At 34.3% G+C, this 137070-nt stretch overlaps 3 protein-coding genes, 1 long non-coding RNA gene and 1 other non-coding gene across 11 annotated transcripts; 3 read left to right on the forward strand and 2 right to left on the reverse strand.

Annotated features, from left to right (window-relative positions):
* The first annotated feature begins 11032 nt into the window (after positions 1–11032).
* Positions 11033–44412, forward strand: LOC134255782 (Fanconi anemia group J protein homolog). Of its 2 annotated transcripts, XM_062738309.1 has the most exons (30): positions 11033–11106; positions 15837–15933; positions 17438–17549; positions 18293–18331; positions 18452–18532; positions 18902–19011; positions 28719–28849; positions 32699–32788; positions 33220–33313; positions 33594–33719; positions 33883–33978; positions 34346–34481; positions 34817–34863; positions 35100–35249; positions 35673–35888; positions 36272–36308; positions 36442–36503; positions 36611–36868; positions 36971–37042; positions 37609–37738; positions 37900–38000; positions 38380–38415; positions 38514–38641; positions 38985–39049; positions 39372–39483; positions 39649–41020; positions 41237–41300; positions 41458–41586; positions 41715–41875; positions 44305–44412. In XM_062738309.1, the coding sequence occupies exons 2-30, from the start codon at positions 15844–15846 to the stop codon at positions 44344–44346; spliced, it is 4287 nt and encodes a 1428-aa protein (XP_062594293.1). In that variant the 5' UTR covers positions 11033–11106; positions 15837–15843; the 3' UTR covers positions 44347–44412. The 2 variants fall into 2 exon arrangements, with proteins under 2 accessions (XP_062594293.1, XP_062594294.1); XM_062738310.1 differs by lacking the exons at positions 11033–11106; positions 15837–15933; positions 17438–17549; ... (3 more) ...; positions 28719–28849; positions 32699–32788 and having other exon boundaries at positions 33250–33296.
* LOC134255791 (uncharacterized) lies at positions 21463–22835 on the forward strand. Its single transcript, XR_009989625.1, has 3 exons — positions 21463–21757; positions 21855–22023; positions 22184–22835. It is a non-coding gene; the product is annotated as an uncharacterized LOC134255791 (long non-coding RNA).
* Positions 44413–45327: 915 nt separating the features above from the next.
* On the reverse strand, positions 45328–77823 carry LOC134255783 (acyl-CoA dehydrogenase family member 10-like). Of its 6 annotated transcripts, none has more exons than XM_062738314.1 (24): positions 77763–77822; positions 76103–76294; positions 74001–74149; positions 73597–73772; positions 72818–72992; positions 72143–72305; positions 71719–71813; positions 70003–70118; positions 69586–69767; positions 68457–68607; positions 67789–67934; positions 67536–67709; positions 60314–60496; positions 59381–59523; positions 57545–57571; positions 56603–56743; positions 55621–55758; positions 54904–54994; positions 54371–54529; positions 54070–54242; positions 53684–53827; positions 49713–49790; positions 48850–49005; positions 45577–45696 (listed from the first exon to the last, which is right to left on the reverse strand). In XM_062738314.1, the coding sequence occupies exons 2-23, from the start codon at positions 76284–76286 to the stop codon at positions 48853–48855; spliced, it is 3141 nt and encodes a 1046-aa protein (XP_062594298.1). In that variant the 5' UTR covers positions 76287–76294; positions 77763–77822; the 3' UTR covers positions 45577–45696; positions 48850–48852. The 6 variants fall into 6 exon arrangements, with proteins under 6 accessions (XP_062594300.1, XP_062594298.1, XP_062594296.1 ...); XM_062738312.1 differs by lacking the exon at positions 57545–57571 and adding an exon at positions 57652–57678; XM_062738315.1 differs by lacking the exon at positions 57545–57571 and adding an exon at positions 58341–58367.
* Positions 77824–77854: 31 nt separating this feature from the next.
* On the forward strand, positions 77855–81688 carry LOC134255789 (uncharacterized). The gene is made up of 4 exons (XM_062738324.1): positions 77855–77970; positions 80174–80737; positions 80834–81107; positions 81345–81688. Exons 2-4 carry the CDS (start codon positions 80205–80207, stop codon positions 81519–81521), a joined length of 984 nt encoding a protein of 327 aa, XP_062594308.1. The 5' UTR covers positions 77855–77970; positions 80174–80204; the 3' UTR covers positions 81522–81688.
* A 53123-nt stretch (positions 81689–134811) lies between these two features.
* Trnaf-gaa (transfer RNA phenylalanine (anticodon GAA)) lies at positions 134812–134884 on the reverse strand. Its single transcript has one exon. It is a non-coding gene; the product is annotated as a tRNA-Phe (tRNA).
* Between the last annotated feature and the right edge of the window lie 2186 nt (positions 134885–137070).

The following is a 137070-nucleotide window of genomic DNA, read 5'->3' on the forward strand; positions in this document are numbered from 1 at the left end:
ATGTTCATTCTATCATGACATATTACAGCACTTATTTTATACTTTGAAAGACAGATGTTAATTTTCAAGTTTGGAATTCAATGGAAGTCATTGAGACATGAGCGATCATTCCTGCTTAGAACATGCATGCAACAATTCCTGGAAAAAATATTAAAACTCCAGATAGGAATTGCACTTTATAAAAATTCTAACGGTAATCATATCTTATACAGCAAAGTGCTAAGAAAATGTACGTTATTATAGCTCATATAAAAGAAAGGAAATTACTGAAAATTTGTCATAGTGATGTTCTATAATATTCATATACGTATATATATATATATATATATATATATATATATATATATATATATATATATATATATATATATATATATATATATATATATATATATATATATAATATTTTACATTGTTTAGAAATTGTGTTTCTTGTGTTCTTGTCCTTTCAGGACAGTCATTTTAATTGTTGTATAATTTTAAATCAAGTGGCAAAATGGTGTTCTAAAGGTTTCTGAAAGGGAAAGTACATGTATTTTTAATCACCAAAAATAAAATAATTGTAAAAAAAAAAAAAAAAAAGACGATGCATGTTATAATAATAACTATTATAATAATTATAGTAAACAATGAATTAATTAAATATCATAATTAATATAATGTATATGTTTTTTTTTAAAAAAAGAATATTAGTGTATATTTGCAATGAATTTACGTCGTTTTCAAAGCGTGTCTTAAAAAATACGATTCTGCTTATAGAAAAAATGTATTTTAAAGGTTACATATTTTAAAGGTTATATATATATGTGTTAAATTTATAACAATTTTTCATAAATATGTTATCAGTGCTAGAATTTATCTATTTTCGTGAAAATCAATTGTAGATTTAAATATTCTAATGTACTTTATAAATATGTTTTCACTTCGATTCCGTCCCAAATGTCGTCAAAACATTGAAAATCAAACTTAAACGAATGAAATGTAAATACACAATAATTCTCCATAAACGACAACTTTCACCCTAAATACTTCCTTGTGGGCAATGTTAATATACTCTTAAAATTAAGTCTGAAATTGTTTTTGAAAAGTCTATCAATCAAAACTTGGTGTTTTGATTTACAAACATGACCTGTCTTTTTATAACCGTTGTTGTTTCTGATTTGGTTCTTGTGTGGTCGATTTTGCGACATATCTTTTGCCAAGAAGTGTACGTAATGATGACTGGAGCGATAAAGCTACTACCTGATTTACATACAAACCACAAAATAACTCTTGACACTTAAAATGTGTCATCTGTTGTGTGCACACGAATTAAGCTCCTGTTTTCAATAAATTAACACCTTTCCTAGTTTACCAAGTGCATTTAATTGCGCAACTATTGATTAAAAGGTACAAAATGAGGAACAAAATACTTCTGAAGACTGTTTCTTATATATTCATTAAACAGTTACTATCAATGAAGCTAAATATAGAAGTATTTAGACGATTCAAATGATCTTACCACTACCTGTATTGTACATTCAGTGAAAAAATTGAAGAATTTCCTATTTAAGAAAGAAAACAGAGATAGGACAGGCAACATACCTCATACATATAGAAACTCCATTTCACACAACCATGATACACATGTATGTTCTTCCCGATTTTTAATTCAATTGGGACATACATGTCGGAATGGCAATAGGATAGATAAATTCCACTCTTAAAATGAATGTTAGGATATACATGTACATGTAGAAATGATCATAGGATACATAAATCCCACTCTGAGAGATAAATTTTAGGATATACATATAGGAATGATCGAAGAATAGATAAATTCCACTCTTAAATGACTGTTAGAATATACATGTAGAAATGTTAATAGAATAAATAAATCCCACTCTTTGGGATGAATGTTAGGATATGCATATAGGAATAATCATAGGATATATAAATTCTACTCTTAAAGATGATTGTTGTCAGTGTAGGATGGATTAACCCTATTCTCTGTTATGATTGTTGGATAAATAAAACCCTATTATCTGTTATGATTGTTGGATAGGTAAACCATATTCTCTGTAATGATTGTTAGACAGATTAACCCTATTCTCTGTTATGATTTTTGGATAGATAAACCCAACACTATTATCTGTTATGATTGTTGGATAGATAAACCCTATTATCAGTGTTATTATTGTCAGATAGATAAACCTTATCCTCTGTTACGATTGTACGTAGTATAGATAAATTCTATCTTCTCTTATGATTGTAGGAAAAATAGATCCTATCCTCTCTTATGATTGTAGGATATATTAATAATATCAACACTGAATTTTAATTCTTTCGTCAAAGATTCGATACATTTCGTCGTATACAGCAAAAGGGATACATTCTTATTATCGGATAAATCAAAAACATTGTTATTGTTTATTTATCATTACGGTCATTGCGGTCTTGACAACATTGTATTCGGACTTTATATGTCAATGCTACTAGAACTGGACAGAGTTTCACAGGGCGGACATTTCTGACCAATAAGGAATTATTACCAAGTATTCATCATGACAGTAAGGACAGAGAAATAAAACTGGTATATTTTATCGAACACGAGGCGACAATTTTACCACAAACGCTGTCTGGGACTTTATTTTAGCACTTCTTCGCAGTTAAACTGACGCCGACGCCATATTCGCTTGCCATAAATGTCCGTTGTCCTTGTCACCATGCCAACCACAAAATGACGAATTCTTATTGACAAAACAAAAGAGTTTACAAAACAAAAGAAATCACCTTATACATACATGTGAACCTGAGTGACCCAGTTTCATTTTTACTAGTATTTCATTTTCAAGAGCGGTTCCTGTTCCTTTCGAATCTCCGCAAGTTGCTTCCTGTACATAATTGGTCCAGTCTTCTCCCTTTCCGACAATAATTTTCTAAATGATATAATAAAGAATTATTTAACTAAAAATCTAAAAATTTCATCTCAAAAGTAGAAATGAGCCAACCATTTTTAACACAGGAAAATGACCCGTAAAAGACCCTAGGGATCGACATATTTCGTGGGATTTTTGTAGAGAAGGTACTATATAAGTCAAATGTATTTGTTTCTCTTCGCAATCTGTACCGTATCATGTCAAAGGTGAACCACTGTATATAAATAATGGGTATATAAACAATCTATATCTACGGCCTTTTTGGTGTTTTTTGTCAATTTACTAGCTATCTAAAAGTGACGAACCAGCCATAATTAAATTTCAGAATAACAACAACGCATCAGATGAAGAAATATTTGCTTAAAAGCATCTATCCACATCTATTCTTTTTTCCGAATTCTATCTGAGCTACTTCCCCTCACATTTATCTTCATTTTTGCACAATTGTGTCATTTTGGTTTCGGAAAAAATATACATAGAAATCTGTCTTCAAATAATGCATGCAGTTTAAGAAATATTTGGGTGTGGTGGATGTGGTTTAAAAAATGTTCCCTTTGGATAAAATTTATTTTTAAAGTTAACATTATGAATAGAAAATAAGATTTTGCACCATCATTTTCAAAAATAACCTTCTCGTAAAGGTCTACTGTGCGTATGGGATGTTTCTTCTTGTTACATAAAGTATATGAATTAAACCACATCCATAATAAAAGCCAAGTCCTTCCTTTAAAGATTTGTAAAAGTTGTGGACAATTAGAACCTCGCATGACTTATCATGTCGGCTAGGGACCATTTACTAAAACAATGATATTTATTATTTATTGCACGTGAGAAATATGTGTACAGTAGCATAATAATATGACAGTCCCCGTTGATGAACACGATAATAATTAACAGCCCATTACGTTAATTAGTACGGATCGCGTTGAGCCCGTCACCCGGCCCCTGTTTTCTTCTAGTTAACATGGATCATTTTGTGTCGTTTCCTTGTAGGGAAGGGAATATTGGGGCCTAACCCGTCAGCTTGGTTGTTTCTGTTCAAACCTCTATGTAAATAGGCGACCTGAACGGTCTAAAAGAGATAGGCAAAAAAATTAACCTTCTAAAATCGTCATTATACGCATATGGAAACCTACACCCTCACACTATATTCATGTAGTAAATTGTGTTTTATGATTTTGGTGTCGATGATCAGAAAATATTACGGGGACTGAATGTTTTATACAAATACATGTATAATGAACCGTGCGCGCAGAAATTCTGCACAGTCGCTATTTTTTGGAATATCGCCCGTCGTCAGGCAATGTTGACTGTTGCTACGCTGGAGGGCGTGGCTTCATTATTCAGCGGATAAAAGTGTTTTTTAACAAATGTTTCTCGACCAATTAGATTCAACTAATTTACATGAAAGTATAATATTTATAAATAGTTACTAAGGCTACTTCATACTTAGCACAAAGGTGATGTTTGACAGTGAGCGAGTGTGTCCTTGCTCCGATTTAAGGTCATATGTGAATTACGGGAACTGAAATTGTAAACTTGATGCCAAGTCCTTCATACAAGCTTTGAAGGTCATTCTCAAGGTTGATTGTGATGACGTCATTATCTTGATCCAAGGTCATACGGAAAAGCCAAGATCTAGGTATTGGAGATGAATCTTTTGAAAGAGAAACGTAGGGATTGATGCGTATATTTATTATTTAAAAGAAAAATGTTACATGCTCATTATGTTTGTGGGACTGGAACTTGTCCCTTTAATAAGGACAAGGTTAAATTCCATTGTCAGGTCTTAACTTGGAATCGCTGTGGAGATATTAGCGGCTTTCTCTTTCTTTCTCTCGGGTCATGAGTATGGGATATGTCATGATTTGATAGCATTTGGACATTATTAAGGTCAAATTGCATTTTAACAGCGGGGTCAGAGGTGTCTTGTTTCTTAATCACATTCTAGTTTCTAGGTTTCTTTAATATCTATTGGATGAACACGTTACTTTTTACTTTAACTGTATATACATTGTACAGGTTCTCTTTATTCTTAACATAAATACTAAAGAGGTTGTTAATATTGTTTGTATATACAATGCCCTTTCTTTTGCTAAAAATGGGGGATTCTTGATAATTTGACAAAATGCATTATGTGCGTTGAAGAATTAATTCTGAATGTGTGGTTGCATTAGCGAGGGCAAATGTCTTAGTGTTTGGTGGGCCAACGCACTTGTGAATTATACTGACATGGGCCATTTCATTAATTAGTCTAATTTTACTTCATGTTTTGTTTGAATATATCTGACTTCCTTTTAAGGAACAGCATTGAGACACTGTGTTTTACAGATAGTCGCGGCGTAAGAATACAAGGTTATGCACCGGTTTGACAAATTACCGACATTAGGCAAACACAGCACGTCTTTGTCTTTTCTCCATGTAAAGCGTGAAGAATAACAAAATTCAAATAAAGCTAGATAGTGTGAATGAAATTTCCTTCAATAATTAATATTTCTTGTTAGCCATAAAATCTAAAAGTCCTAAATATCTGTAATGTGTACTTATAAGTTGTGAACCGTTTTATCTCTTTCTCGGTTCCTCCTTCTCTCTCAGATTTTATATTCCCCTTAATCAAAGATTCGGGGGGGGGGGGAGTTATAGTTTTGCCTAGTCCGTTGGTCTGTCTGTCTCCTCGTCTGCAAAAACGTTATATCCTTGCCTATAACTTTTAAGTGGGTAGGGCTAGGGCTTCACTTGTGTATTCCTTGTGATAAGACCTTTTTGGAGTACCAACATATTTGACCTTGACCTTGCAGTTTACCCACTTTTGCCAAAAAAAAGTATATATGTACTTGACACAAAAACTTTTGAACAGTTGGTACAATGACGTTTATCCTATACTATATACTAGTATGTGTATTGTTGCAACAAGACCTTTCCAAAGATATAAATATTTTTACCTTGACATCAGAGTTTGACTCATTTTAAAATATATATAACCTTAGCCATAACTTTTGAACAGTTAGTATTATGGCTTTCATATTTCAACAATGTATTCCTGGCAAGACCTTTCTTTTAATACCAACAATTTTGACCTTGATCTTAAATCAAAGTACTCAGAAGTACAGAGAGCCGGGCTCATTTACAGAGTAGAATGGATTTCTTACATGAATCACGTTTATATTCTGATGAAAAAATTATTTTAAAACTATCAATATAAATGATAAGACACTGACAGTGGGTTTTTCAATCCTAATACCACGGTTAGTCTGCATCATCCAGACGTTTGCGTTTACCTCCACAAACGTTTGTGGAGGTAAACGCAAACGTCTGGATGATATAATTCGATTTTGTCAGAATCAAAATTAATCTGGTACCGCAGCTGAATGTAAACAAACAGGCCAGTCTGGTTCCCTCTCCTGCTTTACCTCGTATGTGTAGAGAACTACGGTAACACTGATTATCAAAAATCCTTACGCTAATGAACTATGTTCTTTGACTTATGAAGTTTTCAAAGTCATTACTACTAATGTTTATTTTATATAGATAAAACTTCGTTTTATTTTTGTTGCTTTATTTAGCGTTTGTATTATCTCAAAAGCGGCTGAGAGTAAGAACTATATTTTTGCACATAACTTTGAAATGGCGACTATGGGGTTAACATCCTGCCTTGAATAGGATCACATAAGCCGGCAATTGCTCTTTGAGCAATAAGCCCCGCTAAAAATTTGACACTCTTTTGAAAACTTAAACCTTGAACATAAATTTGAATAGCTGGTGCTTAAGGCTAATATTTCTTTACAAGGCCTTCCCCTGGGTACCATTATTTTTTTATCTTTTGACCTTGACCTTGAAGTTTTGCTCACTTTTTAAAAAAAATAAATATTTGCCATAATTTTTTAATAGTTGGTGTTTGGACCTCCAAATTTCACAAAGGTTCATTGATATATATCTTTTGTTTGTTTGAGTAATGACATTTTTATCTCTTGACCTTGACTTTCAGTTTGACATACATTTGAGAAATTGTAACCCTCGCCATAAGCTGCCATACGAGGCATTAGAGTTTAACCAATACATCTTATTTGTGCATACAGTTAGGTACCTTATGAAGACAGTTTCCATTAAGTACTTTAGGAAGTATTCATGGTTTATAAGAAATCTCCAAAAAAAATCTTTGAATATCCTCTCTCGATAAAAAAAAATTAATTGCTTTTATATATAATAGTAATTATTAAGGCTAGGCGCCTGGCATATGGGCCAGTTTTAAAGAACAAATAGTCAATCTCGTGTTATACTGTGACATATAACGAAAAATGAAAAACATATTTGAAAGGGATTGAATAGATGTCATCTTCTAGATAAGAATCTTTATTGCGTATCAGATCAAAATATTCACTTCAAATTGTCAGATTGGTTGGAGGTGTTTAGGTGGCATGAAAAGTAACAGTTTGACGGGGTCTGGTAGGTCGGTGTTAGGATCAAGCTCTTCTATAGTTCTTCAATTCAGTCACTGCATTTAGCTTTATCAAATATGACGGTTGACATTTTCTCTCTCTCTTTCTCTCTCTCTCTAATACTTGTATGGACGACTGGAATTATTCCCTGAATTCCACGACATTTCCTTATAAAGGTGTGAAATGAGTTCCTAATTAACGTCTTTCTTGACTTGTTGTCGAAGTTTTTTCCTTATTTATAAGCTGAGGTGTAAGAAGGCGGAATAATTGCATTCAAATACTATCTGAAACAGGAAGAAAAAAATATTGTTGACCAATTTCTAAATGTGAATTGTCAGCGTCAACTCAGATTTCGTGATTTATGCCTTAAAAGATGCAATGTAAATGTTTTAATTCAAAATAAAAGGTGTGAATTAATCAATTTAATATACAAAAAAAAGAAAAAAGAAAATAGGTGAAAACAAGAAACGTGCATATACTATTCCCATGCTTGAGAATATTGTAGAAGGGTCTTTTTTGTGCACGAAACTTCCTTCTGTTGGCAATTTTAAAAACATGCGGGGATATTCTATACGTGCTTTCTATGTAACCTTTTTTTATGAATGAAACTGTTCAGTTAATGGGAGTCTTTACTTAACAGTGAAATGAAGCGGCGACAAAAACAAACAAGTTTACATTCCGAAACTCTGGGGTCGTTTCCGCAAATCATCACATCTTGAAGTCAACGTGTTAAATCAATGAGAAGAAATCAACTCCATCTCAAGAATGCTGTGGGTTTTAGCACCCCAAAACTAATGGACGTTTTAAAAGCAGAATTAAAGTCAAGTATTTTTAAGAAATATCACTGTTCCCCCATTGAGAACCATTATAAAAATTTGAACACTTGAGGAGGAGAAGAGAAAGCATCCAGATTATGCTGGCACTTAGCCTTCAAGATGTCACAACCCGAGGCCTCACCAGGAACCCAAGAGGTCTTTTTCTAGACACGTGGAGTCTCTCCTATGACGCAATGCTATCCATCATCATTGTTTCCTTATTATAATGTTCTGGAATGTCAACATTGGAATGAGAGATTGAATTATTTTAACATTTTTATGGGGGTGGAATTATCATGTATTTTCCAGTTTATCCTTTAATCATCATAAATTTTAACAAACATGCACACCTTTTCCTTCCCATTTTGACATTTTTTAATAATGTGAAATGTACAAGTTGTATAAAGTCCTTCACATTCAGATGTAAATAAGATCGTATATAAGTTTGTAAACAAAACTGAGTGTTGTTTACAAACTTATACACGATGATTGGTATCGATAAACAGCATCACTGGGGTCTCATCTTATAATTGGTAAAATATACTAATAAAAAGTGTTTCTTGGACTTGGAGAAAAAAAAATATCATATCGAGATTTGCATATTGAGACTGTGTAGTTCATTTTGAACGCAGGGTACCTGTCTTACATTGTACTTCCGCAGTAAAAATGTCCAAAGACAATTAACTGCTTGTGAACAGAAATCACTGCATGCTGTTTGCTAACATTGGGTAAATTAATGGAAATAATGAATTCAATTACTTATTCTTGGATGGTCTAATATAATGTTAAGAATATTTTAATCCAACATAGATTGGGTAAACTGTAAATAATCATTTTTTTCTATATCTTACTTCTAAGGGCAGATCACTCTAATGACATAAAACTACCCACAAATAGATCTCTTTAGTGTGCACTGTTTAGAGCTTCCTTAAGTTTCAGGAGAATAAATACATGTACTAGTAATAAGCTGACAGCCTGTGTATTTCTTTTATCAGACACTTTTTTAATATGTCAGGCCTAATTCCCTCTTGCTGTTCCTTGATTATGCTGACATATTTGTTGACTTTATATCGTAACTACATGTTCGATAATTACTCCTACCTGTCCCCCCCTCCCCCACACTGGCAAACGTTGACAAATGTAGCAGTCATTGGTAAATATAGCAAACATGGGCAAATGTTGAAAAAATTGCAAAAGTAGCAATCATGGGTAAATGTATCAAAAATGGACAAAAATTGACAAATGTACATGTACATGTAGCAACTAAATGAACACAAAAAAGAAAATATGAGAAGTAGTTTTATAGATGCATTCACGTGGGCATAGAAGGTTAAAAAATGACTCCCACCTTCTCATTCATTAAATATATTTTATTCTACAATATGAAAACATTCTGGTTTATCAAAATTTTTCAAAAAGTTAAATGCATTTCTGTTGGCTACAATAAATCTTTTATCTTTGGGTCTTACAAGTTACTAATCAGACGACAAGACGGATAATAATAAACTCCTCCTACTCCTTCCGGTTATTCATCAGAATTGTTTTCCGAAATTCTAGAATAAAAGAGGAAGTTCCTCCGTTGTTTGCACATAAGTATTTCATTTCGCTCTCGACCAATGTCTGCAATCACAGACTGCTTTCTCCTGTATAAACGGGTGCGTTCGATTGGCGTTTTCAAGTACCTGTCGTGTTCTAGGTATGGAGTGTTTTCTCTTGACACTGATAACATTGCATGATATTTTCTATCTTCACTTCCCAGACATCCACCCTCATCTCCAGTGGAGAAAAAAAATGTCGAGAAAGGAATCCCGATGTCTCCGTTACGTATTCCGCTCCCCCTCCCCAGACGGCTACAGGTTTAATTTGAGATTTTTATGAGGACTGGAGAGCTTTATGGAAGGCGAAAGTTGACAAAAGTTTATAAACACTACGCCCAATTCTCGCATACAAGGCTCTCGTCTGTGGCCTGAAGAGCCGGTAAACAGCTCTCTAAGTGTCTAGGTAGACGTCGGGCCCTAGTCTCGATTGGAAGGCAAATAGTCCTGACGCGTGCTGCCTCAGTCTGTATCGAAAATTAATGTTTTATCTCTTGCTTTGTGTGAAAATTAACTTTCTATGCGTTTACTAGGCGTCCATGTAAAATCCATAATTTGAGAAGCACATCTTCTTATATTTATTCAGTCCAAGAGAACTGTGACTTCTTACTGAGAACTTTAATCCGTCTAATTACTAGTGCTTAAAAATATGTATATATTAAAAAAAAAAATCAAAAATCCTTATGAAAATCACAGTAGACTATATGTACTTATAACCTATTCACATATTTTTTCCATTTGATTAAAAGGAATTTCAAATACCTTAATTAAACATATTTTTGGAAAAAATTGTTTATTTTTCAATTTTGTTTGTTTGTTTATTTTCTTTTGGGCATGATTTTTTAAATATTCATTAGCATAAAATTTTGAAATATTTTTTTTCCTGAAATTGCATAGATTTAAAATGATTTAATAATAATTCTAAAACCCAAAGTCATAAATCATTATGATACATCTAATGTAATGTAAATAAACTCCGATTGTTGGGACGTCGACAACTTTGTGTTTTTTAACGTATAAATAAACAAACTTTAATGTGTAATTGGTAAATGTCCCTGACTGTGAGTGTTACAGGTGGTATTAAAGGATTCAACATTGTTTTTTTTTTCGATTTTGTGATATAAATAAATTTATGAGCAGATAGTGCGCAACGAACGATAACTCAAAGAATGCATAGATTTTATATCGGACTCGAAATTCTGGATTTAAGATTGAACCGGAAATACGGAAAATATGGAGGGAAAGATAAAAATAATTAAAACAGAAAGTTCAAACATTTACATGGATACTTTAAACATCAATTAGGTTTTTAAAGAAATATTCTAAGAAAAAAGCATTCAAGGTAGGGTATGTTCATTTCTGTTCGATTTCCGTTACTGATATACATGCATGTTGACGAAATCGGTATGTATCCTGTATTTGTACTAACCAGGTACCTGATCAGGGACATCCCTGGATACACTACAATCACTAGATTTAGCTACGTAGCTTAAATTACATACATAGCTTTACTTACCTACCTAAAGCAGTTTTTTAAGCTACCAAAACAGTTCATTTTCTTCAATTATCATTTTTCTTAGGATATGCAGAAAGTCGCACTGTTGCAGTGATAACCAGGTCCAGTCCAAAGACTATTTCTACCTACGTAGCTATTAATAGCTACCTAGGTATTTAAAGCTACCCAAAGTAGCTATTTTTACCTACTTTCTGCTTTACTTGCATTTTGTGGCCAAATGCAGGAACGGCGCAACATGGTGAGCACAAAATCTCTTGATACAGTCACACTGATGATGAATATGACAAAAAGAACTATATGCGGTATATTGCATATGTTTGCCCCCACAAAAGTCAAGTTTTGAAAACTTTCTGAAATGTGCTGAATTCAATTAATTGTACGAGAAATATAAATTAACAGAAAATATTATAGTTCAAAAGCAGTGTATTCACAATTTTTGTTTTTATGACGTCATAAACTAGTCTGATTTTATATCCTTTTTCAGAAAGAGGACAAAATGGACAAAATTTCAACAATTTTAGCTTTAGAATTTATAGAGCGCATGTGTGTTCAGGAACAATATTGACATATTTCATTGATATTATGATTCTACACATCATATCAAAATATTTATCCTGAACACACATGCGCTCGGTGACTTTTATTTAAAATATCGACGAAATATGTACATTTTTCTGTATAATTCATAAAAAACTGAAATTTACGTCATTTTTGTGACGTCATTACATACATATGACGTCATTACTTATGAAATAATTCAGTGCTTTGAAGTCAGCATATACTCCCCTGTTCAAGGACTTAATTAAATATTACTCCATCAAAGTTTGATTTGGGGGGCAAATATTGGTTACTACCGCATAAAGTTCTTTGGCCAAATAATTATTACTTCGTATATTATCAATTTTGTATAGAAACTAATGTCAAATTGCCGATTCAGGAAGTAATCATTTTTTGGCCAAAATTTTGTCGTATTCATCATAAGTGTGACCGTATCGAAAAATATGGTATTCACCATGTTGCGCCGTTTAGTCTTTTGGGCCATCCTTAAAAAAATTATTTTTTGCGGTAACGCGCCTCATCATTTTAGGTGTGAGTAGGTAGGTAGGCTTTTTTTTTTTTTTTGAGACAAAATGTCAGAAATAAATTTCGATGATATAGAGGTATTAACTATGTCTCAATTTTCACCTTACTTATCAAATAGGAAAATTAAAGCATTCTAAATGAATTCAATCTTTTATTGCTCAAATATCAGAACACATCAGTTCTTTTTAGGCAAACTTTTTCTAAGAAAGTGACTCTCATCAGCCACGTACCTCAAATAACTGACTCCACACTAATCTAGTGTTTCGGGGATGTGATATTTACGAGGTTTAAGATTTGATAGTTTATTAATTAGCTGCAAATCCGCAATCATCCCACGTGGAATTTTGTCTGCCACCAATTTTGTGGCGATCTCGTAAACATCATACCATGTCATAAGGTGACGCACAACATTTTTTTTGCCTAGTAATTAAGATGTTTTTCCTTTAAAATTTACTGTATTAACTGACAGAACTATAGAGTCAATATTTCCCGCAACCTTCTCGGACGCCAAAATTTGTAGATCACAAAGACGTTTTAATAGTACTTGGGGGAAAGATAAAGCGTCGGTGTAACCGAGACGTAAAAAAAAATCAATCGGATAAAAACGGAAAATGGATACGTTAAAAAAAAAAAAAAAAAAGAAAGATTTTTGAACCGATAAAAAAAATCCAGTCGGGTGGATTTTGGTGAGTCGGTCGCGTTACCGCAAAAAAACAATTTTTTAAGGATGGCCTTGGCTGCAAAATGCAGAAAATAAAAGTAGGTAAAAATAGCTACTTTGGGTAGCTTTAAATACCTAGGTAGCTATTAATAGCTACGTAGGTAGAAATAGTCTTTGGACTGGACCTGATAACCCATCTCATCTGAACACAATTCAGAAAAAAAACTCTCTCTTGAAAATGTGTCTTTTTCTGCGCAATTGCAATCAAAGTTCTGAAAGTTTTTGGGGCTATATACATGTACAACAGTTGATTTGTGACCAAATGATTACTTCTTGAGTGAAATAACAAAGAAGAAAATAGAAGAAGACCAGTTCTGATTATTTAATCAATATGTTAATGGATAATTGGTAATTATTGAACACAGTGTGAGGTAATTATACTTATCCACACCTCACCGCACACAAGGTGATGGACAATTGTTGAGGTATTAAACAATAGAAATACATCTTTTGCTTAAAAGTATTCAAAATCAGTACTGTAATGTATAAACAATCTTTGCTCTAAATTGTTTTAAACACTCCAAATGTAAATATTAATAGTCATATATTTGTGATTTTATGTCTGCATTGAATAAAAAGCACAGGGATTTTTTTACCCTTTGATTCCAGGGGCCGGGGCTGTCAAGATTGGGAAAAATAGCTATATTTGGTTGAAATTGGGAAAAATATCTTCATACAAATTAATAGAAAAAAAAAATAAAACAAAGGTCAAATATTCAATCAATTTTTTTTCATTATTTATAGTATGAAGCTGGCTTGAACCAGCTTTAGTGAATTTGAAATAATAGCGGCTGTTGAAGTTCAGAAGCTTAAAAATGGTAAAGCCGCAGGGTATGATAACATTGAAAATGAACATATTTACTAGTGATTGGAATCGGTAAGAATTTCATAGTCAATGATCCGACTGCTGTAACTAACTAATTATCAATTAAAATTGGACATTTACAAAGTCTGTCAATTTAGTTTATTAAATGATAAGAATGGGCAAATAACTACTTTCTGTGGTGGCCCAGGTGTAGTTGAATAATCTGAGTCTCGGGAAAAGCCATGCATTTATCATTGTTATATACGTCTTCTTTGTTGCATGGTTTCGTTATATAAAAATATGCCCATACCCGTGAATGTGCATTGTTACCCAGGTATTAATATCATGTCTGTTTGTCTGTGCCATTACGATACACAAATAACTTAATAGGCAATCGTAGCCAATCAAAAAGCGTTTTACAAAACCATTGCATTAAAGAGAATAACTCGATTTGAATAAAAATATAATATATTTTGAGAGTTAATTATGCCAGCAATTGACTGATTTTCGATTATAATCGATGATTGGAACATCATTAATATTTAATGGTCGCAAACTGAGTTTTACCAGCGATGCGTAAGCGGAGCCAGTAAAACGGATGTTTGTGATCGTTAAATCAGCATTGACAGTCACAAATACCAAATTAGAAGGTTAGTTATTCCCATTCTAATGCAATCCATGCATTTTGTTTGTTATATACGTCTTATTTGTTGAGTTTCGTTATATAAAAATACATAACGGAGCATCGTGTTTTTGCGTTGCTCTATTATGACGTCACAATGAAAGGCTTTCACTCATGTTAATGCTATCGTTTTACTGCTTCAAACATCAGTGCATTAGCCAATCAAAAAGCGTTTTACAAAGCAATTGCATTAGAATTGTCAATAACCTACTTTGAAACTATAATATATTTTGTTAATTTATCTTTCTCATACAATTTATACAGTTCAGCACATTTCAAGAGATTTTCAAAGTATAGTTTTTTTTGCAATATACCGCATATATAGTTTTTTGATTGTACTGGACATGCTGCATTTATGACAATATTGCCATATGGAGCCATTTAAAATATTAGCGTTTTGTGTTTTCATCCTAAATAAAGCATGGGAACCTAATTAGCCTGAAAATATCCATGACTGTAAGATGGACCACACAATGAAAAAAAGATTGTATGCTCTCAATATAAAATTGAACAAGTTGCATATTTTGGTTGCTGACAATATTATTTTTTGTTTGTAGCCTGACATCAGCATACTGTATACAGGGTTATTTTCGCCTTTCTTTATTTTCGCCCTTTCAGACTTGCAAACATATTTGCCCCGTTTTCACTTTTCTGTCAATGTTATTGTGAAAGCTAATGCCAATAATACAGGATAGTGTTTACAGTATTGTGCATAAAACAAGGACCAAGAGTCGTGAAACTGGTAAGGTTAGGGCATACACCCTACTAGAGCTATACAATGACTTTTGGGCGAAAATGTCCTTGTATACAGTATATGACAACTTGCCATATGCATTTCAGAGAAAAAAAAATCAATATCAATTAAATAACATTTCATTCTTCAATGAAAATCTAAAAAAAATTCTTTATCTATTAAAGGAAAAAAAATTGTTTGATCCACCTATTCATGTTAACATTTATGCAACTTTGTGACAACAATCTTAAATTTTTTTGGAAAAGGATTTTAATAAGTCAGTACAGCTTTAAAAGTATATTGGAAAGCCCCATCAGTTCTGATGTTAGGCTATAACTTTTTATTTATAAGTTTTTTATCAAAATCAAATGGTGAAAATGAATTCCTCTGAGAATTTATATCGCTACGCAGACAAATTTTAAAAGTACATGTTTATGATGTCGGAGCAAATATGTTTTCAACAAATTATGAAATTGATAGCCCTTGACCCTTTCTGACTGAAATGATTACTTATTTATTGTTTTGATTGTAGGGCAGAAATGGCCACTGAGAAGAGACAGATGATTCATGGGGTGGAGGTGGTGTTCCCCTGTAAGCCCTACCCCTCCCAGTTCAGTATGATGGAGAAAGTAAGTACTAGACCCATGTACAGTAAAACTCTGTTAAAATGAACTTTCATTAAAGGACATTTCAGCTAGAAGGAACCTTTTATGAATCTTGTAGAGGAGTTTGCACTGATAAGAGATATGAAGAGTTTTGTTTTTATAAGAAGACAGAGTTCAAAGTTTCTGTGACTTCATTATAATCAAGTTCTTACTGTATATATGAATTAGGGAGCTTAGTTAAATCTATCAGAAACAAGTTTGTTAAGATTGGCTGGAGCCTGGACATGTCAATTTGCTTCAAATTTTCAACTTCCTGTCAAGGAATGCATACACCTTAGCGGGTATTCTCCCCCTTCCCTTATTAAAATATTTGTTTAAAAAATTATGAAGCAAATATATAACTATTAAATTTTAATAATTTAAAAAAAAAAGATTCTTTAAGTTTTGCAATAGGTTTTTATTTGAATTTCTGTATAAACATTTATGAAATTACTATGTTCAGCTCGATATTGCTTGTGTAATACAGTTGCCTCATAATATTCCATACAATTACAAGTGTGAGAGCTCCATGCAGTCATGATGATCTCATTTTATGGTCTAAAACAACTGGGCTTATAGATCATGTAGATATGGAAAATAAAATGGAAGTGGAAAATAAAATAATTATAGCTTATATGTTACAATGAAAATTCACATTTCTTGAATTTTCAATCTTTTGATCTTATTTTTATTCAACTAGAAAGGATCTCTGTGGTTGATGTTAAAAACTTTATGATCAATATGCCATTTCTTTAATTAATATGTATCATTCTCTTGTAGTGTCTTTTGAAGATTAGTGCTTACTTATTTTAATTATTCAAAGAAAATCTGTCAGAGAATCCTTATACTAGAATCAAGTGATTTAAAAATAATTGGCCTGTATATCCTCTTATTTATTTAGAAATTCTTGTAAATGACAGGATAAAATTCAAAATAAACCACAAGTCAGATAAAAAGGATATATGCAGAACATTTTATGTAAAATCATATTTTCCTCTGATAAATTTTATGGAAAATATATAGGCATCCAATCCCAAGAGTCCTCTTTTACATTAAAAAAAAACACACACACGCAAAAAAAAGAAACCAACCAACAACAACAACGAAGAACGGGGAAGAAGTAAGGGAAGTCTGAATGTACATGAAGAATCTCACCTAATTTCAATAACTGATGATTGTCGGTTAATGTATTTCTTAATTCTTACAAACAGTTTTAGTTTTAAGCCGTCTATGTCAGAGGTGAAATGTAATTAACACATTAACTTTGTTTTGTCATTTTCAAATAGAGATAAAAGTACATGTAGTACATGTAATGAAAAACATATTGTAGTTTTACACACAGCCATTTAAAAGACATAAATCAAACTTATCATCAGTTTTATTCTCCATTTTATATTGAGCTGTGGTTTTCTGTTTTTTCATTATCATAAAGTACAAGGGACATAATTATTTACCTCCTTATTATAATAAATGTAAATTTAAATTACAGGTGATCAAAGGGATAGAGAGAGGGGAGAACTGCCTTTTGGAGAGCCCTACAGGCAGTGGCAAAAGTTTGGCCCTGTTGTGTTCTGCATTGGCCTGGCAGACTGCAGAGTACAGTTAGTAGACAAAATTTAAAGTACTGTGAAATCACTAATTTTGAGGGGGCTAAATTTTCATTGTTGGTATGGTCTGGAGAGACACACAGAATCTCAAAAAGTGTTTAAATTTAGTACTTAAATATGATGTTCCTTCTTCAACTATGAAATTGATCCTTTGATCCAATATTTCTTCCTCAAATCGAGAAAATATATATTTTTTTTCAAATTTGTCATTTATTCATATTTTCTATTTTACATATATTACTAATCACAGATTGCCAGTATATATTTGCCTCTTCAATGAGCAAAACATTTAATTTTAATATTTTGAAAGGAAAATATTTCATAAGGTGAATAAAACAGGAAAGCTAGATCTTGAATATTAATCATCTTGGACCATCTTTCTATCTCATTAGCATTTCACAGATAAAAATTGTCACATATAATACTTGTTGCATTACACACAGTAAATTGATAGAAAGGTCCTGTTTCCTTCCAGTATTTTAGACACATTTTTGGCCAAATAATCATAAACCCTTCCTCTTTCACTTCAATAACTGGACACTAATTAGGAGAAAACAGTAGCTACAATCCAGCCAACAGTGTTACAACACATAATATAGCCAAGACTTGAATTGTTAGGCTAGTTCACATTCTCTAAATATTGTTATTATTGAAAGAAATTTATTGTTCAATGTAGACCAAAGAATGCGATAGTGTAAAATAACTCCAGTTAAAGTATGCATTTACTTTACTTTCAGATAAAAGGGAAAAGGAGCTCTTAAATTCAAGTGACAAAGGTTTGTTTGATAGAAAGTAGATACCTTTGATGATTTTTTATTTGTCAGACCACAAAAAAATTTGCTTTAATTAAATTTATTAGTGGAAGCATACTAGTCATATGTACAATTTCTAAACAGATACTAAGACACATTGCACTTGTAACGGTGAAAAAAGAAAAGAGAGTGAAAATAAATCTTCAGAGGAAAAGGCCAGACGTAGTGAGTATTGTGTAAAAATAAATCTTCAGAGAATTATGTGAGAAAGAGTGAGTGTAGTGTAAAAATTTACAGAGAACTAGGCCAGAATGATTAAGTACAGTGTAAAAATGAACAGAGAACTAGACCAGAATGATTAAGTATAGTGTAAAAATAAACAGAGAACAAGTGTAGAATTAATGAGTGTAGTGTTGAAAAAATCTATAGAGAACTATGTCAGAATTAGTGAGTATAGTTAAAAAATAAATGTTTGTTATCTTATGATCTCACCAGGTTGATATACAGATTTAGAGAATGTCGCAAATGAATGCAGATTTAGAGAATATCACAAAAGAATGCATTATCTGTATAACTTTTGCTTTGTTGTTACAGAAAGTGTTCTGGATGCTATTTCTGCCAGCCCCTCAGGTTTTGGTGATAACGATGATGACGAGGATTTCCAGCAGCCAGGTAATTTTAGAACACCTGGAAACCTTAAACAGGTAAAGAGCTAAGTCGTACTTGTTAAAGCTGAACACGACTCGTAAATAGGCATACACCGTTTCTGATATTACTATCTACGATATCAGCACCAGGGTATACTGTTGGCATTCGCTACGTATGACTGCTTTATTGTCAAGGGTATCGGCCTGGAATGGCTACCCATGTTCGTGCTGGTTATCTTGCATTAGCTGTTTACGTTTTATTGCAGTTACATGTATTTATGTTTGTATACTGCACTGACTTGTGCAACTGGTGTAAGTCTCTCTGGCATCTTACTCTCCTGCATTAGAAGAAGCACAGTTATTTTTTGTCACTACCGAGTGCTGTAAAGCATACCTCCGTCTACATGAGGGACAATTGGTTACACTGAACACTGACTTTAGATAGGGGTCCTCAGATATAGGGAGAGTCCTGTTGAATATGGCAGACAAATTCCTTTTACGAATCATGTTCAGCTTTAATTTTAAACTGTATTCTATGTTTATGAAATGAATAATTTATTGGTGATCATTTAGTTTGTATTATTAGGGCCCCGCAAGGATTTGCGGGTGCCCTATAGTAATCACTCTGTCTGTCTGTCTGTCTGTCCGTCTGTCTGTCCGTCTGTCATTCTTCCGTTCACAAATTTTCTGTTTTTTCCGAATAACTTTTTTTATGGTAGCCCAATTAAGTTCAGATTTGGTATGGTAGTTCAGTAGGCAAAAAGACATATTTTGATGCTAAGTTTGTTTCTCTATGTCCTCTGGTTTGGAGCTGGGTTGGTGGGGTAGATTCCTTAACTTTATATAAGAATGAATTGGTAAAGAGAGATAACTTCTGAAAATGTTCCCATTGTAAACTGAATACTGCAATGAATGAGTCCCTTGGGATTAATTAGCTTTCCTCCTGAAGAAAATCCAAAGCATCATCTTTATCTGTCATATTGAGATTAATTACCACCTCTGTCTGCAATTGAAGTTTGTTTTGAAGTTAAGTCCATCTAAGTGGATTGAAGTATTAATGTTTTTACTGTTTTTTTGTTGAAATACCCTACACATTGAGTTCTGATTTCATTGAATTCTTAAAACAAAAAAATAGATTAAAGTAAATATATATTTTTTTTATTTATGTATTTTTTTTTCTTGCTTTATGTAAATTCAAGAATATTATTAATTTTTAAGGTAGTAGGATAAAAACCTCAGTCTATCATTACTGAAAAAGTTCTTATTATAAATTCAGAAGAAAGTGATAAGAGAGAAGTACAATTAATCCCTTGGGATTAATTATCTAGTCTGCTGCAGAAAATGTAGAAGGCTTATCTTTATCTGTCTCTTTATGATTAATGAAAACCTTAGTCTGCAACTGCTGTTTGTTTTGAAGTTAAGGTCAAGCCTTCATGGTATGTATTTGCATTCATTGAAGGCTGGCATTTTATGTAACACATGCTTCATTATTGTTTAGATATACATTCAGTGTTGAGTTGTTCTTTACTGCCTTATGTAACGGTAAATACAATTGCTGTTTCTTATTTGTCATATATTTTTGAATCATTCCATAAGCTGCACTCTTATAATTCTACCCATGGCGGGGCCCTTGCTGACTGGTCAGTTTTCTAGTTATTTTTAGCTCTACTGGTCAGAGACCAGAAGAGCTTATGCGATAGTAATGCGTCCGTCGTCCGTCCATCTGTCTGTCTGTCCGTCTGTCTAGCTGTCTGTCTGTCAGTAAACAATTATTCAAAATGCTACTCCTCCTGCAGTTTTGGTCCGATTTCAATATAACTTGGCACACAAGTAGCCTACACTAAGATACATAATTCTGTGCATTGGTTTTTGATTTCGATGAACGGTGTTGCCGTGGTTACTAAAAATAGAAATTTCTGTGAAAGTCTTTCAAAATGCTACTCTTCCAACAATTTTGGTCCGATTTTGATATAACTTGGCACACAAGTAGACTAGACTAAGATACATAATTCTGTGCATCTGTTTTTGATTTCGATGAATGGTGTTGCCATGGTTACTAAAAATACAAATTTCTGTGAAATTCTTTCAAAATGCTACTCCTCTTAAAGTTTTGGTCCGATTTCAATATAACTTGGCACATAAGTAGACTACACTAAGATACATAATTCTGTGCATTGGTTTTTGATTTTGATGAACGGTGTTGCCATGGTTACTAAAAATAAAAATTTCTGTGAAATTCTTTCAAAATGCTACTCCTCCTACTCTTTTGGTCCGATTTCAATATAACTTGGCACACAAGTAGACTATACTAAGGTACATAAGGCCAAAAAAAATTAATAAATTGTTTCTCAGGCACCGCCGCATCGGTAAAATCAGAGCCGCATCAACTTTTTTTACCATTATATTTTTTCCGGAATTTTCGTATCTTATCGTTGTAGGTTTTTTTCTTTTATCCAAACAATAACAAACGCTTAAGTGACTCGGAATAAAATGAAAGAACGTGATTTTTCGCGGGATATATCGATCATGTCGCTGTTATCAGCTCAGATTGTGAGTGGAACGTCCATAATATTACCATGGAGTATAATTGGGGGGTTTAGCGACAGCTGTTCAGTGGGGGAATTTTACGAAGACCTGAAACGTGGCAAGTTGGACTTGGAATTTTTCACTTTCCCAGAAAAGTTGTTAATCCCCTTGTACTGTAGAAGTCGGTCGCTCTAAAACAGATTCATTTGATCGTGTTATGCCTTCAGTGCACTTATCAGAAGTAGTGTCTCTATTCGGACGTTACATAAGATTTACAGTAAGTATTGGTTCAGAAAATAAATTTTTGTTCTGAAGTTTAGAATGATAATGTACAGTACATACATTTATTAAAACAGTTTGCTCTAACTTTGTAGGCCAGAGTTAAAAGCCTTTTTAGAACATTGTACTACATCCAGGTCTTACTCCTTTTGCATTAATAAAAAAATGTGCTGATCCAAGTTGTTCCATCTGTACTAGGCCACGCTTGCCTCCTGAGGTTTTTGAGCAGTTACATCGATTTCCAGACCCAATACTGAGTACCCGGTACCGTATTTAAAGTTTCAGCTTATGATATATGTGTATTTTCAAATAATTTTTATAGAAAATAAAGATCAGTGTAGAGAGATATTTGAAATATGAATAGAATAATACATGAAATACAAGTTACAGATTTCAATTTTAAAAAGGATGCTTTTTTTAATAGGTGAAGATGGGCACTACAAGTCATTTGATGAAGTTTATGGTAGTGAAACTACGGAGGAGCACAGGCCATCTCTTCAGCAAAGGGCTACAGCGAATCCAGGTCATGGGATACCATTTTCCCCAAGTGCGCAAGCAGCAAAAACAGTAAAGTGTGTGTTTATTTGTACAGAATGTGAAAAACCTTGTGTAGTATATGCTGCTAACAAATTGTCAGAGCAGGAAATGGCCACTATAGAGCGCATTCAGCAGTTAATTCAATATACGTGTGGGTCATCCCTGCAAGAACTTAAGACTGCCGATAACAGAACACCACAAGTGAATGCTTTATTAGACAAATGTTTCACCAGGGCCAACTTAACATGTGAAATGTCATTAGAAGTTCCATATTTCAGTTCAGGATGTTTCAAGGACTTGTGTTTTCACTGTGGTGAGGAAGATGAGCTGCAAATGAAGCAGGGGCATATCCCATGTGTCTTAATTGTTCCTCTACAAAAACTCTTCCTTTGAAAAGGAAACATGTTAATCTTAAAGAAACTGTTAAAACAAAGAAAAGAGGGAAATAAACTGTGCTTTTGTATTTCATTATATGCTATTAAATACACAATAAAAAAGTAACACAACAAGCTATTTCTACATTTGATGCCTTTTGAAATTTATTAAAAAAAAAAAAAAAAAACCTGCCTGCCTCATCAAAATTTTAAAAATTTGGCCCGAGAAACAATTAATTAATTTTTTTTGGCCTAATTATGTGCATAGGTTTTTATTTTGATGAGTGGCAAGGATTATTTTTTTACTTATAGCTGTTTTAAAGTCTCAAGTCCCAACTGCTACTTTTCTCTTCCTTTGTTTTAGGTATAAACCAGTAGAGCTACAGTCTCGACAGAGACTTCTGGTTTTTTTACTCTGTAGTTTTGGTTTTAGACCAGTAAAATTTGGTACAGAAATAACACATATTATTGCATTTAGACAAATGATTTCATCAGAAATTAGTATTAGATAAAGAAGTCTCAATAAGGCATTATTTGTGGTCCCCGGTTACTCTTCAAATTTAAAACTTTCATTAAGACACTTAAAAAGTAAATTTTATTATTCTCTCATGTCTGTAGTATTTGCATCAAAGTTTAAAAATGTTAAATAATTGAAATAGACAACACGCGAAGCTGTGTTTTCATGGTGGGGTCCTTTGATTTTCATGAATATCAAAAGAAATTTGTGACAGGTACCTACTTCTCAGCTTTCGTAAACATCGAGCGCAGATTTGTTCAAAGACGAGATTAAAATATGATATGTATATTATATCAATACACATTGTGTCAAAATATCTTTGTTGAACAACCTTGCGCTGTATGTTTGCTACTTAAAAGTAGCATGGTTTTGAATCTGTTTGGTGAGTACATTTACATAAGATTAACCCCTTGTTGACCTGCTAAGAATAGATAATATGTCACGTGATTCCATTCCGCCGTGCAGGTGAATACCTCCGGAAAGCGTGTTTTCTCTAAGAAGCGACACATGTAGCTTGTATTTGAAAAGTGCAGTCACCAGCTTTTATTTTTTAAAATTCAAAAGAAGGTTCTATAGGCTTCGAAGAATATTACTCATTTTAAACTTCCAATGGACAGTTTCATGGACATATTTTAATTTAATAATGTAATTGCAAGTTTCCTAGCTGGTCACTGCGAACAACACAATAATGTACTCGTGAGTAGATGTATATAAATACACATTTAATCAATTTCTTGCGAAAAAGAAAAAAACAAGCAAAAATACCAAAGACATTACAATTTCTTCACATTTAGTCAGTCTATAAAAACAAATGCACTGTACTGACCACTTCAATATTCAAAGACACCTTCCACTTTTGTCACGTTTTGGGTGCATATAAACTCGGACAAAACTTCGAATGTATTAATGCAATGAAGTAGATGAATATTGAGATTGAATTTCATTAATCAATCTTGTAATATTTTTTATTAAGAATATTAAGAATCCTAAAAAGTATAATAATTATGTTTTTATTATTCAACAACTGTTGTTGAAGTGATTATACACATGTATATTACGCGATTTCTACACGCCATGTATATTTTAAACAATAATCGATAAGTAAATCGGAAAATTTATTGCGGAATTTAGACCAAAATTAAGAAATAAATATACATATCAGGAATGTAGTATCAGGGGGAGGGGGTAACCCATAAAACTTTAGCCCCCCCCCCCCAAAAAAAATCTTTCTTACGCCTTTAGTTATAAACACAGATTGAAATTGTTGTTTTATTTTTCAAATAAAAATGAGTAAAAGTTTAATGCCCACTCCTACATAATCGATTTTTTAAGCTTAGAAGCGTTAACTCTTTATTTTGCTTAAATTTATCAAACTTCTGTTCAGGTTTATTGTTTATTTTTTCTCAGCTCCCCCTTTACAAAGGAAAGGAAGTGTATTTCTGTGTGTATTTACCGTAATTTATTATTCGATCGCTTGTACTTTTTAAATTGTCATATGGAAGAAAATTAGTATAGTGGTAAATATATTTGATAGATGCAGAAAAGTGATTAGGGGATTTTCAGACCAAAAATACCTCAAGAACAAAAAGAAGACCACTCACCCACGCCAAATTAAGAAGAATACGAATTGCGCAAAATAAAATTCAAGCTTATTGAACATTTTATAACCCCTACAACACTGTAATTATTTCTTATCTCACGTTAACGCTCACTACGGTCTTCCTTTATATAGTACCTAATTTAAATGTCTCCACCCATGTGAATATAATAGAAAAACCGTACTAAGTCCGAAAGAAAATGTTCCGGAATTTGTATGTGCAGTAGGTGTTGAAAATTGGCTTTTATTTCTTGATACTCAAAATCATTAATAATGATTGTACAAAATTTTAATCAGAAATACTATGTTATACACCATGAAAATAAAAAGTATTCCATATCCTCAAGTATATTCTGTAAAATAAGGGCGAAAAAAGGGACCAAGCTACTATACTTAAGTGGAAAACTCCTTTTTGATCTGATTAAAACTGTGCTCAAGTAACTTTCTTGTACTTAGGACTTACTTTTTACTTATTTGACATTCAGGCTCAATAATGGATTAATATTTATACAGTTGTGAGCAATAAGGTCTAAAGCTCATTTTAATGTTCAAACTGCAAAATTACAACAAAACATGGATTGAGATTGACACCCATAAATATCAAAATAAAAACAGTTTTCAAGAAGCCTCATACATTTGCAATATGATTTAATATTTGAACCACTTAAAATTTATGATGTTATTATATTTATTAACAAGTAGATGAGTTCATTATTGTATGTATGAATTTCCCTCAAGGACAAACTTCAAGTTTGATTCACTCATGCAGTAGGAAGGAGAAATTATACATTGGTATTAATTGCAAACATAACTTACTGCAGTAAGATTCAGAATCTAAATTGTCTCTAACATGTAATGTGGTCTGTCACACTAAAGGTCACTGTAAGTAATTGTCTGAACTCTGATATGTTTTACTTAACTTTTTACTGGATATCAATATGGCATGATGATAATTTGAAAGCATCTAAGATTTGCAGGGGCTGACAAATACATTTTTCAAGCACTTGCCCATGGGCAAGTGCATGGTCAAATTTCACTTGCTCTACTTCAGTTTTTACTTGCCCTACCAGCTCTTTATATTCATCATAATGAATTAATTTGTCTCTAAATCGAAAAATTTTGCAACCTAGGATTGTTGTTTTGAATATTGGTGACATTTAAAAACCACCTGCCATTAAGTACTACGTACCATGCAATCTGTTGGTTGATTGTATGCTGTTTTACGTCCCGTTCGAGAATTTTCCACCCATGTAGAGACGTAAAATTGCTATCATATTTCAGCTATAGTCATGATATCTGCTATTTGTTTAAAATAATGGTTTCGGACATTTGTTTTTTTTTTCTTTTCTCATACCTGGTATGCTTAGACGATTTTGTACTGAGTTTTTCACTAACTCTGTTATGGACGATGTACTTATCATCAGCTTTGGATATTTTTCGGCCTCATAACTGTCAAAACTTTCTCCATTTCTCTAATGCCAGATTGTCACTTTTAAGTAAGTTAAAATACATGTACTTAAAACTTTTGGTAAAACGTGTAATGAATTGCATAATGATGACACAATTAAACTGGTTTGCATATGAAGTGTGACAAACAAAGGAAGATAACTCTTACAACAAAATAATTTAATTTCGTGGAAAACTACGACATTTTTAAAAATATTTATTGATTGATTTTTTTTAAAGTCGCTTGCCAACGGGCAAGTGCCTATTAAAAATTCACTTGCCCGCCTCTAAAATTCACTAGTCCCGGGCGTCGGGCAATGGGATTTGTCAGACCCTGATTTGAATCTTCAGGTTTTCATGTTCACATGATTGATTGTATATTGTTTAATGTCCCATTCGAGAACTTTTCACTCATGTAAAGACGTCACCGTATGCCGGTGAAAGGCTTCAAATTTAGATCTATACTAGGCACTCAGGGCCATTGAGCATTGAGGGGTCTTTATCATGCCAACGCCAACCGTGCATACTTGCCAACCTCCAGCATGTAAAAATCTGGTCATGACCAGATTTGGAAAGTAAAAAATCTGGTCATAATGCGTAACGACATTCACGACATAATTACCATGATTAAATTTTATAATATAATATACAAAGTATTTGTGTATTGAGAATTCTTTTATTGAAAAAGGATTTAATTTACTATGACAAAAAAATTCATATATAATTTGATTTAATTTACATGTTAAAAATGAGAATTGAAGGTTTCATATTTCAATATTGACCTGATTCAGAAGTATATAAGTGTTTCTTTTTAAAGCCTTTTCACGTTTCAGTTTCTGCTAAATTTGAAAATATACCAATTTCAGTTTTGAAGTTATTTTTCCTCTCTCTTAACTAATTAACTAATGTAAATATGTTTTAAATGTGAAGTTAGGCCTACACTGTCTTCGATCACTTTATTTTATCTAGAATGAAAGTTTTTTCCCCAAGATTCCTAGATATGTACATAAATATCGTTTCTCTTTTTCTTGGTTCAATCAGAGACATGTGTTTGGTTCAATTTGTTCCTGTTGGCCCTGATAACGATCTAGTTCTATCGGAAGCCATTTTGATTGACTTCAAACATTGAATTGTCAAAACAACACCCAGTTAATTGTTTACACCTGCACTGATAATTAATCCATCGGCATTGTTTACGCGTAGATCTTAGTTAAGCTTGGGTTTTAACTGGAAGTTAAAAGTGCAACCTAATTTACGAACCAAATCCGGAAATCGGGAGATTTTCGGGTTGTTTGGCAAAAATCGGGTGATAAGCATGACCCGCCGGGTCATAAAAAATAATCGGGTTACGGGCTGAAAAATCGGGTGTGACCCGACGAAATCGGGTGAGTTGGCAAGTATGCAACCGTGACACGGGACCTACGTTTTTAAGGTCATATCTGAAAGACCTGTGATTTTCTCCTCTGATGCTGAGTGCTTGGCGAAAGTCACTACCTATGGTTACGTCCTAGGTATGACACGGCGCCACAAACGAGAATTGAACCTGGGCCTCCCGATCATGAAGCTAACGCTCTGCCACTAGGCTAACGTTACTGTCCACACATGATTAAGGATATGTTTGTAATGGTATTAAAAATATTAAGTGCATTACAAGCATATACATATTTTTACAATTAATTAATGTACACATCTGCAATGCAAACTGTTAGGGATGGGACGATACAACTTTTTCTATATCGATACGTATCACGATATTTGAGCCATGATACAATATGTATCACAATATGTTTAATTGCTTATAAAAAATTTTTTGCATTGAAATAAAATTATTTCTTTGCAAATATGAAAAATTCATTTAAAATAGTTGTTTATATGTTGTAAAACAAAAATATTTTTCTCAAGTAGTGTGAATTATTATTTTCTTCATATCTATATGTATATTTAGCTTATTTTTTTAATATATGGAACCCCAAATGTTAAAGAAATACAGATGTCAGATTTTTTTTGGGCGATATTTCGATATTTCTTCATATGTATCGATATGCGTATTGCCCTCTCATATATCTCGATATATCGTCCCAGCCCTAGAAACTGTTATAGCAGTACAACAGGAAATAAACAAATCACCAAGACACCAATACATCCTTAAATTGCCCAAAGTTAAAAGTTTAGGCAAAAAATAAATAAATGACTGAAATAAATTTACTTGGGCATAACATCTTAGATCAAGACCCTATCTTATCCTGCATGTTGTCTATTTCTTAGATCTTCATGTTAAAACTTTGAGGTGTTGGTTTACAGTTTTGACTTGGTGTTGTAAGACGTAAAACTGTAATATGCCATTATGCTGTGTACATGTGTTGACCTTGGCCTTTGACCTTAGGATAGCAGAAAAATTGTTCAAATTGAATGCAAAATTCCAGTCCATTAACTCGACATATATATATTTTTAGAAAAACATTTTATGATAATATCAATCTATTTATAGAATGCCAGAAGACATCTTCCTATTTCGTATGAGACTTCATCCCCCGCTGATGAAGCTGCCAAAAATATGGAATCTCCTGAATCAAGTAAACCTTGTACGTGTTGTGCTGGTGATGGACCTAAAGCTAGAAAGTAAGTGATACAGACCTCTATCTAGTTAGAAATTAACAGAATCAAGTAAACCTTGTACGTGTTGTGCTGGTGATGGACCTAAAGCTAGAAAGTAAGTGATACAGACCTCTATAACAGAATCAAGTAAACCTTGTATCTTAGGCCAAGCTTAAAAAATTCTTTGTTTGCAGTTGCCGACCTATAATTTTTAGTCTGGGTAGGTAGGGAGGGAATTTTTTTTTTTTTTTTGAAAAAAAAATTGTTCCAGATTTTTGTTAGATAACATAAAATAGAGTTTTTCATAGGCCTACTATACATGAATAAGCTGCACTCTTTGTATAAACTAATGATTGATGAAGACAAAAATTGAAAATGAAACAGTTTTAATATCCTGAAAAATTTGAGAAAAAAATAATATTACAAAATTGCTAAAAAAAAGTTTGGGTCGGATGCATTTTCAATGGGTTGGTCGGCAACAGCAAACAAACAATATTTTATTTTAGGCCTTATGAACCTAAACCCATGAAGTAAGTGATACAGAAACAATTGTGTGATTCTGAATGTTTCAAATATCATCAAATATGATGATCTGCAATGCAAATATTCTTCGAAATGCTCACTGTCAGCAAAAAGTAAACACCATATTATTTCAGGGCTGCCCCTAGGACCTGGGGGCCAGGGAATTTCCTTGCCTATTGTGATGTAATCACCCACTTATTTTGGTATTCCACCAAAACTCTCAATTATAAGGGAAACGCTAGATCCCCTTCTAATTTCTAAATGTCCCTTCTATTTCAATTCTTAGGGACAACCCCGCTATTTTAATTTGGATGATTTTTCAGGAGTTGTACAAGAGAACAGTATTATAGTTGATTTTAAAAAAATTAAATGCAAGAAATATGACATGCACCAAGGATGACCCCAGGGCAATGAGGGAAGGAAGGAGAGGGGGGGTTGAAAAAGGAGGAAAGGTTCCCTTGTTTTCTATATATAATATCATTAGCTTCCTTTACCTTGTCCAGTGTTATTGTTTTAGTTGTTCGGTAATAAGATTATTCTTTCAAGAAAAATACCTTCATTAGATGTACAAGGTACATGCGGCAGGGTTCAGATATTAACCTTTCAGGTAACTGTTATTTTGTAGGTCATATGCTGATGTCAGGGTCATAAGCTAATTTTAATAGATTATATTTTCTTGTAAATGAGTAATAAAGCAAACGAGGCATGTAGGTATATGTATATTTACTTACCTCTCTCTAATAAATTGTGACATTAAATCTAAAGTGTCATCATCAGCCCAGGGAATGACATTATAAACGTATCACTTGTCTCCAGAATAATTTACTCATTATTAAGATATTATTATCTTTTACCTGCGTAAATGGTCGTTAAAATGTCTGTTTTTACCTTCCCCTTTTCTCCGAAATTTTGTGTAATGGTAAATCACTCACACATTGCACGGTGGAGGCTTCAGACAATGAGAAGTCATTACATGTAAATTTACACATGATTTGAATTAATTAATTTGATCATGATAAACTAGGTAGACAGGACCACCCAACATGTGGGCTTACTTCATTTGTAAACAATGTGACACGGAGGTTGAAACATTGGTGATGTTTTTAGCAATAAATGTGCGATGATAAATACGGGTTCACACCTCGCTTGTCAGGCAACAGAAGGTTTGTCTACTCCAAGGTGCCGGGTCGTGTTTGATTGATTGGGCCACCAACGTGTGATTTCTGTACGGTCTCTACTGAGCCCCGCAGTCTCTCCCCAGAGGCTTCGTGGACTGCCAGCACCTCGCTGACGGCCTGTTACATTATTCATGAACCTCCCAAGCTCCTGTCACTCTCAGATAGACCTAGCTGCCACTCATCTTAAGCAGGTCCTTAGCAGACTCTGATCAGAAAATCGCTCTCAATATATCTCTAGGGTTTTTGTCTCTTGGTGGCTTCTTTAAAATAATGACAATTTTGATGCTTGTAAAATGGAGTTAAAAAATCCATATCCTTGTACATGTTGTATGTAATTTTATGTTTTGTATATATATATTGACTTTTTGGGGGGTATTATTTCCATTTGAGGTTTTATTCTGGTTAACAAATATTTGTTTTTCCCAGTATTTTATTATTATACAGAATTATACAGTAAATGTTTAAATTCCATCTGTGATTTTGTGTTCATATCATAAGGGCCTCAAAGTTTTTGGTTAATTAGAATAATAAAACTCCCAGTGATGTGATTTAGAACAACAAATGATTTTATTAAGGCCAAGTAATGGATAAAAGTGAAATGGAACTAAAGGGGGAAAAGGCTGAAACTGGCTAGATGATTTGATTTGGGGTCTGTAATCTCCGAAATCAGTGTTTGGCCAACCAAATAATCACAGATTGCCAGAGATACAGAAATGAAATTGACAACATTATAGGTTTCAAATCCAATTGCTTTTTGCACAAGGGAAAGCAAAATTGGCTAGATGGGGAAATAGAATTAGGCCATTTGGGGAGTTTAGCGTGGTCATTTTCACCAATTGTGTAAGAATCTTTGAAGATGTCCTTGTCAGGAAATGGGCGATGGATGTTTAGTGAGGCTTGTTACAGCAGTAGTCCGATAAATTGCAGCAATACGGCTTTCATCCCAGCATAAAGGAAATCACTATGACATTACTTAATTAAGTTGGTGACTTTGAATGGTGTTTTTTTCCTCTGAATAGTTTTGATGTATGCTGATGCAGTATTTAACTTGATCAGCACTGTCAGATTTACAGATAATGAGCCAATAGTCCAAGTAAGAGATATTGAAGGGCCAATGAAACTGACGTCTTCATTTTCCCATCTGATTAAGTTTATGCGTGGAGCTGGATTGCTTTGTAGATAAAATACATTTAAAATTGACAATGTGTCAGATTCTAAATGTTATATAATGTTGTATATGCGGCTCTGAGTTACCAAACATTAGATTACTAACAACACATAAAACTTCATTTCTTCTTTTCTTTGCAATTTAAGTATCATTTAAAATACTCTGCAAATTGATATTTACATAAAATCAATTTGATTGAGGGGAAATATTTACAATAAAACTGCACAAATTGAAATTTAAAGAAATCAATTTACTTTGAGAAAATTAAAGCCATTAGCTGGAATATTTGAATTTACAGTGTATTTACTTAGAGAGAATGAGTGAAGCTTCAACTGGAAATCATTTCATGCAACAATATTTGTTTCATACACTGTTTATAAATACTCACATCTTTGAAGGTTTTTGATCTTTTAGAATTGATCTTGTAAAAATTTGATGTTTGCAGCCCATAATAATTCAAAAAAAATTATAACATGTTTAGATTCTTTGTATTTCCTTTAATTTAAAGATACCAGTGCTTATTGGCAGGATATTGAAATTTATAGTGATTTGTGATGAAATAATAGCACAAACTTTTTTATACTATGTATCATACAATATTAAATTGATGAAGATAAAACAGTTTAAATAATGAAATTGTTTTAAAAAATGTAACTTTCTCTAAAAACTTGGATGCATATTTATCCTTAAAATATTTATTGATCAATTTTCAATTAGAAAATGTACTTTTGGAGCTTATTCACATTATTTTCCTAAGAATACATATTACCTTTAATAATTATATAAATTTTCATTTACTCAGTAGTTGACCATTTTCAGAAACTAAGAATAGGACTACCTTAAATAACTTAATTTTTTTCAGTTACTTGTGACTTCTATAAATCTATCATTTATCAGAAATATTGAACTGCTGACCAGAATGAGAATAAAAAAAATAATATTGCATAAATCCAGCTCATTTTAAAGGGCAGACAGTTTATAAGATTTACTTTTTATCTTTTCCAGGGTACCTAAGATTTACTTTGGAACCAGAACACATAAACAGATTGCACAGATCATCAGAGAGTTGAAGAAAACAGCTTACAGGGAAGTCAAGTAAGTTATGTAAGACAAAGCACCTGATGAAACTTAATAATCTTACTGTAAAGATAAAATGGCAAGATTTTACAAGGACATTTAATCCCAATCAAATTTTAGAAATTAACTTGATATTATAAGTAAAATTTTTCATTTATTTTATGTGTTTTCATTTTTCCCTTCATTTTTGGTTCAAAACATACTTCAATAAACAGATTTCAAATTAATAAAGTGAATAGGGACATGTGGTCACATACCTTTAAAATGGGAAGATAGGAGAGAAATTTGTCCACTAAAAATATCCAATGATACATGTACTGTCAGTTTTGTACAGTCTGTGACTTCACCATGAATGTGGTGAGGGCATATAATGTTTATCATGGTTGTCTTCCATCCTTCTGTCAGTGTATTATATATCTTTATTAAAATATTAATCAACTTTTCTGCAGAATGACCATTTTGGCGGCACGGGAACACACCTGTATACACCCAGCGGTCAGTCAGATGAGGGGCAAGAACGAGGGCTGTAAGGAATTACTGGATGTACGAGTTCTACTGTATCTTACAAGCACTTCAGAATTTTTAACAAATTAAATTAATGATAATGAAAATTTTAAAATCATGCATATTCAATAGTTGGACAAAAATCCTTAATTTAAGGTAACAAATTTTTTTTGTATAAAATAATGAATTTGAAAATTGAAGTTAAAGCAATATACAGAGGTCAGCACCAAAGATAAAAAAAAAAGAAAATTGTTCTTTAATTGCGAGTAAAATGAGATTATGTTTAGAAAAGTTGAATACCATTCATACTGAATTTCAGGGTCCTGGATGTAAATTTAACGACCGTTTAAAGAGAGTCCCGGCCACACAGGACTACATGAAGAAGCATGGCCTAACTGAGGCGTGGGATATCGAGGATTTTGTAGGACTCTCTAAAACTCTCAAGGTCACAGGCTCATAAATATGGTTACAGATGTGCCCAACATTGCATAAAATCAGTTCTCAAAAGTTCAGACTACATTGTAATATCTAGAATATTATTAATGTTAACAGTCCAAACCTCAATATATAAAGTTTAGAACATTCTAAATGTTACGCTTTATTCCTAGGTTTGTCCGTATTTTGCCACCAGAGATATGAGGAGTGGAGCAGACATTGTGTTTTGTCCGTACAACTATCTGATTGACCCAGTCATAAGAGACACGGTAACACAACCTATCATTTCTCATTTTGGTGAAAAGGGCATAGCTGTTTTGATAACAGTTTTGGATTTATATTTTTTATTTGATTAAACAATTTGAACTGACATAAAATTATTTTTTTTTAATTTCTATTACCCGGTACTCATGGTTTATAAGTGATTGCAAATGGAACACCAATCCCTGAAAATATAGTATAATGAAGGTGTCCTGGGGTTGCCTGTGCATCTTTTGGAAATTTCTTAAATTTAAGAGTTGGTAAACAGTAAATCCCTTAGAACCATCAGGTCTTCTATGCTCTAGAGACTTTGGGAGTACTCTTTGAATCTTGCGTTATATGCTCTGGATTATTTGGGAGTATTTTCTATGTTAGATGGAGATCCAGCTCAAAGGTCAAGTTGTCATTCTGGATGAGGCCCACAATATGGAGGACACATCTCGGGAAGCGGCCGGGGAGAAAATAGGGGACGACATTCTCGAAAAGGCGATCAATGAACTGGATGAACTCAGTAAGAAACTTTGGGAATTAAGGGAAAGTGTTAAAATCTTATTAAAATTAGAAATTTTTTAAATTATTGAAATATGAAATTTTACTCATGCCCAAGAATTAAGCTACAGAGAATCCTGTTTTGAATGTTATACATTACAGAAAAACAAACTTGAAGTGAAAAACTGGGGGCCAGCAATTTCAAATTGTTATAAATTAAATTGATTATATCAGTTCTGTGCACAAATCTGAATTGAAAACCATAAGAAATGGAAATCACTGTAAGCATGACTTCATTATAAGCTTGTTTGCTATAACTGTGTTTCACTGTACATTCTGTTTTGTTTTTCTTCACAGTTAAGTTTGAGATCCTTACAGCAGAACATCTCAGAGTGAGGCAGCTGGTAAGTCAAAAGAATCGCTGATGTTTTTTAGCCATATAACCTCATATTTCTATGTTGTACAAAATGTTTTTCGGTGTAATAATTATACTATATATGATTTATTAATAGTTAAACATTTTCATTGTGACACAATGGTTGAACATTTCATAATATTGTATTCATGTTATGTTTTCATTATGTTTTGTATAAACGCCTCATCATTATGATGTATAGTTATTCCTTTTCGATGTTTGTAGTGTGCAGGACTCCTTGGGTTCATCCGAGACAACCAGGATCATTTACAGAATATGGACTTTGACCATGAGTACAAATGCTGGTCAAGCTATGATATCGTAGTCAGACTGGAGAAAATCGGGGCAGGTCCTAAACAGTTCCAGGAAATGCAGGTACTTTTAGAGATTTCCCAAAGCGTTAGGAAAAAATAAAACTAAAAACATGCAACAACAAGTTACAATTTGTCAAAAGTAATGTGCTAAAAATGTCCATTTAAACCAGTTTAGTTGTTGTACAAAGAAAAAAAAATACTACTGTATAAGTAGAATTTTTAGCAAGGATTTAATTTTGGCATTATAAGCGAGGGTGCTGAGATTACTAATATTGAATAACGCTAAATATTAATTGTAATACACTTGTACTAGCTTCTTTAGTGAGCATTTTAAAATTGCTAAAATTACATGTCGCTAAAAATACAATACCAGTTTTTAAGGACAAATCACTAAATTTGTGTCTCGCTAAAATTTCCACTTATACGGTATGACCATAACATAATGTTACCAAAAAAAATGCTTAGATCTAAATGTTCCTTTCAGAAACACCTGAGTAAGGTATTTGAGGAAGCTCTAGATAAAGAGACGATAGTGAAGGATATGTCTGGGCGAGTGATAAAGCTCAGCAGTGCCACCTTACAGACACTGGAACACATCATTAAGGTGTTCACCTACCTGTACAAGAACGACCTTCAGTTTGTCACGGACTACAAAATGGCCGTGGTCAAAACCACGGTCTACACCAGGAATGCTAACACGGTAGGGTATTTATTGTCAGCTGTTCACTGATCAAGTACTGGAATCCAACATTACATGTACTACAAACGTTTATTTGTATCTTAAAAAAGAACTTCAACACCGATATCACACACAAAAGTCACATGTACAGATAATAAGTCAAGGAAGATACAGATGTTAGAGAAAGTTCGTTTCAGGTGCCTGATTTACAGTACCTTATACTTTGTGGCCTGATCTTATGCTCTCTATTTAGAGATAGTCGAAGATGCATTTTACTGCTACAATGTTTTCTCCTACTTAAAATGGTAGATTGGTAATTTATTTTATAAAAAAATTAACCTGCTGAAAATAGATACTTGTCATTTGAACACTCCATTTTGAGGTTGTTTATTGTTATATTACAGGACGATATGTGGTTGAATTCTAAGAGGCGAAGGGGAGGTAAGCACCTGAATTAGATAAATTCTCCTATCACTTCTGATGATTTGATTGACAAAGTAATATTTTGCAATGTATTTTGAACCATTTATGATGTGGTTTTAGTTCAGTAATATTATTTACATGTAATTGGCAGGTGCCCCTATTCAGCCGACCACTCAACTGTCCTTGAACTTCTGGTGCATGAATCCGGCAGTGGTAAGGGCTACTCTATCGGTCTCTCTGCTAGTATTTACAAATGTTTTTGTATCATGTTGTATCACATGGATCTTATTATTTAAAAATGGTTTATTTTTGTTCTCAAGGCCTTTTCTGACCTGTCAATGTGTAGAAGTGTGGTCTTAACAAGTGGTACTCTATCACCCATCAACTCCTTTGAGTCTGAGTTAGGAGTTCCCTTTCCCATCAAACTGGAGGCTAACCATGTGATTGAGGACAAACAGGTGTGGGTGGGGGCGGTGGGTCAGGGGCCCCGGGGAGGGACTCTGGAGGCGGTGTACAGGTGTGTAGAGACCCTCCAGTTTCAGGACGAGCTGGGAGAACTGGTCCTCAGAGTGTGCCAGGTGAGTTAGGTGTCTCTTTATCTGTAAGACTGAATGAATCTCTCAATGAGAAAACTTGATGATACTAGCTACCTGACATGTATGTTGTGTTTAATGTTTCAGCAAGTTCCACACGGTGTCCTGTGTTTTGTTCCCTCCTACAGTACTCTGGGTAAACTGAAGACGAGGTGGGAGGTGAGTACCTTACAGAAATTACCGTACATGTAGAATTTTTAGCAAGGATTTAATTTTGGCATTATTAGCGAGGGTGCCTAGATCGCTAAAATTGAATATCCCTAAAAATTAATTGTGTTTTATTTGTAATAGCTTCTTTAATGTGCATTTTAAAATCGCTAAAATAACATCTCGCTAAAAAGAAATTACCAGTTTTTAAGGACAAATCGCTAAATTTGCGTCTCTCTAAAATTTCCACTTATACAGTATACTGGGAATTCATAATGTTTCACTGGGGTAGAATAATTGCATTTTATGGATGTCAATTGCTCACATATTTACAACTTTCTTGAAAAGTTAATTTCTGAATTACATTTATTCAAATAGTTTTTTAATGACATGAACATCTGTGCAAACTAAATTATCCACAAATATTAACAATATGCAATTACATATTGGGTATTTTTTGTAAAAGATGCAGTTGATGATCCAAAGATGATATTTAAAATAATATGACATTGATTAGTGTGAAATGGAATGTTTTTCCTTCCTTGTGTTTTATTTGTATATTGACCTGTATCTTTTAGATCACGGGTTTGTGGGATCGGATCAGGGAATATAAGGATGTGATGGTGGAGCCTCGGGCCTCAGACAGGGTAGATTTTGAGGACCTGATGAGACAGTACTATGATTCTATACACATGTCACAGGATCAAGGTACAACAAAACAATTACAGTTTATCAGACTAATAGTCAGAGGAGTCTCTCTCTCTCTCTCTGTCTCTCTCCCCTTCACCCAACCTTCCACCCCCATAAAAAAACACACAAAAACTCATCATTGGTCATGCAGCCTTTAGAAATTTTTATTTTTTCTTCAGCTGATGGAAGGAAGACAGGTGCCCTGTTTGTGGCAGTATTCCGGGGTAAAGTCAGTGAGGGGATGGATTTTGCTGACAACTACGCCAGAGCCGTAATCACTGTGAGAATACTTTATATTTACTTGTTACGTGATGCAAAGAAAATTATCATAATCATGCTTACAGTTACAGTGTTGTGTAATTGGTAGAATGTTTTGTAGAATTGACCTTTGAATTTCATATCTTGCACCATCTTTTATTGTGTTGTATGACATAACTTTAAAAATTATAGATTTTAGAACTGGATTTAAAATTGATTTATTTCAAAAATTCCAAATTAACAAGTGTGTAGATGCATAGAAAGGGATTCATGGTTTGTTAATACTTGTGCATCAAAATGCAAACGAAATGAACATGTAAATCAATACCTTGTACATGGATGTGTGCACTTGAATTCATAATACACTTATTCAGATTTTAACAATGATTGATAAATTGTAGGTTGGCATTCCATATCCCAATGCTAAAGATGTTCAGGTAAACATCTCTTTTTCCTATATCTTCATGTTTAAAATTATATGAGTAGTAAAAAATCCAAGTAATTTTTTTAATTTCCTAACAAATTTTTTTGACAGGTGAAATTCAAACAAGAGTTTAACAACATGTATCGCTTATCGAGAGGGCTGCTGTCAGGATCAGAGTGGTACGATATCCAAGCCTTCCGAGCGTTAAACCAAGCACTGGGGCGATGCATTAGGCACAGGTATGTTCTGGCTAACATAATGTGCCTGATTGGTACAAAACTTGAATCATTATTCATATCCAGGGTAAAATAACCAGACATCTTAGCTTTCCGGGCCCTGAAACAGTCCCTAGACCTCTGTCAGATTCTGAAGTTGTAAATGGTTCAACTTTCATAGTCCTTATTCAGAAAGTTGTTGATATATAGGATGGACATGTATATCTACCAACCATGCTGCTCACTATATTTAGCTTTTAGCACTTGTAATTGTTATTGAAAATGGTGAATAAAATATAAAAATATTACCATGTATGTTGCATTATCTTAGGTTGTGAGTCAATTTTATGCTGGAAATTTGTTGTAGGAAAGACTGGGGAGCTATTATCCTGGTGGATAACAGATTTGTCAAAAATGTCCATAAAGTTCAAGGTAAATCATAACCACTATCAAATGTACCTTAAATAGTAATATACACTGTATCTATAGTTTAAGCTTCAAGGCAATTGAATAAATTTTGAATATTTAAGACAATGAAAATAGTGTTAATCTGTAGGATGAATTTGGGCACCCATGTTAAAAAAATGTGTAATAGAAAATGCTTTGCAGAAAAGAAAATAATCAGACTGAAGTTGACAAAATGCCATCCACTTAAGTTATTTCAAAGTTTTGGGGTCACCATTGATATGGAGAATCTCCTGTGTAGGTTTGTTTAAGTGAAGCATTTGTTGATCTGAATTGACTTGATGTTTAGGTTTGTCTAAGTGGGTGAGAAGGAAGGTTCAGTCATATCAGACCTTTGATGCAGCCATGGACTCCATTGACAAGTTCACTAAGGCTAGGCAAGAGGACATGCCAGTTGTCAAGTGAGAAATCATATAGTAATTCTTGAATTACATACTACAAATTATTGTTTAAAATAATGTGTAATTGTCTTCAATGTTGAAATTAAATTTGAAAATGAACAGAGAAGAAAGTAACAAAAATTGTATGGATTACACAAAAAATTAATTCTACAATTTCAATGATAGCCCAGACACATCATTTATACCTGGGACCCCAGTAACACCTGGTCAACACCTAGGATCACAGATGACATCGCCAATTACCTCTACACCCTATGCCCTGGGGTCAGAGACACCTATAGGGAAAGGATTTTCACTAGAAACCCCACTGAAATCCATCATAAAATCCCCAAACACATTACTAGGATCACCTGAACAAGGAGCAGGAAAATCAAATCAGTGTGTGCTGATGTCACCCACTGATGTTCACAAAAACCAGAGTTACCAGAACCTGGTGCAGAATCGACAGGTGGTTCAACCAGAGGTATTGGCCCAAAATAACCAGTTAGCCCACAATAACCAGCTAAGTGTTCCTGCAGCACAGCCCCTGAATCACATGTCAGAGATAATGAAGGTCATTAACTCTTCCTCTGCTCCTAAAGACAAGCCGTACTACATCATTATAGGTCAAGGAACGCCTCAACAACAGATGTACCTGATAGAACCTCCTCCAAAACCAGCACCCCAGCCCGGAAATAAGGTGGTGGTACCAACCCCAAATCTAGATCAAGGTCAAACACCAAGCAAGGTCACTGGCCAAGGTAAGACTGAGTTCAGTGGGCAAACACCAAATAAGGTTTCTTTGGGACACACACCTGGCAAGAGTTTCCAAACTAAGCCAGGATTGACAAGTCAGCAACCAAGGGCAGCTACTACTGAAACAATGCAAACAAATCAGAAGACAAATGCTACCTCAGAGTCTGCAGGACCCGTCATAGATCTCACTGAACAGTCTGAGCCATCAGAAATAAAAAGTAGTGAGAAAGAGAAGAATGTTGAAGGAAAGTCAGATGAGAATAATGGAACAGTACAGAATGATCAAAGCTCTGATGAAAAATCCAACAGGTTTTATAAGTTCTGTAGCATTAATGATCCTCGGAATGCAGAATCTGTGACAAAAAATCCTGAGAATAAAGTACAGGAGCCTGTCACTCCTGTGTTGTTTGGTGAAAACTCACAAGAAGAGGATCCTGTAAAGAAAGAACCAACTCAAAAGAATGCTGTGTCTATGAGCAGAAAACCTTTGTTTAGAAAAACAGGGAAGGGCAGTATTAAACCAAATGATACAGTACAAAGTGATGACAGCGAGAAAGAATTCAAAAGCTGTAAAAAATCAGCCGCTACAAAGGAGTTGTTGGAAGCTAGTCACAATAACACAGAGATGGACTCAGCTCTGGGTGAGGGCACCTCAGGAAAGGAGGAGGATTGTCATTTGAGGACAAGAAGGGGTCCTCGAGGACTGAAGAGAACCTCGGTCCCGAAGTCCAACTTGAGGATGTCCAAGCGCAGGAAAGGGGTGGACTTTGATGAGGGTGAAGAGGAGGGCAAAGAAAATCAGGTACTTAGACAGGTTGAATTAAAAATTACAACTTTGATCCCTTTAGTAGCCCCAGAACTTGTAATTAAGGTTCTAGAATTAGACCAGAAAATAAAGGAAAATGTTTAGTCATCATGACACAGAAAAAAATTATATGGACTCTTTTAACCAAAAGTCTACTTAATATCTTACAAATGAATTTCCCCCTTAAATTGTGATTTTCTTTTATTCCTCCAGTCTATGAATCAGTCACAAGCCAGCTGTAAAGTCTGTGGCCAGGTTCTGCTCACTCCTCTAGGTGGTGTGTATAGTTTGTTTATATTTACAACTACATATACTTGTCCATACCTTTAAAAGAAATTAGTACAGGATGTATACCTTTACATGAAACAGTACTTTACACGTTTTATTTTGATATTCAATCTTGCATTTAGAATTTATTTTTATAATAATTTCAGAATATGAAAAAAGAAAAAGAGTTCCAAAGTTTTTGACTCATTTGGACCTCTTCAGGAACAAGGCTGTACTATTTACATCAAACAAAGAAAAGAAGACCTCTTTCCAGCCATGCACTGCAGATACTGGGGGTATGGATTCATGTTAATAGAGGGAGATGTGCTTATCAGATTCGATTCAAATCAAAAACTTGTCTTAATTTTATGGGGCATCATTTTCTTTAAACTATTGCATGTAAATGGTTATCTTGTACTGGCAGGTATAAAACTGAACAGTGTCTGGTGCCACGAGGAGCAATGTTGTGTACAGTTTGTTTCCTGTACAGGGTGTCACAAAAATGGTTCACCTGGCCATGTGATTGGAGCTCAGATTGTTTGTGTGGACAATTCAAACTTGTCACATGTCCTGGAGAAGGGTCAGGTATGTGCTTGTGTGACTACCTCAGTTAGCAATATAGATACGATATGAGATGAAACACACTGATGTAAATCATTTAAGCCTTTCAATAAGAAATAGTACTTGTTCTTGAGAAAAACCAATATCATCATGATTTTTTTAACTGCATACATTGCACATGTTTTTATGCCCCGCCATGAATATGGCTGGGGCATATAGTGTTTGTCATGTCCGTCTGTCCTTCCGTCACACTGTGTTTAGCCATGTTCAAAGCTCGGTTTTAAGAAACTATCCAAGATATTTTCATCAAACTTCATTTGCTGATAGATATTGATGAGAGCTATGCAAATGCATGAAATATTTTGACTATGAAATTTCCTTTGACCTTGACCTCACTTTTCTTAAATTGATGTTTAGCTCAATTTTAAAGAAACCACCAAATATGTTTTATCAAACTTTATATGCTGCTAAATACTGATGAGAGCTATTCAACTGCATCACCATTTTTGACCTTGACCTTTCCTTTGACCTTAGGGTTAGGATTAGGGGTGATAAACACTGATGAGAGCTATTCAACTGCATCAACAGTTTTTTACCTTGATCTTTACTTTGGCCTTGACCTCACTTTTCTTAAATTAGTGATTAGCTCAGTTTTAATGAAATCAGTCAAGATATTTTTATCAAACTTCATAAGTTGATACATATTGATTAGTGCTATTCAACTGCATCATCATTTTGACCTTGACTTTTTCTTTGACCTCACTTTTTCCTAAGTTAGTGTCAAACTTCATATGCTGATACATACTGATGTAAGCAATTCAAATGCATCACGGGTTTTGACCTTGACCTCACTTTTATCAAATTTTGTTTAAGTCAGTTTTAAAGAAATCATTCTTTATATTTTTAGGGCCCTGCAAGGATTTGCGGGTGCCCTATAGTAATCACTCTGTCCGTCCGTCTGTCTGTCTGTCTGTCCGTCTGTCACTCTTCCGTCCACAAATTTTCTGTTTTTTTCTAATAACTTTTTTTATGGTTGCCCAATCAAGTTCAAATTTGGTGTGGTAGTTCAGTAGGCAGAAATACATATTTTGATGCTAAGTTTGGTTCTCTATGTCCCATGGTTTGGAGCTGGGGTGGTGGGGTAGATTCCTTAACTATGCATAAGAATGAACGGGCAACTTTTTTTATGGTTGCCCAATCAAGTACAAATTTGGTACGGTAGTTCAGTAGGCAGAAATACATATTTTGATGCTAAGTTTGGTTCTCTATGTCCCATGGTTTGGAGCTGGGGTGGTGGGGTAGATTCCTTAACTTTATATAAGAATGCATTGGCAAAGAGAGATAACTGCTGAAGATGTTCCCATTGTAAACTGAATGCTGCAATGAGTCCCTTGGGATTAATTAGCTTTCCTCCTGAAGAAAATCCAGAGCATTATCTTGATCTGTCACATTGAGATTAATTACCACCTCTGTCTGCAAATGAAGTTTGTTTAGAAGTTAAATCAATTTGGAATGCTATGAACACTCTGAAATGTGGATTTAAATATAAATTTTTATTATTTATTTTTGTTTGATAGTTATGATTTCATTGAATTCTAAAAAAAAGAAATAGATGAAAGAAGATTTTTTGATTTACTTTTTTTTCACTTTTTTCACTTTTTTAAAAAATATATTAATTCAAGAATATTATTAATTTTTAATGTAGTTGTATAAAAACCCCATTCTATCATTAATACTGAAAAAATTCTTATTGTAAATTTAGAAGAAAATGATGAGAGAGGTACAATTAATCCCTTGGGATTAATTATCTAGCCTGCTGCAGAAAATTTAGTAGGCTTTTCTTTATCTGTCACTTTAAGATTAATGAAAACCTTTGTCTGCAACTGCTGTTTGTTTGAAGTTAAGGTCAAGCCTTCATGATATTTGCATTCATTGAAGGCTGGCATTTTATATAACACAAGCTTCATAATTGTTTAAATATACATTCAATGTTAAGTTGTTCTTTACTGCCTAATGTAAATACAAGGATATTATTTTCAGGTTTTTGAATATTCAGGAATTATCTTGAAATTTTTAGAATACAGTTGCTGTTGCTTATTCTTCGTACATTTATTAATCATTCTGTAAGCTGCACCCTTTTAATTCTACCCCATGGAGGGGCCCTTGCTGACTGGTCAGTTTTCTAGTTTCAACTTCATATGCTGATACATACTGAAGAGATCTTTTCAACATTTCCTTTGACCTTGACCTCACTTTTCTGAAATTAGTGTCAAACTTCATATGCTGATACATACTGATGAAAGCATTTTCAACTGCATCACCATTCAAGATATTCTGATCAAATTTCATACACATATACAAATTTTATGTTCAATGCATTACTAATATACTCTTGGCAGGGCATTCATGTCCTAAGTACATATTTCAAGTTAATAAAATGTTTTATTTTTCAGATGTGGTTAATTGCTGCTAATGTGTCTATAGAAGATTGTTAATGGATTGATATGTATATGTTATACAATGTATATAAATAAATTTAGGAATAAATTTTTACAATAGAATTTAAAGTCTTGCACTTCTGTTGGATTCTTGAAGGAAAAACAATGTATGTTTAGAAAAAAAACTTGTAATGAATGATTTATAAGTAAGGTTTCTTAAATGAACACAGTCAATCTAAAGAATGGAGGCGTACAAGGCGATGTCAATCCCCCGCTCTAAGAAAAGACATTTATCATTTTTTAAAGTTCATGAAAGCAATATTTTTTTTTTTCAATTATATGGTTTATATCATCTTTTTCACATTTAAATCTGTATTTCATTGTTTTATTATTTTATGAATAATTTTATTTTTTCACTCATGTTTTAAGATATATGTGAAAAGAAAAAGCTTCATGTGTGATTCAAACTCTCTCCATAGCGCAGGGTTTGTCACAAGACCGACTGCGTTAACCACTACGCTACGAAGTATATGCGTTGTCGAAGTCTGTCAGTTTGATTTAAATGAACGGGTTTGTTGAAGCGTACATTTTTTTCAGAAAAGTTCGATTTTCATATAGAATGGGTTCAGACTTCATTTTTTGGACAAAGGAAATAGATTTCACATTCACGTTAACAAAAAATGGAGACTTGACCCATTCATGTTCAAAATTCATTTTTTATGGCTCTAGTAAACCCATTTTCCACTAAATATGCTTAACTGTCAACTTTGAAAAAAGATTGTCAAATGATAAGTCGTTCAGTAAAATAAAATAATAAAATGTTTTAAAGAAGACATTACTGAGAACATAATTTTAAAAAAAATATAACTTTTCCGTTAATTTTGAAAATTGAGAAACATATTGTCTCAGAACGGGGGATTGTCCACGCCTTATTTCTTTGTAGCCCTTCACCAGCAAGTGGTTGCATCTCGGGTTTAGTGAAAATTATCAGAGGGACATTAAACAACCTACCAAGCAAAACTAATGCAGATGACAGGATATGATATAATTTGTTTTATTGTATTTAAAAATATAATATAACAATAAACATATAACACCATTTCATCAAAAGGACTGTGGACATGACATTTTATTGATCATGCTATATAGATACATGATTATTATGTTGTTCATGCAGTATTACAACTGTGTGTAATGTCGATTCAATGAAATCACAGAAAAAATCATCACAGACATATTATAGAGTCATCTGAAGCGGTATAGTTATAATCTAGCCTTTCTGTACTCAAACTTGGCGACCTGCCTCAAATGGACTTCATCTGGTCCGTCAGCCAAGCGTAACACACGAGCTTTTGCGAACAGTCTAGCCAAACAGAAATCTGAGGATACGCCAGCCCCACCATGCACCTGAAAATTCAAACCTGACTATTGAATACTGTTTACTGCTGTAAGGCAACAAACAAAGATTGAAGATATTGACAAGTCTAAAACTTGGTGACGTACATATGAAATTGCTTACACTGTACCCTACCCTCTTAATGAAATAGGAATTTTAGCACCCATGTATGCAGTTAGTAAAAAAAACAATTGTCATTCTATTAGAACACATTCAATAAAATAGACAATAGTCCTTGTTTATATAAGTTCATAAAAACTCAAAGGTATCTGTGTACTTGGAAATCTGTGCTACTGCAATATTTCATATTGCCATGTAATAGGTCAAAGCAAGCAAATCTCAAGATGTTTCATAAAATCCTTAGAGACAAACAGTCAGTGTATTAAAGCTATCAATATGCTTATGTACTTTGCTTTACGTGATGTGCAAAATAATATAACAAGTGACTATAAATGTTTTATAATAATATTTAAGGTTATTACTTTGGGATGAAATCTCTACTGATTATGTTGCACACATTTTCATTTAGCAAGCAAGTTCAGAACAAATGTAGTTCATTATTCAGCATAATCATGAACTAGAGCTTGTAGATTTTCCATACATAATACAATTATATTTTAATGTTAAACAAGATGTGTTTGTGAAACACTGATGCCCACGTATGGCAGCTTATGACAAGGGTAGAATTCTCTCAAATGCATTTCAAACTCCAGAGGTCAAGGTCATAAGTGTACCCAAAGGAAGGTCTTGTTACAAGGAATACACCTGTGAAATATGAAAGCCCTAATTCTAACTGTTCAAAAATTATGACCAAGGTTAAAGTTTTTAAAAGTGGGTCAAACTCATAGGTCAAAAGGTTAAAAATATTAATACCTGCTGAAAGGTCTTGTCACAATAAATACACATGTGAAGTATGAAAGCCCTAACTCCAACTGTTCAAAAGTTATGGCCAAGGTTAAAGTGTGGTATTTTTTTGTAAAAGTAGGTCAAACGGGACAAAATACCTCCCGCTGGGTTATTTCAGAAGTAAGTTTTTCCAAAATAAAGATATGTATCAAACATGAATTATGAAATTTTTCTTCCAGTGACCTTGAAGTTCCCCAAATGACCTTGGGTCAAGGTCATGATACACCCTTGGGTCATGGGCAATCTTTGTGTGAAATGAGAACCTACCAAGTTTATTCATAAGAAAGATATGGACCGGACACGAATTCTGAAATTTTTCTTCCAGTGACCTTGAAGTTCCCCAAATGACCTTAAGTCAAGGTCATGACACACCCTTGGGTCATGGGCAATCTTTGTGTGAAATGACAACCTACCAAGTTTATCCATAAGAAAGATATGGACCGGACACGAATTCTGAAATTTTTCTTCCAGTGACCTTGAAGTTCCCCAAATGACCTTGGGTCAAGGTCATGACACACCCTTGGGTCATGGGCAATCTTTGTGTGAAATGAGACCCTACCAAGTTTATTCATAAGAAAGATATGGACCAGACATGAATTCTGAAATTTTTCTTCCAGTGACCTTCAAGTTTCCCAAATGACCTTGGGTCAAGGTCATGACACACCCTTGGGTCATGGGCAATCTTTGTGTGAAATGAGAACCTACCAAGTTTATTCATAAGAAAGATATGGACCGGAACACAAATTATGAAATTTTTCTTCCAGTGACCTTGAAGTTCCCCAAATGACCTTGGGTCAAGGGCATAACACACCCTTGGGTCATGGGCAATCTTTGTGTGAAATGAGAACCTACCAAGTTTATTCATAAGAAAGATATGGTCCGGACACGAATTCTGAAATTTTTCTTCCAGTGACCTTCAAGTTCCCCAAATGACCTTGGATCAAGGTCATGACACACCCTTGGGTCATGGGCAATCTTTATGTGGAGTAGTAGATTCTAATGTCCCTCTGTAAGAAAGATATGGACCGGACACGATTGCACAGACAGCTAGACAGACGGACAGACGGACAAGGTGATTCCTATATACCCCCCAAACTTCGTTTGTGGGGGGTATAAAAAGTCTGATTTATAATTCTAAAAAGTAACTATACCAGTCCTTAATTCCAACAGGTATTCATTAATAATTGTTGATCATTGTTTACTTAGTATTTATATGTTTTCATAGTTAATTACTTTTTTTACACAAAAATTCCACCTATTCCCACATGAAATCTTACCTTTTTCTACCTGATTTTCAAAAAGTGGGAATAGGTAGAATGAACCCTGTCAAAGTTTAGATAAATTATATTTTCTGTATTCAGAAATGCCTTGCACCTGTCAGAGTTTATATAAATTATTGTATATTTTCTGTATTCAGAAATGCCTCGCACCTGTCAGAGTTTATATAAATTATTGTATATTTTCTGTATTCATAAATGCCTCGCACCTGTCAGAGTTTATGTAAATTACTGTATATTTTCTGTATTCAGAAATGCCTCGCACCTGTCAGAGTTTATATAAATTACTGTATATTTTCTGTATTCAGAAATGCCTCGCACCTGTCAGAGTTTATGTAAATTACTGTATATTTTCTGTATTCAGAAATGCCTCGCACCTGTCAGAGTTTATGTAAATTATTGTATATTTTCTGTATTCAGAAATGCCTCGCACCTGTCAGAGTTTATGTAAATTACTGTATATTTTCTGTATTCAGAAATGCCTCGCACCTGTCAGAGTTTATCTCAATTACTGTATATTTTCTGTATTCAGAAATGCCTCGCACCTGTCAGAGTTTATGTGAATTATTGTATATTTTCTGTATTCAGAAATGCCTCGCACCTGTCAGAGTTTATGTGAATTATTGTATATTTTCTGTATTCAGAAATGCCTCGCACCTGTCAGAGTTTATATAAATTACTGTATATTTTCTGTATTCAGAAATGCCTCGCACCTGTCAGAGTTTATATAAATTACTTTATATTTTCTGTATTCAGAAATGCCTCGCACCTGTCAGAGTTTATGTAAATTATTGTATATTTTCTGTATTCAGAAATGCCTCGCACCTGTCAGAGTTTATATAAATTACTGTATATTTTCTGTATTCAGAAATGCCTCGCACCTGTCAAAGTTTAGATAAATATGTTTTTGGTATTCAAAAATGCCTCGCACCTGTCCAAGTTTAGATAAATATGTTTTCGGTGTTCAGAAATGCCTCGCACCTGTCAAAGTTTAGATAAATTATATTTTCGGTATTCCTGTCGTGACACACTCCGGAGATGAACCTCGTCAGGGCCGTCTGCGAGTCGCAGAACTCGGGCCCAGGAAAAGAGTCCGGCAAGAATAAAATCATCACTCAGACCAGCTCCACCGTGGGCCTAAAAGGGAACCAGTTTAATCAGTCCTCATCAGATATATGTATGCCATGGTTGATTACAACAAAATCATACTCAGTGTCTTCTTGAGACTTGCTAAAGAATAGATTATTTTCATGCTGGAGAAATTATCTTTGCTGGTGAACTGGTGGATTTAAGAATCCAAAGATTGTTGAAAATTGTAAAAAACTCAGATTTTTGTGTTGTAATCAAACACAGCATATGAATATTAGGTAAAAAGGAAAATGTTTACAAATAGTTTTTGCTGCTCTTTGAGTAAGGCTGTTACAAAACTGGGGATAAGCTTCTTTGCTCAAACCACTTTTAACTCAATCTTCAAATATTTTGCATTGAAAAATTTTCAATTTTTTTTTCTTTGGACTTTCATACATACATGTACATGTATGTAGTTGAATGCAATGTTAAATTCAATACACTAAGAAATGGAGAAACAATGAAAATGAATTTAAAAACAGATAATTAATTGAGACTGTAAGTTCATCCTTCATATATATTAGATAAATTGATTTGATTTTTTTCTGAAAAGCAAGGAAAAAAATATCTAAAAGGAAAATGAAATTGCAGGTTCATCTGGTTGCACTAAAGGAAACCTGGTACAATGCTATAGTAAGTGCACTGGGTATGAGGTATAAGATGTTTATACAGATCTGCTTATGAGTAGATGTCTGGTGGCTACACTTCTGTATTACCTGTATGGCACGATCAATTACATTCAGGGCCATGTTGGGAGCTGCCACCTTAATCATGGCTATTTCTGGAGCTGCCACCTGTATAAACATAAGAAAACAAAATGATAGGCCCAAACAACACAATGATCACCTGGGTTAAGATGACCACGCTGTTCATCATCTGCAGATCTATTTCCTCAATATTCCTTTGTAAAACTTTAACTATTTTGGCCCACCCTACCCCCTGGGGTCCTGATTTGAACAAACTTGAATCTGCACTACTATTCCTTAGAAGGCTTTTATGTCAATATGACCAAACGTGCCTTTGTTGTTCTTGAAAAGATATTTAGAAGTTTTATTAAATTATTAAGGTCTTCCGTTTCAGACGGAAGACCTTATAGTGATTCTACTGTTTTTTCTTATTATTATTCTTATTATTATTTTTTTCCCCAAATCTTGTCGACAGGATTTCTCAGAGATGGCTGGACGGATTTTCCTGAAATTTTCAGGGATGATAGAAAATGAAAATACCCCGAGACGTTTTTTTCATTTTTTCAAAAATCACTTCCGGTCGTCAGATATGTCCGATTTCCGCTTTTTTAAAAAATATTTAATCCGAGTGAGATCTCAGAAACGGTAAGAGATTAAGGCACCAAACTTACAGGGATGATAGATCTTGATAAGTAGGCAAATCCATTTGGGTTAAGATCGTCCGCCGTCACTTCCGGTCGTCACAGGAAGTGTTCCTAAATATCGAAAATTTCAACTTTTCTTTTTTGAAAGTTTTTTTGCATCAGATTATAGCATCTTACTCGTAGTTTCGAAATATGTCAGTCCCACCGGAAACAAAAACGACAACTTCCGGTTATAAGAGAAAAACTGCATATTTTCAGTATTTTTCTTTCCCATAAATATTTTTTATAGATAAAGTTTTTGAAACGATTTTTAGATATGTTATTCAGACTGCAAATGACTACAGTAACGTCAAATATCTTTGGAAAATTCACTTCCGGTCGTGTGATTTCCTGTCCTCAAAATGAATAGTTCTTACAGCTATATCTCGGAAACGGTAAGAGATGTAGACACCAAACTTATAGGAGTGGTATATCTTGACGAAAAGGCAAAAACATATAGATAAAGATTGTCCTCCGTCACTTCCGGTCGTCACAGGAAGAGGTCAAAAAATTGGAAATTTCAACTTTTCTTTTATGGAACGTTTATTGCATCACATTAAAGCGCTTTATTTGTAGTTTCAAAATATATCAGCTCCACCGGAAACAAAAACAACAACTTCCGGTTATAAGAGAAAAACTAAATAATTTGAATATTTTCTTTCCGATATGTATTTTTTATAGATAAAGTGTTTGCAACTGTTTTTGGATATGTTATTCAGACTGCAAATGTCTACAGTAACATCAACCATTTTTTTAAAAATTCACTTCCGGTTACGTGTAATTTCCTGTCCTCAAAATGAGAAGTTATTATAGCTAGATCTCTTAAACAGTTAGAGATTAAGACACCAAACTTTTACAAGTGCTATATCCTGACGAGTAAGCAATTCCATGGGGGATAAAATCGTCTGTCGTCACTTCCGGTCGTCACAAGAAGTGATCAAAGAAGTCCAAAAATTCAACTTTCCCTTATGAAAACTTTTTTTATCACATAATAGCATCTTATTTGTAGTTTTGAAATGAGTCAGTAACACCGGAAACAAAGAAGACAACTTCCGGTTATAAGAGAAAAGCTTTATAATTTGAGTATTTTTCTTTCCCGTAAACATTTTTTATAGATAAAGTATTTGTAATGATTTTTGGATATGTTATTAAGACTGTAACTGTCTTCAGTAACGCCAAATATCTTTATAAAATTCACTTCCGGTTGCGTGATTTCCTGTCCTCAAAATGAGAAGTTATCATAACTAGATCTCGTAAAGGGTAAGAGATTAAGACACCAAACTTTTACAAGTGGTAGATCTTGATGTGTAGGCAAAACTAGTCAGGAAAAGATTGTCCACCGTCACTTCCGGTTGTCACAGGAAGTGAACAAATGAATAAAAACTTTTCTTATGGAATCTTTCTCAGTAATACATTATAGCATCTTTTTTTGTAGTTTTGAAATATGTCAGTCCCACTGGAAACAAAATGGACAACTTCCGCTCTTGAAAGAAAAACTGCATAAATTTAGTATTATACTATCCCATTAATATTTTTGATAAGAAGAGCATTAGGAATGATTTTAGGACATGTTATTTAGACTGATATATCTAGAGTAAGCTCAAATATCTCTTCAAAAATATACTTCCGGTCACGTGATTGTTGTCCTCAAAATGAGAAGACGAAGATTGGGCAAAAAATATAGGGTTAAATGCGTACGCCGTCACTTCCGGTCGTCACAGGAAGTGATAAAAAATTGAAAATGATTTTTGTACATGTTATTAAGACTATAATTGTCTAAAGTAAAGTAAAGAATCTTGGTGAGTTACACCTCCGGCTGTTCGTTTTCCTGAAATCATTAAAAATATTATATGCCTTTTTAACATAGATAAAAGCTCATTCATGTAGATAAATAGAGGAGAACGGAAGACCTTCTTTGTTGCTGTAGCAACAAGAGTTTCTAGTTCTTATGTATTATTGTGTAAAACACAGGTACGATAAGGCTTCCCAGAGAATGTTGCAGTGTACTCTGTGCATGCACTTCTCTGAACATCATAATTGAGAATGACATCAAGTCACTGCAAACTTGAACTGTAATGATGCGGAGAGTGTCATAAACTTACATCTAATTTCAATCTGCATATAAAGATTCAGAAAACTAGTTTAAAATAATATGTTTTAATCATTTTTTGAAAAAAATCTAATATATCCGAATAATTCCTGTAACTGTGCTTTATTACTTTTGTTTAAAAGTCAGCATGTTCAAATTATGTACGAAAATATACGCTTGACATTTACCCTTTTTTATACCAGTGGATAGAGGCAGAATTCATAATATTTGTATGAAAGAGCCTGGCGCAGGTGATTAATGAGGATTTATTTAATATCTTTTGTGGAAATCTGCAAGAGGAGTTTCCCCTCTAACTGAATCTTGCTTGGGAAAAATGTAAGATGGCTTTGTGTTAAAACAGATAACGATATTGAGCAGAAAATACTCTCAGATTTGTCGGTAAAATGAGGTTAATGTGAAATATTTTGTACCAGAGTAATAGTGTAACTTTTCCCTAGCACATTTCGAGTTCACAAGGATGCAACGAGTTTATTTACGTGACAAAAAGTTGATAATAATTGTGTTAATGACCTGCGCCAAAGCAATTTATGTGAAAAACTTCAAAAAAGAAGAAATGACCGTCACATGATCAACAAGGTCATGTGATATCATAACAAATATGTTTATATATAGCCTAGAGAACTCTCCATATGAATTGGGTGTACTTAAGTACATAACTTAAAAATAAAACTCAAAATCAACTTTGCAATGCAGTGTTACGTTTTAAATGCATTTAAAGCTCTGGGAAGCCTTAACAGTACTGCAAAGTGTAAACTTTTTCTGGACAAGTAGTTATTGAGAGGAAGATTTTTAAACACTTTTCCTGCACATTTCTGTGTAAAAGGGGGAAGGGTGTTCACAATTCAAACAAATTTGAATCTACACTATAATATAAAGCTTTCTTCTAAATTTCACCTTTTCTGGCCATTGGACCTTAAAAAGAAGATGCCATTTAATTTTCACTAAGACAACAAAGCTATTCATTAACTTTTGTGGCCCAATCATATTCCCTTCACCCTGGCATAATTTCAAGTTTGTCATGTAGTTCTTGGGCAAAACTTGAAAATGTGAAAAGTTTACAGATAATGGACTACAGACCTTTTGACCAGAGAAGCTTTGGCTCAGGTGAGCTAAGACTTGGGTATACATAGAATGACCTTATAATTTATATCATTTACAATTTAGCTCCTTCAGTCATTGGAGATGTAATGTTTATGCTTCCCTCTTACCTTATTGCCATAGTTGTCCATCATGTGAGCTGCCTTGAGCACCAGTAGCCGAGTCTGCTCAATCTCAATCCTAGACTTAGCCACGTCTTGCTGTATTGTTCCCTGTGCTGCCAGAGGCTTTCCAAAGGCCACCCTGTTCTGTGTCTAAAAATTGTAGCAAGATTTTCTAAAGCTATCTTCAGTTTTATACCTTATATGTGCTTAAGTAAAAAGTTTAACTTATAGATTATCAGTTCATTTACTGTATATACTGAATACGAAATATGTATGTTTCACATGCCTTTGTTTCATAAACAGAGCACCCCCTATTAGGGGGTGCCCTGAATACAAAACAGGTGCCTCTGGTATGTTTCAAGACATTTGGAGATAGTACAGTATAGACCTACTCTTTCCAGCATGAGTTGGAGGGCTCGTTCAGCATTGCCGATAAGTCTCATACAATGATGTATCCTGCCGGGACCCAGGCGACCTTGAGCAATCTCAAAGCCACGCCCCTCACCTAGCAACATGTTGCCGAGGGGAACTTTCACGTTCTCAAATATCACCTCTGCATGCCCAGCTGTTAAAAAATATAAAGAGAGGAAAATTTCACCACATTTATTTGGTAAAATTTTTATACTAATTCAGACAACTAAAAAGATCAAACATTGAGATGTCATAAAGAAAATAAACTTGTTTCCTTCTCACCTGGGTAGTCTAGATAGCCAAACACGGTGAGGGGTCTGACAATTTTGACCCCGGGGGCGTCCATCGGTACCAGGATCATACTCTGTTGTCTGTGTGTGGCAGCAGACTTGTCTGTTTTCCCCATAAATACACACACCTTACAGTCTGGATGTAAAGCACCTGTCAATTGATATATTTACATCAAATACAGTTTAACTTTTTTAAAATTCTAAGTTTCTTTAAAGTCTTGAAATTAAGTTATTTTGAGGCTGATACATGTATCTGCATAATAGGACAAATGTAATGTGAACATTCTAGTAACATTATATGCTAAGTAATGATATGAAACAAAGATAAGATATTGGGGAAAACATTGATACTTAATATTTTATTCTGGTTCTGTCTCTTTTTTAGGAGGGAGGTGTCTATTGTTCAGTATCAATTATTATCAAATTAACAATTAATGCAGAATTCTATGTCGTTTAATGCAGATGTAAATATAAACACCCTCTGTAAATTACTGTGAAGTTTTCTACTCTGATATGATATAATACCTGAGGTCCACCATTTGTGTCCATTAATGACGTAGTGATCCCCCTCTCTCGTGATGGAGGATTCAATATTGGTGGCATCTGAAGAAGCTACCTAAAATACCCGGTAAGTAAATAATGAAATGTACAGAGTAGAAATATTAAAACTTTTTTTCAATTGCAGCTTTTTTTTCTAGCAAAATATTGTGGAATCATTTTCATTTGGTGGGGTCAATGTTCATGGGCAAGCAAAATTTTACTCATTCCTGGGGATGTAACTGTAAATCACTTTTTTGTGGATGAGACAGTGTGCTTGTGAGAATGATATTTTTCATACAATTTCATGTTACTCATTTACACAAGTGATTCAAAGAATATGTTTACAAAAGAGATGTTTGTGAGGGGTGTAAATTCTTGGGTAAGGGTGACCCATGAAATACACAAACAATGGTCCCATCACAAACAATGATGAATCCACTGTATTCCAGGAAAAAGGAAATTATCATATATAATACATGTTACCAACTACTACCAGTAAATTGTTATGAAGTTTTTTTTAATCATAAGTAGTTAAAGCTATAAAAGCTTTACATGTATATTATAGAGAGAACTATTATAGTCATTTATGCCTGCTGTTCAATCCATTTCAATAATTTGAATAAATATATTTTAAATTTTAAAAAAAATCAAAGCTATAAAAAAAGTCCATTTCAGAAATTAAAGCTTTATTTTTGTCTATACCTGAGGTTCAGTCATGCCAAAGCAGGACTTGATTTCTCCGTTAAGCAGGGGAGTTAACCACTGTCGTTTCTGTTCCTCCGTCCCGTACCTGACTAAGACCTCCATGTTTCCTGTGTCAGGGGCCTGGCAGTTAAACACCTACAACACAAATATTTGTTATACCTTTAAAAAAAATTTCTATATAAATCTATATGAAAAAAAGTCTAACATTTCTTATGTTTTGCTGAGCGGGCATAAAAAATTGATGTTGGACCATTGAGTGACATGTTGGACCGGTCAATGAGATGTTGGACTGCTTACGTCACAGAATGGGCGGAGCTTAATCTCATTTTCAATCATTGGTGTTCAACAGTGATAGACCTGATGTTACATTTATTGACTGAGTTCTAGGGAAATGCGTTTTGTCGACCCTTGAACCAAACTGACTGCTTTTGGCCTAACGGCCTCAGGCAGACAGTTTGGTTCTTGGGTCTGACAAAACGCATGTTGCCCTCGAACTCAGTCAATAAATGTATATTATCATCTGTCCTACTCAGTTTCAAATTCCTGCCAATATTCTGTTAGCTTTTGTAACGAGAATTTAATTCGTCCACAGATTTTACTTACTAACTTAAAACATACTTCTACTGAATCAAAATGAACAAGTTTTCCTTGTAATTTGCATATCTTGCTAAATTTGATAAAAAACTACATGTAAATAAATCCTACAATTTACTGTATACAGGGTTATTTTCGCCCCATGTTATTTTCGCCCATTCACACTGGGCAAAAATTTTGTCCTGTTTTAAATTCGCCCAGTCTTGATTTTGTTTAAGAAATTATTCCGTATTCTTTGAATTCACACCATTTTAAATTCACCCAGTTGAGGGTAGAGCAAAGGGGGCGAAAATAAAACGGGGGTGAAAATTTCACTCTATACAGTATATAAGATACAAGCATGATTCAAGTTATAGATATACATGTACATTTACATAAATCGTACCTCTGATGATAGTGGATATTTTCCCATCTCTTCACACATGAATGCATACTCCAGATTGGAGAGACCTGCCCCGTACTTCATCCCAGGGTCAGATTCCTTCGGGAGATACAAGTTCCATAACCCTGCAGCTTTAGCTTTTTCCTGAAGGAGAAATCTTGTTTAAAATAAAAAAATCATTGAATTTATTGACTTTCACAGATACATGTATTAACTGGTAACCAAAATATTGAATCATACAGTATTGTTATTTTGTGATTATTTATTCTGTAAATAACCCCCACTTCTCCATGTCTTGCTTATCTTCAGTCGTGGGATCACCGGACACACCTTCCAGTGGTTCTGCTTGGGTTTATCTTACCTTCAGTCGTGGGATCACCAGACACACCTTCCAGTGGTTCTGCTCCGGTTTATCTTACCTTCAGTCGTGGGATCACCGGACACGCCTTCCGGTGGTTCTGCTCAGGTTTATCTTACCTTCAGTCGTGGGATCACCGGACACACCTTCCAGTGGTTCTGCTCGGGTTTATCTTACCTTCAGTGCTGGGATCACCAGACACACCTTCTAGTGGTTCTGCTTTGGTTTATCTTACCTTCAGTCGTGGGATCATTGGACACACCTTCCGGTGGTTCTGCTTTGGTTTATCTTACCTTTAGTCGTGGGGTCACCGGACACACCTTCCGGTGGTTCTGCTCCGGTTTATCTTACCTTCAGTCGTGAAATCACCGGACACACCTTCCGGTGGTTCTGCTCTGGTTTATCTTACCTTCAGTGCTGGGATCACCGGACACACCTTCCGGTGGTTATTTTCGTAAAAATGGTTTATCTTACCTTCAGTCGTGGGATCAACGGACACATCTTCCGGTGGTTCTGCTCCCTATTCTTACAAAAGTTGTGGGATCACCGGACACACCTTCCAGTGGTTCTGCTCTGGTTTATCTTACCTTCAGTCGTAGGATCACCGGACACACCTTCAAGTGGTTCTGCTCTGGTTTATCTTACCTTCAGTGCTGGGATCACCAGACACACCTTCCGCTTTGGTTTATCTTACCTTCAGTCGTGGGATCACTGGACACACCTTCCGGTGGTTCTGCTTTGGTTTACCTTACCTATAGTCGTGGGGTCACCGGACACACCTTCCGGTGGTTCTGCTTTGCTCCGGTTTATCTTACCTTCAGTCGTGAAATCACCGGACACACCTTCCGGTGGTTCTGCTCTGGTTTATCTTACCTTCAGTGCTGGGATCACCGGACACACCTTCCGGTGGTTCTGCTCGGGTTTATCTTACCTTCAGTCGTGGGATCAACGGACACATCTTCCGGTGGTTCTGCTCCGCTTTATCTTACCTTCAGTCATGGGATCACCGGACACACCTTCCGGTGGTTCTGCTCGGGTTTATCTTACCTTCAGTCGTGGGATCAACGGACACATCTTCCGGTGGTTCTGCTCCGCTTTATCTTACCTTCAGTCGTGGGATCACCAGACACACCTTCCAGTGGTTCTGCTCTGGTTTATCCCTTTAGTCGTGGGGTCACCGGACACACCTTTGGTTAAATTTGTTTATGTACCTTCAATCGTAAATCACCTACACACCTTCCGGTGGTTCTGCTCTGGTTTATCTTACCTTCAGTGCTGGGATCACAAGACACACCTTCCGGTGGTTCTGCTCCGCTTTATCTTACCTTCAGTCGTGGGATCAACGGACACATCTTCCGGTGGTTCTGCTCCGCTTTATCTTACCTTCAGTCGTGGGATCACCGGACACACCTTCCAGTGGTTCTGCTCTGGTTTATCCCTTTAGTCGTGGGGTCACCGGACACACCTTCCGGTGGTTCTGCTCCGGTTTATCTTACCTTCAATCGTGAAATCACCGGACACACCTTCCGGTGGTTCTGCTCTGGTTTATCTTACCTTCAGTGCTGGGATCACAAGACACACCTTCCGGTGGTTCTGCTCCGCTTTATCTTACCTTCAGTCGTGGGATCAACGGACACATCTTCCGGTGAGTTCTGCTCCGCTTTATCTTACCCAGTCGTGGGATCACCGGACACACCTTCCAGTGGTTCTGGAGTTTATCTTACCTTCAGTCATATCACCGGACACACCTTCCGGTGGTTTTCCTGAAGGAGACAATCTTGTTTAAAATCAAAAAAAAAATCATTGAATTTATTGACTTTCACAGATACATGTATTAACTGGTAACCAAAATATTGAATCATACAGTATTGTTATTTTGTGATTATTTATTCTGTAAATAACCCCCACTTCTCCGTGTCTTGCTTACCTTCAGTGGTGGGATCACCAGATACACCTTCCGGTGGTTCTGCTCCGGTTTACCTTACCTTCAGTCGTGGGATCACCAGATACACCTTCCGGTGGTTCTGCTCCGGTTTACCTTACCTTCAGTCTAAGGATCTCCAGACACACCTTCCAGTGGTTCTGCTCCGGTTTATCTTACCTTCAGTTGTGGGATCACTAGAAACACCTTCTAGTGGTTCTGCTTGGGTTTATCTTACCTTCAGTCGTGGGATCACCGGACACACCTTCCAGTGGTTCTGCTCCGGTTTATCTTACCTTCAGTCTAAGGATCACCAGACACACCTTCCAGTGGTTCTGCTGCGGTTTATCTTACCTTTAGTTGTGGGGTCACCGGACACACCTTCTGGTGGTTCTGCTCCGGTTTTAACTTACCTTCAGTTGTGGGATCACCAGACACACCTTCTAGTGGTTCTGCTTGCCAGGGTTTATCTTACCTTCAGTCGTGGGATCACAGGACACACCCTCCAGTGGTTCTGCTCTGGTTTATAAAACTCCAGGATCTCTTTCTCTGCCGGTTTGACCTCCTTCTCTATGAAGTCCTTGACACGGTCATAAAGGTCCTTGGCCCTGGGGGAAAGTCCTTCTGGGGATACTACCATCTGATCTGAAAAACAAGATGTGCTGGTCAGTGTCCATTTTCCATACAAACTTGTTAAGTACTGGTAAGACTCATTTCATTTCAGGACAGTTAGGTTAAAAGATAGCTACAACATATTACAGTAAAACTTGTTTAGTACAAACAAGGATATTGCGAATTCATGGATATAGCGAAGTTATCTTGGATCCCCAGATATACAATTTTAACAAATTCCCTATTCGGATCTAACGAATTACGGATATAGCGAAGTAATTTCATAGGTCCCAGTGACTTCGTTATAACCGATTTTTACTGTATTCTCATTTGTGAAAAAAAAATAATTTCTGTTTTATATATCATTAAATTATACGTATAGATATAGCACAAAATAAAAGTGATGAAATGTACCAATAATTTTGAGAAACGTGGGATTTTTTTAGCAAGGTGCTGACTTTTTTAGTAGCCTGTCAAAATTTTTTAATTGCACACTTAGATTTAAGTGCTAAAGGCAAGAAAGATAACTTTGATCAGATAACAAACTGAATGAATAAACATAAAAAATTAAAATGTGAAGAATATGTAACTTTGACTAAGCCCATGTAAGCTGGTAACCTTAAAACATAGTATAAGACAAACATAATGCAAAAATGTGAACAAATCACTGAGCAGACATGAATTTAAAAGAAGATTGTTGAAATATAATTAAAAAAATAGAAGCTTCATAAAAAACCTTTTATACAGTTTAGCCTTTTTAAAGACATATAATTTTTTAACTAAATACATCTGTATCACACTTAAGACAAGGCTGTCTCCTTACTGGCTGTCCCCGCGGTCCCTATGCTGTAGTTCCTCTTCCCTGACATGTTCTCTGTCTGAATGCCCCCACCAATGGGGGACACTGTAGGTTGGAGGTTACTGCTGGATGCAATCTCACACCCTAGCTCTGCTATCAGCTTAGCAAATTCTCCAACAAGCACCGAATTAGGGGCGCTGCCTTGTCCTAAAAAACATGTATACATATATACTGTAAACCAACTATTATATGCGTGTGAGAAATATCCCCTGGTTCCGTGACCTACTTTAACTTGCAAATATTAATCGCCACAAACCAATCATTTTGATCACATGTAGTATTTGTAGAGAAATGTTGCCTTAGCCATGAAAATTAATCATCACAGACTGATTTCAATTGACAAATAGCAAATAAATATGACGTAAATAAAAGTTGGTATACAGTACATGTACCAGTAAAAGTATACATGTGCTAACACATCAGTCATGCTGAGTACATGTATCATTTAAAGTTCTAGAAAACTGACAGTAGGCCAATGCAAACATTTTGACCAGTGACCATGACCTTGGTACAACTAAGCTATACCCCCCTCCCCCCACCTGTGGTTATTACTCACTATTAATACACACAATGAAGATTTTACTACTGAATTAACATATAACCATATTAAATGTAGCAACCAAAAATGGTACTCCCTATTCATCTAAAACTAAAATTTTTTGCAACCTGACACACAAGTTTATCTGAAACTTAATACAAAACATCACAATATAAAGGAATGAAACGGGCTAAAAATGCCCGAGTGCACATGCATTCAAGTCAGATAGAATATGTCACTATTCAATATGTTTTTAAATTTTCATCCACTATTGTAAGAAAACTGTTCACAGTTTTATATGCCATTTAAACATATAAGAGACAACTAAAAATCCTGTCTTACCTGACTAAAAACAACCCCAATACTGACATGACCTAGATTTTGAACTAAAGTGAAAATACAGGTAGATAACCTATTATCAGATTTAAATAGCATTTATATCAGTGGATTCACAGGTACATGCATCAATTTTTTTTATGTACTGCAGTATGCATATTCCTAACATTTGTATCTGCAACTACATCTGATTTTCCATATGTTACGGATGTTTGCATACAAAGCTGCATAGCATTGATGCAAAAAGGATAATAAGAGGCCCACGGGCCTTATAGGTCACCTGAGTATCATGAAACAACTTTAGAAATATTGAATTTGGTTCGTGTTTTAAACCAGATGCCATGAAATTCACAATTTTGAAAGAAGCACCATTGCTTATCATTATTATACACTTAGAATGCTTACTCTAGTTACTTAATACCCAGAGTCAGATCAGAGTAAGAAAGAGAAAATGCATTTTCACTTTATAACCAGTGGTGCACCCCACCCCACAGGAACCACTGACCCTGGGGCCACATATTTCAAAATTTTGGAGATTTTATCATAAATTTTTTACTTCATCATAAATGGTTGATTAATACCAAAGAGCAGATTTCAAAGCATTTATTTATCTTCAGACTATGTACTGTTACCCCCCCCCCTCCCGATACCCCTGACGCAGAGAACATGAAATTAATCATTTTGCTAGATGCACCTTTCTTCATCATAAATATGTGTACTAAGATCATTCGCATAATACCTAGGAGCAATAGAAAAGATTTTCAAAGAATTCATGTATTTTCACTACATGTATATATAATCATTAGATCCCCACCCTAACACCAGAAACCCTGACCCAGGGGCCATGAAATTCACAGTTTTGGAAGAGGCATCCTTCCTCATCATAACTATGTACATGTACATAGTTCATTGGTTTAATACCCAGGAGCAGAGAAGAAGATTTTGAAGAAACAATGTATTTTCACTATATAATCAATAAAGCCTCGCCCTAACATCACAACCCCTAACCCAGGGGCCAAAAAGTTCACAATTTTGGAAGAAACACTCTTGCTCATCATAACTATGTACTTACGAGGGCCGTTCAAAAATTACGCGGACTGTGCTATTATTTACTCTTACAGACGTCATATAGTTATAAAATTTCACAGAAATATGTATCTTAAAGATTCCAATAAATTTTGGGCAAAATTTCTGTATTTTAAAAAAATTCTACTAAAATTATCGGTATGTTGATATCGTTGATAGAGAGGTACGGCCCACGACAAAAAAAGTGAAGCAAAAGCACGCGGATTCAAAAATTTAACTCATTGATTTTCTAAAATTCGCGATATTTTTCAACCATTTTCTCAAATGTACCTTTAAATTGTTCTATTATTATGTATTTAGATTTCGGACGTAATATTTGAAGTACTAACAGAAATATAGTGATTTTTCTCTGATGCGATTCTCGTGAAAACGACTGTGAAAATGACGTTTCCTGAATTGACGGCGCACCACACTTTTGTTAAAATATGTGTAATGCTCGAGATTTTGGCAACATAGATCCAAAATATGCATTATAAAACATGTAGTAAACTAGGCTACTCGTGACATTCGCCCACAAATAGCAAATTGAAATTTTAGACAATTAGACCTCTGTAAAAAGGCTATTCGGGAGGAGAAGAGAAGAAGATTATAGACGAAAAGTTAACTTTTTCCTATATAAGAACGTGATTGAGAGTCACCAATATCACACTATATCTCTTAGGTAGTTTTTGGTTTTAAAACAAAAAAAAAAGAATTTTTTTTACTTGTTTAATAGATTTTAAGCTTGACAAGAAATGGTGTTTTGATGTTGAGTAGATAAGGTAACTCAAACTATACAGGTACTCAAGGGAAAATGTTGAGAAAAGAAAGCTCAATCACTTATTTTTATAATGCTTGTGACGTCGAAGATTTTGCTGCGCCGTGACTTAATGGTATGTCCTGAAAAATCACTCAAAATTAAAACCAATTTACAACATTTTGATATGAAATTTTGAAGACCATATAATTAAAGATTCTTTTATATTATTTGTGAAATTTTGCCCGATTATGTCGTCAAATATTTCGTCTGTGCAACCAGTCCGCGTAATTTTTGAACAGCCCTCGTACTTAGTTTGTTTAATACCCAGAAGGAAAGAAGAAGATTTTTAAAGAATTTATGCATTTTCACTATATAATCAAAAGAGTTCCCTCCTTAGACCAAAACCCCTGACCAGGGGCCATGACATTCACAAATTTGGAAGAGGCATCTTTCCTCATCATAACTATGTAAACAGTTTATTGTTTTAATGCCCAGGAGCAGAGAGGAGGATTTTTGAAGAATTAGCATTTTCACTATATAATCAACAGAGCCCCACCCTAACACCAGAACCCCATACTGTCAAAGTGGTTATTCACACTGGTTGTTAAGTACGCGTTTGTGACCATCAAACATTACACATGGGTGTAATATACGCGGTCGCAAAAGTAACCGAGAAAAAATTATGTGGCCATCGTTACTAACATCGACTTGTTCCCCTTTGAAAATGATTTTTAAAAAATGAAAAATAATTACAAACAAATTAAACAAATCAAATTAGAATTTATACTGTTGGATTGGTAAATATAATGTCGATTTGCACAGTCAAATGCGATGAAGTGTGAACAACTGGTTCACGCTTTATTGTAATTATTTACGCAAGCTTAAACTTCAAAGTGAGATTTACCTACCTGTATCTGCGTGTTGAGTGTTAACAATTTCATAGGTATGTTTGTAGTGACTGTGAGTTTATGTAACATTTTCGACTAATTATTTGAAATTAAGAGACACATATACGAATGTACAAAGGACATGAAAATGAGTAACGATGTTTTGAAGCTTTAATTGCGTGATGTTGCTCTAAAATATTTAATATAAAGATGCGTTTTTCATCGCACAATTTAAAAAAATGAACAGTTACATTTTCATCACTCTTTGTGATATATTTATCTACTCACGTGCGTTCAATACTACGATTAATATACGACTGGTTCAACCGGTCTACTGTATAAGTAATAATCTAAAAATATTCCAGAAGTTTGAAATTTTGTGACCATACGTGCGGGGGTATTTTACGCGGTTCTTAGCTTACCGCGTAAGTAGTGTAAATTTCCCCCACGCGTAAATAACCACTTTTACAGTACCCTGGGGCCATAAATTTCAAAATTTTGGAGGATGCACTCTTGTTAATCATAACTATGTACTTAGTTAGCTTGTTTAATACCGAGGAGCAGAGAAGAAGATTTTTGAAGAATTAATGGTTTTTTTACTATACAATCAATAGAGCCCCGCTCTAACACCAGAACCCCTGACCCTGGGGCCATGAAATTCACAATCATTGAAGAGGCACTCTTGGTCATCATAACTATGTTCTTAGTTAGTTTATTTAATACCCAGGAGCAGAGAAGAAGATTTTCAAAGAAATAATGACCCTGGGGCCATGAAATTCACAATACACATTTTTGAAGAGGCACTCTTGGTCATCATAACTATGTTCTTAGTTAGTTTATTTAATACCCAGGAGCAGAGAAGAAGATTTTCAAAGAAATAATGCTTTTACTCTATGATCTATATAGGCCCGCCCTAACACCAGAACCCCTGACCCAGAGGCCATGAAATACACATTTTTGAAGAGGCACTCTTGGTCATCATAACTATGTTCTTAGTTAGTTTATTTAATACCCAGGAGCAGAGAAGAAGATTTTCAAAGAAATAATGCACTTTTACTATATGATCTATATAGCCCCGCCCTAACACCAGAACCCCTGACCCAGGGGCCATGAATTTCAAAATTTTGGTAGAGGACTCAATGCTGATTACAATAATGTAAACAGTTTGACTGCTTGATGTCCAGGAGTAAAGAAGATTTTTAAAGATTGCATTAATTTTAGTGGTTTTGGCCCCACCCCTCAGGTTCCAGGGGGACAGGGACCATGAAATTTACAATTTTTGTTTCCCTTCACCCATAGATGCCGTGTACCAAATTTGGTTAAAATTAGTTCAGTAGTTCCAGAGAAGAAGTTAAAAATGTTCAAAAGTTTACGAACGCATACGACGAACGACATACGACGACGGATGAAAACGGATAGCAAAATAAAATAAAAATAAACAATTTATCAGGTTTAATATCAATTTCTTTGTTTATGAACTATTCGTTATCAAAAAAATTTATATTTAAAAAAAAGGAAATTTTTTAAACAATATAATTCTGAAATTGTAAGATTGTGCACACTCTATATTGATTAAGCCTTACCTGAAATAGCCCGTTTGCAGACAACCTGTAAGATTGTATATACTCAATATTAATTAAGCCTTACCTGAAATAGCTCGTTTGTAGACACCCTGTAATACTGTGTACACTCTATATTAATTAAGCCTTACCTGAAATACCTCGTTTGTAGACACCCTTAATACTGTGTACACTCTATATTAATTAAGCCTTACCTGAAATAGCTCATTTGTAGACACCCTTAATACTGTGTACACTCTATATTAATTAAGCCTTACCTGAAATAGCTCGTTTGTAGACACCCTTAATACTGTGTACACTCTATATTAATTAAGCCTTACCTGAAATACCTCGTTTGTAGACACCCTTAATACTGTGTACACTCTATATTAATTAAGCCTTACCTGAAATACCTCGTTTGTAGACACCCTTAATACTGTGTACACTCTATATTAATTAAGCCTTACCTGAAATACCTCGTTTGTAGACACCCTTAATACTGTGTACACTCTATATTAATTAAGCCTTACCTGAACAAGAGATGTTTGTAAAACACTTATCCCCCCCTCCCCCCAATTGGAATTTTTTAAAGTCCAAAAGGGCATAACTCTTCAAAAATGGTACACTCTATATTAAAAAGAACTTCACCTAAATAGTCATCTGATAAATCTGTATACTAAATTTCACTTATCATTAGTAAGCTTACCTCTGCACAAGAGAAATGTAACGCAAACTTGCAAATAACTGGAATTTTTTAAAGTCCAAAAGGGCATAACTCTGTCAAAAAATTGCGCGATCGTACCCAAAACAGAACTTCACCTAGATATTCATCTGATAAATCTGTATACTAAATTTCATTTCAGTAGTGCAACCTCTGCAAAGAAAATGAACGCAAACTTGCAAATAATTGTAATTTTTCTAAGTCCAAGGGGCATGACTCTGTCAAAAATGGCGCGACAGTATCCAAAACAGTTCTTGACCTAGATATTCATCTGATATATCTGTATACTAAATTTCATTTCAGTATGTGCAACCTCTGCAAAGAAAATGAACGGAAACAGCAAATAATTGGATTTTTTCTAAGTCCAAGGGGCATGACTCTGTCAAAAATGGCGCGACAGTACCAGGGTTCGACACTAACGCTAGCCCGCTGGCCCGGGACAACTGAATACTGAGGTCGGGCTACCAAACATGTCTTTAAACTTGCCCTGCAGGGCAACAGTAAATTTTACCAATTACTCACTAAGAGCAAGAAAATAATTATAATTTACACACAATATACTTGATAATTGTTAAATTTATTTTCAAACATGTTTTATCATCATAATTATTATTTTTGTAAGTCAAAATGTAAACTTTAAAGGTGATTTAAAATACCCTAGATGATTATAAATATGGAATTTTTCGAACAGAAAAAATATCTTAGGTACAGTCATAGAGTGACATAATTATTAACCAAAATACAGCCAGAATGCAGGATTTTGCATCTCTATTTTCAAAATTTTACGCACCCCCACCAGCAGGAGGGGGAAACCCGTCCCGCACCTACCCCTCTCGTCGCTTCGCGACTTGGCCACCAGCCATCGGCTGTTGGACAAGTAATACAAGAACAGGGCTAGTAGAATTTACAAATGGCTAGCCCTGCTGACAACTATGGTTTTAAAGTTAGTGTCGATCCCTGAGTACCCAAAACAGTTCTTGACCTAGATATTCATCTGAAATATCTGTATACCAAATTTCATTTCAGTATGTGCAAAGGTTGTGAAGAAAATGAATGGAAACTAAGTGGACCGACAGACCAACCGACAGACAGCAGCAAAGCAATATGCCCTCCCTTCTTCGGAGGGGGCATAAATAGCTCAGTTGTAAACACCCTGTAATACTGTGTATACTGCATATTAATTAAGCCTCACCTGGAAAAGCCCATTTGTAGACACCCTGTAATACTGTGTACACTTTTTATTAATTAAGTCTTACCTGGAAAAGCCCATTTGAAGACACCCTATAGGATTGTGTACACTCTATATTAATTAAGCTTCACCTGAAATAGCCCGTTTGTAGACACCTTGTATGATTGCTGCAAATCTGAAAAGTCCGAAAGCCACGTAGAAATCGAAGTTAGAAATGGCGGGAATTCCCATCCTCTGACAGTAAATGTCGATAAATTCCTCCACGGTGGGGATTCCCAGAGATTTCACATCTGTTTCCTTTAAGGCTGCAACAATTAAAGTATACACAACAAGACTCAGTTGTTTAATGAGATACAAATTAAATTTATGAACAAGAAATCTTACATCTGATCATCGGGAAATTGGCTGGCAGGTAGTAGTTGAGGAGGCACGTTGACAGGTCTGTTATTGGATCCCCTATGGTGGAGAGCTCCCAGTCTAAAACTCCAATCACTTCTGGTTTTGTTGGGTGGAAAATTAAATTATCCAGTCTGTAATGCAGTATTTTAACTTAACAAACTAAAAGTAATCTATTGAATGCACATGTACATGTACATATTGGTGTGTTCAACATTTAGTGCTTTCACTAGGTTGTTGTATTCATGAATTAGGGCTTCAGATTATCAAACCATATATTGTCTTTATAAATGTTTTTTTTGTGCCAAAGCCACTAAAATAAGAAGCCCCTACATTTAACATGCAGTATTTCAGTCTACTGTAAAGTAGAAACTAATTGATGATGTGGAAAAGTTGACGAATTTCTGATAATCATCAAAATTTCAACTGCTATATTATAAGATACACTGTACCAAAATTGTCAAACTTTGAACCTGTCAATATAACTACTTTTACAGTAAATTTTATTTTCCAAAAAATATTAACAACACTAATTTTGAAACAAATATATTGTTTTAGGGGTCATATTCTAGAACTAGAAAGTTTTCCAAAATCAATATTAAGAACTAAAAGAGATACCAAAAACAAGTAATTTATAAAAGATAACTTTACTACACCTAAAGTCACCATGAGCTATGGTAACAGCTTCCTTCTCTGGCAGGTGTTGTGACAGCCAGTCTATAAGCTTGTTCATGGCTGGAATTTCCTCTGTCTTACTGGCCTCATACTGCTTTGTCCAACGATTAAGGTTCCTCCTTAAATAGCCACCTAAAAATACAGTGTATATATAATTAAATAATGATATAACATTATTCTACAGGAGGGTTTTTATGAATTAATTGCATTTGTTTATAATTTTCTGATAATTAATGATCTTTAAATATTAATTGCACAAAAATATACAAATAGAAAATACAGTAAAACACGTTTAGTACGAACACGGATATAGCGAATTCACGGATATAGCGAAGTTATTCAGGGTCCCCGGCAAAATTCTTAACAAATCTTTGTAATTTTATGGTTATAGTGAACTCTGATATAACGAATTTACGGATATAGCGAACTGATTTTGAGTCCCGTTGAGATTAAATATAATGAAATTTACATCTTTTATAACGAACTTTCCAACATTTTAAAAAATTTGAAAAATTGAGTTGATTTAATTTACTTTTAGCATTTGTACATAGAATACAATTCATAATAAAACCTTAGTTATCGAAGATATGTTTTATAATATTTGCTTCCCTAACATATTTCATCGTAAAACCTGAAGGAAAACACGCATATTGCGAATTCGCTATAATGGTTATACGAATTCGTTATATGGATATAACGAATTACGGATATAGCGAAGTAAATTCACAGGTCCCCAGGACTTTGCTATAACCGTGTTTTACTGTAGATAGGCTTTTTTTTTTTTTTTTTTTTTAAATGGACTTATCTTTTAAATAAAAAACCTTGATCCCAAAAAAATGAGTATAAATCATGAGTTGATATCAAAGTAATTCCCCCCCCTATTTTTTTATATATATAATTATTATATCTATACCCTACATAGATCTATTCTTAGAATACAGTCATTATTAATCTCTACATGTCTCTCAAAAATATAATAATAATGAACATGATTGATCCATAAAGCTTAATCAAAGGGCAACATATTCCTTAGTATTCTCCACAGAATTATCATAAAATCTCTCCTCTTTGTTATCAATGCTCCTAATGGTGAGTTATCATACACTTTACCTTTTTTACCATAATCATCCAGGCCTGCCTTAGAAATATCCACTCGGTGAATCTTACACAGTGTGTCTGCCATGGCAATGTATATGTCTCGTCTCTCCTGATTGGTCATTCCCGGAAGGTCAAGGTCTTTAAATATCCGACCTTTGCAATATTCCATCACATAAAATGGAGTACCGATGACACTAAAAGATAAATTTGAATTGTTTAATCTTCAGAGGATAATTTTTTAGAGTTTATCCCTGGTGTTGATGAATTAGATGAGGGGTGAATTGTGAATAGAGGGGGGGAGGGGGCAAAGGCTAAATCTTACCTGATGTCATTACAAAATCCATACATCTTAGATGTCGGGACTTGTCACAATTAGTGTTGATGAATTAGATGTGGGTGAAGTTGGGTGGGGGGTGGGGTAGATCTTACCTGCTGTCCTCACACAATCCATACATCCTAGGTATGGGGACTCCCCATTGCCCCACTGCCTTCATCACCCTGAACTCTCGCTCTACAGCATGAGCAGAGGGCAGGAGTTTACCAGGCTATAAATAGATCAGGAGAAAAAGATATTAACAAATTGGGAATTTTTTTCTCACTGTCTTTAAGGAAGCTCTAAACACTGCACACTAAAGAGCTCCACTTATAGGGTCATTTTATGCAGTTAGAGTGATCTGCCCTTAGAATTAAGATTTTAAAAAAAATGTTATTTACAGTTAATTTCACGATCTGTAATAGATTAAAATATTTTTAGCATTATACGAGGGTTGTCCTGTAAAATCGTGGACAAAGCGTTTTTCTCGAAAAGTAATAGGCGCACTAAGCTGAAAATTTCAGTAAATGTTTATTTATCATATTTAAGTGCATGATAATTTTTTTGATAAAATATAGGCAAAAATAAAGATTTTAGTATCTTGAATATGCAACAAAAATCCAAGGTTTTATTAAAGAATACACAAGTTTGAATTCAAAATAAAAGTTTTAAATACATAGGATTTGGATTAAAATTATCCTAATTCAATTCCACAATCAATTTTGTAGTCTTTGTAAAACTTTTTGGCATTTTCTCGAACATTGAGAAATGGGAAAGTGGTAAACACAACACACGAAAAATGGTGACGTTTTATGACGTTACGGCGCACCGGAGAGTAGTTCCGTTTTAATTCGATGTTGAAATGACACCTTTAGAGACTTGAAATGACCATTGAAGAAAAAAGATTATAAAAATATCACTACATCTTAAGTATACAAATGAAATAGGAGTTTTCTTAGCGAAATAGTCCCAGTACAAAACATACGGACAAACTCCTAATGTAGTATAGCAAAAGTCGCAGTCACAGTAGACTGCCGATATGAGATTTTGTATTAGTTGAATGATGGTGGGAATATTGTCCGTAACTTACTGATAAATCTTCAGAAGATCGCATAAGGGTGCCAACTGGTTCTTCGACTGTTTATGGAGACTAAAGAATATGTATCAATGAAATTCCTAAATTTAAGTCAGAATCATCCAACTTCATTTTCAGCAAAGATAAAACGTGACGCTGTTTTAGACACTTTGACGTTATAATCCATGCGCCGTAAAGTGATACAATACATGGCATAAAATCACATAATTTGTTAATTTATGCATATATTTATCTGAAATTTGCTGTGTATATTACTAAAATATGTACTAAATAATAGTGAAAATTTCAGAACGCAGTGATGTTTATTTTTTACACAAGACAACTTGTCCACGATTTTACGGGACAACCCTCGTATAATATCAAGAATAAGTATTTGAATTCATTATTTTCATTAATTTTCTCAAAGTTAGTAAATAGCAGTGATTTCTGCTCACAAATAGACCACTGTCTTTGAACATTTTTCCTGCAGAAATAAGGCAGGTACCCTTTGTTATGAATGAATGAAAAAGTCTCAATTTGCACACCTTTATATATTTTTATCCAAGCCGAAAAAGAAGTTTCTGTTAGTGTTTAGAGCTTCCTTTAATAAAAAATTTCTTTTCTAGCCTAAATATTACTTCTAATTAATAGTGGGTACGAATTCTTGCCCCCTGTAAAATATAGATACTTGAGACCAACTAGTGTAAAGAAACTAATGACAATCCCATAATCTCTATAGTATATTTCCTTAACTTACTGGTTTCTTCCGTAGAACAAGATGTTTCCCTGCGTAGTAAACATAGTATGTTGGGTTAGACTGTCCGTGTCGGAAACACCTTATAACAGGGGGCTCTTAAAAGAAATTAAAATTTTTATGAAATTCATATACATGTACATGTTTGTGAATATAGGCATAATAATTCAAGAATTTAAGAAAATAGATGGGTCAAAGTTACATGAATATCCTGGACAAACAACACAGTTACATTCTCTACATATAAGTATGTACATGTATATATACGTACAGATACCTCAGGTAACTTGTGAAAAAAAATCAAATTTTATTTCAATTATTTAACAAAATATTAAACACTGGCCAATTTTGAACCCTTTTCCCTGTAGATTAATCTGTATGTTTTAAATATTGTTCCACAATGTTTGATCTGTACATAACAGTTTACCTGGAGAGTGAAGATTAAGCTGCTGGTTGAAGTACGTCTCCAGTCTGTCCATCGGAATCCTCAGGTGCTCTGGGACGGTGGTCGTATCGTCAACAAAACGACGCAGACAAAGTCCTCCTACTTCCTGTTCAAGGTCAAGGACAGCTTTGGTTGGATCTGTTACCTACAACAATTAAAACCTGTCAATCATACTTATATTTTGACAGACCTAGGAAGTTCAATCAAATTTTAAATATTGTGAATGTACTTATTTCCATTGGGTTATATTTTGTGGAAGATTACAGGCATTTTTTTTCAGAATGCCTCTTTATATCTTAAATGTACTGGAAATATTTAACTGCATACAGTGAGGAAATTAATGTCACTCAGACAAAAATACTTCTACAGTACTGAAAGCTGATATACAGGACTTTCAAAATGATTTGAAAAAAGATATATTTTTACAAAAATAGGAGGTACCCGGCAGACGCCAGTTAATTGAAGTGTAATGAATTCTGTTCACTGAATATTTTTAGGCAAGTACAATCCTGATTTCAGAAAATAAAAGTACTCGGTAACGACAGATTTTGAAAGCCCTGGATATATATATATATACTTAAGACTTGTGGACATTTCTCACAATGAAAACATCCCTAACATGGTTTCAATCTTTTATAAAAGACAATGTTGTAATACCTTGATGGTTCTGATACCCAGTGCCTTCGCTGCCTTTAAATTTACTCCGAGGTCATCCAGGAACACTGATTCCTCCGCTCGAACATCTAACTGCTCCAAACAAATCTCGTATATCCTTCTCTCTGGTTTACGTGCTCCAACCTTAGATGACTCCACAATCACATCAAACAGGTCTCTATCATATATGATAAATAAATTCTAATAAAACTATTATTATTATTATAAAATTATTTTTATTGACAACACAGACACAACTGGTTTCAAAGAAAATGGCCGGATTAGACTATATACTGGATAAGACATTTCAAATAAATGAATGAACTGAAATGGACTTAGGTTAACATCTTTCATATCATTAGCAAATATTTCAGATTACATAACATCCAACTTTACACAAGTTTCACTGTATATGTATTAAAAGTAAGAGTTTATTTTTATTTTTAAATAAGTGGAGAAAAACAGGAATACATATCAAGAAAAAATTGGTATAATTTATAGGTACTCTGGAAGCACAAATTTTCATGGGGATGAAATCTTGTTGATTTGTCATCAAAAATGATTTTGTGGGCATTTAATTTTTTTGTTTTGAAAGTAATTAACCCTATCCAATTCATAGTCAAATAGAAATTTTGTGTGGGATTTTATTTCTCTGATAACTGTTAACAACGAAATAAACAAAATTTAACCCCCCACGAATATTTCTGCTTTTACATTATGTCACCTGGTTTAATATTTTTCAAAATGTACACAAAAACTATTAAAATAATGCTTATTACTACCTGTCCATCACTCTATTTGGCCCCTCCCCCTCCCAGTGCCAGTTGTTGGTCAGTAATGCAGTCTTCAGGCCCTCTATCTTCAGTGACTTTACAGCATCTATAATGGACTGGTTGGGCTTCATCAGGCTATTTCCTATGAATTTCATCAAACCAGACATGTCTGCTCTTTTACCTGCCTGTTAAGAAATTAAGGTCAAATTACCTATGGCTGTTTCAATTGTTCTCTAGTTTCTTTCAGTCAGATATGTACAGTCTTTATACTATATATACAGAATTTGTATTTTTTTTTTATTACTGTACATTAATTATGTCTTAATGACATGGTTCAAGGATACAGAATAAATTCCAGTCTGTTTTTTTATGAAACTGATGAAGATAAAGATGGAGCTAATTTCTAATACAACCTTTTTGGAGACTTCTTCACTGAATTTGTCGGCAAACTCTGACAGAGAAATCTCTCCGCGTTCCAGTCTGTTCCACGCCCCATTGTCTCCACTCTCCACCACAGCGCCAGAAATACTTCCTCTCGGGAGCCCTAATTTCTTCTCATATTCTGTTGTGCGTACAAAATAAATATAAAACTAGAACTGTCCAAACGGGACAAAATACCTCCTTATAAAGATATGTATCAAACATGAATTATGAAATTTTTCTTCCAGTGACCTTGAACTTCCCCTAATGAATTTGGGTCAAGGTCATAACACACCCTTGGGCCATGGGCAATCTTTGTGTGAAATGAGAGCCTACCAAGTTTATCCATAAGAAAGATATGGACCGGACATGAATTATGAAATTTTTCTTCCAGTGACCTTGAACTTCCCCAAATGACCTTGGGTCAAGGTCATGACACACCCTTGGGCCATGGGCAATCTTTGTGTGAAAGGAGAACCTAACAACTTTATCCATAAGAAAGATATGGACCGGACACGAATTATGAAATTTTTCTTCCAGTGACCTTGAACTTCCCCAAACGACCTTGGGTCAAGGTCATGACACACCCTTGGGCCATGGGCAATATTTGTGTGAAAGGAGAACCTACCAACTGTATCCATAAGAAAGATATGGACTTGACACAAATTATGAAATTTTTCTTCCAGTGACCTTGAACTTCCCCAAACGACCTTGGGTCAAGGTCATGACACACCCTTGGGTCATGGGCAATCTTTGTGTGAAATGAAAACCTACCAAGTTTATCCATAAGAAAGATATGGACCGGACACGAATTATGAAATTTTTCTTCCAGTGACCTTGAACTTCCCCAAATGACATTAGGTCAAGGTCATGACCCATCCTTGGGCCATGGGCAATCTTTGTGTGAAATGAGAGCCTACCAAGTTTATCCATAAGAAAGAAATGGACCAGACACGAATTATGAAATTTTTCTTCCAGTGACCTTGAACTTCCCCAAATGACCTTGGGTCAAGGTCATGACACACCCTTGGGCCATGGGCAATCTTTGTATGAAATGAGAGCCTACCAAGTTTATCCATAAGAAAGATATGGACCGGACACGAATTATGAAATTTTTCTTCCAGTGACCTTGTACTTCCCCAAACGACCTTGGGTCAAGGTCATGACACACCCTTGCATCATGGGCAATCTTTGTGTGAAAGGAGAACCTACCAACTTTACCCATAAGAAAGATATGGACCGGACACGAATTATGAAATTTTTCTTCCAGTGACCTTGAACTTCCCCAAATGACCTTGGGTCAAGTTCATGACACACCCTTAGGTCATGGGCAATCTTTGTGTGGAGTAGTAGATTCTAATGTCCCTCTGTAAGAAAGATATCGACCGGACACGATTGCACAGACAGACGGACGGACGGACGGACAGACAGCTAGACAGACGGACAAGGTGATTCCTATATACCCCCCCCAAACTTCGTTTGCGGGGGGTATAAAAATTGAAGTTAATTTTTTTTAATGAAAAACGTATCTACATTTTCATTTTACGGACATAGGCAATAAAAATTGTAACTTTATTTCTTTAACCCCTGTGCATTTACATGAGCTTTCTGTGACTTTTGAAATTCCAAATGAAGCTGTAAACATCTTCTAATATATACTGAGATTAGAATAAAATAGACTTTCATCATTTGATGTTTCTTTAAAACCCTTGTTATTATAAGTGTTATCAGAACACCTGAAATTTAAGGTACAGTACTACAATTTTAAATAAGGGATATTTTGAAAAATTGTCAGTGGGTAAGGTGCTTTGTAATGCTTGTGTACACTTTTATTACATATGACCTTTAAACCCTTTGAAAGTGCCTGGAATCATAAAGGCGTTGTCCTTAAGACCTATTGGCAGGTGAATTTCCCTGCCTATAATGATGTTATCCCTTTGGTATTCATCCTCACTGTCCTGTTAGCAGAGGAACCCCAGATCCCCTTCTACTCTTTTAATGTCCCCTGCTATTTTAAATCTTAAGGACAACCCTGTCTTAAGATAACATTATGATATGCCACTGGAATTAGCTGTATTAATATTTAGTTCCAAACCTTGAAATGCAGCCAAAGGAGATGGGACGACAACTCCACCTAGATCAAATATAACAGCTTTAGTTGTTTTGGGCCTATGTTGTGCCATCACCACTGAAGCCTGGATTCTAGGGGATAAAATCTGGCTGCTCACAGACTGTGAAAGTTTTGGAGCCCTCAGAACACTCAATGGAAATCTGTGCATAATGCCATCTTTGAGATATGAAAGAGAAATTAATATAGGATTAAACGTTCTTTTTGAAAAATTTATCGATGTGTAAACTCTTGACATTTTACTCACAAACTAAATAAAAGTGCGAAGCACTTTTATGTTAAGTTTGTGAGTAAAATGTCAAGAGTTTACACATCAATAAATTTTTCAAAAAGAACGTTTAATTCTTATAATTCCAATATCGAATGTTTAAAAATATTTAAATTATTTCTCTTTGTGGCCTCCATACAATCCGTTATTTCTGGACGGCGTAGGAATACATTTTACTGCAAAGGAACATAATCGAGATGAATTTCGATAGAGTTCAGCTTAAATTGTCAAAACAATCGATAAATAAACTTATAAAAGACTTATCGAATGTTGTTAAGTCAACATATATCGTAACTACGAGTTTACTTCAGAATAGTTCGTCCTTGACCATGGCCATGTTGACATAAATGACATCTGTCATAGCGAAAGTTGCAGAACGACGACGATTCGATACTTGTTTGTTCAAAGATTGAGGGAAAATATAGAAAGTAAATATGAATTTGATGCAAGAGTTTGAGGTACGTTTCTTTTCCCTGTCAAAACGATACAAACTGAGCTGATTTTCTTCGCATTATATCAGATTATGAACGTTGAGACAGCGATTTTTAAACTTCACACTCGTGATCGGACAGTGACATAAACATTTTGGCGTCCGTCAGCTGGGCAGTCTAGTATGTCGCCAGTTTTGTTTTAATTAATTAAATTTAAAGTTTTTTGTATTCATAATTAAGCCAAAACAAACCAGAAATGATGCTTTCATTGTTTATACGATAACCTACATGTAGAAGCTAGTTCAAGAAAGTAGTTCTGATTGAAAAAGAATTTATCGATGTGTAAAATTTTTCTTAAACGTGTTCTCGTCCAATCAAAACACAGGAAATCAATAGATAAAATGAAGATTGGAATTATCATAGTATAAAATATAAATATTTTTTTACAAAGTTGAAAAATATGTCATTCTTGTGTAAATATCTGCTAGCACTACCCTGATGTATTGTTGTAGCTCAATCCCACTATTTAATACCATATAACAAAAAAATGCCCAAAACAAATGACCTATCTACTGAACTTACTGAAGCTTAGCTAGAGTTATTGCCCATAAAGACTTATTTTGTTATCTACAAGTTGTAGATAATGCAACATAGATATTCAACCAAACAATTGCACTGCATCTCGAATTTGCAAGAACTGATGGATCCAAACATGAATGCAACATATTTACATAACTTTGATCTGTTGATTTTAAACATCCAGTCGGTAGACCAAAGTTGAAAAAGTGGGATCTTTGTAGATTATGCGTTGTCATATTTCATTATGCATTCTGAACTTTCAATAAATGCAATTCTAAAATGAATACACGGTACTCCTCGCCTAATTGTGCTTATGAATTATGTTTATACTACTTAAAAATAATCAAACCTGCTGGGATTACTTCATAATTCAATATTAGAGTGATCTCCCATGTAAATTCTCAAATCCCGAACCCGATCTATTTATTATTGCAGTTTGTGGCTGCCGAAATGTTATCATTATTGACATTTTGTTTCAACAGATGAAAAAGTAGACATTGATCCATGCTCTCGTGATGTTTTCAGCTGTTTCATCTGTAACTTCAAGACAACGCTAGGTAACATTTAAGAAAATTTCTTTGAGTGATTTTGTTTACCAATTTGTCAAGTTAGATCTATGTTTGAAGCTACATTCAAAGATTGGTCAGGGATGCATTTAGTGACTTTCACTTATGTGTGAAATTTCAAATGTAGTCATATTCCCCACAAATACAATTTCTGGTACAAGGTCCAAAAGTGGGTGACTATTCTGTATTCAGCTTGTGCAAAGACAATTTCACAAAGGTGTGCCCCTTCTAGAAATTGAATATGGAAGATAGTTTCTGGTGCTCCACTTGTCAAACTTACACCGAGGTCATATTTAAGCCAATGGTCAGGAGACCATTTTTTTTTTATCTTGGCTGAAAAAACCAACATGATGGACTAACACTGAGTAGTATATAGGACGAGACAGAGTAAAAAACATTAATTCCAAGGAACACCAATATGCCTTTAAAAGCTAAAATATTAATGACATAAATCAGCCTAGCTTCGCCTGAGATCATCATTTGCTGAGCTGCAGGTTGATTTTCTCTTTTGGACAACTTTTAAAACCCAATCCAAAATGTTGACCAACCTATATAGAATAGAATAGAAAAGAATTTATTACCAATCAGGCCCCATTGGGCATAAACATATAACATATATAATTACATATAAACATGATAAAGTAATAGACAGAATACAACATATGGTGAAGAGCAATTCTTCTATTAAGTATATATATACTGATATATGTGTTGGTGGCATTTTTAAGTTTCATATATAGACATGCATGATGGGTTGTTGTACAAAAAATGTGCATAAGTATTATTTATGGTATACATATATATACATATCAAAACACATAAAACCATGTTTGAAACATCAACAAGAGGCAGCAAGAGTTGGTGCTAAAGGATTAGCTGCAGATCTGTAGCATTATGGTTTTATATATTTGTCTTTGACCATAACGCTACAGATCCCGTAGTGCAAAAAAGGTGCAATTTACGGCGCAATATTTTTTGCGCTCTTTTGGGGAGAATTTCTCCACTTTCCAGCATTGTTCAACCAACTACCTTTTAATCCCTAATTCTAGACACATTATTTAATTAATCTGTATATTTTATCCATCTCCCAACCCTTTATAGTCGTCTCTACAAGTGATAAACTCGCTTGACTAAAATTATTTGTTAGATTACTGAAAATTCATATCCAGCGAGTTTATTGCTTGTAGAGACAACTATAAATGGTTGGGAGGTGGATAAACTATACATATTGGCTACAGAATGTGTCTAGAATTAGGGAGTGAAAGGTAGTTGATTGACCAAAGCTAGAAAGTGGAGAAATTCTCCCCCAAAGAGCGCAAAAAATTTTGCGCCGTAAATTGCACTTTTTTTGCACTACGGGATCTGTAGCGTTATGGTCAAAGACAAATATATAAAACCATAACGCTACAGATCTGCAGCTACTAAAGGATATACAGAATTCCACTTCTGCCTCATGTAGAATAAACAGGCATAAAATTTATGGAGATAAATATATATATTGACTTGGAAAGACAATTCATTGACTGCTTCAATTGAAGGAATCAGCAGCTGACCCATAAAATATTGTATATTTGCCTGATGGACACAAATTTAATCAGCCAATCTGAAAAGATTTTAAAAACCAGGCAAAACAATGACCATGAACTGCAGACTGGTGCCCAAAGAATCCTATTTATCCCATCAAAAACCTTTTGGAAATGTGACTAGGGTTTAAGGATCTTTTATTACTCTTGTCAATCAATTAGTGTCAAGTGTTTTTCCTGACACCAAAACTTTCTGACACAAAAACTGATTATAACTTTGCAGCAGCATCAGTGGTCAAATGATTCAGCTTACAAAAACAGGGGGGGGGGGGGGTCGGATGTGAATTTAAGTAAGCAGATTCATGCATTTCTCCCCCTTTAAAAAGATTTCAGATGTGCCAGGAAAACCCCTCCTAACCCTTTCTACCTTTAAGATTAATATATTGGAGTCTAGGCCTATATCTTTTTGCTTTAAGAAAATTGCATGATTTAGATTTTTTAGATTTTTTCGACATTGGCAAGGTTATGTAATAATATATGACTAAAGTACCTTTTATATAAAGTTCTGTGTACATTTTGAAGTGAATATTTCAGACATTTTCTTTACGATTGCAACTTTAGCAAAATTAATTTTTTTTCCCGAGTTTTATTGTTTTTTTTATTTAATGCAGTTGAGGTTTTTTGTGACCACCAGATGGCAGCATGAGGAAATTCAGCTTCCTGTCTCCCTCGCAGTCCCTGAAGTGGCTCTGTCTTATAATTGTTACATTCCTGGTGTTGGAGTTACTCCTCTTTAACTGTTTCATATTCTATGGCTTGGGAGTAATACACAGAACGTTTGGTCCTCTGCTTAATATCGGTGATGTGGACTGGAAAGAGGATATGAAACAAGCCCGATGGGTCCGGGAACTAGTTTACAGGGGCAAGGCGGGGGGATTTGTCTCCCTTTTACAGGATACTGTGGAGAGGGTATACATGATAGAGGATGGAGGATCCGAGGGGAGGAAAATAAAAACATTTGGATTAGACGTATCTCATTCTGGGGAATTTCTGTACATTTATAAGCACATCCTAGCTAGGAGACATTTTCCATATGCCCGATTAGTGGTAGACATTGGTGCAAATGATGGGCTTCTATCTAGCAACTCATTTAACTTCATTCAGATGGGCTGGTCAGGGTTATTAGTGGAGCCCCAAGCCTCGCAGGCTGAAATGGCTGCCAAAAATGTTGTCAGGTAAATATCCTTTATTTTCAATTTTTAACATGTTCTTCTTTATATATCAAAACTGCCTATATTTGTTCTATGATATTATATAATTTTCTCCACTAGGTATGTGAATCCTTATCGTGAGAACAATCAAACAGTAAAAGTCATAAAAAACGTCATCAGCAACAAGTCTGGAGTTGTCTCCTTCCTGCGGCGGTCAGACGTGGTGGACATGGAGGGCCACATCGCGGCGGAGGAGGAATATTACCCAGACAACCCTCCCGAGGGCGATATAATCCAGGTGGTCAGTATCACTGTCCGACGGTTCACCTCCAAGTATAACGTCCCTAAGTACTTTGGTGTGTTGTCCATTGATGCAGAGGGCACTGGAAACCAGGTATTCCTATGCAGTGCATGTTCTATTTAATTTTAGAATTTTATAATTAATTATTCAGTTTAATTTTTGATAATTCTAATGTAACAATGGAAAAAAAAAAAAGAAAGTTGTGTTACAAATTACCCTAAAATGAAGTTTAATGGATATAGAGAAATACAAAATTGTTAATATAATTTTTTTTTAATTTTCAGATAGCATTAATATTGCATATTTTATTGTGAAACTTTTCTTTTACAGATCTTACATTCTTTTATTGACCTGGGATTCCGTCCGGGATACATTATTTATGAAGATCTGCATGAAAGAGCATTTGAACTCCCAGATGTGACAGAGAAATATCTGAACGAGAATGGCTACCGCTTACTCTCAAGACGAGGCTGGAATCTTATATTCTGTCATCAGGCAAGAAAGTGATGCATGCCATTTAAAGTTATGTTCTATTCATTTGTTTTAAGGAAATAGGTTGTAGTTAATAGGAGATAAAGGTTTTATATAGGGATGTATTAATAGGGAAAAATCATATATAAGAAAAAATATGCTGATGAACAGCATGGCCAAAGTTGCTCAGGTGAGTGTAGTGGTCCATAGGCTTCTTGTTAATAAAATATTCAAGTAAAATTAATATAAGTTGGCCATTTATTGATCTGTTATTTATTTGTTAAGATTTTTTGGCTAATTTATACACTCTTGACCTAGAACAGTTACATTTTCCATCTTATCCATAACTATTCAATACATGAAGTAAAATGTGTTCATAAATTAGACCCTATAATTGAAATTAGAAAAACATTGATTTAGCCTTTGTTACCTGTAAGAAAAGTAGATAGCTGTAGAAACCTGTAATAGAATTATAGTAAACATGTGCCTTTATATAGTGCCTATACCCCTTGTTTTGGTGCAGGTTAAGGAATACATTAGAATGTCTTCATCTTTTGGCATATTTTACATGCAATTTATGTTCTGTATTTTTTATTGTTTGTTTTTTTTTAAAAAACTTTTTCATAAAATACATTAGTGAATCAGCTATAAAAATGAAATATGATTTTTAATATATCAGAGCATCAACTGCAGTTCATGAAAATTAAAACAATGTGCATGTATTCAAGAAGCAAGTAAACAGAAATTAGTTTTTGTTTTGGTGTGGAAATCTTGTAGCCATGTTATTTTTGTTTACATGATGCAAGCAGATTAATAATTTTATTTACATTGGTCACATTCTGAAGTAGCCTAGTACCAGAGATAGTTTGATTACTCTACATAAAAATTAGTGGAAATAACTTTGTAGAAAACTGAGATGGAAGATGTGAATCATTATTTAAAGAAAATAGAAGATGGCTTCTGTATTTTTTTGTTATGAAATCTCTAGCAGTTCCGTTTTTAAGGCAATAGCATCGCTTTTCCAATTAAAAATTTAAAGAGGCATCTAGTTGCTACAAAATCTGATGTGCATGTGATCATTTCTAAAGATTCTGTTGTCCCAATATCAAAGTTTTTATTACGGTTTCAATTATGTAATCAGTCACAGGGATAATGGAGGAAAGTTGGCTAATGCATTCATTTTAACTTTATTGATGGTGATGATACAGGAACACAGTGATATCATAACTATACATAATATCAATGACGAAAAATGTCAGTTTTCATTGCAAGTTACAAAGATTACATTAACTCTAGTAGCAAGCATGCAATGAGTTCTGCACAAACAACCAAAGGGTTCTTTTAACGAAATAAAATTTAAGGAAAGATAGTATTTATATAAATTACAAGTTTCATCAGAAATCTACTGTAAGTTGAAAGTTTAAAAAAACAAACAAACTGAACGGTAGTTAAGTGTTTTTACATAAAAGAACCCCCCCCCTATTTTCATAGTTGTCCTTATTGAAACATAAAATTATTAATATCATTAAGTAGATATGTCATTAGCCAACATATTTGTTGGGTTCTTTAAATATTTTTGTCATAATTGGTGCTTTGAGTGTTTTTGTTTATATTCTTAAGTTGTTAAATGATCAAATGTGCAATTTACAAGGTTGATTATTAACTGTATTATTGATTACCTCAAATGAAAATTATATTTTTGTTTATGTTTGCATTTTTAATTTTTTTAGATATAGAAGTATTTTTTTCTTTACAAGTAGCTAGAATATTAAAAAGCACATTTTAAGGAGAAAAAAGAAAACAAAGTGCAATTGATTATTGTATTTTCCCCCTAAAGAACTCATCTTTAAAAGGATAAATTGAGCAAATCAATTTGACTACTGTTAGTATGAATACAGGTAGTGGCAGAACATTTATTTGTAATGTTTGCTAAATATAGGATAAATATACATGTTCAGTATAAATTTTTTCAATTTTTAAAAAACTTTTTTTTTCTTTCGAATTTAGCTTCTTTGTATTTGCTTTTGCATTTTAAAATTATGTTTTGCTTTGATAGAGTTGTTTTCCTAATCTTAAAACAATTATACATATAGATTATGCTGACAATTTTTTTTTACCTGATCAATCTATTTATCAATATACCAGGTAAGGTTGTATTACTCATTAACAATTAATTCATCGGACCGTGTATAACATCTTATGTCAGAATTTCATTAATTACAGTTAAGATTCACCTTTTACAGCCAGGAATCATGTATTACAGCTAGGATTTACAAATTACACATATGATTCACTAATTACAGCTAGGATTCACTTATTACAGCTAGGATTTACTTATTACACCTAGCTAGCTAGGACTCACTAATTACAGCTGGGATTTACAAATTACACCTAGTCTTCAATAACTACAGCCAGAATTTACAAATTACACCTAGGATTCACTAATTACACCTAGGATTCACTAAATACAGTTATGATTCACTAATTACAGCTAGGATTCACTAATTACAGCTTGGATTCACTTATTACAGATAGGATTCATTTATTACAGATAGGATTCACTTTTTACAGCTAGGATTCACTAATTACTGCTAGGATTCACTTATTACAGCGAGGATTCACTTATTACAGTAAAACTCTGTGATAAGGAAGTCACAGGGACCTACAAAATTACTTAGCTATATCCGTAATTCATTATATCCCTATAAGATATTCGTTAAATTAACATAGCTGGGGATCCAAGATAACTTCGCTTTATCCGTAAATTCACAATATCCGTGTTCGTACTGAATGAGTTTTGCTGTACAGCTAGGATTCACATTTTACCCCTAGGTTTCACTTATTACAGCTAGAGTTCACTTATTAGAGCTAGGATTTACTAACTTAGTAATTACAGCAAGGACTGGACACACAAATTACAGCTGGGATTTTCTAATTACAGCTAGGATTCATTTATTACAACTAGAATTCACTAATTATATCTAGACCAGAGAAACATGTTATGCAGGTGATTTCTCTTTGTTATGAAGACTATTCTTTTTTTTTACTCATTTGTATTTTGTACTTATAGATACATAGCAGCATGTACTATAATGTTCATGAAGAATCAATAATTTATATAAGTTTTTAACATTTATATGAAATAGGAGGCTTATTTTGTTTTTGCAAATCAAATAAATGAAGTATGTAATTTCAATATATATTCTAAAGAAATATGTTTTTAAAACATGGTTTTTTCAGATGAAGATGATTGATCTATATAGGGATAAATTTTTCTTGAAACTGTTGAAAAAAGAAGCCTTTTGTTATCATAACATTTTTTTTTTATTTTTAATGTAACAGATGTCAATCTTATATTCTAATGTGGTCAACAACTAAATTACCATATAAGTGGAAATTTTAGCAATACAAAAATTTAGTGATTTGTCCTCAAAAGTGGTATTCCATTTTTAACAAGATGTAATTTTAGTGATTTCAAATTTTTACTTAAGAAGCAATTACAAATAAAACTCAAATAATTTTTAGCGATATTCAATTTTGGCAATCTCAGCACCCATGCCAAAATTATGCCAAATAATGCCAAAATTAAATCCTTGCTAAAAATTCTGCTTATACTGTATGAAAATATGTCAGGAAATATTTATTTGGTAATAATTTAGTAAATTCCCAATTTTCAATATGATATATTGATTTTGGTTGAAAACATGTTTTGAAAGAAGGCAGTGGGGTGAGAGGTATTCTGGTCAAAATAGTAACCAGCTAAGACCTGTATTTTATGGGCTGTATTATTCTAATGATCCCAGGAAAGAATACATTAACCAGGAAATATTGTGAAGTTGAGGCCTAGCTACCTTAGGTTATTTAGATATTCTAATGTACATATCATATAATATATGGTTGTGAGTATATATCTATTTTTTGGCTTTATAACAATATACAATGAATTAATTATTAATAACATTCCTTCTATGTAACTTTCTTTTGTATTAATACTCATTTTAAAGCATTTACTTCTGAACTACTACAAATTATTAAATTAATCATTATGAATATACATGCAGTATCTATATTTAATGCCAAAGAGAAAATAAAGTAAATATTGTTAAGTAAAACTTTTTTCTTATATTGCATTCATAAGTTAAACATTGTTGTCTGCTGTATATAGTCGCGGGTTTGAATCCCACTGTGGGAAGTGGAGATGGTCCTTCGGATAAGACCCTATAAACCGAAGACCCATGTAGCAATATGTGTTGGCATGAAAAATATCCCTCATTGCTCAATGGCCCTGAGTGTATTCATTTCTCTATCCAATAATTAGACAAACATTGTAAATTTAGGGCTACAGTTCAGACTTTTAATTATTGAAACAATTTTACCTTCCATGACATCTATGGTAAAAAATAGCTTGAGAATTCCTTAAGTTGTTTTTTTTCAAAATTTTTCTGAAACTGAAATTTAAAATAATATAGTTTTTGAAACAGAATCAAGACAAATTGAATGTTTTTAAATTCTATCATTTTTTTTTTTTTTTTCTGTGTTCATACAGAAAGAGCTACATGTACTTTGAAAAAAATCTAGGAGATATGTATTTTGATACGATTAATCGCTTAATCGGTCAAAACGTCTCGCAGTTTACCTATTAGCATTTCTATATTCAATTTTCATCCTTAAAAATGTTATTTGGTAATGGATGTTGTCAGCTTTATCTACCATAGTTTAGTGTGTGTGATTTTTTGAGCTTTTCATGATAATGGCTGGGGCATATTGCACTTTTTGTCTGTCTGACCTTATGTTAAACGTTGCATTTTGCTCAGTCTAAAATTTTCAAGACTTATCCTTAATTTGCAACTAGAACATTTTAAACCACTTTTCTGGACTGAGAAAGTCAGGAGGAAGACAGATAGTCAGGTACAAAGTCAGGGAATGTCAGGGAGTAGACAGAGAAGTCAGGGAATGTCAGGGAGTAGACAGAGAAGTCAGGGACAAAGTCAGGGGATGTCAGGGAGTAGACAGGGTCACCAGGGACAAAGTCAGGAAATATCAGGGAGTAGGGAGTCAGGGAGAAAGTCAGGGAGTAGACAGAGATGTCAGGAAGTAGACAGGGTAGTTATAAAGCTAGGGGACATCATGGGGTAGAAAGGGTAGTTGGAGTTAAAGTCAGAGGACTTCAGGGTGTAGACGGAGAAGTCAGGGACAAAGTCAGGGGACGTCAGGGTGTAGACAGAGAAGTCAGGGGACATCAGGGTGTAGACAGAGAAGTCAAGGACAAAGTCAGGGGATGTCAGGGTGTAGACAGAGAAGTCAGGGGACTTCAGGGTGTAGACAGAGAAGTCAAGGACAAAGTCAGGGGATGTCAGGGTGTAGACAGAGAAGTCAGGAGACTTCAGGGTGTAGACACCAGGGACAAAGTCAGGGGATATCAAGGAGTAGACAGAGAAGTCAGGGTGTAGACAGGGTCACCATGGACAAATCAGGGGGTGTCAGGGTGTAAACAGAGAAGTCAGGGACAAAGTCAGGGGATGTCAGGGTGTAGACAGAGAAGTCAGGGGACTTCAGGGTGTAGACCGGGTCACCAGGGACAAAGTCAGGGGATATCAGGGAGTAGACAGAGAAGTCAGGGGATATCAGGGTGTAGACAGGGTCACCATGGACAAATCAGGGGATGTCAGGGAGTAGACAGAGAAGTCAGGGGATGTCAGGGTGTAGACAGGGTCACCAGGGACAAAGTCAGGGACATCAGGATGTAGACAGAGAAGTCAGGGTGTAGACAGGGTCACCATGGACAAATCAGGGGATGTCAGGGAGTAGACAGAGAAGTCAGGGGATGTCAGGGTGTAGACCGGGTCACCAGGGACAAAATCAGGGGATATCAGGGAATAGACAGAGAAGTCAGGGTGTAGACAGGGTCACCATGGACAAATCAGGGGATGTCAGGGAGTAGACAGAGAAGTCAGGTGATGTCAGGGTGTAGACAGGATCACCAGGGACAAAGTCAGGGGATGTCAGGGAGTAGACAGAGAAGTCAGGGGATGTCAGGGTGTAGATAGGGTCACCAGGGACAAAGTCAGGGGATATCAGGGAGTAGACAGAGAAGTCAGGGGATGTCAGGGAGTAGACAGTGTCACCAGGGACAAAGTCAGGAAATATCAGGGAGAAGGGAGTCAGGGAGTAGACAGAGATGTCAGGAAGTAGACAGGGTAGTTATAAAGCTAGGGGACATCATGGGGTAGAAAGGGTAGTTGGAGTTAAAGTCAGAGGACTTCAGGGTGTAGACGGAGAAGTCAGGGACAAAGTCAGGGGACGTCAGGGTGTAGACAGAGAAATCAGGGGACATCAGGGTGTAGACAGAGAAGTCAGGGACAAAGTCAGGGGATGTCAGGGTGTAGACAGAGAAGTCAGGGGACTTCAGGGTGTAGACCGGGTCACCAGGGACAAAGTCAGGGGATATCAGGGAGTAGACAGAGAAGTCAGGGAATGTCAGGGTGTAGACAGGGTCACCATGGACAAATCAGGGGATGTCAGGGAGTAGACAGAGAAGTCAGGGGATGTCAGGGTGTAGACAGGGTCACCAGGGACATCAGGGTGTAGACAGAGAAGTCAGGGAATGTCAGGGTGTAGACAGGGTCACCATGGACAAATCAGGGGATGTCAGGGAGTAGACAGAGAAGTCAGGGGATGTCAGGGTGTAGACCGGGTCACCAGGGACAAAGTCAGGGGATATCAGGGAGTAGACAGAGAAGTCAGGGGATGTCAGGGTGTAGACAGGGTCACCAGGGACAAATCAGGGGATGTCAGGGAGTAGACAGAGAAGTCAGGGGATGTCAGGGTGTAGACAGGGTCACCAGGGACAAAGTCAGGGGATATCAGGGAGTAGACAGAGAAGTCAGGGGATGTCAGGGTGTAGACAGGGTCACCAGGGACAAAGTCAGGGGATGTCAGGGAGTAGACAGAGAAGTCAGGGGATGTCAGGGTGTAGACAGGGTCACCAGGGACAAAGTCAGGGGATGTCAGGGAGTAGACAGAGAAGTCATGGGATGTCAGGGTGTAGATAGGATCACCAGGGACAAAGTCAGGGGATGGAAGAGACAGAGAAGTCAGGTGATGTCAGGGTGTAGATAGGGTCACCAGGGACAAAGTCAGGGGATGTCAGGGAGTAGACAGAGAAGTCAGGGGACTTCAGGGTGTAGACGGTCACCAGGGACAAAGTCAGGGGATGTCCGGGAGGTCACCATGGACAAAGTCAGGGGATGTCAGGGAGTAGACAGAGAAGTCAGGGGATGTCAGGGTGTAGACAGGGTCACCAGGGACAAAGTCAGGGGATGTCAGGGAGTAGACAGAGAAGTCATGGGATGTCAGGGTGTAGATAGGATCACCAGGGACAAAGTCAGGGGATGGAAGGGAGTAGACAGAGAAGTCAGGTGATGTCAGGGTGTAGATAGGGTCACCAGGGACAAAGTCAGGGGATGTCAGGGAGTAGACAGAGAAGTCAGGGGACTTCAGGGTGTAGACGGTCACCAGGGACAAAGTCAGGGGATGTCCGGGAGGTCACCAGGGACAAGGTCAGGGGACATCAGGGTGTAGACAGGGTCACCATGGACAAATATGGGGATGTCAGGGAGTAGACAGAGAAGTCAGGGGACTTCAGGGTGTAGACGGTCACCAGGGACATAGTCAGGGGATGTCCGGGAGGTCACCAGGGACAAGGTCAGGGACATCAGGGTGTAGACAGGGTCACCATGAACAAATCAGGGAGTAGACAGAGAAGTCAGGGGATGTCAGGGTGTAGACGGTCACCAGGGACAAAGTCAGGGGATGTCCGGAAGGTCACCAGGGACAAGGTCAGGGACATCAGGGTGTAGACAGGGTCACCATGGACAAATCAGGGGATGTCAGGGAGTAGACAGAGAAGTCAGGGTGTAGACGGTCACCAGGGACAAAGTCAGGGGATGTCCGGAAGGTCACCAGGGACAAGGTCAGGGACATCAGGGTGTAGACAGGGTCACCATGGACAAATCAGAGGATGTCAGGGAGTAGACAGAGAAGTCAGGGGATGTTAGGGTGTAGACAGGGTCACCAGGGACAAAGTCAGGGGATGTCAGGGAGTAGACAGAGAAGTCAGGGGATGTCAGGGTGTAGATAGGGTCACCAGGGACAAAGTCAGGGGATGTCAGGGAGTAGACAGAGAAGTCAGGGGACTTCAGGGTGTAGAAAGAGAAGTCAGGGACAAAGTCAGGGGACTTCAGGATGTAGACTGAGAAGTCAGGGACAAAGTCAATGAGAAAGGGTAGTTAGGAAGTTAACAGGGTAGTTACAAATCAGGGGATGTCAGGTAATAGACAGTGTCATCAGGTAAAAGACAGTGTCATCAGGGAGTAGACAGGGTCTTCAGGAATAAAGTCAGGGAGTAGAAAGGGTAGCCAGAGAGTAAAAAGGGTAGTCACAAACAAAGTCAGGGGATGTCAGGGAGTGGACAGGGTAGTCAGAGAGTAGACAGGGTAGTCAGGGAGTAGAGAGGATCATAGGGACAAAGTCGTGGAATAGACAGGGTCATCAGGGACAAAGTCAGGGGACATCGGGTAGTAGACTGGGAATTAGCTAGGGAGAAGTAATATAAGGGCAGTCCAGGACAAAGTTAGGGGCATCTGGGAGTAGACAGCGTAGTCACGGACAAACTCATGGAATGTCAGGGAGTAGACAGGGTCATTAGGGACAAAGTCAGGGAGTAGAAAGGGTAGTTAGGGACAAGGAGAAAGTCAGGCAGAGACAGTAAGATGTCAGGGACTGTACATATTAATGAGAGTTATCATTGAAATAATGACCTTGACTTCCCTTTGACCTGACCTCACTTTTTTGGCTTTGTGTTTGCTTCAAATTATACAAACCTTTTATGAAGTTACATATAGGAGAGAGCTATTAATTTTCTTCAAAATACTTTGTTATTGACCATACATGTACAGCTGTACTTCCCAAAAGATTATATATAGCTATCACTGAAATAATTCAAGATATTTATGTTGATACTTTTTAACTGCATCAAGATTTTTTGACATTGACATTTCCTCCTTCCTGAAGCACAACTGTCTTTTATTTGTAGTTGCTTATTTTTTCAAATGAAGTCTTTGAAATATTTTATATTAAACTTCAAATGTTGATACACATTGAATCAACATTTTTGACCCTGACCTTTCCTTTGAGCTTATCTCTGATTAAATATTTTAATCAGTTTTCATTTCCCCATACATTTTGTCGAGTTTAATTACACTGCATCAAAATTTTGTGACCTTGACCTCTCCTTCGACCATAACCCCACTTCCCTTCAATTTACTTATTTTCAAAGATATGTTTGTATGCTTTTGTCCACAAGATACATAGAATCTTATTTGGTTAGTAGTCATCGATTCTGTCCATTTCTTTCACCTTGGCATTTCCAACGACTTTTGACTTCATTTTGTATTTACCCTAGTTCTCAGTACCCAACTTCACACACTGTACAAATTTTCATGTAACTTTACTAATGAACCCCGAGGAGACCCGAGGGCATAAATGTCCTAATCAACATATTTGTAGTCATTACGTGGAATAGGTGGACTATTGATTTGTTCTTACAAACACAGTGATTGATTGCATTGATTTGTTCTTACAAACATGTAGTGATTGATTGCATTGATTTGTTCTTACAAACATGTAGTGATTGATTGCATTGATTTGTTCTTACAAACATGTAGTGATTGATTGCATTGATTTGTTCTTACAAACATGTAGTGATTGATTGCATTGATTTGTTCTTACAAACACAGTGATTGATTGCATTGATTTGTTCTTACAAACACAGTGATTGATTGCATTGATTTGTTCTTACAAACATGTAGTGATTGATTGCATTGATTTGTTCTTACAAACACAGTGATTGATTGCATTGATTTGTTCTTACAAACACAGTGATTGATTGCATTGATTTGTTCTTACAAACACAGTGATTGATTGCATTGATTTGTTCTTACAAACACAGTGATTGATTGCATTGATTTGTTCTTACAAACACAGTGATTGATTGCATTGATTTGTTCTTACAAACACAGTGATTGATTGCATTGATTTGTTCTTACAAACACAGTGATTGATTGCATTGATTTGTTCTTACAAACATGTAGTGATTGATTGCATTGATTTGTTCTTACAAACACAGTGATTGATTGCATTGATTTGTTCTTACAAACACAGTGATTGATTGCATTGATTTGTTCTTACAAACATGTAGTGATTGATTGCATTGATTTGTTCTTACAGACACAGTGATTGATTGCATTGATTTGTTCTTACAAACACAGTGATTGATTGCATTGATTTGTTCTTACAAACATGTAGTGATTGATTGCATTGATTTGTTCTTACAAACACAGTGATTGATTGCATTGATTTGTTCTTACAAACACAGTGATTGATTGCATTGATTTGTTCTTACAAACACAGTGATTGATTGCATTGATTTGTTCTTACAAACACAGTGATTGATTGCATTGATTTGTTCTTACAAACACAGTGATTGATTGCATTGATTTGTTCTTACAAACATGTAGTGATTGATTGCATTGATTCGTTCTTACAGACACAGTGATTGATTGCATTGATTTGTTCTTACAAACACAGTGATTGATTGCATTGATTTGTTCTTACAAACACAGTGATTGATTGCATTGATTTGTTCTTACAAACACAGTGATTGATTGCATTGATTTGTTCTTACAAACACAGTGATTGATTGCATTGATTTGTTCTTACAAACATGTAGTGATTGATTGCATTGATTTGTTCTTACAGACACAGTGATTGATTGCATTGATTTGTTCTTACAAACACAGTGATTGATTGCATTGATTTGTTCTTACAAACATGTAGTGATTGATTGCATTGATTTGTTCTTACAAACACAGTGATTGATTGCATTGATTTGTTCTTACAAACACAGTGATTGATTGCATTGATTTGTTCTTACAAACACAGTGATTGATTGCATTGATTTGTTCTTACAAACACAGTGATTGATTGCATTGATTTGTTCTTACAAACACAGTGATTGATTGCATTGATTTGTTCTTACAAACACAGTGATTGATTGCATTGATTTGTTCTTACAAACATGTAGTGATTGATTGCATTGATTTGTTCTTACAAACACAGTGATTGATTGCATTGATTTGTTCTTACAAACATGTAGTGATTGATTGCATATTGTTTTACGTTCCATTCGAGAATTTTTTTGATAGAGACGTCACCATATAACTATGGTGTCCCGATAGGGTCATTGTAAAAGTGTATTAGCGCGTTAGAAACAACACGAAAGCGCGTTAATGACATCGCGCTAGCGCGTTTTTAGAAACAACACGTAAGCGCATTAATGACAACGCGCTAGAGCGATAATGACGTTGTTCACAACACGACTTCGCGCTAACATACAATTAACGCGCCAGCGCGTTGTCATTGATGCGCTTGTGTGTTGTTTCTAACAACTAGCGCCTTGTCATTTCTTCTAGGCTCATTTATCCTTAACTGAGACAATTAATTTATGACTGTTTATGAACTAATACAAGCGTATACCGGTAATAACACTAGTGTCAGTGTTTCCTCTGTTTGTTCGTCAGATCTTCTCAGAACTTGATTCATTGTCCGGCAAGCCTTGTGATACGTGAGAGAAATCAGTCACTGACATTCTTAGTGATCTCGCCAGCAGTGATCTCCCCTGGGCCCCGGCCTCAAGTATTTTGACAGTTGATCTATGGGGTTTAATAACCCCATCTTCCATTTTTGTCCGCAATATTGGATGTTCTATTATACTTTTCATTTTCTCCGCTACTAGGACTGTCTTTGGCAAGCTTATTGATTGATGTTTTCACAGGAAATGTTTCTTTTCATTTTCGCGGATTAAATTGGAAGTGTAAAGCTAGATGGAGAAGTATTTGGAGTCATGCTCCTCGTAATGCAATAATCGGGAAAAAGTAAATCGTGCAAGAAGAAGCACTCTCCAAGTTTTTCTTCCCGATATTATCCAATTATTGGAGAAACAGCATTTCATCTAATCTCGGAACCAATGGGGACAAATACCGCTCTAAAAATCAAAAGAGACCTAGCTTTCATGGAATTCCAAATCAAAATTCATACTTTAAAAATTTATAGATATGTATTATGTTTTCTTCTTCAATAATCATGCAAGATTATCCTTTGACTCAGTTGAGTTTTACGTTTATGCGTATGCAAATTAGGTTTGATAAACTCAGTATACATGCACGTGTATTACTGTATTTAAACATTTAATGTAGAATGTGGAATATTTATATAAACTTAGATTTTATTTCATCGACGAGTAAATTGTTTATGGTCTGAAAATAATTTTAATAATTTTTCTTTAGAAATATTGATAAAGTTATACTTAATTAATTATTCAGAAAAAATTTTTAGTGTTCCCCTTTAACCCGCCGTTATCATCCTGACCACGGCACCAAAATATTATAAAGTATTACTCTTGCACTGGATGAACTATTAATCTCTAAATAACATGAATTATGAAGTGGGGCCTGCTAAAGGATAAATAATAATTTTTCTTCTTCAGAAATATCTTTTGAATCTACGGAGCTCTTTTATTTCAATGGGAAAACTCTGATAAATATTTGAAATACGTGCTTGCAGCGTGCGCTAGCAAAGTAGTACACTTCACATGTTCTATGCACTTCCATTTTTGTAAACGAGACATTTTCTAATTCATTTCTTTTTTATTTCAATACCTAGATTTAATAGGTGATCGTTTTATACTCCATTTGAAAAATAAAATCTGAGATTTATTTGATTCAAGGTCTAAAGACCGTTATCATAAACGGTGAGCAACCCTGCCTAGAAAACTCATCTAGAACTTGCCATTCACTTTCTAAATGTTTACGAAAATTAATAAAGCTAATAGCTACGCGCTCGGGTAATCTGATTTGATACACGTTCCTCTCAAGCGAATATCCCAATGAAACCGACGTGCTTATATGAATAAAATGTTTGATGAAACTTTCAGAAAAAACTAATTACGAGAGAGTCTAAATAGGGATAGTAACGGAGAGGTCACGTGGTATTCCAACAATTTCTAACGAACGCAATCGGCTAGAATTGGATTGTCTTGTCAGAATCTGCGCTGAAAAGACAGAGATTGCTTCAAAGGCCGTTTTCTAATTAGATAGATGTCGCTCGGCGGATTACTTACATTTAATAAAAACGCGTTCTTAACGTTGCATTTTCACCAAAGACCGAAAATGGTGCTTCGATCGACCGCACGATGGCTTTTTTGGAGCAGAATAAATCAGTGCTTTTGACTGATAAGAGGTTAGCGTCGAGCTTTATACATTTCCAATTTTTCAAGTCCATTGATCTGGTCTGTTTTTGTTTTGCTTTTTTTATTTTTGCAAACGCAGCTTGACTGATGTGCCCCAGGAATTTATTTATACACTGATATAGATATTGCTTGTATGTTTTAGAATGCTGATGAATCGGTATTATAGACCTGGATGGATTTACAAAGCTAATTCAGCATCAAGGGTTCATTCAAGGTTCATTTTTACAGGCATTTGATTTACAGAAATAATCTTTTCAAATGAAGAAATTGAGCGCAAGTTTTAATGGATACTAGTAGAAAAGCTTCTCACAGTCGGGCATCGTCATACGTAAATCTACATTTCAGAGGGGATACATGTATTTCTGACTTATAGGAGGGAATTATCACTTCCCAGATCTAACCTCCCACCCCCTTTAAAACAAACCCTTGTGACGGTTCTGTTAAATTTAAAGTATTTGTAATCTTGTCACCTTTTACTTTAATTAATTTGCAGGTGCGCCATAAAATATATATACTTGTGCAAATTTTCAGTGGGGCACAAGAGAAGTGCTATGATTGTATGTTTGTCTTCCAAAGAATTTTTTTAACTGAAAAAAATTTCAATGTTTCACGTAAACCGAGTTATCGTTCTTCACATGTTACGAGGTAGAACGTGAGGTCCTAAAAAATCTATGTCAGATATTATTTTGCTCTCTTCTGATAACTAATAAACTCGGTGAATTTTTGCCAAGACATCGGAGAAGTTTCATCTAAAACCCATTATTTCAAAATAACTTTCTGATATTGATTCAACTTTTGGTTAAATGTACTTTTCTGTGTAACTGGATTACTGTTACATCAAAGCACATAACATCAGTGAAGAGAAATCGAGAGAGGTCTGCAAACGGCACCATATCTTTCTCAATCAATCTAGTACTGGTCTAAACGTGAACCATTTTGTTTGAAATATCTCTACATACGAATATGAATCACTGTCCATTAGCAAAAAATAAATAAGAATAACAGAACACCAAAATGAACACAAACATGGCAATTTATATCTGGAATAGTATGGGCTCTTTGGTGAGCCTACATCACGCTGCATTTAATATGAACTGCGTGGCTCTTTCTAAACTAATTTGATGACACTAAGGCTTACTATGGACGGAGTCGGGGTCTGTGTGTCGGTTGTAGTGTAATTGGGTTCAAAACATCTCATAATTAACGATCAAAAATGTAATGAAAATATAATCCTTTCATCTCCAATTCCATGATTTTTATTACAACAAAATCGGAGGAATTGGTCAGATAATCGCCCTCCTCCTCCGAGACCCCTGTCCTCAAAATCTAAAGTGTTGCTCCTATAGTTTGTTGTTTGTAGGAGTAAGAAAATTTTGTTTTGCAAAAATCCTTACAGTTTTACATAAATAAACAAAACTTGCTTTTTTGCAATGTCAGTAAACATTAAAACTCTTTTTATTACTGATAATTTGTTTCTTGATAAACCTGTATTATTTGATGCTCAGTCAAGCAGGTAGTGGTGAAAAGTAAGTACTCGTAACGCATTTCATATTTTTTTTAATACGTTTTAATATATTTAATCTAAATATGGTATATCAAGACTTGTTAATCAATTTTTGATCACAATAAACTTTTACAAATAGGTAAGAAATAACTATTTCATTTTATTGCAAGAATGCAGAAATACTTCTTGAAACGTTGTCTTAATTCTTTTTTAAAGTAGATATATGACTTTTTTTAGTTTATGAACTGATTAAGTACTTTGAAAAAAAATCACGGTGAGCAAACTGTTATATTGAACTGAGCGTTATTGGGAGCTCAGCTTGGTTGTTGGTAGGCATCTCATCAATACCTCCCTACCGCATCAAATAGCAACAAACATTAGACGTATAGATAAAACATTGCTTTTAATTTACAATCCAGATTGATTATTTATTAGACGGCTAGTCAAACGCCTTCAAAATAAAATCTTTTGCACTGAGCTAAAAACAGATATAATGATCAATTATTGCATATCAAATATTTATAGCCGTCTTCTTGGACTTACACTTAAGAAAGTATCGGCAGTGCTTATCACTATATCTTGTTTGCTATATATTCTAATTAACAATCACGTCAGAGGAGTTTAAAGTGTGAAAACACGCACAGAAATCCACGACTCGGAGAGAGAGAGAGAGGGAGAGAGAGATTAAAGCCCAGACCTCAAGCTGTTAAGTGGGGGCCCTCTTTCCTGGTCAAACTTTTGATTAACCTGAACATCTTACTTATCTGTATATATTTTACCATCAGTAAGATATCAAGACAGTAATTAGGGGTATGCTTCCGGCCTCTTTGTTTATTGAACTGTAAATTAACTCTAAATCTGAAAAGCAATGCCTTCACGTGAAACACGTGCCTTGTGATCGTCTATTTATTTTGGTTAATTCTCCCCAAATGTTGAGGAAGATATTTGCAAAATTAGACAAGAATGTCAACAAAATAATTTTACAAATATTTCAAGAATTTCATGAGAAAAATTCTATGTTATTGTACGGGATAGTTTGATTTAACGTTCTTTTTTCATTAGCATTCTTGTACAACAAAAAATGTTCAAGAAAAACCAGTGTACCAGTCGATGGTATCAAACTCTATATACTGATCATATCTTGTGCTTTTTATAAAGTCTTATCACTGACATTTTGATTTTTGGCTGCTGCACGTAAAACTATTTGTGGTGTGATCAGATAAAAGCTTTATGATAGTGAACATGCCTCGATAGATTTAACTTCACTGTCCAAGAAAGAGCCCTCCGAGATAAGGCGACATCTTCCAGCCTCGCTGTCGCTCTGGAGCCAAGGGCGATCACTCTGTCACCTTGCCACATCAGTATCAAATCGTTCATGACGTCAGTAATTTGGCTCACAGCTGTATATCACCAAAATCTTTCAAACATCTCAATAAAAGGACATCATCTGAGCTTAACGGGCAATAAAGGGGAGAAGAGAAACTGATAGGCATACAAGGATCCCTCTTGCGTTTGGTTTGACCTCTTTGGCACAGCTTTAACTGACGGAAATCGAGTGGCACTGCGCAATTATTAAACTTCTTTTCAAAAATAAAGTTTATCTCGATATTGTGTCAATACTCAGTGATAGATTAGATCGCTATAGAATCTTTATTAATGTTCCATGCTCTTCGGCTTTTTTAGCAATTACACGGATCCCATGAGCCTTCTATGAGTAAATTTGGAAAGCAAACTATTGATATTTCAATAAATCTTTAATTAATTAGTTCTTTTTATAGCAAATATATTAGATTTAAATCAATCAGTCTTCATATCATGTTATTAAAGCTTCACATCAGCTGCGTCACAATATTTACTTCAAAACAATTGTCAGGTCCTTTGATTTAATAACTTTCCAAGTTTATTAACATTTGGCCACGTATGATTAAATTACGTCTGTTTACCCTTGTAGCCTACTCTATAAAAACACCATAATGCACTTAATATTATACCACCAGAAAGTACGAATTAATATCATATATATTAGCAGTTACCTAATGAAGAATGAACTTGTACGCAAGATTACTCCATGATGCCATGTCAAGCACATTGCAAGATACCTTAGGAGATGGACTTCTAACCACTGCCAAACCTTTCCTACTCGTCTATCCTCGGTCTTTGAGCTGTTCGAGGACAAAAACCAACAGTAGGGTGTTTGACTCGGCATAATAATGTGATTTACAAAACATATCGAGATAATATGAAAAACATTCCTGAATATATCATCAGCATGCCAATGGTCCGTTATTCAGAGGCGAACAAGTTTTGGTAAACTGCTAAATGGCGCTGTACCATGCGACCACCTTAAAATTCTACATGACGAGCAACATGGAAATTCACTTCTGCGATAGTATTGCGAGATCCATGCAGTCAAACAAATAAATGAAAAATAAATAAATTAAGCTGATCCTGCCGAAAGCAAACAGTTAAATTACCCATCATGACAATAAAATGTGTTGGAATTTATCAATCCCTACACAGGTTTGATAAGATCAAATATCATTGATTAAATGTAAAATATTTTCCCTTGATTTAATATAAACCCTTCAATTAAGCACTTCTTCCTTCCACCCCACCCCACCCAAAAAAAGACATCTCCTTTAAGATTAAAATTTAATCAAAGTACTACAAGCACAGCAAAATGTAGATTTTTTAATAGAACGTTACACGTGAGATTCATATTACATCGTTCTTATTAATGGAAAAATGCCCTACGTTTGTTTGAGTTTTATATATATATATTTTTTAATCTTATGCAAAAGGTACACAAAAAATGAAAACGGTTACTAGTAAGCTTTTATAGAAAGAAAATAATTTTTTATTTTTTTAATACATGTATTTGTTTTGTTTGTAGATAAAGTGACAGTTGTTGAGTCTTTCACAGTTCCTTTGCTTTTAGAATACAATATTTCAAAGTAAATTTATTACATATCTGTCGAAATTTCCTTGCTCTATAACAACATATACCAATAATACTAGTAATATACAAAATTTGTTGAAGATGCGCAAATTATCACATTAATTAACACGCAGTCTGCGTGCATTTTGAAGCATGAGTAGACCATTTCATATGTTCCAGGGGCACATAGTCCTTCGATCACACGAACAAGCTGTTCCTCTGTCGTGTAAATAAGCTATAGTAGTGGTACGTGATTATGTCTTTCTCCGCATTAAAGAGAATAACTGCACCGGGACATGTGTTTATCTACTAATCAATGGGTGTCGTTGTAAATCAGTTTAAAAAGACGAAATCATTAAAAAAAAAAAACTCGAAGGTCTTTTTTGAGGTTTGTTAGTCAATATAAATCTTAATAACGGGGAAGTGAATGAAGATTAAAGATTAATACGAAATTCCATCTAGAGGGTCATCAATATATAACGCAATATGTCTAAAGCGGAATTGATTTAGACTTTCGTCTGTATGTTTTTTCTACAAATTAAAACAATTCTGAAGGACTATATTGATCCCTGGATGAAGAGTTTCCCGTCAAATCTAACTACACTAAACCAGATAACCCTCCCCTACTAGACCAACGTTCTTAGACTCCTGTTTCTCTTGAAAAACAGGCTTTCGAATTTAACCTTTCCATTTTAAATTTACAATAACCGCCAACTTGATTTTCCTTTACTACTAAACATCCGAACCGTTTGATGTGCCAAATCTTATCCTTCTTGGTGCTGATTCACATTCAAATTATAAAATGGGTGATGTTAGACATGAACCAAATACTTGTAAATCGGACTAAAATAAATCTTCAATCATGCGTACATTATGCTACGTTTTCAAACTCAACTTAATAATTGAAATTCCATGTTACACCTTTATTGACAAAGTTCAAGGGCAACCTACAGAAGTTCAATTTCAACGTGTAAATTTTGTAAGAAATGAATGTAATTTTTATGCCCCTGTAATCGAAGATTCGGAGGTATATTGTTTTTGCCCTGTTTATCCGTCCGTTTGTCTATCTGTTTGTCCGCAGAAACTTTAATCTTACCTATTACTTTTGATTACTTGAGGCTATTAATTTCATATTTCACATGTTTATTCCTTGTAACAAAACTTTTCTTTGGTTCCTATCAAATTTGACCTATTGACCTTGGAGTCTGACCCAGTTTTGCAATTTTTTACCTAAGTTTAACCTTGGTCATATCTTTTGAACAGTTGGTGCTAGGGCTTTCATATTTCACATACGTAATCCTTGTGAAAAGACCTTCCATTTGATATCAAAAACTTTTACCCTTTGACCTTGAAGTTTGACCTACTTTGAAAAAAAACGTTTAACCTTGGCCATAACTTGGGAACACCTAGGACAAGGGATTTCTTACTTAAAATATGCAATCCTGATGACAAGACATTCCTTTAAATACCAACAATTAACTTTGACCCCTTGGCCTTGAAGTTTGGCCTACTTAAAGACGTTCGATCCTGATATTTAAAGTCTTAAACTTTTTTTGCCAAGTATATTTTTAGTTTCTACATACATAGCTTAATTAAAATTCAGATCAAAAAATGGGGGTCAATACGCTTCTTTTGGCGCTACAGTACATTTAATATGACCTTCTTGTACTGAAATTTGTGTCTTAATTTAAATTTTTGACGTTTTCCCTCCAATATTTTTATCCAATTAAAGCATGAAACAAAATGAACTCTAAGTTTGTTTAAAAAGAGACACTTAAAAATTGTGACTAAGAAAAAGTTTCAAATTGCTTCGTATAATCAATTATTTGACCTTTCTGCACTAATAAAAAGTTATTTTTCTTGCATTGAAAATTTAATAAGCAAGAAAATTATTTTAAAGTCTTAAACTTTTTCTGATTTTAAGCAAATAGGTCAAATTTATCTTGAATATTTAGAAATGAATATCAAAAGTGGGGGTATATGATGTAAATTTTCAGATATTACTATAAAAGTGCCAATTTTACGTTAAAATTGGCTCAATTTTTTCCCGGATTTTCAGAATATATTGACTATATTTGTCACACTTTGTTGATAGAATTCATGAGAAATAATTTAATAGATATTTCAGAACCAGCATAACACATTTCATTGCAAAAAAAAAAACAGCTTTGTGTGCAACCAGGATGGAAAAATAGGAATACAAAATTAACAGGACTGTTATAGATCAACATGGAAAATCTGATCGTTTTCGTCTAAAAAAAACCTTCCGCCACAAAATATAGTCCCTAGCTTAATTCTACTTGAATGGAATTTAATCGCGGTTTTTTCATTGTATATAGTTAAATTTGCACTGTAGAATTCAGATTTAATGTTAGAACTTAAAAATTATGCAGAATTTTATAAATAAAGGACCTGACCAAAATACGCTCAAAATCTCAGGATCGAACGTCCTTAAAAAAAACTTAAACCTTGACCATAGCATTTGAAAAGGTGGTGCTAGGGCTTTCATATTTCACTTGTGTATTTCTTATGCGAAGACCTTACTTTGGATAATAGCATATTTGAATTGCATTTGAGAAACTTTAATCTACACTATAAGTTGTCATACGAATTCGGACCAAAGAAAAAAGAATATTATTACTGATTTCGTCTACATTGAGTAATGACGTAAAGTGTGTTGTAAGAAACATCATAGCGGCCCAACATCTCATCTGCCGGTCCAAAATTTACCAAGTGGTCCGACATTCTAGAATTTATAATATTAGCCTGTCAGCTAAACATTGACAATGTTAGACTTTCTTAGCATAGATTTATGAAGTCAATATTCTTAATGGTGTAACAGAATCTACGCGTATAATTGTTTAATAGAATTATTTTTATATGTAACAAACACGCGTAAATATTCCCTAATTAACAGCACAACTCACAGTGTATACGTCATCTAAACGTTCATTTGCGATAGTAATTATTTTGTATTGACACCTCACCACTATCAGGCCTGTAAGAAATTTGTAATCGTACTCTTGATGTATATTTTTCCTTGATTTCTTTTTTAAATCATTATCTTTTAACAGTATCTTATCTCTTCCTAGGTAAGAACTGCTGAAATAAGCAGTAACATATGTAAAACGAGGCGTGATTGAGAACATGCGGCCGTCGCTATTTCGGGTTCAACTTAATCTCAAGATTTCAAAAAACTAATAAATTGATAAGCAGAGATGTAACAACAGTCAGAAACAAGGGAGTTACGTCAGTCTTTTATAACTGCTATGGTATTTGACATTACTTTATCCTTGCTGATTCGGTTTCCCCGCGTGGCGTCCTCGGCGGAAGCTCAAGATGGGGATAAACTCAGAGTCGGCAGCTGTTCCAAACATCAACATTTAACCTCCCCGACCTGAGAGTACACGTGCCAAAATATAGTCAAATTCCGCGTATTGCAAAGCAAAAATTTCTAAACATTCCATTTTGTTTAAAACTTTCATCGCTGTTCAATCAAATTCACGCTTCGACTTGAAAGTACTATCTATCGTCGACGCCTCTTGATATCTAGTTCTGGTAATCTTCTCCCGCCAAATTTCTTGACGACTATTCCATCAGGATAAAGAGGAAACGGAAATTAATCAAATTACACAACTGTTGGTATAAATGAACTCCTCGGAGAGGAATTGAAAGTGTTATATATACAGATACTTTACCCAGAGTTAGACAAGTATCATACTTATGAAAGAAACGCGTGTATGTTTTCTATCTTTCAGCTTGGTCTCATTACAAAATAGCCTTTGTTTTAAGTCAGGGATTCTTTGTTTTTGGTTACTTCTATATATGTTTTAGAAATATTTCTCTTTCGAAATTCGAGGCTCAATCTGGATTGAAATGAAGCACACATAATTAATCTAGAAACATAATACAGAAACGGAGCCAATTTCACTCAATCGAAGAAATTTTAAAAATAAATATAAGGAAGACTTTGACTAGATGGAAATGATGTGTGTTTATGAAACACTGGCAACCCCTTAAAGCAACCCATGGAAAATGTTAGATTTTTTTTTCTAATCATAATGCAAGTCAAATATCTCCAAGGTCAAGGTCAAGAAATCAAAATTGTTGGTACGCAACGAAAGATCCTGTTACAAGGAATACACGTTTGAAAAATAAAAGCAATAACAAAGCTTTCAAAAGAACATGGTCAAGGTTAAAGATTTTCAAAAGTAGGTCAAACTTAAGGTCAAAGTGTCAAACTGTTGGTAACCGAGGGGAGGTCTTTCACAAGGAACACATAAGTGAAATAGACAAGTCCTAGCTGTAACTGTTCAAAAGTTATGGCCAAGGATAAAGTCTGAAAGCAAAGGGTTAAATTTATTGACACCCATAGAAAGGTCTTGTCACAAGGAAAACCATGTAAAATATGAAAGACCTTGTCTAAATGCACTGTAGTTCAAATGCATTGGCAAAGGTTAATTTTTTTGAAAAATTGAGTAAAACTACCATGTCACGCGGTCTTTTTTTTTATTTTGGTAGCCAAGAGAAGGCCTTCTATAAGCAACATATGAAAGCTCTATTTCTAAACAGTCAAAATTTATGGCCATGGTAAAAATTTTTTAAAGTGGGTAAAACTCCAAAGTCAAAGGGTCAAATATATACATCTGAACCAAAAGGGATGGCATCACTATCGATATAAGTAATTCTATGAAGTATGAAAGCCCCATCGAATAAACCATCCAAAAGTAATGAGCAAAATTTTAGTTAACATTTATAATTTTTTATTATTGAACTGAAAAGAAGCTCAAACACCAAGGTCATGAACAAAAATGTTTGTACCCAAAGAAAGTCATTTTTACAAAAAATACACATGTAAAAATGAAACCCATAGCTCCAACCATTTAAAAGTTATTGGCAAGGTTAAAGTTTTAGTAACATTAGAGCAGTATAGATACTGCGCTTGTTCTGAGGACCTTTTCGCCCTTCGCCTGAATGGTTGGTGCCAAGGATTTTTTTTTAAAATGTGTCGTTTTTGCGACAAAACTTTTTTGGGTACCAACATATTTGACTTTTTGGAGTCTGACATACTTTTGCAAAAATCTATCAACTTAACCATGGCCACACCAATTATGTATTCCTTGTAAGAAGACCTTATTTGGATACCAGTATATTTGACCTACATTTGAGAAACTGTAACCTTGGTCTGGGGCTACATGTAGCTGCTATTCGTGACGTCAGTTTTTCCACAAACTCATCTATACTTCTATTTCGGATATTTTCGGCAAGTACTGAAACTTAGTACTAAATTTACGTCAAACATCTTCAATTACAGTGCGATATAAATAAACGGAAGTAACAGACCTCTTGGTGGCAGGATATCTGGATAAACAAACTGACATTCACAGCTTTCTAAGTTAAATTTACTTTTTCACACTTGTCAAATCATATATTAAAACATTTCGGTGCGGGGTTTATTGGTGTTTCTTTACAAAGTAATCCATTGTATTGGTGATCTAAGTTCATATTTAAAAACGGGTTTATCAGAAATGCCAAAAATTATCAGTTTAAAAATATAATGGATAGAAAATCTAAGGAAAAAAAACAATGATTAGTTGGATCGTATATCGAAGAGATAGCACTATCGTTGCATAATGATTTTTCCTCTGTATCATGCAAAGTGTATATCTGGTGGCATCAGTTCCTCTCTTCATGGACCCTTTGCCTTATCAAGACAAGAATCCCTGTATATTCTCACTATCTTCCCCCCGAGTGTGTTCGGATCGTTTTCTTCAGCGTACTTGTTCTTATTTTACAGAAATCTTACAACATAGGTCAAAACATGTTTTCAGAAATAACTCGTTATACATGTATTTAAGATTTCGAAAGTTGCATTGAATTATTTATATCAGAAACGGACAAAGGAAAAATAAAAGCATGAATAAAAAAAAGTCTTAAAAGTAAGCACATGTAATCAATTTAAATTACTGAAGTTCTTTTTTTGGGGTGGGTGGGTGGTAATTTTCAAACCCAGGAGAGGAAGGGAATAAACTTACACGTGTAGTTAATCCTCTTTTGGATACAGCATGTAGTTTTGGTTGTTCTTGGGTCAAATTCGAATTTCTATACATACAGGTTTTATGCATATTCTCATACGTGTATTTCGCATGTATGCAATTGATTTTGCAAGCGTTTTATGTAACGTAGACATAACGTTCATGTCTAGTTATTAACTAGCTAGATTCTATCTATCGTCTTTATGTTCAGCACCCGTATACTGTCATGATAACCTTTAACTTCTTGTCAAGGTCTAGATTTTGTAAAATAGTATCCCCTTCTTTTCCACTGAAGTATATCTTTCATATTTTAATTATAACTACTTATTTAACTAAATATTACATGTATATTTCGTGTATTTCAAAAGAAAAGTATTTTAATCTTCATCAGCGTTTGCTCTACCAATGTCTTGGGTTTTCTCAGGAAAGCGTTTAACCCAGCGCTCTGGAAAACAATAAAGCTTGACCGATTTTGCTCGTTAAAGGATTGACATTTATTTCGATCTGATTGGTTAATCTCCCTAAACTACAATTTCTTTAGAATTTTAATGCTGACCTTCCCAACATAAAACTAAAAAATTCAGCAAAATCTCTCGCGACTTGATTCGAAATTGTGTAATGACTGTCAAGAGAAAGTGAATAATTCCCTGATTGTAGTCATTAGTAACGAGAATAAAGTATCCCGAGCACGATTGCAAAGATTTTTTTCTTCACCAAATGCAGTGTGAACAGACTCCAATAACGGCACTTAATCAGAGGCGAACTACTCCGAGGTCTGGCGAGAAAGACATCATTATTTAATAAGGGTCTGCAGAAGAAACCTTTCTTTTCTCCTGCAACCATTCTATTTTGGCCACTTTTTAAAGGGGAAAAAACTACATTCTCTATTTTGTCGTTAATTGATTTTTCATTATGAAGTTGATCATTTGATATGTAATCAATTTAAACTTCAGATTTAAAAATTAAGCAGCAATATACTGTACAGAGCATTTTTGTTCATTCATTGTATATGAGTTGTACTTTTTTTTTTTTTAAATCATCTTTGAAGATTTTTATTTTTGTGAATATAATTCCATTTTTGTGTAGATCTAAGTCATTTTATGGAAACCTCGTACATCAGCCTCTGTTCTCTGTAGAGTAAATTAGCCGACAGTAGAGGGATTACGGCCCCCCTTATCGAGAAATGCTTTCATTCACTTTGCTTCTTCTTCATGCGTCCATTAGGTTTATAAGGTAATGAACCGATATGATGTCCAGGAAAGACCCGGATTTACTCAAAACGGCATTGAGCATGTTATTACAGGCTATTTTTCCGGATTGCCGCAAGTGAGAAAAATTCTGCAACGAGATCAGCCACCTTCATTCAAAAGTTCTTCTTTTCAGATTCAGAATGTGGGGTCTGGAATCTATGCATCTCCTACGTACGCGTTAATGTCAGAAGATGAAATAGGGACATTAGGAAGCGAAGACGTCCCAATCCCCGCCCCACTGACTCATCAGAGGAAAGTTACAATATTTATCATCGATTTCAGCCATTATATCATTATAAATCAGTAAACGTCTTCTCTTGTTCGTTTGATTAAAGTCAATTGGGATTAATTCCTAGAGTTATCGAAAACATATTTTACATAGCGCTGAAAGATAATACAAAATTGCACTAATTGCTGAATACGACCGACTTGTAATTTAACCTAGAGAAGATGTACAAGATGACAATAGATAAATAGTGAAAAGGATATCTTGGAAATGGCGAGGAAACTCGGGAGTGCAATACATGTATAAGCTGCATGCAGTTCCACTCGCTCAATTTTCTTGAGAGATGTCTACAAATAGCAATCAATTTATTATTTATTTTGTACATGAAATTAGATTTCCGTGATAAACGAGAGCACCAGCAAATCTACTTCTTCTGCAAAAAGTATCTCTGTTTGGTCGCTAATGGAATTATTTGGCCTTTCCTTTCAAATAAACTTAGAAATGGTCTATTAGTATTTTCATCTATAGCCGTCCGAGGTATAAGCATAACTCACTGCTTGTCGTCAAATGTATGTCGCTATTTCATTTTCTTATTTATTTATTTATCTATCTACCTATTCATTTACACATCGGTATCATTATTGAGGAGAAATTATATTATGAATCATTGATCGAGACATTTTTGAGTTGTTTGGAAGGAACTTGAATTTTATTTCAGTGTTAATGTACAAGTTGAATGAATTCTTAGTGTACTGATGAATTACTATTGCAAAATAAAAATACGTTTCCCATATGCAACGAAAATGATACATAGTTATATTGCGACATGACAGTTTATTAATTGCATAACAATAAGTCTTCTGTAATAGTGATTGTTTACGTAATATTTCAGTTGTGACTTGGGCAAGCATTTGGTCTATTTTGGACGTTAATAAAAAGATTTAAACACACTATATTAAGAATTCTGCGGTGAAGATAATAAAACACTTGTCCTGAGAGAACGAGCTTTCACACCGGGTAAAAAATGATGATTGAATAATATTTACATCCACTGAATATTTTCTCCTTTATTTCTTAAGAAAACCCATTGCGTTAATCACTGCAGGAACTACAGTAGGCATGTCACCTGTACAGATTTCTTGACCAGTGGCTGTTCCATCAATGAAACGTATAAAGACGTTCGCATCATTAATGCAATAATTAATCTTTTTAATCCTACTTTAAATGATTATTTAAACATAAATATAAACAATAAAATGTCTTTCTTTGTTTGTTATTACTGGAATTAACGGTTGCAGCTATTGCAGAAAAAAATTACATAACCCGCGTAAGCTGGTTATGTATTTTTATCTTTAATAAGCATTTTATTGTTTAAATATACTGTTGTGCGTGTACTTCATTAATTCTCCCGAACTATTTTTTTATTTCTTTGTATCTTTGACTAATTTTTAAAATAAATTTTAGAAAACCTGAAAATCAAGTACGTAACCATATCGTAGTCGTGCATGAATTTAGACAAGACGTATTACAAGCGTATTCACTTTAATAGCTTGGTATATTGTCTGTCAGAGGCAATGTCGTGCTACAGAAAACGTGTAAGGATATAGGAATTGTTTTAAATACAAGTTGCCTATTTTAATTTTAATTCCAGAACCCCGTGGATAGTCAGATTAAGGTCCTATGACTAATTATATTTTTTAAATAGATAGGGTGCTGTGGCTTTATAACTAGGTCCTCTTCCATTTGATTCAGCCATCCCATCGTGTGATGTTGATTACAACTTGGGATCACAATTGACGTATTACCAGGAAATCACTAAGAAATGGCAAAGCCAATGGAGCCTTGATTTATCCTTTCTAATTTGATGGATAATCTCAACGTTAGAAGGTTAGACCAGAGGAATATAGTTATATTAAAGCTGGCTGTTCTTAGTAATGAGAAAATGTATCTACATTCACTATACCGTGTATGTATTTAATTAATTGTTGTTTTTCTCTATCAAACTTCTTTGAACTTTGCTGGCGCCAAAATTATATTACAAATATGAAATGTTTGACTAGATCTTTATTGAAACAATATCGAAAATACTTTGTGTGATTGCGTGTTTCAAACATTTTTGTGTGATTTTTGTATCTGACGGCCAATAGCATGTGAAAAGTCCATTATTTGGGAGTAGATTTACATGTCTTGCTGATTTCTACAAAATCATTTCAACACTTTTTGCATCAAATGTTTGGAATTATTTATAGTTGGTTAATGACCCACGTCCAGAGGAACTTTGCCAATGTGTGATGACTCGAAGAGAACATGAAAAATGCTCATTTACAACGTTTTATTGTAAATTATACACTGAATAAAAAGTATCTTATCTCTTTACATAGATAGCAATGCATATATATTTATAAGAGAACGCGTAAACAAACCCCGTTTGATGTTGCGGTCACATGCACGTACTTATTCATCGAAATATTGACTCAATTAACAAAACGAATATTGCTGATTTCTTGAATAAATGTCTTCAATTGATGCCCTTTTGAGCTCATATGAAAATCCTATAAAGTGAAAGAAAAACTGAGAGAGGAAAAACAAGACATACAAAATACCATGTATTGCCATAGGCCTTAGAATGAACAAAACTTTAGTCCTATATAATAATGAGTATCATGCTTCTGTCTTCGGGAGGAAAATATTTAATGCTTTCAATAGAATTTTGTTATCATTACATGCAGATTGGATTGACAAACGAGCTTGGTCCCCTTAGACTTATAAATAGTTACGAAAACTCGAGTCTATAATGAATGAATCGTATTTTATTGAAATTTGTTTGATTTCTAATATTCATTAATACATGCCTTCAAAATGATCAAGCATCAAATACCTCTTTTTCCTCTGTTTAAAAGGATCTCAAAAGTTGCAATGATATAAATCAAAAATAAAAAAAATCATTAAACAAGAAATTTTGTTTACAAAATTGGAATTTCCTCTGAAATAGCCAAGAAAACGGCTCTTAATCGAATTAATTGTTTATCGTGTGGATCAAAGCACGCGCACGCAGCACGCGCCCAAAGTATTAACAGTACCGACTTTTACCGTTAGCCCTATTGAACCAGGTGTACAATTATCGCTTACAGGAAAGTTCAAAGAGTCGAATCCAGAATATAATGCATAAACAGCGGCCAATGCCAGAACCATGTGTGAAACGTATCGCCAATTTTATACCAGTTTATCAAATTATTATCTCTTTTTCATAATTGTTAATAGGAGTTATTCCAGTCACACTATCTCAAAACACAACAGCAACAAGAAGCTGTTTCTGCGTATCTAAACATTTATGGCCATCTTGGAATTGTCTCTCCAAGATCTACAATGGTTGAAATAGACACTGGTATCTTTGAAAGCGATTAAAATGTATTGTTTTTATTTCCTCCCCTACAGATTCTTTGCAAGTTTTGATCAAACACAGTGTTCTGGCGAAGCTAAAACACCCCATGTCTTGGAGAGTTTTGCGCCATCAGCTAATTGCGGTCTTGTCTTTATACAATCAGAACTAATGTTTTGTGCTATTTCTCCAGAATAAGAAAAACACATTTGCAAGTAATGGATTATAAAAACTCATCTTATCATGCGTTCAATTTAAATAAAGTAGACACAAATAAAGATGTTAATAAAAATATATTACGTTTGGAAAAATAAAACAGAATCCAAATAACAATCAGATAGACAAAAATACTTAAAATCAAATGATTTTCACCGAAATGACCTTAAACGTGATCTTAAACTACAGGGCACATGATTGCCAGTTAATACCAAGCTTTGATTCAGACTCTGTAGGTAGTCAGTAAGTTGTCCATAGAAATGTCTACTTCAAAGTCTGTCTTTTGTAAGCCTGGTCCAAGAAGACGGCGCCCAAAAGTATACTTAGTTAAAAGTCAAATTTTAAAACATCAAAATAAATTTTTGATACATCTTTCAATCCATGCGAGACACTGACGAAGTTTCTTTATCTGATAACTACAGGGGCATCAAAATTCAACATGGAAACCATCAATAAATGTAATTCTATCATGGAAACTTCCAACTTGCCTTATAAGACTAAAACAGTTTGATGTAGATTTTCAAAACAGTATCGAAGTTAACCGGACAGTGAACAAAGCAAAACAGAAAATGTGAAGCATATATTATCTTACAGTAATGGGAACAAAGCAAAACAGAAAATGTGAAGCATATATTATCTTGGGAACAAAGCAAAACAAAAAGGCATATATTATCTTACAGTAAGAAAGCAAAAAACAGAAAAGACAATGTAACAAAGCAAAACAGCATATTTTATTTCAAAAATGGTAACAAATCAAAACAGAAAATGTGAAGCATATACTAGTATTATACCTAGATACGGTAACAAAGCAAAAAGGACAATATTGTAAATTTTGAGTTTACTTGGTCGATTTTTTATTTCAAGCAACGCACAGATTTATTCCATGATAAAGTTTGATATGATTAAGTTTGTATATATAGTGTAGATTTTCTTTGTTTTACGTGAAATGTATGAAGTAAAGTAGGTGATATGGAAAACTTTTTTTTTATATATTCCAAGGCTTTCCTTTGTGGGCACTTTGCAGCTTTGTGTTGATTTTTTAGATCAAACTGCTTTCCTAAACATCAATAAATCAAACTACTACTGAGATCTAAGACGTGTTTTGTTGCTTTCCATGTATATATTTCCCTTCCCCTTTTTGCGATTTCCTTATACAGAATGATAAAGCACACAGTCACAAGATTACGATCACTAACACACAAAATCGCGTGAAAAATCAGAATTTATTGTGCTCTTATTATACACAGTAGGACAAGTGTCTTGCTGTAACAAATTGGAAAACGGATTGATTTTTATTCATTAAGCCTGGATTGCTGTAGATCGTCACAAATGGCGGCTGACGGAGGAAAGGGCTTATTTGTAGTGTCAGACCCAGAGCTGGTCAGTAAGTGTCTCCAGGGAGAGCAGGTCCAAGGGAATTTATCGACCCTCTGTCGTAAGGCATTCCGATAATATAGACCGGACCCTGTGTGCACGGCCATGTTCCTTAATGTTTCGATGACGACTTAAGGAAGGTCTTATAACCCATTTATCTTTATCCAAAAAACACAAACAAACAAACAAAGAGAGAAAACTAAAAAAAAACTTAGTAAAGGATAAACCAAAAATTATGTGATTTCATCCTGTTATTTCTGTTATTAACCCAATTTTAATGCAAAGAACTTCTGATGCCAAGGACTAATTTTTGGTCCTTGACTGTGAACAGAATAAAATTGATATACTGGTGAACATGAGAATATGAAAGTTGCTATCAGGTACCTATGGAATAGGGACACGTTTTTAAAAGAAAATACATGTAATGGAAATTCATATATCTGACGAGGTAGTTATTCTCATCAGATTGTAGAATTCAGACTTCTTGGTATATACGAGTATAGCTCAGTACACCATGCTTTCAAATTTTCTACAGTACATACCCACTCGATCACAGATGAAAACTACGTACGTTTCTTTGTGTACATTATAGTGCAAAATATGCCGTTTCGAAGCAGGTTCCGATATGCATGCAATTATATCTGGGTCTGTCTATTTGTTTAATTTTTTTATGGTTTTTAAGACAGCTGGGATAGCATGGATTGACAAGATTAAGATCTATATGAAATATGTTTTCAGCTGCGGTACCGGTTTGGCAGACGTAATTAGTACTTATCAGGTCGGGTTTGAACATCAATAATAAAGTACATTTTGATAGCGGTGCAATATGTATCGCAATCAATTTTGGAGCTTGCTAAAAGTTCCAATCTCAAGAAAAAAAACCAGAGAGAGAATTTTTAGTGCATGACTACAATATACTCACCCGTGTATCACGGGGTCGTGTGTGATAAGAATCTCAAAAAGCAACCATTAATATAATATCTAAAGAAAATCAAACACAAGCTAATGCAGAAAATTCTACTGAAAAGTAAATGAGAAAAATTAATCCATTTTCCATGGACTTTTTAAAATCGTATAAATAACCTAGCTATCCGTAAAACACTCTTTACGATTTAACAAGTAATAGAATTTGGCCAGTTTAAGACAAAATCCAATGTTGCTATGACATAACTTTGACATATTCTTCTATCTGTCTCTTAAAATTTGATCGTCTTTACATTTCGGTTCATATAGTGTCTGTTACAAGTCAGCCTTATACTAAGCTTAATGCCTCCTGGTTTACACGTGAATTACAAAATGCTTTAATAACTTTAGTCTTTTACACATCTAAGATCTCCAGAAGAATTTTTATTTACTTGAAGCTCTCTGATGGCAGATCAAATCTCCAAGTCTTACGTAATTTTAACAGTGATCCGTGTATCTATTTCTATGCGAACAAATTTAAGTGTTTACTCAAAATTGAGAATTTAGTAGGAAAAAATCTACACATCAAACGTATTCTACTGATAGAGGTTTCAACCATGTCATTTTGCGAAATAAACACTTGAAATTATAGCATTATAAGCCTTACTGCAGAAAAATTGGTAGTAACTCCCAAACGCCTTCCGAAAGTAGAACCCATAAATAAAATTCAATCATGACAAACAAATAATAAAACAGCACTCTGATCTTCCAAAGTTTTCCTGATCACAAAGCCCCTGCCTCTTCAACAAGATTTTCCTAATACACCGATCCTGATTGGAATTAAAACAAAGTTGTGGGATCTGTCAAGCATATAAAATACAAACGTTTTTATTGAAGAAATTAATTTCTTTTCTGTCCTTGAAGATTTTGGTCAGACAACATATAAAGGAACTAGCTAAAGAGCAACACAAAGAGTGCCATCTTCGATATATGACCTTGATTTAAGATCATTTGCATAATGATTGCCAAAACATGAATTAAAGAGTGTGATATGACGTAATGAAGCAATTCAAAATTTTCAAAGATAAGGGCGGAATGAATTTGTTAATGATGAAAATGATATGGAAAAGTCAAGGTCGTCACACAGTTTACGCAAGTATTACGCTGTGTGTGATTATTATTAAGTTCCTTCACTTTATGAATAAGAAAATAATTATGTTCCCATTTCATCGCCTTCAAAGAATACCATCATACCAAATGACCTTTTTAGGGTGACTCTTTTTCCCGTTGAGACGTTGCCATTTAAACGAAGATAAGTAGATTAAAATTCTTATGTTGCTTCTTATTTTGTTCACAGAATCTCAATTTTCTTTCCCCTTTCAAAATCTCCGTCGCATAAACGTATGTATATATATAATTCTAATAGAAGTCCTAAATTAATGTTGAGAATATTAAAAAAAATATCTCCAAAGCATATATTTTAGTTAAAGATGCTCGTGATCATCATCGGTTTGAAACAGTATAACGTGCATGAATTCTTGGGATATGGATATATAATTTAATTCTTATTTAGGAATACATGTATATGATTTTGGATTTCTTACGATATATTTTTTTAAATTAATGAAATTTTTTCCAGACAATGGTTTTGTAATGCTGCTGTTTCTTTACATTCTTTTTCAACTTCCTTTCACTTTGGTAAATTCATTTTGGTAAAAGTTCTGTCCCCTTATATTGGGTCCATTGGTTTGAATTCGTAAAAGTTTGAGGCTTTCTTTGTTGTTTTGTTTTAATTTAATGAAAATGTAAAAAAAAATTTTTTTCATTTCACTTTTTAAGACAACACTCCAATAATTACAACACTCAAATAAAAACAACACTCCAACAACGACAACACTCCAACAAAGACAACATTCCAACAACGACAAAACTCCAATTACGACAACACTTCAATAACGACATCATTAAACAATGACAACACACTTACAACGATAATACTCAAACAACTACAACACTCCAATAAAGACAACATTCCAACAACTATAACACTCCAATAACAATAACACTATAATAACGACAACACTCCAACAACGACAACACTTCAACAACAACAACACTTAAATAACAATATCACTCCAATAACAATATCACTCCAATAACAACATCACTCCAATAACGACAACACTCGATCCAACAATGACAACACGCCAATAACGATAATACTCCAACAACGACAACACTCCAATAACGATAACACGCTCATAACGACAACAATCCGATAACGACAACACTTTGGAAAAACGACAAAAATAACAATATCACTCCAAAAACAACATCACTCCAATAACGACAACTCTTGTCCAACAATAACAACACTCCAATAACAATAACACTCTAATAACGAAACACTCCAGAAAGAAAATGTGAAAAGACAACACTTCAACAACGACAACACTTAAATAACAATATCACTCCATTAACAACATCACTCCAATAACGACAACACTCGATCCAACAATGACAACACGCCAATAACGATAATACTCTAACAACGACAACACTCCAGTAACGATAAGACCTAATAACGACAACACTCCAACAACTACAACACTCCAATAACGACATCACTCAAACATCGACAACACTTCAATAACAGTATCACTCCAATAACAACAACACTCCAACAACGACAACACTTCAATAACAATATCACTCCAATAACAACATCACTCCAATAATGACAACACTCGATCCAACAATGACAACACGCCAATAACGATAATACTCCAACAACGACAACACTCCAATAACGATAACACGCTCATAACGACAACAATCCGATAACGACAACACTCCAATAACGACAACACTCTAATAACGACAACACTCCAACAACGACAACACCTCAATAACAATATCACTCCAAAAACAACATCACTCCAATAACGACAACTCTCGATCCAACAATAACAACACTCCAATAACAATAACACTCTAATAACGACAACACTCCAACAACGACAACACTCCAACAACGACAACACTTCAACAACGACAACACTTAAATAACAATATCACTCCATTAACAACATCACTCCAATAACGACAACACTCGATCCAACAATGACAACACGCCAATAACGATAATACTCTAACAACGACAACACTCCAGTAACGATAAGACTCTAATAACGACAACACTCCAACAACTACAACACTCCAATAACGACACAGTCCAACAACGACAACACTTCAATAACAGTATCACTCCAATAACAACAACACTCCAACAACGACAACACTTCAATAACAATATCACTCCAATACCAACATCACTTCAATAACGACAACACTCGATCCAACAATTACAATACACCAAAAACGATAATACTCTAACAAGACAACACTCCAATAATGATAAAACTCTAAAAACGACAACAATTCGATAATGACAACACTCTAATAACGACAACACTCCAACAACGACAACACTTCAGTAACAACATCACTCCAATAACGACAACACTCAAATAACGACAACATTCCAATAATGACAACACTTCAACAACGTCAACAATTCAATACCAACATCACTCCAATAACGACAACACAACAACAATGACAACACGCCAACAACGATAATACTCTTACAACGACAACACTCAAATAACGACAACACTCTAATAACGACAACACTCCAACAACGACAAAACTCCAACAACGACAACACTTCAGTGACAACATCACTCCAACAACAACAACAACATTCCATTTTGACAACACTCCAACAACTCCAACAATGACGACACTCAAATAATTACAACACTCAAACATCGACACCACTCAAACATTGACAACACTCAAACAACGACAACACTCCAACAACGAAAACACTCCAACAACGAGAACACTTCAATAACAACTTCACTCCAATAATGACAACACTCTAACAACGACAACACTTCAATAACGACAACACTCTAACAACGACAACACTTCAATAACGACAACACTCTAACAACGACAACACTCCAACAATGACAACACTTCAATAACGACAACACTTCAATAACAACATCATTCCAACAACGACAACCTCTCAACGACAACACTTCAACAATGACAACACTCCCACTACAACACTCTAATAAGGACAACACTCCAACGACGACAACACAACGACAGACACCAGACACATTTCAACAAAAAAGTAGAAGGAGTTTAAACAAGTCTGATAATTTACATACTGTTAACGTTCCTATCTATTTCAACTTTCGTCAAAACAAAGATTGAATACAAAAATTTAAGTGTGAATTATATGTACCAATGCCAACAACCATAAAACCTACCACGACTCCCCATAATAGATAAAGTCTAGCTAGCCCGGAAGTGTATATTGCTTTTCCTAAAATATATACAGGTTGGCAGCGGAAGTGGGCTTCTAGCCATTATTTTGACTGGATTCTATAATGAATTTCAGCACATTAGCTGAAGTGGTCAGTGTTATGGGATAATTAGGTTAAAGATTCCCACAGCAAATCTGGATTCTAAAAATAGATTTTCAACAACAAATAACTGCAGCTAATGAGAGCATCAGGTGTTTGTTATGGGAGTATACAGGTCAATTATAAATAAACTTCAGATGTGGAAAAATATGCTGACTACACAGCCTAACATGCTTGAACATATATATTCATACGCAGTAATTTTACATCATACAGGTATTTAATCAAAAATTTCTTTAAAAGCAAATAACACACAAGGCAAAAATAATGTGTGTGTTACAGTATGAAATTTTAAAAAACAGTTTTTTATTTTTTAAAGTTTATAAAAAAACTTCAAACCAAAGCATTTTTTAAAATAACTTTATTATATTTTTTTTTTATGGATCACCTTGATGAATAAAATAAAAAAAAAAAAATTTTAAAACAGTTTTCTGAAACTTTTTTTTTTAAAAAAACTTATAAATTTTTTTAAACTTTTTTAAAATAACTTTATTTTTTTTTTCTTATTAAAACGACAACAGTTTTTAAGAAAACAATAAAAAACACTTCAATCACGAATACACTCTAATAACGATAATATTCCAACAAACGACAATACTCCAATAACGACAACACTCCAAAAACGAAAACACTCCACATTCCAACAACTACAGACAGCACTCCGACAGCTACAACACACCAACAACGACAGAACATTAACGACGATTACAATACTCCAATAACGACAACACAACGACAGACAATTCTCCAACAACGAAACCACTTCAATGACAACAATACAACAAGGACAAGGCCCCAACGACGACAACACAACGACAGACAGAAGACACATTTCAACAGCAACAACAAAAAAGGAGTTTAAACAAGTTTGATAATTTACATACTGTTAATGTTCCTATCTATTTCAACTTTCGTCAAAACAAAAATATCGGACTCGATTTACGATCCAAAAATTTAAGTGTGAATTATAGTGTACCAATGCCAACAACCACGTAAAACCTACCACGACTCCCCAAATACAGCAAGACATCCATCAGGATAAATATACAGATTTCATGTGCAGGAGTTGTGCGGTCGTCATTGAGATTTTTCCAACTGGAAAATTATTCTGAAATGTCAATAGCATGCACTTATTTTTATTCGATTAATTTCATTTCAATATATATGAAGCAAATGAACCGCAGTTTTATTTCGTGTGAAATAATTTCTGATTCTGTGTCTTTTTTTTAAAAAACCACGTCGCTAATGCATATCATTATATTTAAAATTTCAGCATCATGTGTTTTGCTAAAAAGCCTTTTATGAAGCCTAACAGAATGAAATAATGGTGAAATTGATAAAGATCAAATACTGTTTATTTCACAAAGGTAAAGTGCTTCAATGGAAAATAAATCAGGTTTTTGTTTTTACTGTAGTTTTAAATAAAGCAATAAAAATTTCAGCTTTTTTCTAGAATGACAAATATTGCTTCTGTCTGAAAACTTGAATAATTCGAGATGGAATGACATGAATACTTTTTTGGAACTTGTTTCACAATGCATTTTCTACAATTTTTTTTAACAATATCTACAAGCTCGTATTAATTTGTATTTTTCAAGTTATAACTGTATTTTAAATACTATTTTTGAGAATGACAAACATTGCATTTGTCTGAAAGCAATGATTTGCTCAAGATAGAAAGACTTGAATATATCTCTAAAAACTTTTAATCTATTATATAAATAAAATATTAGCAAAAATTACTACTTATGATCAATTTGTATTTCTTAAGTTGCACACTAACTATGCTCAAACAAAATAAATTATTTAATTAGACGAATTCACTTGCTCGTGAGAAAGAAAAAAAAATTACAAATATGTTTCTTTTTCTTTTATTCTGAGTATTTTTGAACAGGTGCGCTCAATATTTGACAGTAATTTGTAAATAAATGAGACATACGAGTAATGCTTTATCTTTCATTTGAAAACGAAAGTAAACTTCTTCACAATTCGTATTCTCAATTTTTGTTGATGAGACATTTATTGGACTGAATGTAGCACAATCGACCCAAACGAAAATGTCAAGAATTCCAAAATGTTCTTCCTTTTCCTTTATAAAAAGAGGTGAAACTTTCAGTATATATAATCAAAATTCTATTTTCGGCAAAGTATGTCACCATCTCTTTACAAATTAAAATGTATATAACAGAGGCAGACTCAGTTATTTATTTTTTGCCTACAATTTTTTGGGGGTTGGTTCCATTGTTCCATATTTATTTCTGTAAATCCCTAGCGCATGGTATACACGATATGCAATTATTTTATGCTGCAAATCTGACGGCTATTCCTAAATATGTCAACAGGCCCCGGGATCATGAAACATCTTAAGCTTAAGTAAAAATCTTTACGTATGTTGTATTAAAATGTTGCAAAAGCCAAGTTTCCCTAAATTAAATATATTTCACACATTGTTTTCCAAAAGTGTTATCATTTGCAAATTTAGAAATGAATTCAATAATTTATGAACATTCTACAGGCAACTGAAAACTTAAGTCTGTTTCATGATCCTGGGGCCAGTTGCCAAAACAGCACGTGATCAAATACAAAAAGTTGTCGCATTTCAAAACTGAACAAAAGCTTAGTACATATAAAAGAAAAAGATTTTATTAGTCTATTAGGGCTTCGGAGGAGCCAAAAAGATTTACAAAAGGTGGCATCGAAATGATAGATTTTTATAAAATATAATGACATGTTAAACTTCACTATACGGTTCTGCATGTAGTTCAGAACGGAATTTGTTATACGGCGATAACATTGCAGTGTCCTACAGTGGATTTAGTTAGCAGTTATTTTGTCTATTTCCAGAAATGTCATTGCATCAGATAAAATAACTTGTTTGATAATATATTTAAAAAAGTATTTGAAAAATTGAACCAAGATTATTTGGAAACCATTTTAAGAAGAACTGAGCTGTTAAGATAAGACAGTCCAATAAATCGGTCAAGGTCGCCTTCTGAGCATGGATGCCTACTCATTGCCACATATGGTCTTTGATAGAAACCAGCCCTGTGTTGGACATGAAACAATTAATGTAGAAATCGAAAAGTTTGCAAGGAGAGGGAGAGAGATATCTAAGGAATATTGATCTTGTGGGGCTTAAAGTTCTCTTGTCAGTAATAGCCCAATAAACACCCTGCTTCAATATCCTAATAAAGGTATAGAAAATCAAACCGTCTCTAAAATATTGGGTCCAGATAAAAGAGTGTGGAAGATTACTTTTTTATTACGAAAACTGATTCATTTATTTTCAACGTGTCTGATTCTTTGAATAATTTTATTTGCCATTTCGTTAACTCCAAAAATGATATATGCTCGGTGTCATCGAATAAATATCACAGATTTTCAGACATCAAAGACTTAAGAAGAATGCCAACTAATCGTCCCTTCTGTAAATGTCCGTGTCAGTGTATGGAATTATTGAGACAGTACTGACGCAACGTAGATTTTATTTTCATTGATTGAAATAAAGATTAAAAGTAAACAGACGTCAGGTTTGGATCTGCACGGAAGTAGCGGGCAAATTAAGTGTACAGGTTTCATATCCGTGGACTGCTTTATCTGAGTCTGATTGTTGTTTTAGGACACCATACTTATCTTTCTCCTGGTAATGACCAGTAACGCTACACCATTGATCCATACTGCACGGGGACTTCGGCAATCTGTGGAACGAAAATTCTAATGAAATATCAATAATTACGTACGATATTATTAAAAGTCTGTTATAATAAATGTCTGTTTATACACCCCTAAACCCCTGCCCCTCCACATCAAACCCCCCTCCCCCAGGTATAGGCCCCGGGTCTTTTCAACTCTTTCATGTGTAAGTTTTTTAATGACATATTCATTCAAATTCTAATCCAAACTAAAAGCTCTTTTAAAAAAAAACCCAAAATAAGATTTTTTTTTAAATACAAAAATTGCTATTCCACTGCATATATGAAATAAAAATTTCTCAGCAGTGTCTCATAGAGTGCTGCTGAAGTAATATTGCTATGTATAGATTGGTGTACTGAGTAGATGTTTTATATTCAGAATCATTGTATGGATTAGATTATGGATATGAAATAAAATTATTGCCCTCAATAATGCTTTTACAGCAAGTTTTATACCTGCCAATTTTAACTTATGAAATTATAGAGTCTATATTTAGATGTATATCAAAAACAAATAAATAAATAAATAAGTCTAATATTTTAAATATTCAAATCAAAATTTAAAAAAATATCATAAAATTTTTCCTTGGACTTTTGGAATAATAAAAAAAATTCGTCTGAAATTCCAGAATCACTATATAATATATATATAATATTTAGTTTCATATTTGGAATACCAAGTTTTAGTCCGACTTCATACTTTTTACTTCCCCACTCTGTTGTGATCACCGCTTACCATTCTATACAAATGAAAGGAAACGAAAAAAGGAAAATATGTAAGTCCAACTAAAAAAGTGTTCTTTTGGGTTAAAAATAGTCATCAGTATATATGATTTTAAAAGGGGCAGAACTTTAGTTTTTCCTAATAGGTGCCAGATATCTTAAAATTACGCTATAGCTAATGTTGGCTTATATTTGTCTTAGTTTAGGTTCATAGTTTGGTCTTTCCTTTCTATTTCCTTTAATTCAACATTATGATGAATTTCAAGTAACGTAAATATCTTGAACATCTCCACTAAGATTTTACTCATGACTTAATATAAGCCAACATTAGCTATAGCGTGTACTTTGCTCTAACAAAAATGAAGTATCAATTGGAAAAGTTTTATCAACCAATGCAGTGGACTCGTTTGATTTCGTGGTGGTGCACACTTTTCCTGCAATTCGTGGGTTTCCCACATCCACAAATTAATAAACGGGGGTTTCGAAGTCATTTCTTCTGTTGATAAGAGTGACTGGATGAAATAACTTTCCCACGAAGTAGTACAATGTAAATTTTAAGCAATCCACGAAACTTCGTCCTGCGAATTTGAAGGAATCCACAGTACGCTTACTTATCTAAAGTGAGACTGAAAAGTTTAAAAGCAAACATCTCAAACTCTACCACAAAATGGAGAACAGTTATAAAACTATTTTTGGACCAAAATGTTTGTTGCAATGTACATGATGTGCAAGAACATCGTCAACAGAACCAGAGGAGTCACGATACACAGATAGCAACAGACGTTTGCGTGCAACAAAGCAGTTTTGCTGTCGAAGTGACCTCTGAACATTCGAGGTCCTTCAGTACATCTATATTTGCATGTGTATAACGCACTTGGAAAATCATGATTAAAACAAGATGCATTTGTGAAACACCGATGTCCAAATATGACAGCTTTTTGTGAATGTCGAAGTTTCTTAAATGCAAGTCAATCTCAGGCTCAAGGTATAAAAGTATAAAAAATGTTGTTATGGAAAGGAAGGACTTCCCCTGAATGAATATACTCATGGAATATGAAAGCCTGAGCACTAACCATAAAAAAGGGTATGGACAAGGTTTAAGATTTTTAAAAGTGGGTCAAACTCAAAAGTCAAGGTCAAATAAATGGAACCAAGGGGAAGGCTTTGTCATGAGGAATACACCTGTGAAATATCGAAGCCCTAGCACCATCTGCTCAAAAGTTTTGGTCAAGGTTTAATTTTTTCAAAAGTAGGTCAAACTCCAAGGTCAAAGGGGGTGGTATCCAAGGAAAGGCCTTGTCACAAGGAATGCGCATGTGAATACGGAGGCTCTAGTGCTTAATGTTCAAAAGCTATGTCCAAGGTTCAAGTTTTCTTTTTAAATTGGGTCAAACTCAAATGTTAATGTCGAAAATATTCATGGAAACGCCTTATCACGATGAAATACACAAGTGAAGTATGAAAGTACTAGCACCAACTGTTCAAAGGTTTTGACCAAGGTTAAAGTTAGGTAAATTCTTAAATTGAAATATTGAATCAAATTCTAAGGTCAATGGCATGCTGGTACCCAACGAAAGGTCTTGTCACAAGAAATACGCATGTGATAAATGAGAGCCATAGCTCCAACTAATAAATTATGCGCGATGTTAAAGTTTTTGCGGACAAGCAGGCTCAATTTTTCAAAAGAAACAGACAGACAACGCAAAAAGTACAATCATGTACATGTATATACCGACCGAATCTTTGATTACGCATACAGGGCCATAAAGAGAAACAAAACATAAAAATGGTTTTTTGTTGAATTTCTTGTTTGTTTAAAATACATAGCTTTTTCGAATTCTTTAAATCTTAAAAGTTAAAACAATCATTTTTTAATATTCAATTTTGAGACAAAGGACTATAGGTCGGGACACAAGAAGCGCCGTCTTGGACAAAACTGTTAAGGTCGCTTATACCGGTACCAACTTTATAGTTTTATTTTGTCGATTCTTAAGGACCTTGCTGTCCTTTAGAGCCCCCCCCCCCTTAAAAAAAACGACAAAAAACCCCACTAAATAACAAACAAAGAAAACAGACAAACAAATCACAAAATGGAAGGAAAAACCAAAATCAGATCTCATCATTTTATTGATTTTGTAAAACAACAAGGGAACATATCTGAAACTATGAAAGCTTGCGTTTTTTGGACTTTGAGTTATAGATAACGTCATCATGTAATTGCATTTGTTCCAAAATTAGCTAAATTGCAAACTTTAATAGAAACTTAGCAAATTTTACCAAATCAACTCAAGTTACACGAAACTGCAATTCAAGATTGGTGAGGACACTTCGTATAACGGTATTCTGTTGTTGTTCAATTTTATTGACGGTAGTTACCAAATCTGTGACCAGCGGATGTATTTACATTGAATTTGTTTGTTCAACTCGTCTTTTTCTTTCAACTTTATTTCAACCCTTACTTCAATTTTAATTAAATGACATTGACATAGTGAGATGATCAAATAATTAAATATGATTTTTATGCCCCGTAATCGAAGATTCGGGGGTATGTAGTTTTTGTCCTGTCCGTCAGTCTGTCTGTCTGTTTGTCCGCAAAAACTTTAAACTTGCCCATAACCTTTGATTTAGTGGAGATATGACTTTCATATTTCACATGTGTTTGATCTTTTGACCTTGACCTTTGAGTTTGACCCACTTTTACACAAAAATTCCAAACTTTTACTTTTGCCATAACTTTTGAATGGTGGATAGTTGGACTTTCATTCGTCCCGTATGTATTCTTTGTTGCAAGACCTTTTGTTAGATACCAGCAACTGATACTATCAACTTGGACATTTTAACCTTGACCTTGGAGATTTCCGTACTTATGAAAAACTTTAACCTTCAGTCTTGGTCATAACTTTTGAACGGTAAGGACTAGAGCTTTCATACTTTGATCCTTGTGAAAAGAGCTTTCATTGGATACCATAATTTTGACCCTTTGACCTTGATGTTTGACCTTCTTTTTAACCTTGTCTATAACTTTTAAGGGGTTGGGGCTAGGGATTTCATTCTTCCTATATATATTAATCTATTTGACAAGAGCTTTTATCTGATACCAAGAACTTTGACCCTTTGACCTTGACCGAGTTTGACTTATATATATTAATTCCTTTTTAAGAATTTTTACCATGTTAACCTTGACAATAACTTTGAAACGGTTAGGGCTATGGATATCATACTTCACAAATGTAATCCTTTTGGCAAGACCTTTCTTAAGAGACCAAGAATTTGACCCTTTGACTTGGAGAAAGGTCGCTGAAATGTATGTGCCATTCAGTCGACTGAATGGTAACTGAATTATCATGGAAAACTCACGGGAAAGGGTCTTTTCAGTGACCATTCAGTGGGCATTCAATTACCATTCCGTCGACTGAATGGTGTAATTTCATCCTGTGTTACTTTTTAAGAATTTTAAGCTTGGCAATAACTTTGGAACCGTTAGGGCTAGGGATATTATACTTCACAAATGTAATCCTTTTGACAAGACCCTTCTTAAGGACAGATGATACAAACAAAAAATGGATGCCTGGATTGGTATATATTTTTTGGTCTAATTTCATTGAAAATGATGCAAATAATAAATCTCTAGAATATAAAGAATTTGTAAACCTTCTGTGATGTTCAAAATCCTGCCTCTCTGAAACCATCCTGGAATTATTCCTTATTAATCTATACAAATATTTTTCAATTAAAATCTCATTTTCGTGAAAATTGAATAAAAAATTAAAAACTACGCGGTTAAAGAGTTATTCATTTTACTCATTAAAACATGACTCAGGTTGTTAATTTCATATCTTTTGACAAAAGTTTGTTTGTATCATCTGTCCTTAAGAAACCAACAATTTTACCCTTTGACCTTGGAGTTTGACCTGCGTTTCAAAAACTTATCCTTGGCCCTAACTTTAGAACAGGTGGTGCTAGGGCTTTCATATTTTTCAATTGTATTTCTTGTTTTTAGTTTATATTTTAAACCTTTTAAATTCAATATTTATACCTATCAATGCCTGTAGCCATGACCTATAACCAGTTGATTTTGATCGAAATTCAGTCGCCGTCCGTCATGAAATCTGCATGATTTATCATTGCGCCATCGGTTTTGTATATATATGTGTGTGACAGCATCATTCTTTTTTTCCCTTTTTTGTTTTAGAATATTGTATCATTGCTTTTTTACTATTTGGTCGTTTAAGAGGATATAGTTAACCAATGCTGTGAAATCAGGAAATGATATACACTGTACTGAGTTGAAACAGTGCTAAATTCCTGAAATGACTCTTGCGGCAACAGGCAAATGCTGATGTTAACTTTTATATAGAGTATTCTGACACTACTACTAGTATTTCACACGATACTCTCTATTCTCTATTTAACAGTTTAATGCTCACTACACGTACATACAGTATATGTAATTTTCTCGTCTCAATAGAGCGATTGTTGTGCATTGCAAGATTCAATGTCGTATATAACTTTTTTTCTTGAAATACCATACGTCTGGCAAAAATTATACAAGAGGACATCCTGAGTTGACTTCGATAATTTTCACCTGATAACAAATTGTTCAACACCCATTTTACATGTGAACGTGCTATGCAGATTTTAAAATCTACTTTTATGGAGAAAAAAGGTAAATATAATTTTATATTGTCAAACATAAAAAAATATTGCTTCTCTTCTTCCTCTTTATTATATTGTAAGCATACGCAGTACAGTTGAAGAATTTAGTGCCTACCACGGTGTCAATTCCATAGAATTGCAATAGATATACATGTAACTGTCCGGATGACCTGAGAATTTTATAATTAATTGATAGAATCATCAAAAAAGATTTTCAGAGGTTCAAAATAAACAAGAGGCCCACGGGCCTTATGGGTCACCTGAGTATCATGTAAGAACATACCAACAATTGAATTTGGTTCATGTTTTAAACCAAAAGCCATGAAATTCAAAATTTTGAAAAAGGCACCATTGTTTATCAAAATTATACACTTAGCATGCTTACTCTAGTTACTTAATACCCAGATGGAAAATAGATTAACAAAGAGAAAATCCACTTCCACTTTATAACCAGTTGTGCACCCCTCCCCACAGGAACCATTGACCCTGGGGCCACATATTTCAAAATTTTAGAAATTTCATCATAAATTTTATTTCATTATAAATGGTTGATTAATACTAAAGAGGAGATTTCAAAGCATTAATTTATTTTCAGACCATGTAACCCCCCCCCCCCCCGTAGCCTGACCCAGAGGCCCTGAAATTTACCATTTTGCTAGATGCACCTTTCTTCATCATAAATATATATACTTAGATCATTGGCGTAATACCCAGATGGAAAAGTAAAGATTTTCAAAGAATTCATGCATTTTCAGTATATTATCATTTGAGCTCCGCCCTGGGACACCAGAACCCCTGACCAAGGGGCCATGAAGTTCACAATTTTGGAAGAGGCACTCTTGTTCTTCATAACTCTGTACTTAGTTAGTTTAATACCCAGGAGCAGAGAAGAAGATTTTCAATGAAATCATGCACTTTCACTATATGATCTATATACCCCCACCCTAACACCAGGACCCCTGACCCAGGGGCCATGAATTTCACAATTTTGATAGAGGGCTCACTGCTTATTACAATCATGCCAACAGTTTGACTCCTTGATGACCAGGAGTGAAGAAAAAGTTTTTTAAAGATTGCATTAATTATGGTGGTTTTAGCCCCACCCCCTCAGGCCCCAGGGGGCAGGAACCATGAAAATCACAAATTTTGTTTCCCTTCACTCATAGATGGTGTAAATCGAATTTGGTTGAAATTGGTTCAGTGGTTCCAGAGAAGAAGCTAAAAATGTGCAAAGTTTACGGCCGACGTACGACGACGGACGAAAGCAGATAGCAATAGGTTACCTAATGATGGAAATGCATGAACAAATACAACTGTTATAAATTAGTACAATATATATACTCAGGTACTCTTTGTTTACATGACTCAACCGACCAAAGAATGCAAAATTGAAGTGTTTGAAAAAAAATATTTACTACATAAATGTTATTGAAATAGAATTTGAATGACAGGTTATGTAAAAGAAATAACTTAAAAATCAACTTACCTGTGGTGGCATATTTCTGCCCCTTGTGTGCAAGTTATTTTTTTATCAAATATATCGACATGCAAGATAAATATGTTGACATGCAAGATAGTTATGTCAACATGCAACATAAATATGTTGACATGCAAGAAAATTGCAATCAAATAAATATTATAAAAAATCTTCAAAAATCTCTAATATTGCCCACATGTGACATCCAACATGCTAGATGCTACTTATTTATGCTAACGTGCAAGATAAATATGTTGACATGCAACTTATTTATGTTGACATGCAACTTAGTTATGTTGACATGCAACTTAGTTATGTTGACATGCAACTTAGTTATGTTGACATGCAAGATGAATATGTTGACATGCAACTTATTTATGTAAACATGCAACTTAGTTATGCCGACATGCAACTTATAAGTTGCATGTCAACATATTTATCTCGCATGTCAACATAACCAAGTTGCATGTCGACATAAATAAGTTGCATGTCGACATAATTAAGTTGCATGTCAACATAACTAAGTTGCATGTCAACATATTTATCTTGCATGTCAACATAACGAAGTTGCATGTCAACATAAATAAGTTGCATTTAGCATGTTGGATGTCACATGTGGGCAATATAGTCTGGTCCGATTTATAGAAAAAAATACTTCTGACGGCAAATAATTATTATTTGGTCCAGTGTACATTTTTAACCTATTTCGAGTATGCTGAATCCGAAAAAATATGCTGGCCTTCATGAAAATGGCGTTAAAGAGGTCAAAATGGCGATTCAAAATGGCGGACATCCAATTTTTCTAATTTTCTCTTAATGTCGTTCAAAAGGAGAAATAATGTGTGAATATCTCACTGAGTGTAATACACGTATAAAATGATAATAGAATGCTAACATTATTAGTTAAACTCAGAAAATGTAGTCGTTTCTACACTTAATTCGAATTTTCTCTGATTTTTTGATCTATTGTACTATATTCTTCTTTGTTCAGGATTTTACATTTGAAAATATCCATACACTGCAGAATTGTATTTTTTCCTCTGCATCTCACTATTTTACAACTGAATGATGGCGCAGCTATAAGTTAAAAGTCAAAATTGCGATTAAAAATGGCGGATATTCATCTTTTTTTTAAAATTGTTTCTTAATGTCGTTTACATAGGAGTAAGGATTTGTGAATATCTTACTGAGCGTAATACAACTATGTAAAATGCCAACAGAACACTAATTTGATCACTTTAAATCGGAAAATTTAGTCGTTTAAATTTGAAATGTGTTAATTTAAGCTCAAAATGGCAATTCAAAATGACGTCTGATACACTCGAATTTCGTAGAAACTACTTAATTCTGGTTCGTTTTGCAGAAAATAAATTACAGGTTTTTTTTTAATATATATAGTATATTGACTAGTCCATTAAATATGAACAAAAAATACTTGAAAAGATTCATTTTTTTCTGGAAATAGTTAAAACAAACTCGACTTAAGAGTTTCCAAATTTCCTCCTTCGTATTTGACCGTACGCGTTCCAAAGCCTTTGAGCCCCCGTCCACCTTAAATCACTCCCGAATTCTGTCATTATCAACTCGCACTTCTACCTCATTATCCCTCGGCACACCATTAAAACACTTTGTTCTAGCTTTTAAGCACTTATAAGAACTTAGTATTATCCCCTACCATCTTCTATTCCAGCTTTATTTGGTATATGTTTCAGTCTGTCTTCGGAATTTTGGTATTTTCAACACTCAAGTAAAATGGTGCCCCATGTCAAGGATGACAACCCTCTTGGCATGTAAAAGGTCGTTTCTCTGGAGTTCGAAAAAGAGTAAGCTCTCTGGGGACCGCCAGAGAAACCAAAATCCTTCAAAAACCGATTATTTAAAGTGATAGTCCGCCGAAACATGACTGAAAAATTGCCCACTCTGCGTTAAACAATATCAACTAACACTCAAGGAACAACACATTTATGTTTACCAAAACCATATGCAAAATGAACTAGAGGTACTGTGAGCAATTAACTCACTAAATGATACGCCGGTCTCCCATATGAATGTAATGATTGTGTCCATGTTTTGCTATGGGAAACCCAAAATATATGTCTGATCAAAAAGGTAAATAGGAGGTCACAATGGCAATATGTAATAAAGATTCTGTGAAAGTTTCATCAAATTTCATTCAGTAGTATGAGAGGAGTTGCGGATAAGAGATGGGTACCCCGAAGCGTAACAGACGGACGGACGGACATACCGATTACTCTATACCCTCCCGCTTTTCAATCGCGGGGGTATAACAAAACATCTCTGATATTCAAGACATGTAGCTCTTTATTTTGTGACCTCGTATAGATGTGTTGTCTTTTAGGGTAGAAAGGTCATTTTATTAGCAAGAAAATTCTCAAACTTGATCATCTGAAATCACACTGTGTGCATATTTTGGTGAGAAAAGTTGTAAAATTATGCAATTTAAGAGCGCCTGCAGATTCCTCGTGATTCCTATCACTTACAAGCTTTAGTACCAACAAGCCTAAGCCATTCCTGATTTCGATCTAGTCAACACTTCTCTTGACATCAAAATTTTCTTGAACACTTCAAGAACTTTACAAGGCAACTTGACCCATACTTCTTTGTTGGGATAGTGTAAGGTTGTATCAAGAATCGAGGGGGGATTGAACACAAACATTTTCTTCCTTCAGATTTTGTAAATTTCAAAATTTTTAAATTTATATACGCTGTTCAATACAAAATTATCCGTTCACAGCATGAAATATTTAAGAATGCAGTTGAAATTTTGACTGAGAATAACAAAATGCAAATGTATGGACACAGAATCAGAGCTGGACAATCAAGGAAATTAATGATTTACGTATATTATACTGATAATTCTTAATATATATGTTTATATTTGGATATTATAATATACTAGTATTCAGATTTATATGATGTAACATATACTAGACCTATAATTGGTCGTGGTCAATCATTTTAAAAATCATACTAAGTTATGTTGCTCGAGGCCTTCCACATGAACATAAATTTTTTTTTTCTACACTAGACTAAAAAAAGATCAAGAATTCCCAACTACTGAATGTTCACTCGCCTTAATGCTCGGGGGATACTGCTCTTGGGGTAGCTTAATTTTCATATTGTCCCCAAAACAGCAATTATTGTATGATATTATTAACTTTTTATATGTAGAAGCATGGTGAGACAGGTAAAAGGTAAAATGTCTTCGAAATTGTCGTCAAAAGTTTATTATAACAATAGAAGTAATTAAACAAAAAATCCGTGTTATAAAAATCCTAAGTCATCAACAAATATATCCTCCAACTTTCATTGCATATTTGAACATTATTTTATGAATTAAAAAAAAAGCAAACTGTTATTTATTTTCTTCAAAACGAACCAGAATTAAGCAGTTTGGGTATTTTACGAAATTCGAGTGTATCAGACGTCATTATGAATTGCCATTTTGAGCTAATTAACACATTTCAAATTTAACGACTAAATTTTCTTATTTAAAGTGATCAAATTAGTGTTCTATTGTCATTGTACATAGTTGTACTACGCTCAGTAAAATATTCACAAATCATTTCTCCTTTGTAAACGACATTAAGAATTAAATAATTTGAAGAAAAAGAGGATCCGCCATTTTGAATCGCCATTTTGACTTTTTACTCACAGCTGCACTGTCATTCAATTGTAGAATAGTGAGATGTAGAGGGAAAAATACAAATCTGCAGTGTACGGATATTTGCAAATGTAAAATCCTGAACAAAGAAGAATATAGAAACAAAAAAAACCAAAAAAATCAGAGAAAATTCGAAATAAGTGTAGAAACGACTAAATTTTCTGAGTTTAACTCATAATGTTAGCATACTATTATAAATTTTATAATTTTATTTCACTCAGTTAGATATTCACTCATTACTTCTCCATTTTGAACGACATTAAGAGAAAATTAGAAAAATTGGATGTCCGCCATTTTGAATCGCCATTATGACCTCTTTAACGCCATTTTCATGAAGGCCAGCATATTTTTTCGGATTCAGCATACTCGAAATAGGTTAAACAACTACACTGGATCAAATAATAATTATTTGCCGTTCGAAGTTATTTCTAGCCTTCTTTTTAAAAATCAGGACCAGACTAATATTTGAGATTTTTGAAGATTTTTTATAATTTTTATTTTATTGCAATTTTCTTGCATGTCAACATATCTATGTTGCATGTTGTCATAGCTATGTTGCATGTTAACATATCTATCTTGCATGTCGACATATTTGATAGAAAAATAACTTGCACACAAGGGGCAGAAATATGCCACCATACTTACCCTTGAACGCAAAGATACATCGAAGTTGGCCTTGCTTTCCCATTCGGCAAACCTCGGCTGATTCCGTGAACTACATCAACTACATTAGATGAGGTACGAATCGGCCGAGGTGTGCCGAGTGCTTGCTTTCCTTGAATTTTCTGCTGACCGTTTTCCTTGAAACAAAGAAATTACTGATGCGGCGGCAAAAGGTCAGGTCGACTTGAGAGAGTTCGGTTATCAATGATGTAATTCATCACGAAGATGATGAAATATTATAATGCCGACTTTTAACACTGGTGTTAATAGTTAACAATATCGTATGTGTCAGTTACTTGCTTTTGATTGAATTTTTTTTCATCAAAAGCTATTCATGGATTTTTAATGATATTCTAACAAACAGATTATGATTACTTATATTATGTTTGTCAGTCAGTTTACATCCTGATGTATATATATTGTTATACACCAAAAAATTATAATTATATACATATTAGTGAAACATAAGATATTGATATTTGTTCAGAAAATATATCAATAGGGGAGGGGGGGGGGTACAAAATTTATAAACAGGCTAAATGTATTAAATTCTAAAATGAAAAGTAAAAAAACTAGTATTATTAGTTGAAAGAAACTTGCAAGAAGACTGCAGAAGCTATTAACTATGCGTTTAAAATTTTGCATCTTTAATATATGACGCGTTAAAGTTTTTACACTGCCGTAGATCAATTAACAACACTACCTTTTACAGTATACATTTTGCATTTCTTGCAGTTGAGTTGTCAAAACTTCGCTGTATTCATTGTACACACGACTCTTTTGTTTTATGAGACAATTTTCTTGATGATTTTGACTCATTATGGAACTTTCAAACCTTAAAAAGATTTTCAGCAAATCGATGAAAATCATAAGAACCAGTTGTTAATAGTCAGTTGTCCTTATTACACTTCTATAAAATGGTTTAGAGTAGAGATCAAGAATTTGATGACCCCCTCTACACTCAGAGTGGGACTTAGCTATAGCTCATTGGTCAAGTAAAGTACACCCCAATGTACTTCAAAGAATCTGTGTATAAAATTTTTAACGCGTAGATTTGTGAGAAATTCATTATTTTGCAATTTCAAGTACATGTATATACCCGTGGTAATTTTATCACCTCGCAATGAAGTTAGAGTGGAAATACAAGTTGTAATGCGCTTGTGTGTGGGGTGTCTTTTGTGCGTAACGGAAGTGACGTAATTTACATCGGGATCGATGTCGAATGCTGCCTTGATTTATGCATGTAGAGTTGCTATTTCCGCTTTGCACTGCCCTGTTTTTAGCTGCTGAACTGTATAGTGTTTTGGTTTTATTAGTCTTTGACCATATAAGTAAAAGACTATAAATATATAAAAGCATAACTCTCCAGGTCTGCAACTACCCTTGCTTCTTAAAGATTCGACTACGAATGAAAAGAAGAAAATCCTTTTCCTCAGTGGCGAATTTGACAGGTAATTCTCTCTGTGAAGAAATACGATGAAGATTTTAACACTGGGAAAAAATGAAGATTTATAACAACATCAAAATTATGTTAAAAATTGATAAACTTCTTTGTACTTTCAAAAAAAAATGTAACGATTAAAACGACTAAATTTCAATTATAATTTAGAGTAAAATATTTATTACGCGGACATAACCTAAAATGAGGAAGGATTATCTTTATGAGAGGGGTATATCTAAGAAATTCAATGATATTGACCTTCAAAACAATCTTGGCAAGGTATTAGAGGGTCCCTTGTCTGGGCTGGTTGGCTTTCACCTTCTTCTCAAATTACGAATCAATCTTAATATGATTTTGACTGTGATTAAAGTAAACAAACTGTTTAATGACAAATTAACTTGGGTGTTTGTTTTATGCCAATCTCTTAAGATTCTTGTCAGACATTAAGGTTCGATATCGTCCGATTTATCATGGCTACAGATCCGCCGCGTAAACACATGTTTGTTAGTTCCACAAATTGTTTAAAGAAAGCTTGCCTTTCACGACACCCTTTTCAAACTGTGGTAACAAAATAATATTTGTGTCTTTGATAATATTTTGTGCAAACAAAAACGGTGGTGTTTTCGATACCGGCTATTTAATTACATCACTTAATTTTTTAAAAAAATGCATGGAAAACCCGAGTTTTGGCTGAACAAGAGCGTTTCGCTCATATATTTTGAACATAAGAAGTTTTCAATCATGACACATTCCCAGTTTTTTGGAGTCATGGTGCGGCAAAGTGTTTTAAAGGTTTGAGACAATATTAAAATTTATAAATTTTCATTTAAAAGGAAAAACTTTGGTTCCACAAAATTACATCAGTTTTGAAGTTTAAATCTAAAAAGCCTCGAATTTGAAATAAATTGAATGTGAGTCTTTATTCATACTAAGGTTACAGGATGTGAATGGCGCGATGCATTATAAATGGATATATTTTTTTTTTGTTTTCCATCTCATAAATAAAAAAAAAAAGATAACGATATTGATTTTATAATTTCCATTGTCCTCAAAAGTTATTTTAGTAAAAGGTTCTGTGGTTGTCCAAACATGTTCTGCATTAGCAATGGTACTTGTATATATTGAAACTTTTACTACAGGATGATTTCTTATACTAGAAAAATAATTGCATAAATTACAGTAATCATGATATGGATTGTAGTGTGGAGAATTTGATTATTTAAAGCATTTATTTAATAAGTTATATTTTTTCAAGAAAAAGAAAAAATGTTTGTCAGCCGCCGGATTGTTCCGTGCCGGAACCCGGGATTGAACCGGGGGCCTTTAGATCTTCAGTCTAACGCTCTCCCAACTGAGCTATTCCGGCTGACAAGTATTACGAATTTTAAATTTCGTTTAATCAATTGGCATTGATTTGAATCGTCAGTCTACTTAAAAAAAAAAAGCAGATGGGATATCCCCCTAAGAAATAGGTATTTCACATTTAGGAAAAGAATTTACCATTTTAATTTTCATGCCCAATCATAGAAAATTTTTATAGTTTTACATTTCGCACAATCAAAAAATCCTATACTAGAAATAAATTTCCCATGCTGGTCTCTTTTCCCTACTCTCCTTTTCAACAGAAATTAGGTGGAAAGCAGTGTTTTGCTCAACGGTGAACCCCACCTGAAAAATCACTACCCCCCCCCCCCCCCCCCAGCAAGTGTACGCACATGCCTCTGACTAGCCTATCCAGCGACAAATGGTGGAAAGGGAAACACTTCAAAGATGTCCTAGAACGTCAGAGGTTAAATTTCGTCTCATTTGCAATTTCTAGTTTTTCATCATTTAAATTTCTATCCATTACTTTGTATCCGACACAAAGGAGATAAGATACATGTACAGTGTTGTAGGTTTCCTAGGGTTTTTTTTATGCGAACTATTATGTTTTTTTTACACCGATAACATAATTATAAATTGATAAAATCTAAAAGATTTTATTGTTTTATTTCATTCTAAAAGTATATATATATATCGGGTACAGAACAATTAATTTAGTTACAAAATTTAAACAATCAATGACTAAAAAGGAATTATTTAGAGCAGTTAAGTGGCTGAAAATAACTCCAAACTAAAGTTTTAAGACACATGAAATTGAAAAAAAAAATCAACATATTACAACAATCATTTTGATCTTTTGAAATCTCAACAAACAACAATTTTTTTTAACTTCTGAAATCTTCGAATATAAGAATAGGTTTGAGCAAAAAAAAAAAAAAAAAAAAAAAAAAAATCAGTAAAACGCGATCATTTTTCTCTCTAACTATAATCGGTCAAAACTTTTTTTTGTTTGTAGCATTTTGTACCGTTATATGGCCTTCTTAATATGTGAACATGATAAAAGTTTTAATAAACTAAGCACATAAAAATAATTAATATTCTCTAACAGTGTATTAAATAGAGGAAAATTTGGTTTTCCATTAATTATATATTTTACTTTTATCACAACATATTTATCTTAATTTGGTTGTAGCATTTGTTTGACCATATTTGATATTGTCTTTGTAGGCAAATAGAAAAAAAATCTTTTCGAAGAGAGTATCGTCTGGCAACTGTATTTTTAAAATTCTTATTGTCAAATATAAAAGGGTCAAATTTTATCTGTGGGATAAAAAACCACGTTTTGGTTTTGGGGCAAAGTGGCTTAGCATCAATATACATATTTTCTTTCACCTATAAATGAATATTAGAGTAAGAAATGTGAAGATGACGTCATAAATGACAGAAAAAAAAATTCAACGTCAAAAGGCTTAATATCAATTTTTATCCTATATATATACTATATACCCAAATTGTTTTGGTACGTGTATATTGTACATAAGCTTGTGCATTTGAGTTTCATAACACTATATACGAAATTTAATCAATAATTGTATACATGAAATTATGTATTGACAGATTTAAAAAAATCTATAGTATAGTTTGTACTTGAGTGTGTTCATGCAAATTCTTTACCTCTGCATGTAGAACTCTTTGTAGCAGCTCTTACATAAGTTTGAAAGTTTATGTGTAAATTAATATATTACATTCAATTAATGTCAATGAATGGCACAAAAAAAAAAACCTGACTTCCCGAGTGCGGATATTCTAATACATGTTCAACTATATTACTAGTAATTTATCTACAATGAATAAGACCTAGCAACTCGATCATTATGATTTTATTTCATATACTGCACATATATCTGCTATTTTTAAAAATCAATTATGAGACTTGTTTTTATTGGATAATACACATGTATATCAAAAACATATTTAAAACAACTGTTTATATTATGATTTTTATGTTGACATTGATGCGAGTGAAATAAATTCTTTATACAGATAAAAAAAATAATAAATATACAATTATTATACTCGTTTATTCAACTGCCTTTTGTAATATTTAAAAAAATTCCATACTTTTTTTTTTTAATAAAAAGAAATATATACATATATTTCATCCGGAAAATATGAGTTTAATATGAAATATAATATTTACGAAAAGTGATGGATTCAGATGCTCTGCGT

The sequence above is a fragment of the Saccostrea cucullata genome, unplaced genomic scaffold (assembly GCF_032062105.1).
Source record: "Saccostrea cucullata isolate Sc308-1 unplaced genomic scaffold, CSIRO_AGI_Scuc_v1 ctg5, whole genome shotgun sequence".
In the NCBI taxonomy this organism is placed as follows: domain Eukaryota; kingdom Metazoa; phylum Mollusca; class Bivalvia; order Ostreida; family Ostreidae; genus Saccostrea; species Saccostrea cuccullata.

Bases quoted from the DNA above. Each gene is read 5' to 3' on its own strand.
- LOC134255782 (XM_062738309.1), top strand. From the start codon at position 15,844: ATGGCCACTGAGAAGAGACAGATGATTCATGGGGTGGAGGTGGTGTTC. The intron at 34,482-34,816 runs GTAAGAAACTTT...TTTTCTTCACAG, and splicing joins CAATGAACTGGATGAACTCA to TTAAGTTTGAGATCCTTACA. The intron at 41,021-41,236 runs GTACTTAGACAG...TTATTCCTCCAG, and splicing joins AGGAGGGCAAAGAAAATCAG to TCTATGAATCAGTCACAAGC.
- LOC134255783 (XM_062738314.1), bottom strand. From the start codon at position 76,286: ATGCACAGATTTCCATTGAGTGTTCTGAGGGCTCCAAAACTTTCACAG. The intron at 55,759-56,602 runs GTACGATTTATG...TTTGTGTTGTAG, and splicing joins AATATCCACTATCATCAGAG to GTGTTTAACTGCCAGGCCCC. The intron at 54,243-54,370 runs GTGAGAAGGAAA...ATTTTTTAACAG, and splicing joins TGGCTATCTAGACTACCCAG to CTGGGCATGCAGAGGTGATA.
- LOC134255789 (XM_062738324.1), top strand. From the start codon at position 80,205: ATGAGGAAATTCAGCTTCCTGTCTCCCTCGCAGTCCCTGAAGTGGCTC. The intron at 80,738-80,833 runs GTAAATATCCTT...TTTCTCCACTAG, and splicing joins GCTGCCAAAAATGTTGTCAG to GTATGTGAATCCTTATCGTG. The intron at 81,108-81,344 runs GTATTCCTATGC...TTTCTTTTACAG, and splicing joins CAGAGGGCACTGGAAACCAG to ATCTTACATTCTTTTATTGA.